The sequence below is a fragment of the Phascolarctos cinereus genome, unplaced genomic scaffold (genome assembly GCF_003287225.1).
Source record: "Phascolarctos cinereus isolate Bilbo 61053 unplaced genomic scaffold, phaCin_HiC Scaffold_1;HRSCAF=81, whole genome shotgun sequence".
In the NCBI taxonomy this organism is placed as follows: Eukaryota; Metazoa; Chordata; class Mammalia; order Diprotodontia; family Phascolarctidae; genus Phascolarctos; species Phascolarctos cinereus.
This window is the reverse complement of record NW_027555514.1, coordinates 284,822,246-284,959,806: the sequence shown is the minus strand read 5'-3', so window position 1 is coordinate 284,959,806 and position 137,561 is coordinate 284,822,246. Positions and strand designations below refer to the sequence as shown.

Sequence of the window (137,561 nt, the reverse complement as noted above, 5' to 3'; positions counted from 1 at the left end):
AGGTTTATTAAAGATTTGCCATATTGGCCAGACTCTTAAGGAATCTGAACATTTGTGACCTATTGGCTAGGTTCTTAAGGAATCTGAGTACCTTAAGGGAGGCCAGATGGATTTTTTATACAGGAAAGACTGTGGGCGAGATCTAGGAGTGGCTAAGTAGTTTGACGTGACCGGAGAAGGGGTCTTAGGGAGGATCTTGATGGGAATGGCCAGTAGGCTTCAGTGACTGGAGGTTGACTGCCAGGGAATGGGGTCTAGATAGGATCAAGGGTGGGAAGTAGCCAGGGGCCATCAGGAGGTAACAGACTATGGAGGGATGGGAGATTGGGCATAGGTGATAGTGAAAGGCCAGTTGATAGGATTATAGCCTGGGGCTAACACTAGAGATTTACTCGATCAAGTGGGAAAATTCAAGAAGAGTCCAAGGTGGGGTTTTCCAGGGTCACACAAATAAGACCCAAATTCTTTTTTGGGGTAAGGGACAAAAGTCTCAGCTTGGGCTCGTGCAGGGTCAACATCACTTTGTTGGGGTCAAGATCTGCTTCCATCCATCCTGCCCCTGGCCCCAAGCCCCCAGGTTACTCTTCCTGAAATACTTCTTTTACTTGCTGGGGGATTTTCATAAACAAATCCCTTTCCCTTCATGTTCCTATTGCCTCTTTCCAGCCTCCAGCTTGAGCAGACCCCAGGCTCCCATTCTGGGGACCCTGAGTTCTGATTAGTAAGCATTCACCTGAACCTGCCCAGGCTCAGGTCCACCAAGCTAGCTCTATGCCATGCACAGGGCATGTACCTTCTCCCCACTTTGTAATTCTTGCTCTGAGGCCAGGAGTCAAATCATACTGATGGGGGATGGGTCCAAGCTGAGACCTTTGCCCCTTACCCCAAAAGGAATTTGGGTCCCATTGTCTAAGGGATTCTCCTTGAATTCTCCCACTTGATCAAGGAAGTCTCGAGTTCCTCTGAAGTGTAGTCCCATCAACTGTCCTTTTGTTATCACCTACATCCAATCTCCCAAATTCTGTTACCCTTAACCTGGCCTAGTTCTCCATTGTTTTACCTACCTACGTCCCCTGGCTACTTCTCACCCTTGACTCTATCTAGACCCCATACTGGACCTCTCAATCACTCCCATCAAGATCCTTCCTAGATCCCTCCTACAGTCTTTCTGTATATAAGGTCCATCTTGTCTCCATTAAGGTGCTCAGATTCCTTATGAACCTAGCCAGTAGGTCACAAATGTTCAGATTCCTTAAGAATGTGGCCAATATGGCAGATCCTTAATGAACCTCGTCTTTGGCTGAAAGAAGGCTTGGGTCGAATTCTTTTGGACAGTACCCATGTGTCGTGATTTTGGGGTCCCAGCACCCCTAAACCTCTAGACCTCATCACATGGTTCTCTGCTAACCAGGAAAAACTGCCTAATCCTGTGCTCTTCTCCAGCCATGACTGGAAGGTACAGTCACGTAAGCCCCCCCTCTTCCCCTAATTCCTTTCTTGCCCTGCAGTTGGTAGATTTCCAAGGAACTAGGAAGGCTTGGCTTGGAAATGCTTTTCGGGCTTGACCTCTCAGGTCCCATGAGGTCAGATAGCTAAGAGGTTCAATTATCTCAGTGCTAGGGAATTGGGAAAACTTCAGGTACTTTTTCGGGCTTTTGGTTTTTTTCTTTGTTTCCCAAGGCTTATTCCCAAATCCTCCTTTAAGGAGGGAGGGACTTCCAGCCCTCATGCCCACAAAGGGTCAATCCTCTTCAATTCCCGAAGATTCACCTTTCAGCTGTCTTTTACAAAATTGGGAAAAATTTAATTTCTCTAAAGAACTTAAAAAGAAAAGGCTGGTGTTCTTTTGCAACACTGTTTGGCCTCAGTATTGCCTGGAAAATTACGAGGCATGGCCCATTTTTGGGCAATTACAGCAACATTCTCAGAGTTAGAACGATATTGTAGCAGAGAAGGAAAATGGGTGGAGATTCCCTACGTGATGACTTTTGTTGAACTTTCTTGTGACCCCATTCTCAGAAAAGATTGTAGAATACTCGTAGCTAGAGCCGCCCCACAAATGGGGATGGGGATACTAGACTTTTTGGATGACCCTCTTATGGTCCTCAGTGCTAGAGCACCCTCCCTTCCCATCCTCGTTAACACCACCTCCCCAACTCCTATCTCCACCCCACTCTCCCCTGGCTGCCCCTGTGTCCCATGCCCCCCCCCCCCTTCCCTTAGCTTTACCTTCCCTTTTCCTCTAGCTCACCTCCGTTCCTATCCTGCCTTGTTCACCTTCTGTGTGTCCTACCCTGCATTTCCTCCCCAGGCTCCTGCTCTGGAGGACAAGGACCTTGCCACCTCCTACCCCGGGCCCTGTATCCTGAAGCAAGGACTACCCAGGCCCCAGTCTCGATGGTATCTCCTCCGCTGATCCTGACCCCTTCTCCGGTGCCAGCTGATTTTTCCCCTTGCCAGCTGCATCCCCCAGCTTTGTAGTTCAGTCCAGTTCAGCCAGCTTTCCCCACTCTCACTCATAAGAAGTGGGACTTCTATCTCCCTTCCTCCCTAGCCCTAGTTCCCACGGTGCTGTCAGGGCTTTTTCCCCTAAGGGAAGTTCCTGTCTCACCTAATGGACAACTGGGGTGCATGTTCCTGCATTTCAGACCTCATTCAAGTCAAAGAGGAACTGGGGCGATACTCAGAAGATTCCACCAAATTTACTGAGGGTTTTAGGGACGTGTCCCTATAATTAGCGCTTTCTTGGGTGATTTGCATATCCTCTTCTCTACCTGTTGTACCACTGAAGAGAAAAGGAGAATCTAGGCAGAAGCCCCAAAATTTGGGGACCGTTTGGCTAGCAATGACCCCACAAAATACCCCCCAGGAACAGCTCCTGTTCCCACTACTGACCCAGCATGGGATTATCAGAAGGGTGAAGATAGGGGAAACAGAGACTATATGGCAATTTGCCTGCTAGAAGGCTGAGAACTGCATTTCTTTGGTTTTGTTTTTTTTGTTTTGTTTTGTTTTGTTTTTAGGCAATTGGGGTTAAGTGACTTGCCCAAGGTCACATAGCTAGTAAATGACAAGTGTTTGGTCTGAGGTCATATTTGAACTCAGGTCCTCCTGACTTCAAGGCCGGGGCTCTATCCACAGTGCCACCTAATGCCCCCTGAGAACTGCATTTCAAAAGCAAGTAAATTTGCAAAAACTTAAGGAAATTACTCAGGGAGAAAAGGAAAACCCTGTCCTTTTCTAAGACAGGCTAGTAGAAGCTATTAAAAAGTATACGAATTTAGATCCCGACGCTACAGAAGGGGCAGCAATCCTTAGCATGTATTTCATTAATCAGTCTGCCCCAGATATTAGGAGGAGACTGCGAAAGTTGGCAATGAGACCCCAAACACCTCAGGCCCAATTACTAGAAATGGCCTTTGGAGTTTTTAACAACAGAGACTTAGTAGCAGCAGAGGAAAGAAGAAAGGAAAGGTCTAGAGACAGAGAACACGCTAAGTTCTCGGATGCTGTCATGGCCAGGAAAAGACCCAAGAGTGCTCCTGGCAACTCCTGCAGTGGGGAAACCTGCTTTCGATGCCACCAGGAGGGTCACTGGTCCAAGGAGTGCCCCTCCAGGGTGCCCTCCCCCAGAGGGAGCCCCCTTGACTGATGCCTCTGGGACCATGGCCAGGAGGGACATTGGAGAAGGATTGTTCCCGAGGTTGGAAAAGTGGTGGAGTTGCCCCCCAGCGTGCCATCCTTCAGTCTTCTCAAGATGGGCATGACAGGGGAGCCTGGGGCTTGGTAGAACTCCCACTTTCTCCATCTCTGGGCAAAACTCAAGGTAAGGCTACCCACTTTATCATGGTTACATTCTCTGTTTTAACCAATTACTCCAGTCCTACCACCCTCGACCCTTCTGGTCATGGGCATTGAAGGGAAAACTAAGGGATGTGTCTAGACATACCCCCTCCCCTGCCTATTTGAGGATCTGTTGTTTGACTACTCCTTCCTTATGCTTTCCTCTTACACTGCCCCTTTGTTGGGAAGGGACCTGATGGTGAAGTTGGGGAGCCAATCTTCTCTAATTAAGCCTCCCATCTCCCTTTTTCCTCTGTGCACCAGATCTTCCCCTGGAAGTGTGGGAGACAGTTGAGCTAATTGTTTGGGGTTAGCGAATTCCTGGGCAAGCTACTCATGCCACCCCAGCTGTCGTTCACCTCCAAGACCCTAAAGTCCCTGCTTGTGGTCTTATAAGCCCTTTTATGATTCTACTCGAGACCCTGACTCAGTCCCGATAGAGTGGGGCCCCAACCAAGCTAAAGCATTTGAGACATTGAAAACTAAATTGACCACTACTCCAGCATTAATTCTATTCAATCTAGAAAAAACCTTTCACTCTGTATGCTGATTAAAGGAGAGGACAGGCTTTGGGAGCCCTAACTCAGTCCTTAGGACCTGACCCCAGGCCAGCTGCTTACTTTTCAAAACAGTTATAGACTCTGTGGCTGCTGAAGGCTTTCATGCCTCCGGGCAGTGGCTGGGAGAACCATTCTGTTTAAAAGGCATTTGACTGGCAGTAAGCTAGGAGAAACCACCTGACAAGTCTGTCTAGCTTGCCCAACTTGTATCCAGAGACTTTGGAATATACCTGTGAATCCTTGGAGGACCTCAAGCTACTGTTTGGAAAGGCCCCAGCCCTTTCCACTGGAAAGTTGGATAAAAAGAGGTGAAGTCATACATGCCCTTTTCCTTCTGTTTCTACCTTGCCATAGTAATCTTTAATTCCCTTCAGGTAAATTGTCTTTTTTTTGGGTGGGGGGGCTAGGCATTGGGGTTAAGTGACTTGCCCCGGGTCACACAGCTAGTAAGTGTTATGTGTCTGAGGCCGGATTTGAACTCAGGTCCTCCTGACTCCAGGGCCAGTACTCTAGCCACTGTGCCACCTCGCTGCCCCAAATTGTCTTTTCTTTATACTTTTGTGGTCGTTTGGTCCTTGTTTGTTTAACCTCCTTGCCACGTTTGTCTCCTCCAGGGTCCTAGCCATTGTGAGAAATGCTGAGGTTCCCACACAGGTTGCGAAAAAACAGGAAAGGTGCTCAATGGCTAACTTTCTACATAACGTACAAAACAGAATGCCAGAAAGAGGGGGGAGTGACGTTCCTCGGGCCAGTTAAGCTAGGTTACCTTGACAGCAGGGTCCCCAAGGGGTCAGACTTCGGAACCCGGCTGACGCCAGGCCCAGTGACTGAGGGAAGGTTGGTGTGCTGCTGAGCCGTGTCTGGAAGTTGATAGCCTGGAGCTTGGCATCTCCAGCATTTAGCACAGCGATTGGCAGCAGGAAAGCACTTGACAAAATGCTTTTTCATTCATTCTCTCAGTTTCCTTCTTTGTTAAATGAAGCGGTGTTAACATCAGCAAAACTCCAACCCTGACATCCCAGTTCCAAGCTCCTTCCCAGCTCCGACATTTCGGCGCAGAAGAGGTGGGTTCCTGGGGGCTGATTAATCAATCAGACGCAGAGGGCCTGGTGGAGGGGCGGGGCGGGGCGGGGCTCGGTCTGACAGTGCCCGGCCAGGTCCCTCCCCTCCGAGCTGTCACCCTGGGCGGGGAAAGGGAACGTGTTCGCAGCCCCGCGAGCCGCGGAGGTCTAGGGCTGGGCTCCACCTCCTCCCTCTCTCCTCTCTCCTTCCTCCTCCAGCTCAGGCTAAGCCTGGGTCACTCCCGCCAACCCCGCAGCCTCCGCCGCTCGCCCGGGCCTAGGTCATGGCCAGCGGGGAGACGTCCCGGAGGAAGGAGCGCGTCCTCTGCCTGTTTGACGTGGACGGGACCCTCACCCCGGCTCGCCAGGTACGGCCGCCGCGCGGACTCCCGGGTCCCCTATCCACGGCCTCTGCCTGCCGCCCTTGGATTTGGACTCGGAGAATGAATGGATGGACGCCAGGGCGGGAGGCAGACGCAGGGTCAGCGCAGGGAGGGGCTCGGGCGAGAAACGGGGGGCTGGGAGCTGAGGCTGGGGTGGGGTGGAGGAGTGTGTGCGCGCGCGTCTGGGAGGGGAGGCCGAGAGAACTTGGCTTAGAAGCCTGATGCCAAGGAAGCAGGATGAGTACAGGCACCTCCCTGGGGCTCAGTCCCCAGCCTGCACCCCGAAGCCAGCCTGACTCTCCCCCGAGCAGCCTAGCGCGCTCTCTCCCACTTGTCACACCGCCCTCCCCCGAACTGCCCGCTCTCCCATTTCCTCCCCTTGGACATTCCGCCCACCCAAGCCTGCCTCTCATCACCTCTGGGGGACCCCGTAATTCCTTCCCTTCCCTAGGACTGCCTGGCTTTCACGCCGGGCCCGGCGGTCCCCCCACCCTACCCCCTCTGCCAGCCCCCAGCACAGCCGGGCCACCTAGTCCCTTCACAGAGGCCTTACTCTGCAGGTACCTCCCTCCATCCTAAACTTCTCTCGCCCCCCCATGTGACTTCTCTCCCTACCTAGTTCTGACTGCCACTCCAGCGTAATAACCCAAGGGGTCTTCACGTGACCCCTATGTGGACCCCTCTGACAGTCTGGTGCACCCAATATTCCCAGAATCATATATATTTTTCCTAATCCAATTTTTAAAAAAAGTTTTTCATTTTCATTTCTAAATTATAATCGTGTTTTTAAATGCATAGACTATAACGGATTACAAAGGAAACTAATTCTCTAAAATTATTATCAAAATAAAAACAAAACACAAGTTCCCAGAGTGTGGGGTAGGCGTAAATCCCTCTCTGATCCCTTCTGTGGCTCCCCTAATCCTCAGCAGCAGCCCCCATCTACCCCGCCCTTCCTAGTCTCCCATACCCACTTTGGTCCAGTTAGACATGGTAATCCAGCTTCTGCGCTCATACATGACTCCCACTCCCCTCCTATGCCCTTCCTCCCTACCCTGGACATCCTAATTCTCTTCCCTGGGATAAACAATCTCTCCCATTTCTAGAGACATTGTTTTGTTTGTCTCCCCTCACCTCTACCTAAGTGCCTGCCCCTGCCCCCCACCCTTCCTAAGGCCTATCTATTTTGAGTAAATTGACTGTCTTCCTTGGGTTGGCTGGGCATGGACGTCTGAACTGACATTAGTGTAGAATGGGGGTGGGGAACCTGCAGTCTAGAGGCCATACGTGGCCCTTTAGGTCCTCAGGTTCAGTCTTTTGACTAAATCCAAACTTCACAGAACAAATCCTTTTATTAATGTGACCTCTATACAGAAGGTTCCCGACCCCTGGTGTAGAAGGTTCAACTCTCATCTCTGACATACTCTGATTTTCCAACCCTAGACAAGTCACTTACATTCCCTGGCGTCTCTCAGAGATTATAAATGGAAGGGAAGCACCAGGCTAGGGGAACACTGATTAACTTAGTGGCCAGTTCAGTATATAGTAATCTGTGTACTTGTTAATAATGTATGAATTCTGCTCATCTGGGACTGTCTCTTCCAGAGCCTGGCACTAGTAGGCATCTAATAAATGCTTGTTGCCTGGCCCAACCAACCACGTCTTGGGAATAAAAAGCCAGAAATGATAAAGCCCCTTGGAGGGGGGTAGAGAATTTGATTTTGGGAGAGTGTGTGCTACTAATTGGGGGGACGGTGAGAGCAGAGTTAGTTATGACTCTTGGAAGGAGTATGTGATCTGGGCTTTGTTGAGAGAGCAGGAATCCTAAGAGCCAGAAGAAGAGAGAGTTATGGGTATGATAGATTTAAGAGCTGGAAAATGCCATTTCAGAAATGGGGGTGGGGTGGGGAGGACAGAGTGATGGGAGAAGGAACTGCTTATTAGCATCCCCTTATTTATTGGCTCATAGACCTAAACTGAGGGGGTTGTTTGTAAGTCACTTAAATTCTCTGTGCCTCGGTTTCTTTAATTTGTAAAATGGAGACAATAACAAGATTTTCCCTGATGGGTTGTGGTGAGGGTCAGATGAGAGCTAGAGTAAGAGAATCCAGACTCAGACCCTCACTAGCTATTGGACCTTGGGCAAGTCTGCCTCAGTTTCCTCATCTAGAAAAGGGGTTGATAATAGCACCTCGTAGGGTTATTGTGAGGCTCAAATAAGATAATATTATAACACGGTGTGCAAACCTTAAAGCACTATAGAAATCCTATTGTTATTGTCATCTTTTCTCCTGGTTTCTTATGCTGGGCCAGCCAATGATTTAGACTCTGACCTGGAGGGGGTCCCCAAGCCACAGAACAGATGGTCCAGCTCGGAAGTTTCATGATGTGGGCAAACACACAGCTCTGTTCCGTGCAGACCAGCCCGTCTCCCCACAGCGCATAGATCCTGATCTCCCAGCTGGCCTTCTTTACCCTGGCTCCTCTCTCCCCCTGCTCAAGCTCTGGTCAGTTATGCATATATGTAACTGAAAAGCCAGCCCGTTGCAGGTGGCTAGGAGGAGGATGGAGCTGCCTCCGGCTAGGACGAGGCAGCATTGCCCAAAGCTCCCTAGGCCTCCATGCCCTTATCTCTAAAACCTGCATAAGTGAAAATAAACCTTACCCTACTTACCTGACAAACCTACAGGTTTGTGAAAGCACAGGTGGGTGGTAGTCCTTGACTCCCATTCCCCACTGACCAAAGTCCAGATTTCTTGTTCTGGCATTCAAGGCCCTCTCCAGTCTGGTTACAATGGAGCTTTCCAACTTGATCTCATATTATTCTCTCCCCACTCAGCAGACGAATCCCCAAACTCATCCTGCCTCTCCTCACCTTTAAGTCTCTCTTTCTCTGATCCCTGAACATAAAAGATCTCCCCAGTTCCTCCATCCATGTTGACACACTAGGCTTCCTCTAAGATCTAGATGCATTACCCCCACCTCCTGGAAGTCCCCCCTGCCTCTCCCTCAGCTGGATGCCAATCATAAGTGACCCGCAGGTAGGGCATTCCCAGAAGCATCTCCTTCCTGGAGAGGCTGGGGGAGGTCGGGCAGTTATGAAAACTGCTTTTTAGGCACACGTCTAACAGAAATAATTCGTATGAATTTATCATTAAACTAAATTCAAGCAGGTCCTGTTTAAGAGAGAAATGTCCAAACTGGCAGGGTCGCCCTCATGCCCTCAGATGCTTTCCTAATGCACTTTTTTTGCACACATGTTCACGTTCATATTTATACATAGAGAAAATGGGAAGGAGCTGGCAAATAGGGAAGGGGAAATCGGTCGCCCTCTAGAGACCAAATGTTGATAACGTCCCTGCAGGGAAGGAACATGTGGAAATTCACAAATTATGCTTCTGTTTCAATTCGATTCAATTTCAATAAGAACCCAAGATATTTTTGAAGTAAGGTTAATGAGAAACTTCAGGAAAATTTAACAAGATGGCCATTTGGAGTTAACATTCTCTGCTTTGCTTAATACAGGAGTTTGTAGCCATTTTTGTTATGAACTCAGAATCATTTTTTTAGAAATCACATTTGATAAATGTTCAGTGTTGGGAGTGTCAGGGCTGTGATGAATAAAAACTATTGCAAATCTCACCTTTAAAAATGTACCTAAAGAGCCATTCTCCATATATTTTGTCATTATCATTACTGGCTTACCTAAAAAAGAAAACAAAGTGACATAGTTTTAATTTCATAAATATATTGAACATGCTTTTGTAGATATACCGATTAGGAAAAATATGCCCCTTTGAATTTTAAACTAGTCATACTAAGAAATGCTTTAAACTTATTTTAGAAGTATTAATTTATTTATGTTTTTTATATTTTATTAAAGTCCAAATTTTAATGTAATATCAACGAATCAACCATTATTAATTGCTAATATTACGTTGGGTGCTATGGGAACTGGGTGTATGTGGAGAGATCAAGGTACATGCTAGACCCAGAAACAGCACTTCTAGGGCTGTATCCCAAAAAGATCATAAAAACGTGAAAAGGACCCACATGTACAACAATATTGATAGCAGCTCTTTTTGTGGTGGCAAAGAATCGGAAATCGAGAGGATGCCCATCAATGGGGAATGGCTGAACAAGTTGTACATGAATGTAATGGAATACTATTGTTCTATCAGAAATGATGAGCAGGTGGACTTCAGAAAAACCTGGAAAGACTTGGATGGACTGATGCTGAGTGAAGTGAGCAGAACCAGGAGAACACTGTACAAAGTAACAGCCTCTTTGTGCAATGACTGACTTAGATAGACTTAGCTCTTCTCAGCAATGCAAGGATCTAAGACAATTCCAAAAGACTCACGATGGAAATTGCTATCCACATCCAGAGAAAAAGAACTGTGGAGTCTGCATGCAGGTGGAAGCAAGCTATTTGCTCTCCTTTTCTTTTGTTGTTTTGTTTCATTGTTTCATTCTCATGATTCCCCCCATCTTTCCTTCTGGTTCCTTCTTGACATCATGACTAATGGGAAAATATGCTTAATATGAATGTACGAGTAGAGCCTATATCAGATTGCACACCATCTTAAGGAGGGGGAGGAAAATTTAAAACTCAATCTTATGGAAGTGAATGTTGAAAACTAAAAATAAATAAATTGATTATTTAAAAAAAGAAAAATGATACATGCTATTATAGAACAGTTCAATAGTACTCATATTTAGTTTTGCAATGAATCAATGTCGTGACCCCTAAACTGCCCATGCACACATAACCAATCCATAGTTCCCTAAATATATTTCCAGCTTCAGTGCTTTCCTATAAGGAATACCTCAAACTGAAGTTTTCATTTTCCTTTATTCCTTCTACCTCCATACAATTATTAATGACATTCTTTTTACTTAAAATATACTTACCCTACCTCTACCCACCAACATCTTAGTAACACCTGAAAATTCAGTTCAAATCCCACCTTTTCCATAAAACATTCACTTATCTTCTCCAAGGGAAACTGATGTCTCCTTTCTCTTAAATCCTTTTAAAATATTAAATGTTTTCTTGAAAACACTATTAAAACTTGTCTTGCTAGGGGAGGTTCTTTTGCCTTTTTCTCTCTTACGCTGTTATCTGCCTTACTCGTGTAACAATTAGAAAATGCCATCTATGGAATTTGTTCAAAGACTTATCTTACGCCACCTATTAGATTATCAATTCTTCAAAAAAATCATTATTGAAAAACATGCTGATAAATTTCCATTAGAGGTTAATGAAAATAAATGTCATTCCCCCCCCCCAATCCTTGTTCATAGACTCTCTGAAGTTCGGTGCACCCCACGTTAAAAGCCCCTGATTTCCTCTTGTCTTGTCTCTTGGTTCCTGACCTCCCTGGCTTCCTTCAAATCTCAGCTAAAATTCCAGCTTCTTCAAGAAGACTAAATTAAGCCCCCTTGACTCTAGCGCCTTCCCTCTCGAGATTATTTCTAAGTTTCTTCTGTCTATGTCTAGTTTGTAAACAGTGACCAGAAGTAACCATAGAGACTTCTTCCCTCTGGTACGTACACACTCCAATACCTTTAGAGGACAGCGGAAGCCATTCCTGCTCTTGGGTAGGCCCTGACCCTGATGCTTCTATTAAGGACCTTTGCACTCCTTTCATCACCCTCCTACAGACTTCAAGAGAGGATTGCTGATTTGGAGGAGGGGAGCAGGGCATTGCTTCAGACTGAATACATCTGAGAATTCTGACACTGAGGTTTCTCTTTCACACTAGTCTAAAGGCTTCAGGTTAGGTTACTGAGAAGAGCATTTTCGTAATATTTCTTAAAGGGGGGATGAGGGGCTTTGCTCTCACACATGGACCATGGACAAGGAATCTCTGAGAAGTTGTGATTTGTCCTCAGCCACACAGTGTTAGACTTGTTAGAACCCAGGTGTCACTGATTCCCAAACCCATCACCTTTCGACCTGATCTGCCATTTTGCCTCTTCCATACATCCCACAACCCTAAATCTTGTGATGATCAAGCCCTACTTATGTTCTAATTATTTCCAAAGTTATTGCTTCCCTGCTTCCTTGAGAGCTAGGAGCCTGTCCTATCCATCTTTGAGACCCTGGTGGCCAACACAGAATAGAGAGTTGATGTTTATTGAATTGAGTTCCTGGCAGGCAGGACCCCCCAACCCCCTCTCCTTTCCTTGGCCAGGAAGCCTTGGCACCATGTAGTTAGGAGGACCAACTCTCTGGTCCTGTGTTACTGTTGTCGTTCAATCATGTCCTATTCTTTGTGACCCCACTTGGGGTTTTCTTGGCAAAGATACTGGAGTAGTTGGCCATGTCCTCCTCCAGCTCATTTTACAGATGAGGAAACCGAGGCAAATAGGGTGAGGTGACCTGCCCAGAGTCACACAGCTAGGAAGTGTCTGAGGCTGGATTTGAACTCACGGAGATGAGGCGGGCTGGCTCCAGGCCCAGGGCTCTATCCATTGGTCTCAAGGGTAGCCTTAGTTCAGCTCAATCCTTACTGTGCCCTTATCGCATCTAACCCAGCCCTTCCATTTTATAGATGAGGCCCAGAGAGGTTAAGAGGAGCTACCTCTTAGTGACTACTTCTGGGATCTAGTCGTTCAACCAGCCAGTCCCAAATCCACCTTGTAGTACTATGGTGTAGCCAAACTTTTACACCGTTTTATCCCCCTGAGAATATAATGAGATGCTTTGTCAAATGCTTTGCTAGAAACAAACAAACAACCAAACCAAAACCAGGACAATTCTATTTAGAGTGTTCCCCTGATCCACCGGTCTAGCAGCCCACTCACAAAAGGAAGGACGTGGCTGCTTCTCCGCCTCCCGGCTTGCCTAGCTCGCCACAGCCCCTCCAACACGTTCTATTTTCACCTTTTCTCACCCTTGTCCTTGATGCCATCTCAGTCTTTCCAAGATTGGAAAGTCGAGCTCACAGGCCTGTAGTCTATAGACTCCACCTGTTTTCCGTTTTTTTGAGATCAAGGGTGCTACCTGTCCCCCAATAATGGGGCACCTTGCCTGTTCTTCAGTCTCTTTCCAAGATTGCTGAGCGATCTTGTCTGAGATGAGCCTTCTCCTCCTCCTCTCTACCTCTTTGCATCTTTCTCTGTCTTTCACCTGCCGTCTTCTCTGGGAATCCTGCCTGGGTGCTTCATCTGGAAGTGACCTCGGCCTCAGATTCCCCCAAGGGTCCTGTGTCTGATCTCACCTTGGCCCTATCACCTCCTATCACTTCTTTTTTTGGTTTGTTTCTGTTTTGTTTTAGGCAATGGGGTTAAGTGACTTGCCCGGGGTCACACAGCTAGTAAGTGTTATGTGTCTGAGGCCGCATTTGAACTCAGGTCCTCCTGACTCCAGGGCTGGTGCTCTATCCACTGCGCCACCTAGCTGCCCCCTCCTATCACTTCTTAAGGTTATTTGTGTACACGTCACAATCCTCCTATTAGATGGTTCATAGCACTGGAGGTGGAAGGGACCTCAAAGGCCATCGTGTATAACCCCCTCATTTTACAGAGGGGGAAACTGAGTCCCAAAGATGGGGAAGTGCTTTGCCCAATAGTACCATACAGGTATTAGCGTCAGAGGCAGGACTTGAACCCAGATCTTGTATCTTTCCCTTTCCACTGGACCACACTACCTCTGTTATCTAGGTAAGCCTCTTGAAGGCAGGGACAGGATCATTTTTCATTTTTGTGTCTATCGCAGTGCCTGGACTACAGGAAGGGCTTTAATCAAGGTTGAGTTGAATTTCTTGGCTTTATGCTGAGAGAAAAGAAGGTCCCCTAGGGCCTTGAGGACCCTCCAGTCTGGCCGGAGGGGTCTCCAGCTGGGGAATGGTGTTGACCGGCGCTCTCTCCTTCTCCCCCAGAAAATTGACCCTGAAGTGGCGGCCTTCCTCCAAGAGCTTCGGGGACGGGTGAAGATCGGGGTGGTGGGAGGCTCAGACTACTCCAAGATCGCAGAACAGCTGGGTGAGGGGGACGAAGGTGAGAATTTTCACTTCCCAGGCCTGGGGGTGGGGGTGAGGTGAGGCTGGAGCTGAGGTCCTGCATGAGGGGCTATGGGGGAGGTGAGGGAATTAGGGGAACACCTCCAGGCTGCCCTGTTCATGAAACAGAGTTAGGGAAAGGCAGGAGCAGAGCGGGGAGGCGGGGAGGCAGCCAGGCCTGCTATTCTGGGCTAAACAAAATAAATCTGAGTCAGAGAAGGAAGTGGGGGTGTTTAAACTAGGGAGAAACGACTGGTGGGGGTGGGCGGGTGGCAGGGTGTTGGACGAATCCCAGCTCAGCACGGATTATAAAGTGGGGCTCTCCTTTGGGGAGGGCCAGTACCCTCCTTATAAAAGGGAGGAAACTGAGGCTCAGAAATTCTGGTTCAGTTGGACAGAGGGCACTCGAGTCAGGATGGGAGGGGATAGCTGGGTCATTTCTGCTGTGTTTCCTTCCTGGTCTCCATCACCTCGGACCCTGCCTGGCCTCCCTGCTGCGCCTCATTCCTCACCCAAAGTCATAGAAAAGTTTGACTACGTCTTTGCTGAGAACGGGACGGTGCAATACAAAAATGGACAGCTGCTCTCCAAGCAGGTTGTCCCCCACCCCCTCCCCCACTTTGGGTCGCCCCTGCCCTACTTTTCCCCCAATCTCTGCCCCTCTCCAATATGGGGGGGGGGGTCCCTGTTGATGCCCTGACACTTCCAGGCCAAGTGTAGCCTGAGGCAGAGATGGTCTCATGATACAGATAAGTCAACTGAGGCCCCAGTGGGCTTCTCTCCAGAGGGTCTGCTCCCAGCTGGGTGAGGAGGCTTCGACCTGGGAACGTTGGGGGGGTGCCTAGAGCCATCTGTCCTTCATAGCCTGGGCCTCTTGGAGGACAGGGGCAGTTCCCTCTCTGCACTTCCTCATCCTCTCTTTCCCCTCCTGCTTCGGCCTCAGACCATCCAGAATCACCTCGGAGAGGAGCTTCTGCAGGACCTCATCAACTTCTGCCTCAACTACATGGCCTTGTTGAAGCTGCCCAAGAAACGGTACGGCTGCCCCACAGCCCCTTGTTCTGAGGGAAGATCCAGGACTGGGCTGGAGAGGAACCCCTGAGGAGGGGACTGGGACAGGGGATGGCAGGGCTGGGAGGGGCCTGAGGACAGGGGATGTCAGAGCCAAGAGAGACCTGAGAACAGTGGATGGCAGGGCTGGGAGAGGCCTCAGATAAGGGGATGGCAGGGCTGGGAGGGGCCTGAGAACAGGGAAGGTCAGAGCTGGGAGGGAGCGTAGAATATGGAATATCAGGGCTGGGAGGGGCCTGAGAACAGGGGATGTCAGGGCTGGAAGGGAGCTCAGACCATGGAATGTCAGGGCTAGGGGTGGGGGAAGTGCCTCAAGAAAATTTTAACAGAAATTAGAATTTATCTAGCATATTAAAGCATGCAAAGCATTTGACTTATAGTTAGCTGATCCTCACAACACCCCTGAGGGGCAGTGCTATTATTCCCATTTTATAAAGGAGGCAAACAGAAGTTAAGTGACTTGTCCAGGGTCACATAGCTTGTAATTGCTTGAAGCAGGATTTTCACTCTGCTCTTTCTGGCTGCTGGTCCAGCGCCCCCTCTCCCCCCGCCCCCCACTGGGGGAGACCTTGGTCAGAGCTTCTTGTGGGCTCTCTCCCCACCCCCAGCTCCATACTTTTCTTTCTGTCCTCTGCCCACAGTGGGACCTTCATCGAATTCCGCAACGGGATGCTGAACGTCTCCCCCATTGGCCGCAGCTGTACCCTGGAGGAGAGGATTGAATTCTCTGAGCTGGACAAGGTGAGGGGAGGTGGCAGGGGGAGGCCCAGGGCCGCAGAGACCAGAAAATGAGCCTGAGCTCCAGGGCCTTGGGGACTGCGGTCCAACCTCCTCATTTTGCAGGGGAGGGAAGCGAGGCCAGAGAGGGCAGTCCCCTTCCCGAGGTCAGAGGCTCTCCGAATCCAGCGTTCTCTCTGCTGTTCCAGCTTTCCTCATTGGTGGGTCTAAGGCCATCATTTTACAGCCGAGTCAAGCAGGGCCTGGGAAGGGGAGGGGATTTGTTCCAGATCACAAAGGAACCAGGATTTGAACCCAGGTCCCTGCAGTCCAAATCCAGGGCTCTTTCTTATGTGCCGTAAAAGTTACGTTTCCATAGTATTTTTGGAATTCATGAAGCATTTCCTCCTAAACAGCACTGGGAGGCAGTAGGGCAAGAATGGGAGATTCTTTCAAGCTGGGGTGGCTTATAATAATAATAATTATTATTATTACAACAGCCAGTATTTCTATAGAATTTAAAGTTTGTAGAGTGCTTTACACATATCATCATTTTATCCTCACAACAACTCAGGGGGGTAGAAACTTTTGTGACCCCATTTTACAGAGAAGGAAGTTGAAGCTCAGAAGCAGTCAATGACTTCCCTTAGGGGCCAAGGCGGGCTCCGGGCCCTGGTCACCTGGCTCCCAGATCTTTGCTCTGCCTTCTGGAGAGCGCAATACACCCATGAATGTTTGTTAACTCAGCACCTACTTTGTTGGGGAGCAAAGAGCAGGACTGATCTCCTACTGCCCTGAAGGAGTGCTGGTGTGAAGAGTCAGACCCGGACTGGAGTAGTTAATCTTTTTTTGTTTTTGGAGGCAATCAGGGTTAAGGCACACAGCTAGTAAGTGTCTGAGGCTGGATTTGAACTCAGGTCCTCAGGGCTGGTGCCATATCCACTTCACCAGCTAGCCAACGATTCTAGGCACAAAGTGATGGGATTCTGTGATGAGTTTAGGAATTCAGAAGAAGGAATGTTCCCTGGGCCTGGAATGGTCTTTGGCCAATCCAGAAAGAAGAGCACAGACACAAAGGGGCGATCTGCCCACTGAGAAATTTGCCCAGGGACCAGTGCAAGGATTTGGGGATTAGTGGGATTTTGAGGCCTGCCCTCCCTCCTGCCTGCCTTTCCTTGACCCAGGGCAAGGCCAAGCTACTCCTTCTCAGACTCAAAGGAGATAAGCCTTTTGTGGAGGCCAGAGGGCCAGGGAGAGCTGAGTTCCCATCCTAAGTCAGGCTAGCTGTTGTGACTCTGGTCATTTATTTAACCCCTCTGGGCCTCAGTTTTCCCCTCTGTAAAATCAGGTGGTGGACTCAGTGATCTTGCGGCCCCTTCCAGCTCTGAAACCAGGACCCTCTGAAAATGGGGTGGTAGTAATAGCCTCACCCACTTCATGAGATTATATAGACAGCACCAGCCCTGGAGTCAGGAGGACCTGAATTCAAATCTGGCTTCAGACATCAGACACTTACTAGCTGTGTGACCCTGGGCAAGTCACTTAACCCCATTATCTAGCCAGAAAAAAAAAAGATTATTGAGATACTCAATATGACAAGATGAGTAAACAGTATATGAGATAATATGAGTAAAACAATGTTTATATTATATTATATTAATTATATTATATTATATTAATTATATCATATATCATATCATATCATATCATATTATAACGAGTCTTTCCCCTGTTCATTCCCCTCTTACAGAAAGAAAAGATCCGGGAGAAATTCGTGGAGGCCTTGAAGGCAGAGTTTGCTGGCAAAGGGCTGAGGTTCTCCCGAGGTGTGTGGGATGGAAACTGGCTGGGTAGATCTCTCCTTCCACTGACCCCTTGAGGGCCATTTCGACTCAGGGCACCCTCACTCTCACCTGGGGTGCATTCACTCTCAGATCCTCTTTCACAACTAAAAGGAGTCTTAGAGACCACCTGGTTTCACCTCTTGTTTAATGTTGGGGAAAACAGGCTCAGAGAGGGTAAGCTCCTTCCTCAAGGTCACACAGCTAGCTTGGGGCAGATCCCAGCTCTGCTCAGTTACTCACTCAATCAATGAGCATTTATTAAACCTTCACTAATAAGTGCTGGGAAGACATAGAAAGTTCGGGAGTCTGACTGGCCTCTGGGAGCTTGCATTTGAATTAGTCCAGCTCTCAGCCTAGGCAACACAACCCTGTGCCATAGCCCTGGGCTCTCTCATCCCCTTTCTCCTTTGGCCCCTCAGGGGGGCATGATCAGCTTTGACGTCTTCCCTGAGGGCTGGGACAAGCGTTATTGCCTGGATCGCCTGGACCAGGAGAGCTTTGACACCATCCACTTCTTTGGGAATGAGACCAGCCCCGTGAGTCCAGGGCTCATTCCCCATCTTGGCTACTTTGGGAAGGGAGGTGGAGGCCCATGGGATGGGGTGGGATTAGGCCAGAACCTTCGGGGGCCCCCCATGCTGTGGGCAAAGCCATGATTAGTCTGGAGCATTTCTTGTGCGCTCAGCCCCTAGGTAGGTGCTACGGGTGGGGGCAGGGGATGCTGGGAGAGGGGTCATCTGCTCCGTCCTACCGCCCTAGTTCCAGAACCTGCAGACCTGAGATTCAAGCCTAGGCCTAAGCATGACGTCTCCCCACAAGCGTCATCCTGCTTGGACGTCTGGGGATGGCCAGCTCTTCCACCTTGGAACAGTTCTCATTGTGAACTCATTTTCATTTTTCTTGAGCCAAAAATCTGCCTCTCTGAAACTTCGGGTGGTAGTGCAGTGAGGTTTGGAACCACAAGGGAGGGGCCTTAGCAGGTCATCTCATCCAAAGCCCCCGTTTTACAAAGGAAACGAAACCTAGATTTAGATTATCCCCGTTGTCCCCAGCTCCGCCCTCTGGGGACCAGCAGAATAAAGCTCATCCCTCCTCCCCAGCCTGCCCTTCAGACGGGAGTCCAGCACTCAGGTCCTGCCCTGAACCTCCTCCTCCCGGCATCCCTGTATGTGCTCCCCAGCTGTGCCCTCTTTGGAGTGGCTCCTCAGCCTCAGTGTCCCAGAGGGGGCTGCACTGTGGGCATGGTCATTCAGTTTAACAAATATTAAATACCTACTGTGTGTCCTTGGGTGCTCAGGTCACAAAAAACAACAAACCTGGCCCTTCCCTCAAGGACCATACATTCTGTTGGGGGAAGGCGGAGGGTTGCATCACTGTCACGTAAGTAAATAGGTAAATACAAGGTGATCTGAGGGGGAGAAGGCCTGGACCTTGCGGGTGAAAGCCACTTCTCCTCTCTTCTTCCTTCTGCAGGGGGGAAATGACTTCGAAATTTATGACGACCCCCGCACGGTGGGGCACAGCGTGGTCTCTCCCCAGGACACAGTGCAGAGGTGCCGTGAACTCTTCTTTCCAGAGAGTGCCCATGAAGCATGAGGCTGGCGTCCCTCGAGGGCTCAGGGACCGAGGCTTCTTCACTTGGGGATTGTCAACACCTCTAGGGCACGTGGAGAAGGAGCCCCAACTGGCTGCGGTGGTGGGGAGGTGGGCAGCTCGAAGCAGCCCTTGCCCTCCTCCCTGCCCGCATCTTTTTTCCCCTTCCCCGCAGAGGAAGAGCATCCCTGCCTGCCTGCTGGAAAGGAGTCAGAGCAAGGGTGTTGGGGTGGAAGGGGCACAGCTAAGCTTTGTCGTGGTGGCGGATGGACAGACAGACAGGAAATGTGGGTGATGGCCTAAGCTGTCCCCCAGGGTGTCCATGGTCTAAGTTACTAATCTCTGGCCCCAGGTTTCCATGGTTCACCCCTCTTGTCACAGGGTCGCCAGAGTGGGTGGGAAGGGATGGGTTTCTTTCTCTCCTCTCCCCCATTTCCCTCTCAAGCTTCTGGTAGGGCCTGGAGAGCAGGAGGGTGGGGGGAAGTCCATCAGTAAGCATTTGTGAAGCGATGGCTGTGGGCCACTCCCTCCCTGCCTCTCGGCTCACCTTGAATTAGGGGCAAGGTGAAATCCACTCAGCAGCACACCAGGGGTTCCCCAGAAGGTGGGTGCTAGCCTTATCCTTGCATGTCTAAGAGCTTAAACCCCACCTTGCCCAGGAGGCAGGTCCTAGAAGGCAGGGATTTGGTGCCCTGGTCACCCTTCATTCCTCCCTCCTACCCAGAGCCAGTATCAGCTCCCTGGCATGCCGTTCAACTAAGACACACAGCTGTGGGCCAGTGGGTGGCTTTGTGGCCTCCTCCGCCCTCCCTACTGCCTTGTGGCTGCCTGGCAGAGGTGGGAAGGGAGGTCCAGAATTCACCATCCTAGGCCTGATGTGTCCCGATACCCCCCCCACACAATGTGACCTGTTCCCTCCGGGTCTTCCTCTGGCGGCAGGCCCTGACACCTCACCCTTGCGCTAGGATACTGTCCATCCTCACCTAGAATCAATCAGTGTTTGTTTTTCTGTGCAAAAAAGAGATTTTTATGTTGGAGAGAGTGTATGTGTATAAGAAAAAGCTCTGCTTGGGGCGAAGGGCACAGCTCTGGACAACAGACAGCTTTGTTATGTCACAAATTCTATTAAACAACAGAAATCCATCTCGGCCTAGCCCTAGTTTCCTTTCCAGCAGATGGGACCCATAGGAATATGGGCCTTCAGTTCAAAAGGACCCCAGAAACCATCTCCATCAACTCTCCCTTTTAGTAGATGAAGAAACTGGGGCTCGGAGGGGTCCCGTGGATGGAGCCAAAGTGAAGGGAGATTAGGTCAGTAACCGCTGTTGGCCTACAGCCACAGTGGGCAGCCATGCAGGATGAAGACCTCTCCTCCAAAAACTGTGCCCCTAGTTTGGGAAGGGCCATGGGGTGCCAAAGGGAGGTGGCCCCAGGGTCCCTCCTACGTGTGGAATGCTGGTGTGCAAACAGGTGCAGAGCACCCGGAACGAGGATGGGTGGTCTCTGCCCTGAGTGTATGGTAGGGTGTGCTCCCCTGTAAGAGTAAGACAAAGACGGATGGCTTCTAGATCCCTGGGAATTTCCATTGTGCTGGGATGAGGAGGGGGACTCCCTTCTTCCTAAGCAACCCACTCCAGCTTTTCCCACTCCTCTCCTCCAACAGCCTGAAGAAGCCAGGAGACAAAGGCCACTCCTAATGATTTATTGCCAGAATTACAAAGGTTGGACACCAGGTCTGCTGGATGGGAACCACACAGAAGTTTCAAAGACACACAATGGTTTCTAGGGGGATAAGAGAGAAGGGAGGTGCTGTCCTCCCCACACCCCTGAAAGGGGAAGGAGTTAGGCTAGGAGGGCCCCCCTCTTTCCATTCCACATTTCTTGCCCGACCAAGCTAGGCAGAGAAGAGCACCCATGGGCCCGGACGGGAGGGCAAGAAAGAACCGGAGGCTTGGTACAATCTAAATCTGGGACGTTCAACAAATGTGAGTGGTCTTGAGAACTCACGTGAAGGGGTGACTGGCCTATGACCTCCCCCCACCGGGCCAGCTCCAAAGCGATCCCACACAGACCCTCCATCGGACGCTTTTTTAGGTGAGCGGCGATGGGAATTCCTGGGGTCCTTCTCAGTTGGGGCTGGGGGAGAGGGAGGTTTTTATGCTTCTGGGGTCCCCAGACTAGGAGTGGGGATGACCCACTTTGACCATGGATTCCCTGACTGGAGAAAACAGGCCCTGAAGGAAGACGGCTCAGCTTAGTAAGCAGATGCTGGACCAGGTGTCAGAGAGCTGACTTCTGGTTCCAGGTCCGTTTGGAGACAATTCCACCTTGTCCACCTCCCAGGAGGACCTTCTGAGGGTCAAAATGGGAAGGCATGGGCTTTGTAAACTGTAAGGTGCTCTACCTTTCTCTGTCATTGCCCCTGCTTTCCGGTGCCTAACCCCCAAATAAAAAAAGTTACCCTGTGTCACCATCTCAAGGGCTGGGAAGAAGGCTTTGTCCCCCACTCAGCAGTCAGCTTCCTCCACTACCACCCCCAGCTTATCTAGAATCAGGTGGTGCCGTGCCCCAACCCCCTCCACCCAGCTTTCCTTATCTGATGGACCCCAGCAGGAGCCTGAGCCCTGAGGGAAGGCCCCAGCCCTGGCTGTGGTGATCCACTCTGCCCCTTTCCTGGCGTGAGAGGCGTACTTGACACTAACCGAAACCCCCCCACCCCAACCCCTATCTAACCCTCCTGGCCTCACTAAGTCTGGCCAGTATCTACAGTGCATTACATTAGTGTGGCAACTGAAGGAAAAGGGAGTCATTGGGCGATGTGGGGGAGACAGGGAAGGGACAAGGTCAGAGTTGGTACTACAGAGACAGAGTGTGGGGGATGCAGGAACCACCCGCACTCAGGTTTGGGAGGGGGGGCCCATATGAAGGTGGGATGGCACAGTGCTGAGCAGGGCTCTCCCCCTATTGTAGAGCATACTCATGATGGAGTCCCAGATCAGTACAAAGTCATTAAAGAGAGCGGGGCAAGGTGTCTTCCCAAATAGAGGCAGCCCAGGGTGGGAAGACAGGTAGGCACTCCCCCAGCCCTGTCCCCAGAAAGACCAGGGTGGGGGAGATGCTGTTCATGCTTTCTTTGTCCCCCCCCTCCCCTGTGCTGGGGTTGGGGGAGGGGGTGTCCAAAAAAACAACTGAGGTCCTTTAGCCCCCCAGGCACGGGGTGGGGGAGACAAGGGAAGCTCTATCTGTGAAGGAGGCAGGGGCTCACATCCTGCCATTCTCCAGGGACTGGTTCTCCTAGAGTAAAGCGGGGATGGAAGGGGGGAAGGGGCAGGAGGAGAAAGAGGCTCCATTTGTGATCCTCCATCCACAGGACTCAGTGACGCCCCGAGCATCTGCTCTATTCTGAGGGGAGGGGAGAGAGGTGGGAAGGGCAGTCTGTCTTGTGGCTAACACCTTCCCCTGGTCCCAGTGGTCCTGGGGAATCCAGGGAGGAGGGGAGGATGGGGCCGGGGAGGAGAGGGAAGCTCTTTCCGATTCTGTTGTCTCAGCCTGGATCTCTCCCCATAGCTTGGACAACAGTACAAACAGGGGGAAAAATAACACCACATACACACATACATGAAAAAGCTACGCAGAAGTGGGAGGGGGCAGCAGAAAAATGCCAGAGCCTGGCAGTGGGTTGCCCCTGGGCTCTCCGCCTGCTTTCTCCCTTCTCTCTGAGTTCTTCCCCAACCCCAGGTGGGCTCGAACTGGGGGGCCCCCTTCCTGCCCCCTCCCCACCCCGGTGCTGCGGCCTAGGAGCCAATGATCTGGCCAGACCATGTCTCATGCTTAGTGTGGGGGGCCAGGTGGGTCAGGACCACCTCCACCGCCTGGAACTTCTGGTTTTTCGGGGGGATGGGGCACATCTTGTAGGTCACCTCGTCTCCCTCCACGGGCACGTACTCCCCCTCGATGCTGTGGTTCAAATGGGAGAGAAGGAAGGTGTGAGTCCTGAGACCAGTGAGGGAGGGGCCCGAGGCCCAAAGACAGCTGCTCTGAGCCCCGGCTCTGTGGGCCACAAGGGCTCTGAGCTTCCCCAAGGCACCTCAAGAGCAACTTCCCAGCCTAGCACCCACCCCCAACACCGAGGGTTTGGCCAGCACTGCACTCAAGGCCTCAAGTATTGGGGCTTTAATGGCCATATTTGAGACTGCCGAGGGGTGGGGATTTCAGAGCCCTCAGACACTAAAAATAATGTGCAAATTCACTACAAAATAAGTCCTTTCTCTAAAAATGAAGTGCTTTTTGGGAAAGGAAACACGAACACCAATAATGGCTTGCTTCGGAGTTTCTGAAGCAGAAGCTAAGGGGTGAGCCCACGCCCCCACCCCCTCCCAGGACTTACTCAGACACGTGGACGAATATGTCCTCTGTGCCATTCTCTGGCGTGATGAAGCCATGGCCCTGCGAACGGGAAAACTGCTTGCAGACGCCCTTGAATATGGGCCCAGCTGAGGCCCGAGCAGTGCTAGGAGGAGGAAGAGAAAAGAAGGGGAGAGTGGGGAGAGAAATCTGAGAGGGACCTCCAGAGCGGAGGCAAAGGAAACCAGAAGGGACTCTCCGGGGCGCCTGGGAGTAGCCTGAGGGAGTGGGAGAGCCCGAGGGAGCTATTAGGGAAGGAGCCCCCAGACATTCCCAGTTATGGAGACTGGAGGGGAGAATGAAGGAGCTGAGAGCTTGGCCAAAGAGGGCCAGGAGCCTGGTAAGAACCAGCTGGGAAGAGGAAGAGGAAGACCCAGAACATCTGGCTTTGCACTCTTATGTGCTAGCTACGAGATCTTGGGGTGGGGGGCAGGGGGAGCTGAGCCTCTGGAACCAGAAGAAGCCCCTTCCTTCCACCTGCCTGAGGCTGATGCGGCTGGGTGGCTGTCTGCTAAGGCTCTGTCCTGGGGGCTCTTTCCTTTTCTCTCTCTGTTCTCTCATTTAGCCATGTCAAAAGCTCCCATGGATTCAATTATCATCTCCATGAAGATAATCCCTAGCTCAATTTATCCAGCCCTGACCTCTCTCCTGAGCTCTAGACAAACCCTGCACCTCCACTACCTCGCAGACATTTGGAACTGGATCAAATCCTCCCCAAACCCTTCCCACTTCCCAGTTTCCCTGTTACTAACCAGGGCATCATGACCCCTCTGATCTTGCAGGTACCCAACCTTCCCATCATCCTCACCTCCTCTCTCTTGACCAGCCCAGGGATCTAATAAATTGCCAAACGTTGTAATTTCTTCTTCTATGACCTCTTGACTCATACAGCCACCACATAGATCATCACCTCTAGCCTCTATTATTGGTTATTCTTTTTTTGGGGGGGGGGGTTAGGCAATGGGGTTAAGTGACTTGCCTAGGGTCACACAGCTAGTAAGTGTTATGTATCTAAGGCCAGATTTGAACTCAGGGCCTCCTGACTCCAGGGCTGGTGCTCTATAGCCTCTACTATTGGAATGGACTTCTTATCGGCCTCCCTGCCTCCAGCCCCTCTTACACTCACCCGCCAAGATGCTTTTTCTAATGTTTGGGTCTGGTCATGTTCTCCCCCACCCCCCAATAAACCCCAATGGTTCCCATCACCTACAAAATCAAATAGACTTTTGTTTGGCATTTAAAGCTTTTTTTTGGTTTTGTTTTGTTTTTGTTAGGCAATGGGGTTAAGTGACTTGCCCGGCGTCACACAGCTAGTAAGTATTATGTGTCTGAGGCCAGATTTGAACTCAGGTCCTCCTGAATCCAGGGCCAGTGCTCTATCCATTGCACCACCTAGCTGCCCCGCATTTAAAGCTTTTTAAAAGGCCTCTTCTCACCTCTCCAGTATTCTCAAATTTATTCTCCTTCACAGCCTCCATACTGATCTGTTGGTGGCTCTGAACGCCCTGCTCCTCCCATCTCCGAGTTTTCATGGCGGTCAGTTGGTCTCACTCCTGGAGGCTCTCCCTCCTGACATCAGACTCTGAGAATCCCTAGCTTCCAGGCCTTTTCTGTCCTCCCCAGCTGCCATACTATCACCTCCAGGATTCCCTCCTCTCTCTTCTCCTATGTTCTCTTTCATCTAGATTATGTACCCCCTTAGAGCAGAAGCTTCTTGAGGGCAGGACTGCTTTCTCCTTTCTTTGTATGTCTAGCACTTAGCACATACTAAACACAATAAATGCCTGGTTTATGTATGGGCTCAAAAGGGGGACAGTCCAGGGGAACCTGCTGGTGCCATTACTTTCTTAATTCTCTATGGACCCCATTGTCAGAGATGGGCCTGGAACCCCGAGCCTGGGGCTGGAGTTGGGAGCTGCATCAACGAGATAACTTTTATTTTTGTATCCTGTAGAACTAAATCCACGAGGGCAGAACCTTTTTTATTTTTGGTCTCTGTATGTCCATTGCATGGAACACAGTAGGTGCTTAATAAATGCTTCTTGTTTCACTGATTTTATTCAGAGAGACTATGGAATGAGGAGACTGGAACTTCCAGGGATAAGAGGTCATCTGTGGCCTTCAAGCCATTTATGGGGTAGAGAAAAGTCATTGAAAAAGGAATCAGAGGGGCGGCTAGGTGGTGCAGTAGATAGAACACTGGCCCTGGAGTCAGGAGGACCTGAGTTCAAATCCGGCCTCAGACACTTGGCACTAGCTGTCACTTAACCCCAATTGCCTCACCCCCCCCAAAAAAAAGGAATCAGAACCTGTGACCTTAGGAAAGTCTCCTCACTCCCTTGGGCCTCAGTTCTCTGTCCAAAGGGGGCTTGGTTGGAGGGTCTCTAAGGTCACTTCCTGGAGTCACCCCGCCTGTGTTCCAGCCCCTTCCTCCACCCAGGCCTGGCTCCAGAGCCCCAGCAATGACCCCAGCTGGAGTCTGATCAGTTCCCAAGATTGGAAGGGGGAGGGGGAGGATCTTCTACCCCATCCCATCCAGGGAGTCCTCGGATGGACCACAACTCTGCCAGCAGACTCAATGCTTTTTCCCCTTCCATCCCAGGCTTCCAGGGGAAAGGGGCCCTGGGGAGAGAGAAGAGCCAGGGTTGGCTAGTGTGGGTACTCACGCAGAATAGGTCCTGGTTCTCTTGGTGGGGAGGGGGCTAGGCAGGTCTCTGAGCAGGAGGCTGCTGCCCCGGTCCCAGATCCGGCTCCCCTCACGATGGAAGGGGAAGGTGGGCCAGACAGGGGACTTGGGGGAGTGCAGAGGCGGCACTACTGGGGGTGAGGTGGGCTCAGAGGACATGGTGGAGAAGCCCAGTGGGCAGGGATGTCTTCAGGGCGTGCAGTGGTTGAGGGATGAAACTGGACAAAGCAGGGCTGTGCAGAGTACCGATGGGCCCCCCGAAGCTTCCTGGAGATGCCTGCTTCAGTCTAGAAGGGAGGAGATACATAGAGTCAGAAGAACAATAGGAAACAATGGGGCCTTGCTGAGCCAGAAGGGGCAGACTGGGCTGATGGAGTCCTCACTCTGGATTCCTCGGGGACAGGATGAGCCAGGAGGTGATACGCAGTCTCCTGAGTCAGCACCAAGCCTGGGAGAAGCTGAAGGGGCCAAGCTGTTATTGGGCTGGGAGCAAGGGAGGAAAGGCTGGCACCAGCCCATTAACCATGACCTTGTCCAGCTCCTTCCATAAACACACCTACCACCCAGCCACCCACTGCCCAGGGACACCACCAGAGGGGGCCACTGCTGTCAGCTGGCCACACGGTGTCACTGGATGGCCACCAAAGCTACCCAGGTACTGCCTCCAGTGGAGGAGGTGCCTCCATGGGGAGGAACCTAGCAATCCTGGGCGAAAGGGGTAGACATGGAGAGAATCAGCAGTCTTTCTGCCTTCCAGCTCCAGCAATCCCCAAAGAGGGTGGCAGAAGATGCCAGCTTCCAGGGTCTCAGCCTGGACAGCTAGCTGATTCTGTCCTCCTCAAGAGCAGAGAAGCCAACCAGGTCACTGTGGACAAGTGAAAAGCCCCCAGGGGACCTGGGTTTGAAGAGCAGCTCTGCAGTTACTCTCTGCATGGCCTTGGGCAAGTCACTGAATCCCCAAGACTTAGTTACCCTCTGTAAAATGGGGGAAATGATACCCACAGTAGCCACCTCACCTACAGCAATTATCTGTAATAATGCATTAATATTATTAATTATTGATAGGTTCACAGCCTTAGAGTTAGAAGGGACCTGAGAGGACAGGGAGTTACAGACGAAGAGACTGAGGCCCGGGAGGGTAAGGTCATCAAGGTCATGACAAAGCTGCAATTTGGACCCAAATCCTCTGACTCCCAAGCCAACACTCTGTCCCCGGTGTGTTGCTTCCAAATCAAGGCCCTCTCTTCCCCTGGGCCCATGGAAGTAGAAATAGAGTTTAGGTCAGTAACTGTTACATGTCAACTGTCTACAAACCTTGGGCTCCGTGTAGACAAGGCCTGTATGCAAGGACCTTAACAATCTAATGGGGGGAAAGACAATTCAGTTACTGTGATTCAAGGGTAAGGGAGGTGCAGGAAGGTGCTCAGAGACATTGGAGGAGGGACAAGTCAAGCCTTCCCTTTCCCAGAGGAGATGGTCCCTGGGCTGCCTTGGAAGAAAGATAGGACTTCACCAGACAGCAAGAAGAGGGTAGCCCTGACCCCCAACCTCGGACCTGACCCCTAAGGAGTGAAGAGCCAAGGTGTGGAGATGGATGGGGTGAGATGAGAATGCAAGAGCTCAGCACTTTAAAGTGCCTACTGTGTGCAGAGCACTTGAGAGACACAGATATGACCTATGACTAGGAAGCCAGTTGGGAGAAGGCTTGGAAGGAGAGAGCTGGGGTACTTGGTTTAAGTTCCCACAGCTGCCTCCATAAAAGATTCAGGGACCACAGCAATCGGTCAGGCCTGCCCTCAGCCAACCCACCAGCCCCCCAGATGGGAGGTCTGTCCAGCTCGGGCTTTGTCTCTTAATAATTTTTCTCCTGGTCTGGACCTCCTTTCTTCCTCACAACACTAAATCGAATGCTTATGGAGATGGGGAATAAGAGGGGAAGGTTCCTGGCTGCAGCCCTGATTCACCCTCTCTTCTAGGAAATGGGATCTGCTTCTCCTCTTCCCCCACTTCCCCCTCCACCCTTGCCTTGTCCCCAGCCCCTGCTGTCTCCGACCCCACCTTGCCAGCCCCTACCGCTATTATTCCCGGGCACCAGCCGTGTGCCAGGCAGTGACAGACAGTGCCGGGAGGCAGCACCCTCCCCAAGGGGGATGGGGGAAACAGCATACACCAGTGGGGCCAGAGGAGTCTCAGCTGTTTTTGAGCTCAGCCCCCACCCCTCCCACCGCTTGCCACCAGGAGAGAGAAGCTGCTATTTCTGCTGCCAGATTTCTGCCCTCACTGGGGACCCCACAGTGGCTGTCAGCGGCGAAAGATGTGACAGACGCTGCGGGGAGAAGCAGCTGACGACGTCCTTGCCTCCTCTCTTCCTCCTTTCCCTTTTCCTGCCCTGTCCTTCCCCTCCTTGCTGCCCTTCTTCTCCCCTCCCCTTTCTTCCTCTCTGCTCTCTTCCCCTCTCCTCCCCTCTTCCTTGCTCTCTTCCCCTCTCCTCCCCTCTCTTCCCCTCTTCCTTGCTCTCTTCCCCTCTCCTCCTATTCTCTCTTGTCCTCTCTTTTCTTCCTTTCTCCTTAGCTCCCCTCTTCTCTCCTCTTTTTTTTTTCCTCTCTCTCCTCTCTTCTTCTTTCATTTCCCCCCTTAGCAGAGTCTGTAAGCCAGAGAAGATTAAGACAGGGATGCGAGAAGCAACTGTGTTAGAGGCTAAGGGTTAGAGGAGAAAAGAACCCCAGATTTGGAATGAGAAGACCCAGGTTCGAAGGGTAATTCTGTGCCCTTCGGCAAATCACTTGGCTTGCTTAAGCACTTAGGGTCCCACCCCTCTGCCTTGGTCACTGACAAAATAAAGCGGGGCTCCTGGAGATTCTTAGAAGGAGGACCATAGATCCTTGCTGTGGCCAGCAGGCAGGGCCTCCTGCCTGGACATCCTGGCTCTTTGTCCTGTGTAGCTCTCACTGCCTCTTTTGCCTGAAAAGCTTTAAACTTGAGGAGGGAGGGGTGTTCCTCCCTAATACTACTCTCCTTTGCTCCTTATTGAACTTCCAAAGGTCAGGGTGGTGAGAGCAGCCTTCAGCACTCCCCTCAGGGTGGGACAGGACAGTGGGAGACAGGGGCAGATCCTCAGAATCTTCCTCAGCCCCATTTCCCTCTATCTGGGGTGGGGGGTGTAACCTTTGCTTACCACTTTCCCCTGTCCCCTTCCCCGGGGGGAGGGGGAGAAAGCCCCAAACAGCCACACACCATTCAGTTTTTCTCCAACTTCCCAACTCCCTTCTCTGATTATGTTCCTCCAAGGAGGCGGGGGTAGAATAGAAAATAATAAGACCCCTTGGGAAAGATGGTCTCATCTCCTGGAGTTGGTAGGAGTGAAAGGATGGGGGGGGTGAGTGGAGGATAGGTTACAGTTGGTTTGCCATCCTTCCCCCAGGGAGGTGATGAAGGGACCACTGTAGGGATCAAGGAACCACCAATGACCTCCTCATTGCTCTGCAAAGCAGACAATGGCCTGGGTTGACCCGCTCCCTCCAAAAGCGCTGCTGTTAGGGAGCTAAAGGCAGAGGGAGCTGGGCATGAGGCTCAAACACACATACCCTTCCACCCCTGCCCCTCACCCCCATCTCTTCTATCCTCTGCAGTGGCCATCAGAATGCAGATCTGAGACCATAAACTGAGGGGCTCTGGAAGCTGTGGTGCTGACCTGAATCTCCTGGACTCTAAAGACGGCTGGTTCAGCCCTGTAATCTTAGGGATCCAGGCTGGGCTAGACCAGAACCAGGGACAGCTCCTTGCCGAAATCTACCCTTCATCATATTCCCCCAAGGGCTCCCACCCACTGATTTGCCTTTCTCATCACCCCCCCCACCCCCGCTTCTCATGCAATGCAGCATTGGGTTCTGCGTCTAGCAGGTGAGGCTGAGAAGGAGGGTTGGACTGGGATGCAGTTTTGAAAAGTGCTTTGAGATCATGCAAGAGGCCAGAGAAACAGGAAAAGGCCGATGTTCTAGCTCAGGCAATATGAAACATCCAAATTTCTCCGTGGACTGCCTCCAGTGTCCTCATGCTATGGCTGCCATTAAATTGCCAGATCAGAGGGCCATTGCCCCCAGGAGTAAAAACCTCATTTACCAAGACTCTCTTCTCTCCCCATAGGAAATCCTGTGGCCAATGATGAGGCCAGGGTAGAGTTAGCAGGGCAGCTGCCCTGGAGAGGCACCTTTTTAAATGGAGAGAGCTATGGATTTGGAGTCATGAGGGCTGGGCTTTAGAGCTGCCTACGTGACTGTGGGCACATTATTTTACTTTGGTGAAGTGCCTTGGTTTCCTCCTCTGTAGAATGGGGCAAGGGGGAGGAAGCAGTAATAACATTTGCAGTGGCAACCACACAGCATTAGAGTGGGGAAAGTGCTTTATAGAGCACATGGGAACCAGTGAGGGCACAAGACAGGAAGAGGAGGGGGTAAACAGAAGGTAGGGGCTGGACCAGGTGACCTCTCTGGTCCCTTCGAAGCCAGACTCTAGGATTCCAGGGTAAGGTAGCAAGGAGGCTGAAGGTCTTGGCTCAGAAATAATCGAGGGCTAAACAGTAGCTCGAGCTAGCACTGTGGGGGCTGAGGTGCGATTTAAATGCAGGGGTCCTCCTGCAGTACACACCTGTTTTGTGTATTGCAGACCCCTTTGGAAAACTGATGAAGCCTACACACCAATGATTTTCCAAATCATGGTTTTTAAATCCACAAAACAAAATTTAGAAGATTATAAATAGATCAGATATATTGAAATACAGTTTTATATGCATGTATATACACATACATGTAATTATAGATACATGTATTATATATGCATTTTATATAATTATATAATAAAATATCATTATATATACATATTATATATATTATATAATTATATGATATAATAACGTTATATATACATACACACACACACACACACACACACATATATATATGTATAAAGTTCATATAGCCCAAGTTAAGAATCTCCGCCTTGATGGGCATTGTTGTCCAGGCAGGAGGGAGCACTGGTAGCTAATGCTGGCCTAACTCTGGCCTTCCTGAGTGTCCACTCTCTGTCCTAGCCCTCTTGGTTTTCCCCTAGGTGTGGAGCTGGCACAGTCTTTGTTCCTGTCACTTCTGGCCTCCAGGGGGGCAATGATCCCCTCCTCTGCACTTTGGGGAAGTCAAGTCAGGCCAATAAGAATTGAAGTGCTTCATCCTACTTTACAAGGTTGAAGTTTTCCAAAGGAAGTTTGGGGCATAAAAAGCATCAAGATCACAGAGGACAGATGACAGTTCAAGGCTCTTCCCTTCTCCTCACTTGGGGAACACCACTGGGGTTCAGTCTTTGGGCACCTTTTTTCTCCCCTCCAGTAAATAACCTAACATAAAAGGTTTGTACCGGTCCCTTGGGTAAGCAGAACAGCAGACGATTGGGGTTTTCCCCAACTGGAGAAAGAAATAATTACAGTTTATCATAATACTCTCCTATTTCTATAGCATTTTCTAGTTGACCCGGTGTATGCTTAACAACCTTTCTGTGTAGTAGGTAGTGTACATATTCATGCCTCCATTTTACAGATGAGAAAACTGAGGCTTAGAAGGATTTAAGCAGTTTGCCTTGGGTAACACAGCCAGTAAAAATTTGTACCCAGGTCCTCTGATTCCAAGGACAGGGCTTTACCCAGACTGTCCTCACTGCTATTGGGTCGGCCCTTCCAGTGCCCAGCCTACTTGTGAAGGGTACAAGTTAGGATCTTGATACCTCTGGAGTCTGAGAAAGTGGGCCATGGCTGGGGGTGAGAAGGTAAGAGACAGCACCATGTAAGAAAAAGAATACTGCCCTCATGGACAGGAGACCCAAGTTCAGGCTCTGCCTAACAAGGCACTTAGCCTCAGTTTCTTTCTCTGTAAAGATAAGGGCACTGGGCCAGATGACCTCTGAGCCCATTCCCAGCTCTGATTCACAGTGTAAGCCTGAAGGCCAGAAGCTCAGGATCTTGTCTTCATTTTCATTTGCAGTGCTGGACATGGAGCAAACCCATGTTCAACAAACTTCTGATCAACCGATGGAGAAAGGAAGAGGACAGAATCATCCCTTCCTTCTCCAAAGTCTCCGTGCAGAAAGATCAGTGGTACCGATGATGCCTGAGGGACTGGAGACAGACTGCTCCATTTCGCCTGGATTAGCAAAGTTGAGTGCTGAGCTCTCTGTCCCAGGGAATGGGGCCCCAGGAAAGCATGGGAGCCTCCTCTGACCCACAGGATCCGTCCTGATGGGGGACGTTCAGGTAGACAGAGGCAAGAGTATCACAGGGGAAAGAAGCTTGGATTGGAAGTCAGAAGACCAGCTCTGTACATGACTCCCTATGCGACCTTGGCCAGTCACCTTTCCTCATCTACAAAATGGCAGAGGTTGTCTCATACATAACCTCTAGGCTCCTTCTGATGTCTCCATTCCATGATCCTAGCTGTGTGGCCATGGGCTAGTTCCTCAGCCTCTCTGAGCCCAAGTTTCATGATCTTTAAAATATAGCTAATGTTACCGAGACTTGATGCTTCATAGGATTATTGTGAAGAAAGTTGTGCGAGCTGTAAAGCAGACTAGAAATCTGAGTACTTATTATTATGTGATGAGGACAGAGTTAGGAGACAAAGGTCTATTCTCTATCCTGGATTCCCTGGCCAGTCACTGCCCTGGCCCCCAGTCCTGATCAGAGGGGAGGGGAAGCAGCATCACCCTCCTTGTGTGGGCTTGGCTAAGCTAAGTCAGTCTCAGATGAATTGTTATGGAATACTACAAGGATGGAAGAGGATGGAAAAGCGTGTTTCTCCCAGTGGGACTGAGAGCAGGTGTGCGCCATTGATCTCACTTGGTGACTTCAGCCGATTTGTGGCTGAGTGGGAAAGCCATGCTGACAAATGCTAGGTGGCTTCTATCGATTTTCCTAGGGAACTCATGTTTCCTCTGTGGTCCTTCTTTAGCCCTGGAGAAGGGCACGGATGACAGCATCCTAGAGTCAGACCAAAGGAGACCTTGAAGGCCGACTTATCCATCCCCTTCATCTTAGATAGGAGGAAACTGAGGCCTGGCGAGGGTTAGGGCTTTGCCCAAATCACAGGGCTGGTAAGTGATGGAACCAGAATTGCAACCCAGCTCTTCTGGGCCCTCTGCAAACCCAGTGCCCTTTCTAATGCACTGAGAGACACAGCCATATGGAGACATATGTATCTACGCATGTATATTACATGTGTATGTATATAAGTATGTGCATACATGGAAGGACAAATACTGAAGCTGATGCTTAAACACTTTGACCACATAATGAGGAGACAGGACTCATTAGAACAGACCCTGATGTTGGGAAAGATTGAAGCCAAAAAGAGATGGGGATGACAGAAATGAGACGGATAGATGGTGTCATGTAGGCAATGAATGTGAGCTTGGAAAGACTCCAAGAGAGAGGGGAAGACAGAAGGGCCTGGCGGACTGGGGTCCATGGGATCACAAAGAGTCATGTATAGCCGAATGACTGAACAACAAAGTTTGTACATATGTGTGTGTCTCCATAGATATAGACACACACATTTGTGTGTGTGTGTGTGTGTATATATATATATATATTCATTTCTGTGTCTCTCTAGACACACACATGTATGTATATGTGTGTGTCTCCATAGATATAGACACACACATTTGTGTATATATATGTATAGATAGTTATTTGTGTGTCTCTCTAGACACACACATGTATGTATATGTGTGTCTCCATAGATATAGACACACATTTGTGTGTGTGTGTGTATATTCATTTTTGTGTCTCTCTACATATACACATGTATGTATATGTGTGTATCTCCATAGATATAGACACACACATTTGTGTATATATGTATAGATAGTTATTTGTGTGTCTCTCTAGACACACACATGTATGTATATGTGTGTCTCCATAGATATAGACACACACATTTCTATATATATATATATATTCATTTGTATGTCTCTCTATACATACACATGTATGTATATGTGTGTGTCTCCATAGATATAGACACACACATTTGTGTATATATGTATAGATAGTTATTTGTGTGTGTCTCTATATACACACATGTATGTATATGTGTGTATGTATGTATTTATTTGTGACCCCATGGACCATAGCCTACCAGGCCCTTCTGTCTAGTCAGATACAGCTCAACAACAATAACTATAGACAGAAATTTCGAGACAGAGATAGAGACAGATACACATATACACATATAGACACACATATATAGACACACATAAATTGAGGTCAGGGAATAGAGAGAAGATGGAGGACTGTAGCTGGAGATACAGGTATCAAAAGTCCTTTGGCTCCAATATAGGAAGGATTAGTGAAGAGACCATGGATTTTTTTTAGACCAGAAAGGGGTCTTAGAGATAGCCTAATTCAGCTTCCCCATTACATGGAGGGGGAAACAGAGGGCCAGAGAAGTGAGGGGAAGCGACCTGCTCAAGTCACACAGAGCAACGTTTCAGACCCAGACTTCCATCCATGTGCATTGCAGTCCCATGATGGGTGGACTGGAGAGTCAGGACTCCTGGGTTCTATTCTGGTGACTCAGGCAGGAACTTTGAATGAGTCATTTGCCATCTCTGCAGCTCAAAAATAACAACAATGAGAAAACAAACACCCCTTCATGATAAGAAGGGCCCAGCCTTGTGCTGACATAATTGGAGGGTAATTACCACTCCTGGGTAAGAATCACAAGAGATAAGGACCTAGGGCAGGGAAAGGGGCTTTCCAAAAGTCCCAGGTCTGCCTGTGGGCTGGCCCAAAGGAGTAGGAGGCGTCCTGGTTTCCCCCCTTTGGATCCCACCTCCTGATAGGCCCAGCCCTACAGTTTCATCTTAAGAACATCATCAGAGGCAGATGCATCTGCTGGCACTGAAGGTGACCTAGTTACAATCAAGTTCCCTTCGCGAGGGGGAGGTGGCAGCTATGTGACTGAGCATTGCCACGGGAGCTGGAATCTGGGGTCCTCCTGCCCCAAGACCCCTTGGCTTCCTCTGTGCCCTGGCAAGTAAAGGCTGGGAAGGAAATATCAGGATGATGAGGGCTTTTGAACTAGGAGACCTGAGTTCAAATCCTAGCCCTAGCACGGACTGACTATGTGACCTTTTCTGAGCTTCTGTTTCCTCATCATTAAAACACTAATAACATTTATACAACCCTTTAAGGTTTGCAAAGTGAACATTTACAAATGTTATATTATCTGATCCTCACAAGAACCCTGGGAGGGAGGTGCTGTTTCTATCCCCATTTCACGGATGAGGAGACTGAGGCTGATGGATGAGGTTAAATGACTTGCTCAGGATGACACAGCTAGGAAGTAGCTAAGGCTTGATTTGAGCTCCAATCTTGATTTCCAGCCCCTGCTCTGTGCGTTAAGGCACTGCCTTGCGCTGTCTATAGAAACACGGACTATTATTATTAATTCATAATAATACGAAGAATGTTAACATCAGGAACACTCAGTAATGATATTATATTATCATTATTAACATTATTATATGTATATTATATTAACATTCTAGAATGATAGCTCCCGTTTCTAGAGTCATTTAAGGTAGACAAAGTACTTTATAAACATCTGGTGCTCGTAACAACCCTGGAAGGGAGCATTGCTATTATTGCAGCAGTATCGATCGTTATACGGAGAACACAGAAAAGCAAGCTCTTTGCTATTCACGGGACAGACGCTATTCCACTCCTTTGGGACAGGTGGGAGCTCTCTTGGGCGCACCAGAAAGCCGGGAGGCAGAGGCCGCTGAGCTTGGGCATCTCTCCTTTTGATCTCACCTTGCCAGGGCCCTCGAGCTGGGAGGAACCACAGAGGTCAGCTAGTCCAACCCCAACATTTTAGGGATGAGGAGGCTGAGACCCGGAGGGGAGAAATGATGGAGAGTTAATGTCACAACCAGAACTAGAACTTAGCTTTCCTGATCCCATTGCTGCGCTAATCTCTGAGACTCCAACCAGCAGAGCCCATTTTCCTGGTCTGGAGTGATGGAGAGGGAGAACGAGCTCCCACTGGCTCTCCTGGATCACTTTTGTGCTCTCAGGAGCCTGGAAAACATGGCCCTCGTGTGTCCTCACCCTTCCAAGGGTCCGCTCACCCCCACCCAATTCTCATCTTTGAGGAGGCTGTGTGGCCCTACCCCAGCTGGCTGTATCTAAGGTTTTTCTTCTTCTACGGCTGCTTGCCTCCTCCATCCCTGATTCAGATCTCCTCAGGAGATTGGCATTTCCAAGCCTTTCTGCTAGCCTGTGGGAAGGATACACTCCAAGTCCCCACCCCCATAACCACCCCTAGGGATCTCCTTCTCCCCTCAAAATGAACATCCGTGGAACATTCCATAGAACCCAACAAACGCTTCTGGTTAGGAGCCCCCTCCTAAATCTACTTGGTATAGCCTGACTTTAGGCTAGAGAACACTGTCCTGGCCTTTATCATTCGTTATAAAGGGAGGCACCATCATCATTCCCCCCCCCCCCCAAGCCCAGTCTCAGTCACTGCTTTATGTATGCCGTTTAATTTGTTAGGCTGAGGGGCGGAGAAGGGAGAAAGGGATTGAAAATAGTTTTGGGTTTGTTGGGGTTTTTTTGAATGCTCTTGATATGGGAGGAGGCAAGGAAGGGGGTATTAGGAAGGGAGTAGAAATGGCCAGAATTTAGGAGAAGGAAAGACAGCTGAGATGGAGGGAGCGTGGTCTGAGAAAAAGCTGTCTCCATCCCCCATCAGTCGGAGCGTGCTGTTTCCCAGGGTGATTTCCCTAATAGATTGTAACCAGTCTGGTGGGATGCAATGAGTTGCAAATTTATAGGATTAAATAAAGAGGTTGCCCTCCCCCCACATCCCACTTCCTCCTCCTCCCACCCCTCTTAGACAAATCTGTCACATCAATAGCCAGACTAGACTTATTATTGTTCTCTCTGCCTGCTTACTTGTCTGCCCCCCCCCCAGCTCTCCCTCTCTCTGCATTTTCCTCCGCCTTTTCTTCTATGAAGATCAGAGAGCTCTGCAGTCTCAAAGCTTTGTAGAAACGCTCTGTCCTCAGCGGATGCCAATGAATGCCCCTTTCTCTCTGACTGCCTTGTCTGCACTGGGTTCACATAATCAGAAGGTTAGACATGAGCGTCCTTCCTCCCCAGAGTCAGATGCTCAGCTCAGAACTAAACAGAGACTTGGCCTCAGAGTCTGATCCCACTGGGGTAATGCTCCTGGGACCCCCTGGGGGCTCAGTCAGGTCTCCAGAGAGAACCGAACCCCCGTGGCTATCTAGGTAGAAAGCACCAGATAAGAGAACCCCTTAGGTCCATGGAGACCACTGTATTAGATGTAGGAAAGAGGCCACCTCTACCAGACTGGGGGTGGGGGTTACAAGGACAGAATAATATGGAGTCATCTCTCCTCTCTGCTAATTACCCCAATTGTCCCCATTACACCCCCCCCCAAATGATGGAAGTGCTACAGTCCTTGGTCCTGTGCCTGAGCAGCCTCCCCATCTGCCCCTCCCCCCAAGCCCCAAATTCAAGAGCACTGAATTCGCTCTCAGTAGAAAAGAATAATCACTACCCTTCCCCTCCTCCATCCCCCCCCCCGTCTCCCCCCTCCTCCTGCTCCCCATGATTTTTAGCATCTACTTATGCTTGCTCTAGCATTTTCTTTCCAGGGTATTTGCTTCCACCTTCCTGAAGGAGAAGGGCCCTCCTGACCCGTGTCAAGCTTCCATCCCAGCCCTCCATCCAACCACCCAGCATCCACCTCAGATACACACGCAAAATTATGCTTTTAAATGAAACCTGGGGGGCGGGGGTGGGGTGGGGAAGGGTTTTCATTCCTCTCCTGCAAAACCCGGCATGATCCCTGCCCTCTGGAGACTAGCCCCACAGACATGCCTTCCCAGTTCCCATCAAGGACCTAGCCTCCCTGTCCCCACCCCCCAGCCTCCCCATCAGTGCCAAATGGTCATCCATCCACCAGCTGCTGGCTTACCTTGGGCCGTGGGGTCAGCCTGCCTCCAGAAGCTTTCACCTTCCTCTTCTTTTGTACCCCCCCCCCGTTTCTTAGGGCCAGCAGGCAAAGATGGACTTAAGCTATTTGGGGTGTGTGTGTGTGTGTGTGTGTGTGTGTGTGTGAGCATGCAGCACCCCAGAGCTTGAACTCACACTCACACACATCCACTCCTTCCTCCTGACGTCAGGGGGCCGAGTAGAGAGCAGGTGGGAGGGATTAGGATGGGAACTTGGACTCCGGCTTAAAGAGACATCAGGACCTTTCTTGTCCTTCTCCAGCCCAGGATGCTGATGGAGCCAGGGAAGGAGCCACCCCAGCAGCCTCTGGGGCCCTGTCACAGGGTGACAGGGCCACTAGTGACACATGGGAGGAGCATCTTCTGAACTCTGAGATGTCTTGTTTTGGAAAGTGGCTTTTATTGCATGAGTCGTGTATAATTCACCCAGCAAGTCAGATGAAGGAAGACGCTAATAAGCACTCGCCACCTAATTAGTGCTAATTAGCTGCAGTGGGGAAGGGAGAAGTCTGGGGTTGGGGGGCTCTGGTACCAGAATGTCCAGAAACCCTCACCCTGATCAGGCCTGGCTGTGGCAGGGTGGAGCCTGCTTGTTATATGCTCTGAAACAGTAACATGAGGGTGGACCAGTGGATCTGAGGAGACATGGGTGGGCCATTGGGTCTGAGGAGACATGGATGGACCAGAGGGTCTGAGGAGACATGGATGGACCAGAGGGTCTGAGGAGATGCCAAGAACTTCCCTCAGGGACCAGTTCAAGAACTAACTCCTTCAACTCCTAATAGCTAGTGCTTCAACTCTGAGATTACCTTGTGTTTACTTTGTACGATACCCTGTATTTGCTTATCTGGGGCATCAGATCTGAGAATCAAAGATGCTCTGAACTGGAAAAGGCCTCTGAGGACATCCGGGCCAACCTGTCCCCAAATAGGAATCTCTTCTTTGACATTCCTAATAAGGGACCAAGCAGCCTCCACTTACAAGGACCTACCTGGCTCCCACAGAAGCCCAGGCCATTTGGGGGCAACCTTCATTTTAGGGAATTTCTCTTGACATTGAGCTGAAATGTGTCCTTCTGTCCCTTTAACCTTACACCCACTCCTCTTTGTAACAAACTTCCTTATTTCTGTCCAGGATATCCCCATTCTCCCAGGCATTTTTATAATCAAAGCCATCCTCTACAGGTCATTCTCCCTCACTCCCCACATCCAATCCGATGCCAAGGCTTGTTCCTCATTCCTCCACAACACCTCTCCTCTCTTTCCCTTTCTCTTCACTGACATTGGCTCCCTGCCTAGTCAAGGCACCCAACACCCCTCATATGGACTCTTGCAGTAACTTCCCAGTCCATCCTCCACAGAACTGTCAGATTTCTATCCTGAAGCATAGGTCTAACAAAGTCATCCTTCTGCTCTAAAAGCTCCTGTGGTTCCCTATTGCCCATCTGGGTTGCCCATATGGATCAGATATGAATTCCTTCTCTAGGTCTCTAATGCCCTTGACAGGCTGGCCTCAGCCCCACTTTGTGGACAGCTCCCAAGTTTCTCTCCCTCACATATTCTCCACTCAGGCCAAACTGGGCTCTATCTTCTTCCCCGCCCCCCACAACATCCCATCCCCTGTCTCTCGGCCTCGTTAGTCTCTCTGTCTGTCCCCATGCTGGATACATTCCCCCTCCTCATCTCCACTTCTTGGAACCCCCAAAACCTCCTTCCAGGGCTGTCCCCTTTCCTGACCTCCCCCAAATTGTTCACACCCCCTCCAGAAATCACTCTTCAATTGATTTTGTGCATTGTGCAGTAGGATGTGAGCTCTTTGAGCGCAGAGATGATCTCATTTTTACTGTATCTCCATTGCTTAGCACAATGTCTGTATATAGTGCAAGCTTAATAAATGCTCACTGATTGGTCGCTACTTGAAAAATTGGTCTGAGACCTTCCGTCTCTTGGCTCAGGGGCTCTTCCTTGATCGTTCCCTGGCCTAAAACGCTCTTAGCCCTCCCCTCCTTTCCTGGCATCCCCTGGCTTCCTGCAAGTCCCTGCTAAAATTCCACCTTCTGCAGGAAGCCCTCCCCAAGCCTCTTCATTCTAGAGCCTTTCCTCTGTTGGTATTTCCTATTTGTCTTACATACAGTTTGTTTGCACATTCTCTCCCCTGTTCGACTGTGAGCTCCTTGAGGGCAGGCACTGACTTTCTTTGTCTAGGCAGGGTGTAGCACAGCGCCTGGCACACAGTAAGTGCTTAATAAATGCTTATTGACTGATGAAGCCTTCTTCCATAGGACAGCCCTTTCCTGACTTGAAGCCAGTAATTACATGCTCCTCCCTAAGTCTTCTGTCGTCCAGGCTGAGCACCCTCCCTTCCTCCAAATGCTCCTCACAGGCTGTGGTTTTGACTTTCTTCACCACCCTGGTCATACATCTCTGGATGCTCCCCATTTTGTCCCCAAAAGTGGTATCCAGAAGGCAGAGCCGTGCTCTCTGTGCCCAACTGGGGCAGAGGTCAGGGGGGCTGTGCCCTGTCCCTGTTCTGAACCCCTGCAGGCTCATTCACTCAGGACTTACAGAAAGCCTGGGCCCCAGGACCTCCCCTCAGCTCCACTCTGGTTAACACATAGAGAGGGTCCAGCCTCTGTCCACACCCCAGTTACTCAATGCAGAGACTTCTTTGAGGGCAGAGGCAAAGGTGTTGGAGCTCTCATGTCCTGGAGCCATGAATGAAGGTGTCTGAGTGAGTCGGAGTATTCTGATGCTAAGTACAGAAGAAAGAAGCTCATCTGTTCATTCAGGAAATCAGCTCGCGGCCAGCACCCACGCATCGTGCAGTCTGAGTAACAAGTCGCTCTGCCTGAAAACCAGGGGCTTGCCTGGAGGGGATCTCAGTGTGAAGCAGAGCCTCGGTGACAGGGGCGAGGGGTTGCCCGTCCTGTAGAAAACTGGGAAGGCTGGGAAGAGCCCAGACACACCCCTGTGTCACTCCTTTCCGGTTTAGAACCCTCACATCTGGCGTGGGCCAAAGGCCGCACTGTCTCCTTCCTTCACCTGCCAAATAGGGGCCCAGCAAAATGCTGTGTGCGTGAGCCTGGCTTTTTAATGTTTATGCAGTATATCTGACCCAGTGAGGCCTGGCCTGGCTCTATGCCACTTCGCTATACTAATGATAATAATGAGCTGATGTTTGGGCAGTGGCTCAAGGTTTGCGAAGTGCCTTACACGCACACACGATCTCACTTGAGAGGAGAAGCTTAACTAAGGTGCAGCAGCTTTTTAAGGCCCTACATCGCACAGTGGGTGCTGACCTCCTCCATAGAGGGAACTCCCCATTTGGGAGTTCACCATGTGAATGAAATCCCAAGTCTGGCTCAGTCTCCCTGTCCCCAAGCTGTCGAATCCAGGTGGCCACTGCCCAGGCCCCTCCCACCAGGGTCCCAATTTGTTTCTAGCTGGTTAAATGTCAATGTTTGCCATTTTTTTGTGTCTAAGCCTGGCAAGGAAGGCCTAGTCCAGTCTGTCTGGCTCCGTCTCTCATGAGGAGTGCTGTTTAGCAGAAACAGTGTAGGCTGCGCACAGAGCTGGAAAGGACCTTAGCCAGGGCCGAGTAAGGGTTTGCTTTTCTGCATCAGGTACCCCCTGGAAATGTCTGGTGAGATCTAGGGACTCCTCATTAGAATCATGGTTTGAAATGCATCAAATAAAATACTAGGATTTCAAAGAAAACCAATATTCATCAGACATGGATATCTGAAAATGACTGAAAAAACAAGTTCACAGGCCCAGGGTGAGAAGGCCAAGTCCCTCAGTTTAGAGATGAGCCATCAGGGTCCCCAAGAGAGGGAGGAGTTGGCTTGGGGCCACAGCCCAGACCCTTCCCCTCCAGCACAGCCAGGTCCTGGTTTTCTGGGAGCAGATTCAGACCTTGCCATGGGGCTGCTTCCCAAGGGATGCTGGCCTGGCCTCCAGGGTCCATGGAGGAGGCAAGTTCCATGTCTGACCCTGGCCTCTTGGGCGGGTGTCTCCAACCTGATCTGCCTCCCACCCCTTATCTGCTTCATTCCTTGTGGTTTTTCCCCTCACATCAGTTTTCCTTCCTCTCTGACCTCTCCTGGATCAGTTCCTTGAACAATCTATATACTCGTAGCCAGATTCGAGGGTCCCTTCTCTCCCTCCTTAGGATGTAGGAGAGAGGGGTCCTGAAGCCCACCCTCGAAGCCAAGAGGGAAATCTTCCCCTAAATGGAACTGGTCAATAGCTGCATGTTCCCTTCTTTGCCAGGTTCTCAGCAGCTGCAGCTGATGGCAGAAAAGTCCCTCCCCCTTCAGTTTAAAGACCCAGAAATGAGCAGAGAAGACCTTGTCTCTAGGGCAGGCCTTCCCATCACTGTGCTAGGCACTAACCACTGAGCAAAGGCTCTGTCTCACAGAAACGAGCAAAAGCTGAAAAGCCACCCTCTAGACTAAGTCCAGGCTGCAGGTTCATGGAATTCAGCAGAGCTGAAAGAGCCATGTTGTTCATCTGCCCTCATTCTCCAGAGCATGAGAGCTGGAAGGAGCCTTAGAAGTCATAGCAGCCAACCACCTCATTGTACAGATGGGGAAACTGAGGCCAGTGAAGGGAGGTGACTTCCACAAGGTCACTGGAGTGTGTCAGAAGGGGCAGAGCTGGTGATTGGATTCCGTATGCTGCAGCCCCACCAAGCCACACTCCGACCCTATTGCTTCACAGATGGACAAACTGAGGCCCAGAGAGGCTACTGTGCCTTGCTGAGATCACACGCTGAGTGGGTGCGGAGCCTAAAATCCACAGCTCTCTCCCAGGCCCAGGCTCTTAAAGTGGCTGATTTTTAATTTTCATTCAGACAAATTTACATGCCCTGGAGTGTGAATACCATCTGCTTCACAAAGGCTAGGCTAGAACCCCTGTCTGCCTCGGTTTCCTCAGCTGTAAAATGGGGATGATAACAGCACTTACTCCCCAGGGCTGTTGGGAGGATGCAGTGAGATACTATTGTGCCAGTGCCCGGCATGTAGTAGGTGCTACATAAATGCTCATTCCCTTCTCTTTCCCCCAACAACAAGGAAAGCATCTGAGGATGGACTTAGCCATGGGGCTCAGGCTTGAATAGCTAATGGAGCTCCTACTCATGGAAGCTTTCATAGCTGTGAACTGTCCTGACTTTTGGATCTTGCTATCTGGAAGGCCTCAGCACACAGAGTTGGGGATCCTCAGGCTTGGCCCCCAGGTCACGCCTCCATGGAAGACTCAGGGGCAGAGGAGCTGTGTCCAGCTGACCTCACACTGTGTCCTTGCTGAATATCCTTTCCAGGCTGTCACTAAGTAAACTTCTTCTTTGTTTATTAAATGGCCTAGTGGTATCTCCTTTTGTTCTCGATGTGAGCCCCTGGCCAGGTATGAGTCAGGCCTGGTCCAGAATGTGGCCTTCAAGCTCATGAAGAAGGAATCCATCCAAGCAAAGGGCAGGAGGGACACGGTGGGCTGAGGCAAAATGAAAAAAAGCAGGAGGGTGACAAAGTAGCAGGAAAGGAAACATCCCCCCTAAAACAGAGGCCGGTTGCCATGAGCTCAGGGCAACAGGGAGGTCCAGGCATGCGCAGACATCATCTGCTCTTCTGGACGGACTTCATGTTGTCTCTGACTGTTAATAATAATGATTTTTAAATTGTAGTAGCACTTCTACAGCACGTGAAGGCTTGCGAAGCCCCTGTAAGGGCAATATGATTTGAGTTGGAGGCTCTCACAGGATGTCCTCCCCCTCTCCAAACCCTCCTCATCCTTCATGATGGGTCTCGAGTCCTCAGGAAGCTTTCTGCTGTCCTCTGGACGTCCATAGCACTTACCCTCTGAACCAAATAGTTTAACATTTCACGATACTCTGACTTTTATGCCCCTATTGTTTCTCTATGTTCTGCCCTGGGCTCCCCAACTAGAAAGGAAGGAGTCCATGTCTTGCCTTCCTTATTCTACCTGTCCCCCCCCCCCCCCCCCCCCCCCCGCAAATGTCATTCTAGGACAATGCTAAACAAATACCCCACTGCTTATTCAAATACTCCGAGTCATCTTTGAGGCCACGCCAAACTCGCTGGGCTAGATTCCTTCATCAAGCTATGGGTACGTGGTGAGGGAAGTGGGGGGTGGGAAGGACAGGAGGAAGACGCCAAACATTTGAACCTGTGCCAGGGGATCCCGGGGCTCAGAGCTGGAGGTCATTTGACCCAACGCCCTTCTTACACATGGGGAAATTGGGACCTAGGGTGATTCAGGGCAAGATCCCTCAGCTAAAGAGGTGGGATTTGGAGCCATGAATTCTTTGAGTCCAAATCCAGGGCTCCTCTCTACATCAGGATGCCCAGGGCAGGTGCAGGATGGAGGAAGGGGTGAGACCTGAGCAACAAATTCAGAGTTTCTTGGTGCAGCCAAGTGAGGCGCGTGGAGAGGAAGGGAGCATGTTCAGACTCCTCCCCTTTTCCAAGAAGCCCCGCCCCCTCACGGGCAAGATGTGGGCACAGGTTTGTGTGGACCTCCCTTCCCTCCCCAACCCCACTCCATTATGGTTGCTGGGTGGCCCCAAACTCTACTGATATCTAAAGAAATTAAATTCCCCTCAATGCACCATGGGCTTCTGTGGCCTAGCAACTTTCCTAGCTCCCAACGGCTGAAATCCTGTGTCCAAAGCCCTCAGCTGTGTAGGTTGGGGTGGGAGCACAATGTTGCCTGGAGAGGACCTTTCTGGCCCTCTACACGCTCTATTTAAGTTGATCCAAAAAATGCAAAGGATCAATTATTTTCTGCTTTGTTCACCTTCTTCAAATGTGAGTTCTTCCAAGGCAGGAATGGCTATGGCCTTTCTTTGTATCCCTAGAGCTTTGCACAGCACTTGGCATACAGTAAGCACACATAATCAATTCTCATTGATTGGCTGAGTCCACAATTCATCTACATAACCGCCCTTCTCTCTTTACCGAGCCTCCTTTCACCTTTCCCAGAGACCTACGGGTCTACAAGACCCAAATGACTACATTGAATGAGCCCCCACCCCTACCCTAGGGAAGGTAAAGAACACAGCTTTGCTCCCAAGTCAAGCTACCCTCTGCTCTGGTGAGCTGCGTCTTTACCAGGGGCCTCCAGATTTATAGTACTCCCCTAGGTGTCCCCCAACCTCTTTATAAAATATTAACACTCAAGGGTTCGAGAGAGTCAAAGAACCCACTCTTATGGAGCTTCTCATCTTTCCCAGGGGCCTATACAATCCCTTGGACTTATAGTACCACCCTGGAGCTGAAGCTTCCCAAGTGGGGAAAGAACCTTTAGTTGTTAGAGAGCTGATCCCCTTCTCCTAACCCTGCACAGTCCACAGAACTCACAGAACAGTTAAAGGCACAGTCCAGGTTTACTGCCCCTCCTTGTGGCCTTGTGCTTCATGATTTCTTGGTTCTAGCCTGCATCTTCTCTTGGACTGAATAGGGTCTTTGACTTGGTCCAGGACTCTCTTGTCACTTTTTTTTTTATACCCCTGGTGCTTAACACAGTTTCTGGCACCAAGGAAGTACTTAAAAGTATTTGTTGAGGAGCTCTGATTGTTCTGCTCCCTTACTCTGGCTCATGGTCCTTCAGCTGTGGGATTGGCCAAGGAACTCCTCTGTCTGCTTCTGGGCCAGGCGGTTCCCTGGAGAACTTCATGACCTCCTACCACACAAAACTGAATCCTTGCCTCTGCCTGTACACACTCTGTCTGGGCTCTCCCCTTTGGAGCCTAGAGGGGACCTTTTCCTCGTTTCAGTTCAGACCAGTGTAGGAACACTGTCCACCATGCAGGAGGGCAGAGTGTCTTACATTTTGCCTGAGGCACTAAGAGTGGCTTCCCCAAAGATCACCTCCTCCAAAGACCAAGGCCAAGAACATGGCTTGAGCTGGGGGTAGGCTATGAACCAGTGAATCACCCCATCAGTAGGCCAATGGCAGCCAGGCCGCAAGAGGGGAGGTTGGTGTGTGTGTGTGAAAATTTCCTGCCTTTTTCAGGAGACAGTAGAGGACAGTGCCTGCCACACTGTAGGTGCTTAATAAGTGGTTGTGCCCTCTTCCCCCCCTTCCAAAAGAAAAAAATAGTAGAAGAAACCTTCTTTTGCAGATGTGGGGAAGGGGGCACAGCTGTGGAAGACTGTATACATTGTTAGAGTGTTTTATATATACATATATATGCATATATATATGAATTTTGCAGGTTTTCCCCTCTTTTCTTCCCTCTTTTCCCCTCTTTCCCTTGTATCTGTATCCCTCCCATATCTTTACCTTTACCTTTAAAAAAACCTTTTTAATAAGGGATGGTTAATAATAATAATAATAAGAGGAGAGAGGGATGTGGGGGAAAGTCCATGTAAAACAAAACATATCAACACAATTAACTTTTTTAAAGAGCAAACGAAAGGGAGACAGCAGAGGCTTGAAGAGAACCAGCCTAGCCAGGGCTCTCCAGCTGGACCTCGGCCTCCTTAGGCATCGGTCTGCCGCTGTCCCGGCTTCACTCAGACGCCCCCGGCAGTTTCGGGCTCGGCCTGGAAGGCCCATCCCCCCAGCATTTAGCACAAGGCCCGGCACCCCTAGGGGGCGCTTAATAGATTCTGGAGGATGGAGTGGCGGAGAGAAGACGGGAGGAAAGAGGGCGGAGCCTGAGGGCAGTGGGCTGGGTTCGAGGAGGGGAGTTAGCTGAGCGGAGGCCCCGCGAGGGGGCGGGGCTTCTGGGGAAAGGGGAGGAGTCTGAACATGCTCCCTTCCTCTCCCGGCTGCCGCGGGTAGGCGGAGGAAGTTGAAGGGCGGGATTGAGAGGCTGATCCTGCTCTGATTGGTTCAATATACGGAAGTGATCCTGTTTCCTGGAGACGGCGCGTGGCGGCGGCAGCGGCGGCGGCGGGGGCTGCAGTTGAGATCAGCCGGGGCGCGTGGCGGCTGGTGCGTGTCCTCTGTGGTCGCGGGGCCCCTGCCCGCGTTGCGGGTACGGGAGGCCGAGGCCCAGGAACCCTCCTGTCCGAGACCCTCTCGCGCGTGGGGCACCCCGGAAGCCCGAAACACCCACCTGCCCCGTGCCTCTGTTTCCCCCTCTGTAACGTGGGAGGATCGGGCTCGACGGCCTCTAGAGCCCTTCCCAGCCCCAGACCGAGAGTCCTCACTATGACCCCCCCCGCCGCCCGTTAGACTTGTCCCGTGACCTTGGGACAGCCCTTGTCCGCTTCTAGGGCTCAGTTTCCCCATCTTTAAAGGAGATTGTACTAGATGACCTCCCCCCATCTATGATCTTCTGTTACTGATTTGCCGCTTTGGGCAAGTCACTTACTCCCTGGGGCCTCAGTTTCCCCATCTGTTAAAGGAGGAGGTTGGACTAGATGTCCACCCTTCCCCCACCCCCATCCCCGATTCTGTGATCTACTGAATGGCTGTGTGGCCTTGACCTGGTGACTTTCCTTCTCTGGGCCTCGGTTTCCCCATCTGTTAAAGGAGGAGGTTGGTCTAAATGACCTCCGAGGTCTCTTTCTGGCTTCCAGACTCTTGGGGTCCCCTCACCCCAGTTTCCTCCTGTTCCTCACTCTGCCCCCCCCATCCAGCGCCCCTCTGCCGTAGCCTTTCCCACCCCCAGGGCATGTGGGCACGTGCCTCAGGGTTTGTGTGAGGCCTTGGGCAGATTCCTTCCTCCTCCTAGGTCTCAGTTTCCTCATCTGTGAGTCGGGTCAGTTAGCTGATCCCCAGTTCCTTCTGGCTCTGCCTGGGAGAGTTAGGAGAGCTGAGGTTCTGCTGCCCAGGGGGTGGCCTCTGAGCCGGGCCTGCCTCCCTGCGGGGCTCCTCTCTTCCAGGGCCTGGCTCCAGGCATCCAGGATGTTTGTCCTGGTGGAGATGGTAGACACGGTGCGGATCCCGCCATGGCAGTTTGAGAGGAAGCTCAATGATTCCATCGCTGAGGAGCTCAACAAGAAACTGGCCAACAAGGTGAGGCCTGGGGGCTGGACAAGAGCGGCTCTGTCAGCGGGCAGGTGGTCCTGGGCTGAGCATGAAGCCTGGCACATAGTAGGTGCTTATCAATTCTTGTGGATTGGTCGTGAAGTGGGGCTATCACTCCCGCTTAAGATAGAGGCGGGGGCGCTTGATGACGCCCAAGAGGCCATCGAGACCATCACCCTCATTTTCCAGATGAAGAAACTGAGGCACAGAGGGAGAGGGGAACTGACTGTTGCCTTTATCACTTGGGCCTGTTCGAGGGGAGGCCTTGGAGCCCTCTTGGCCCCAGCACAGACCAGGGAGAGGCCTCATAGTGTGACTTTGCCTTCCTGGTGCCCAGCCTGGTGCCCACCCTGGCCTGACCCTCCTGTCTGGGGTCCTCTTGGGCAAGTGACTCATCAGTCCTGTCAGTGGCTGGCTGAGGGCCCAGCAAAGCCAGCCCACACAGGCGGGTGGGACAGTCTCAGATGGGCATGGCTGACGACCCAAGGACCAAGGCCTCACGAGGCCCGTGGCTGAATCAGTGTGTCTCCACAGGTCGTGTACAACGTTGGGCTTTGCATCTGCCTGTATGACATCACCAAATTAGAGGACGCCTACGTGTTCCCAGGGGATGGTGCGTCCCATACCAAAGGTGGGCATCCCCATTCCCCTCTTTACACTGAGCTGAGACTTGACAGGGACCTTTGGCCAGGGCCACGTGGGGAAGCAGTCCACCCACTGAGCTGTGGCCGTGACCTGAAGCAGTCCCCTCTCCTCTGGGACACCCTTGATTGTTGGGAAGCCCCTGGCTGCCCTCCCATGACCCCCACCCTGGGCACTTGGTGCTGTTTCTGGAGTTGTGTCCGAAGGATGGCTGTGGGGTGTTGGAAGCAGCTCTTGGAAGTATCGTGGGAAGGCCTGGGTCTGAGGCCTGGCTCTGCGACTTAGGAGCTGGGTCCCTTTTCACCTCCCCTGCCCCCCAGGCCTCAGTTTCCTCCTCTGTAAAAGGAGGACTTGGACTCAGGCATCTCTAAGCTTTTCTCTGGCTCTGGTCCAGGCTCACGGGCCCCCCACATCTCGGCCTCAGCTCGAGTTTCCCTCTGCTGACCCTTGGCATCTCCTCCTGCTTGCCTTCCTTTGGACATGCCCCAGCTGGGCAGGGTGATGGTCAGAAGTGGGCCCTAGGCTGCAGGCGTGCTCTGACTAGAGGACCCTGCCTTGCCCCCTCCCCTGCTGCCTCCTTGTCTTTGCTTTTAAAAATTAGCATTGCATTTCTGTCTTTGGTTTTCACAGCATGGGAATTTCTGATGCAGCACCTTCCTGCCTCCATACCCATCGTCCTCCACATTTCTAAGTAAAGAAGAGGGCTAGTTTTCCTCCTCTTTTCCAGGGTTTCATGCCTTTCCCCAGGGACAGCCCTTACTGGGCCTTAGCCCTAGCTAGAACTAACGCAAGGACTTCTCAGAGCCAAAAGGAAAGGGCTTCTTTCTCGGCTGGTGGCCACTCTCTTCCTCCTTCGCTCTCCCCAGACAGATCTCTGGCCTCCTTCCTGCTCTGGGGCACTGGATTACCCAGCTACACTGGCCGGGGTGACCTCCCTAAGGGAAGAAGGAGGAACTCAGGCTGGGAAAAGAGTTTGAATTTTCAAAATACCCGCGTTCAAGGTCTCTTTGCAAAAGCCAGCCTGGGATCTGAGCCTGGAATCTGAGCCTGGGAGCTGAGGCCACGCCGCCTGCTCCCCAGCACATGGGCCTGGCCTGGTCCAGGCAGTGGGAGGCTCGTTGGCCGTTGGTCTTTTAGGGAACAGATTGCGGGGTGGGGGGAGCAGGCATGGTTGTCCTTAGGGGAGGGCAGGCCAGATGCCAGACACAGCATCATTAGGCCCCCAGCACCTCTGGTATGGGCCTCGAGCCTGAGCAAGAAAGTGGCAGAAGCCAACGAGTCCAACCCCGTCATTTTACAGCTGAAGAAACTGAGGCCCAGAGAAGGGCAGGGAGGTGTGGTCGTGGGCAGAGCTGGGCACGAGGAGCTGCTGATTCTCTCCACTCTCGCTGGCTGCCTCTGGGCAGCTGGTCACCAAGGTCACCTTGGTGAAGGGAAAGGCTTGGACCACATGCTTCCTCCTAGCTCCTCAGCGGAGGGAGGGGATCCGACAGCCGACATGTTGGTTTATTTGGGGAGCATTAAACCTTATCACTAGTCCTTTTATTTCTATGGTGCCCTCCTCTTTTGAAGAATTCCTGGACAGTCCCACCCCCTGGACCTCTGCTTTGGGGTTTGCCTCCCCCTCTGCTGCTGCTAGAGGCCAAGTAGCGGGAGCTGGCCTGGAAGTTGGACGCCTCGTGTTCTCCCTGCCCTCCAAATTCCCAGGCTTGGGAGGCTGGAAGATTTTTCCATCCTGTGAGTGAATGGCCTCTCTGTACTCTCCTTCCCAAGCTCTGCATCTCATCAGCTGCCTGGGAGGTGGCTGCCCTCTCTCCAGCGACATAGGCCTTACCATTGTGGTAGCGGAAAGCGCTTCCTGCTTAATGATGAGGGTCTTCCCCCACACCCCCTCCTTCAGCTCAGTGGCTGTGGTGGCCTGCCCCCCCCACCCCGGCCTCCTGAGCTGCCCTGCCCAGCCGCTTAAGTGAGGGTGTTGAGTGCATCTTTTTAAAAACAAACCTCCATTTCTGAATATACTTTCTCCCTTCCCTGTCTAAAGAGCCATTGCTTATAACAAAGAATTAAGAAGAGAGAACAAAGGCAGTTCAGCAACACTGACATGAACTTTGTCTGACAGCGTATGCAGGGTTCCTCACCCACAGCCTCCTGCCTCTGCCAGAAGGGAGAGAGTCTCACTTTCTCCTTTCCTCTTTGGGCTACGCTCAGTTCTGTTTGGTTGCAGCTTTTTCCTTCACGTGGCTGGAGTCTCTGGGCCCACCGTCTTCTGCTCCTGCTCCCCACTCTCTTCTGTCACGTCAGTCTAGCCTGTGCAGACTGAACATCCCACCGCCCTGGGTCTCAGGTTCCGGGAGCACTGAGGGAAGCGTGAGGGGCACTGGTTCCGCAGGACACAGACCAAGGGGGTCCTTTCCTCCACCCTGCCCCCCATGCCAAAGGCAGGCCTTCTCAGGCCTCCCTTTCCAGGCCAGAGCTGTGCCTAGGCACACTGGCCAGTCAGTCTAAAGGAGGGAATTGCTGATTCTGCCCTTTCCAGATTCTAAAGGAGATGGGCCTTTGAGGAAGGTCAAACTTGACTGGTGCAGAGGATCCCAGTGGGGACCGTGGCCTCCTGAGTGACCTTCGTGCCAGAGCTGTAGGCAGCTTGGGAGGGGACTTTCGAGGTCGCCCGGCACCTGACAGGCTGTGAGGAGGGTTCCAGAGTGATTGGCTGGGAGAGGGGAACTCCATTTCCAAGCAAAATGGCTTCTGATTCAGTAAAAGGAAGAACTCACTTGCGTTCAGAATGGTCTGAAAATGAACTCGACTGCCTCGTCAGGGACTGAAAGACTGCACGATCATTAGTTGGGCATATTGGTGACGGGCCTTGGGTTGCTGGAAGAGATGGGTCAAGATCAGGGGTTCTTGATCTGGGGCCCATGAACTGGCTTCTCCAGTATCAGTAGCTGTATTTCTATATAATTGGTCTCCTTTGTCCTCCTTCCTCTCTTAGCTTGTGCATTTAAACATTATTCTGGGAAGGTGTCACAGCCTCCCCAGCCTGGCCTGGCAAGGCCAAGACCCAAGAGGGTCATGGTGGCTCTCCTCTAAGATTCGAGGGGCCTCCTTGGCTCTTTGCCTCTCACGTGGCCTCTTGCCCTGACTTGGTTGGGCACCTTGAATGACGGGGAGCTCACTATCTACTGAAAATAACCCATCCCACTTGGAACCATCTTTGTTGAGTGGGACTTCTTTGTTTGAGCTGAATCTGCCTCCTAGGTTGGCACCGAGGACAATAAATCTGTTCCTTCCCTGTGAGGACTCTCACAGCTTCTCCAAGCATCCAGGTTCCATGGGCTGTGGCCCTTGTGCCCCAGACACCCTGAGCAGGGAAAGCAGAGGCCCGTGGCTCGTGGCTGCCTCCCTTCAGTGGATTATGGAGACTGGACTAGGCTGGAAATCAGAGTTGTCCAGAAGTCATACAGCCTGGCAGCCCGTCCCAGAGGCCTCCAGGGGCCAGGGCTCTTCTAGAGGGGATCTTGTGTCCCTGTCAGCTGATGCTCTCGGAGGTGTCTTCTGGCCCCGACATTGTGAGACGACATGACTCTTGGTCAGGCTGGAGTCTGCGTCTGATGTGGTCAGGGATTCTCTTCTTGCAGGAGTTGGGCCAGGGGCTGGAAGCCTCCACCAGGGCCCTGCTGTGGAAAACCCTTAGCTGCGGGGCAGCGGCTTGTCCTTTGTTATGTCAGCTAGGGATGGACAGATGGACAGACAGGAGGAGGGAGGGACAGATGGAGATGCAGACGGATGGACGGGAGGAACGGGTGGATCGAGATGGACAGACACACAGAGGGAAGGATGTATTGACAGATGGGTGGACAGATGGAAGGAGGGATGTCCAGAATGCTTTGGAGCCTGGGGCAAAGCTGACTTTGTTTCTTTTCAGTCCATTTCCGCTACGTGGTCTTCCACCCCTTCTTGGACGAGATCCTGATTGGTGTGATTAAAGGCTGCAGCCCAGACGGGGTTCATGGTAAGTGGCTCCTTGAGCCACCTAGGAGAGTTGTCCTGTGGGAAGAACTCAGGCTGGGAGGTCATGGGTGGGCCAGACCAGTGATTATGGCTGGCACTTGCCACGGACTGATCCTGAAAAGCTGGCTGTGAATCGGATGTATGAGGTGAGTCTTGTCTGTGCCAGGGTACCAGCCAGAGGCCCTAGGGAAGGCCTTCCATAAAGCAGCGACCTTGAGACAGACTTGAGGTAGACTGGTGAGGTTTGTGCCTGGGCTGGGGGCAGGTGAGAGCTGCAGGGCAAGGTTCCTACCCCGCGGGGAGAGGGCCTGCTTCTTAGTACAGGGGCAGCCCAGGTCTGTGTTCCCAGTTCAGTGGAAGCAGAGGGGGTGGCCCAGGCTGTCCAGGCTAATGGGACCGCTTTCTGCAGGCCCAGGGAGACTTTTCTCGTGAGGGTCTGGGGTGTCTGCTGGGCACTTGGAGGCCTTTCCTTATCAGTCATACAAGATAAATTCCTTTCAGTCTCTCTAGGGTTCTTTGATGACATCCTCATTCCCCCGGAATCCTTGCAGCAGCCGGCCAAGTTGTATCCTTCCTGCTGTTGGAGGGAGCCGGGGCTGCCACCAGGGGGCAGCACGGCCACGGGGATTCTGGGGCCCCCAGGGCTGGCAGGGGGCCGGGAGCTCATTCCCACCTGTTCACCTTTTCTGGGCAGGTGTTGGCTTGGGGGCCACATGAGAAGGGGCTCTGGTGTGGCGGGACAGACTTTCTAATGGGGGGCCCTGTTCTCAGCGTGGTCCAAGAGGTCACGGCTAGAACCCACACCAGCTAAAGGTGGCTCCCACAAAATCTGTAGACCCGCTTCCTGCTGGTTGAGTACCTTAACCTTTGAACCTGATCAGTGATGAGGCCGAGCAGGTGTGGGTTTGGGAATATGAGACAGAAGAAGGAGCCCACGACCTATACATGGACACCGGGGAGGAGGTCCGCTTCCGAGTGGTGGATGAGAGCTTTGTTGACACGTCCCCGACAGGACCCAGTTCTGCGGAGGCTTCGACATCCAGTGAAGAGGCTCCCAAAAAGGAGGCCCCTTACACCCTTGTGGTAAGAGGCTGCCAGGCCCCAGGAGCAGCTCATGTGCTGTGGATTGGGGAGAGGTAGCCCTCTGGAAATGCCAAGGGGGCCAGGGGTGGAGAGTGACTGGCCACGTGCCAGCACAAAGGCCAGGAGACCCCTCCTTCCCCAAGGGAGGGGCCAGTTGTCATTCACTGCATGCTAACAGGAAGGCTGAGTGATTAGGTCCTGGAGAGAATGATGTTGGCTCTTGTCTTCCCCAACGTGGTGGGGCCAAGCTCATTCACATGTGAGAAAAGTGGCCGCTCTGAAAGGGCCCTAGAATGAGATTCCAGTCATGTATACCTGGGGGCCTGGATATCCCAGGGAATTATGGGCATCTTTGTCCCTCAATGGTCCCAGGCTTAATGTGGGGGTGTGAGGGAAGGGCGATGGGAACAGCCAGAGGGGGACAAGCACAAGGCGGCAGAGGAAGCTGGCATCCCCTGGATATGTGGCTTGGGAGGAAGGAGGAGCAGAGCACACATTAGGAGGAAGGCCATGGATTGGGAGCTGATTAGAAGCTCCCGAGCCCTGGTGTTTTGTGACTGCCTTACTGCGTACCCACTGAGGCCCGCAGACTGTCCAGGGTCCACCATGCACACCACCCGTCTCGTAGGTTCGATGAGGACTCATCTCTATCCTGTGTCACTTTCACTGGTGTGAAACTGGCCCCTTCTGACCAAGGACAGCACAGTCAGGCCCCCCCAGTGCCCACTGGCAGGAGGGCTGGTTTGCCAGTTGGGGCTTTGAGGACTCCTTCAGTCTAGGCTGAATGTGCCTGTTTTCTCCCCCTGGCAGGGATCCATCAGTGAACCAGGCTTGGGGCTTCTCTCTTGGTGGACTAGCAGTTAGAGATGGTCAGAGGACGTTCCCTGTGCCAGCAGCCTAGGCCCAAGAGGCTGAAGCACGAGTCTGGGAGTGCTAGCGGGGCTGGGCTGGTGGCCTCAGCTTCCCCGGGGGCCCTCGAGCCTCCTCTGTCAGAGCCAAGGTATAACAAGTGGGGGATGAGGAGACCCCTCCCTCGATCCTCTACTCCCAGCCCTGTGCCAGTGCGGGGCGGCTTCCGCCCCGAACCACGTGCCCAAGGGTCCAAGAGCAGAGGAGAGCCACTGCCGGTGGCTTCACAGTGTCCTCTTTGCCCCTGTGTGGACTCACTTCCGTCTGCAGGAAAGAATGGTGGCCAGGGTCTGACTGGGTTCTTACTTGTTGACTCTGTGACCTTGGGAACATCGTTCGAGTCTCATGAGCCGCCTGCCCCTCCCTCCCAGCTTGGGATCACCTGGTCCTGCCCCCATCCAGTCGCCAGCAGTGAAGCCGAGTGCCCTGTCCTAGCAGCTGCTGCCTTCCTCTGGGCTCTGTTTACAAATGCATGGAGGCAGCTATGTCCATCCCCAGGGGCACCCTTGGAGCCTGCTGGCCAAGAGCCAAGCAAGGGCATCACGTGGCTTCCTGAGCTCCGGGAGCTGGGCCACACTTAATGGGTGGGCAGCTGGGGAGACTCCCCCAAAATAAAAAGACCATTACTGGTAAGAAGCAGCTTTGCGTCTTCCTTGGCAGCGGAGGCTGCTGAGGCCCTGTCTCAGGATGTTTTGGGACAGCTAGCGTCGCCAAGTTAAAGGTTGGGCAGAGGGCCTTTGTTGGTGGGCTTGCCCGGCCTCCATCCCCGCTCACCCTGAACGCGAATGAACATGCTCCCTATCCAACCTGCTTGGACTTTGGGCTGGGCCTCACCTACTCACAGTGGGACAGAGTAAAGCTACATGGCCTGTCCAGGGGCCAGAGAGCCCTCAGGCTTGGCTACTGGGCCAGGCCTAGCTTTCGAATCTTCCCCCATGAAGGACGCTCGCTGACCGGCCTGGGGACGGCCTGGCTGGGTGTCCTCAGTGAGTCAGCAATAAAATGGGGAGAAGGCCTGCATGGCCTCCTCTGAACTCCAGTCCTAACTTCCTAGTGGCCATTTCAAAATGGCTAGGCTGGAGCCGTGACAAAGTTGGCCCACCCAAGCCTGTTCCAAGCTCCCCTTTCTGCCAGAGGCCTCAGCAGCTCATTCTCTCACTCTCCATAGCCTGTGAGTTTACAAATCTCGCCACTTCGGTCTCCCCATTTCCAGCATCCAGCCCTACTCTACTCACTCAGCCAATGACCTTCACACTGAATGTTCATCCTCTAGAGCTGCCAGGCTCAGGTTGGAGCGTGGCTCCCTATTACCTCCAGGTAACAGACTTTCAAAGCTAGGCAGCTTTAAAAGGCCTTCCCAACCTGGTCCCTACCAGCTTTCTAGCCCCTGGCATCATTCCCCGAGTTCACTTCCCAGTCTAGCCTGCTGCATCTCCAGGCCTGCCTCACTCTTAGTATTCTGCTGCCCCTCCCCAAGGCTACCCAGAAAGCCCTGCTTCCCCCATGGGTCACCTGTCTCTGTATCCTATGTGCCTGGTACATGGTAGGTGCTTCCTAAATTCTCCGACCCCACTGTGGTAAGCTCAGCATCTACCCACCAGTGCCCAGGGGTTGGTGGGTGGCTCTGAGGGCTGGGGCCTGGCCTCAGGGCCAGCAGAACAGGAGCCCCTCAAGCTTCCTAAGGAGGGGGGAGCCTGGGATGACTTTGGGAGAGGAGCCCGACCTGGGCCCAATGGGAAGGATGAACATGGGTGCCCAGGGTGCTGGCGTGGCCAGGCTACTTTGAGGGCTGGGTGGGAAACAAACACATAGGAGACCCCAGGGAGTAGTGGATGCCAGGTAGGGCAAGAGGCTCAGTGGAGCTGGGCTGAGGGTACTTCCTGTCTGTCTGCAGACCCAAGTTTGCTTGCTGGACCCAATAATGTGTGATGCCCCTTCTAGCTCTACCATCATCCCCTGAAGGCTTCTGATGAGAAACTCTGTGTGTGGGGGGGGGGGCGGGGGCAGGGGCAGGTCCCTGGCTCGGGCTGGCCCTGCTCCAGCCCACAGTCCCTAAAGGGACACAGACACACCCTGGACAAGGAAGCGGTCACTGGACTGGAGGAACAAAAACAGATTTTCTTTCTTTGAAAACCTCCAGCCACCAGTGAAATGATCAGGGAAGAAGACTTCTTCAGATGGCATCTGATGGCCCAAAGTAAGAACAGTCAGCATCAGCGGCCAGGGGCCGGAGGGGCCGCTTCAGGCTGCAGCCAGGAGTGTGGGGACTGCGAGGCTCGCGGGGGGCGGGGGGGCGGGCTCGGATGACCGCGTTTCTGACGACACACATGAGAGATGGAAGCCCTCCTCTGTAAATGATGCCAGAGCCAAGTCCAGGGGCAGGCGGGGGCAGGGCCTCAGTGTTGCAGCTCCTTCATCCGGTTCAGGGCGCTGCCCGCCTGGAACCACTCTATCTGCGTCTCATTGAAGGTGTGGTTCAGGAGGATCCTTTCCTGGTTGCCGTTGGGGTGTTTGATGATGCATGTCAGCGGCTGCAGGGAGCACAGCATGTGACAGAAGGCCTCGCCTCCCTGCTCCTGGCTCCTACCTCTAGGCCTCAGGCTGGCTGGGCCCCAGCTCTGACAGCCCCCCCTCTCCCTACCCCCAAGGCCTCCTGAGCCTCCACTGCCCAGGGGCTGCCCAGGCCCACGTGAGAGGAAATGGCCCTGACTGCTGGACATCTGGGTTCTCATCCCAGCTTGCTTCTAAGCCTTCTCTGGGCCTCAGTCTCCTCCCCTGAAAAACGGGCCGGATGGTTTCTGGGGACCGTTCGGGACAGGGGACTTGCAGCCCTCGGCCCCATAAGCCAGTTACCTTGCCAGGAGCAAAGTCTTTCAGTCCCTGGATGGTCAGTTTGTCCACAGGGTGGATCTTGTTGTAGTCATCGGGGTCAGCGAACATCAGAGGCAGCAGGCCTTGTTTCTTCAAGTTGGTTTCTAGAGGTCAGAGGATGAGGGACCACTCAGTGCTGCGGCCCCAAAGGGCCCTGGGGCTTCTGGCTGCTGCCCCTGGCCCCTGCCTGAGGAGGGAGCAAGGAGCTAGAGCAGTCAGAGACATCCACGGGCCAACGGGGACACTGAGGCTGGAGGTGGGGGGGGGCGATCCTAGCTTGGCTCAGAGGGAAGAGAAGACCAGGGGTGACTTTCACTGCCCCCAAAAGAGGGCAAGCCATGTCTGCTGAGGTTTCTCTCACCTGAAGTTGACCCTGGTCCAGGCACTGGGACCCAGAGCAGGAGGGATGGTGAATGTGGCCCCCACTGACTGCCTGGGGCCCCAGGTGCTGACTCTGGCTATATGGTGGGGGAAGGAGCGCCTCCCACCAGGCCTCCCAGCCTACCGTGGATCCTGGCGAAGCTCTTGGTGATGATGGCTCGGCACCCCAGATGCCGGGGTTCCAGGGCTGCATGCTCCCGGCTGGACCCTTCCCCATAGTTTTCATCTCCGATCACCACCCACACTTGATGCCATTCTTCTGTTTAAGGGGAGTGGGTGTGGGTTGTGAGGGGCCGGGAGCCCTGACCTTGGGCTTCCAGAGAAGGCCGGGGGCTTCGGCCGTACGGGTCGAGAACCTGAGAGATCCCAAGGGACCCCGGGTCTCAAGGCTCCAAACCAGAGGCCCGATTCTGCCCAAGGGGCCCTGGCGGCCTGGTCTCTTGGTGTAAGGGGGGCGGGGCACTGGGGCCCAGCAGAGGAGCCCACTGGCTTTTGTGCTGGACTGAGAGCTGCTGGGTGATGGTTCCTGGGCTTATGCCCTGGCTCTGCCACTTACTGGTAACCTTCATGACTAAAAGTCCTTTCCCTTCCTCTGCCTCAGTTACCCAGAGGACCTTGCTGTTCCTCCCTGGAGGGACAGAAAAGCTTCCCTTCACTCCCCGGCATCCCCCCAGGGCCTTCACGAGCCTCCAGATGGATGAGTGGGGCTTCTAGGTTCTGCGTCCTTGAGATTTCCATCTAGTCCAGCCCTCAACTGACAGAGGAGGAAACTAAGGGGACGTGACTTGTCCACAGTCACACAGGCAGGGACAGAATTCCAATCCAGTGCTCCTCCTCCTCCTCAGGCTCCTGCCTTCCACCTGCCAGGGCCCAGACACTCTAGGCCCCAGTGCTCTCCAGGATGCTACCTCTCAAAGCACCCACCCCAGGGCCTAGCTTCCAGCCCCCCCACCTGGCCCACTCTGCCCCCATACCCCGGGGGCCCAGATGACCAAGGTCAAACCTGGCTGCTGAGGACAGGCAAGGGGAGCTGAGCCCAGGGGTCTGACTGTCCTCTGAGGGGCAGGCTGGAGGCATGCAGAGGCCTCTGCCAATCTTCCAGCGCCCTCACTCTGGCTTCTCATTCCATAGGCCCAAACCTTCCTTTTCTAAATCTCTCCTGAAATGTGTCCTTGTCAACCTTCGTGGATACCCCCCCTTTCCTTGTGAATTCCCTGGACTTCCCTCTCCCCACCCCCACAGCTGATCCTCAGCCCCACCCTGCATGTTGTCCCCCGGCCTACCTTGTAATAGCGGGCTGTGTCTGGGACTGGCCCAAACTCCTGGGTCACAATGTTTCTCACTGAATTGGCTTTCCCATTTTCTATATTGATGGCGCCAATCAGCAGGTTGTTGGAAATGTTGTCCAAGTGGCCCCGGAACTTGAGCCAGGGGCCGGCGGCAGAGATGTGGTCAGTGGTGCACTTCCCCTTGACCTGGGGACAGGGAGAGCAGAGGTCAGATGCCCACACCCATTTGAGGGGCCCAGAGCAAGGCAGAGGGGTCCACACTACATGGCTGAGAGCTACCCAATGTCCCAGAACAATTCCTGGAGGCTGGGTTTCTAACGGCTCCTCAGGGAGGCAAAGAACATGTGGGGGAACGTCAGTTGCCAGTCAGGTGCCCATGACTGTGCCAGCCTCGGGGATGGAGGGCAAAGACTGGACACTGCCCCTGACCCCATGGGGCTTCTGATTTACCTCACAAGGTCATATAATACATACATGGGCGACCAAAACAGAGAAACACATGGGCCAAGAACATTTAGGAGGACAGCCAGCTTTGGGGGCCGGGATGTCATTAATTACTGTCTTAATTGGGGGAGGGGGCTTTGTGGAAGAGATGGGTGGGAACTCGGCAAAGAGGAGACCACTCAGGTGGAAGGAGACCAGGGAGGAGAAAGCACAGGGCATGCTGGGGGCAGTGGAGGGCACACAGGAGCCCAGAGAACTGTCCTGCTCAGGCTGAGGATCTGACTCGTGGCCAGCAAAGTGACCAGATCGAGCCCCAGGACACCTGGGGGAGGAGGGGGAGCTCCCTGCAGGCAGGCCTGGCAAACAGGACACCAGCCTGGCAGAGGCTATCCTGAGGCAGGGTCCACGTGCACTAAGCTATGGGCAGACAGTAGGTGGGCATTGGGAGGAGAGGTGAAGGAGACCCAATTAAACCAGGAGCCTAGTGATCAGTGACACCAAGGTTATAGAAAGTGAGGGGTAGCAGGGGCCAATCGGCCAAAATGCCAATGTCCATGTAAGCTCAGGACATGAGGCAGGGCCCTCGAGGAGATGTCCTCTTGTCAGGAGCTGGACGAAAATTTGGGTGTCACTTCATGATATGGGGGGTGGGAATGACAAAAATGGCCAAACCCACCTCACACCTATCAGATTGGCTAATATGACGGAAAAGCAAAATGATACATGTTGGAGAAGATGTGGGAAAATTGGAACACTAATACATTGTTGGTGGAGTTGTGAACTGACCCAACCATGCTGGAGAGCAATTTGGAACTATGCCCAAAGGGCTATAAAAATGTGCATACCCTTTGACCCAGTAACAGCACTTGTAGGGCTGTATCCCAAAGAGATCATACAAATGGGAAAGGACCCACATGTACAAAAATATTCATAGCAGCTCTTTTTGTGGTGGCAAAGAATTGGAAACTGAGGGGATGCCCATCAATTGGGGAATGGCTGAACAAGTTGTGGTATATGCATGTAATGGAATACTATTGTGCCATAAGAAATGATGAGCAGGTGGACTTCAGAAAAACCTGGAAAGACTTGTATGGTCTGATGCTGAGTGAAGTGAGCAGAACAAGGACGTTGTACACAGTAACAGCCACATTGTGCGATGACTAATGTTGATAGACTTAAACCTTCTCAGCAATGCAAGGATCTCAGACATCTCCAAAAGTGATGGAAAATGGTGGAAAATGCTATCCACCTCCAGAGAAAGAACTGTGGAGTTGGAATGCAGATCGGAGCAGACCGCTTTCCCCTTTTTTTTGGTTTTTGTTTCTCATCGCTTTTCCTTTTTGTTCTGTTTCTTCTTTCACAACATGACTAATGTGGAAATATGTTTACATGATTGCACATGTAAAACCTGTATCAGATTGCTTGCCATCTTGGGGAGGGGGGATGGAAAGGAGGGAGAAAAAATTTGGAATTCAAAATTTTATGAAAAATGAATGTTGAAAACTATCTTTACATGTAATTGGAAAAAATAAAATACTATTTCCAGAAGAAAACAATAGCCAAACCTCCCCCACCCCAAAGAAGGGTGTTGTGGATATGGGCAGCTGCTAAGGTCTTTTCAAGCTCACTGGCCTGATCCTAGGGGGTGTCTGAGTCTGAGCTACAGCCCTGAGGAGGGTGGGGAAGGAAGAGCAGCCAGGACAGATACAGACTGAGGCTGACGGCAGACCCGAGAGCCAGGCCTGGCTGTCCCTGGGCACAAGCCCATGCCAAGTGGGATGTCCACTCCATCAGTGATCTAAGAGGCCTGTGCTAACTGCCTGCTCTGGGACAGAGATGGGGAACAAAGTGGCCACTCTTTCTGGAGGGAGCCTGGGGAAGGCCAGGAAATGTGGAGGCTGAGACCAGGACAAGGGACAGACATTGGGCTGGACAAACGGCCCTCCACCCTGCCTGGAAGCTCAGTGGGCAGTGCCAGTTGTCCCTGACCCCCTGAGCCCCACCCCACTGCTGACCTTGATGAGGATCTGGAGGTCTTCCAGATCTCTGCCGTCCCACTTGTCAAAGGGCTCCAGAAGCTGCAGGCGTTGGCTGGTGGGGCTCACATCCACACGCAGGGCACTGCCGTCTTTTGGAGGGTGCTGGTAAGTGTCTTGCCCAGGGTCAAAGTTCTGCCCGGTGGGGAAGGAAAAAGGAGAGACATCAGCTATGGGAGAGTGGCCATGACGCATGGCCTCTGGCTCCAGGGCCCGGGGTGTCTGGGGGGCATGGCTTCTGGCTCCAGGGCCCGGGGTGTCTGGGGGGCGTGGCCTCTGGCTCCAGGGCCTGGGGTGTCTGGGGGCTCTGGGCTGGGTCCCAGGCACAGGACATAGGCAAGCTGACATTACCCCTTTGGGAAGCTCATCTGCATCAGGAGGTTCTAGCTTGAACTTTTTGCCATCTTTGCCGGTCAGCGTGTCTGTCTCGGGGTTGAATTTGAGGGTGCCAGCAATGGCCAAGGCGGTGACGATCTGCAATGGGAGAAGCCTTGAACGTGCCCACTTCTACACCTCTCTATTCCAGACCCTCAAGTCTGCCCTCACAGGAGTCATGGCCCTGGCAGGGACGGGAACCCGGCAGGGCCCAGTCCTGCTGGCCAGGCCGTAGGCCCCAGGGCCACCAGGAAGAGGTCACAGGGTATGCACTGCACTGGGGACCGCAGCTCCGAGGCTGGCTCTGGTGCTCCTGAGGGGGAACAATGCTCAACACAGACTGGGGGGCCTGGCCTTAGGAAGATCCGAGTTCAAATCGGATCTCAGACATTTCCTAGCTGTGGGACTCTGGGCAAGGCTCTTAGCCTCTGTCTGCCTCAGTTTCCTTAACTGTAAAATGGGGATAACAACAGCATCTCCCCCGCATGGTTGTTGTAAGTATCAAATGAGACATCATTGTCAAGCCCAGTGCCTGGTACACAGTAGGAGCTTGCTACAGGCTTCCTTCTCTTTCTCTAAGGACAGCCCAGAGAAGGGGAAGGCCGCCGCTGCACGCGAGGGCCTTCTAGGAAGCTTACCTCTGGGGAGGTGACGAAGGCATGGGTCTCAGGGTTGGCGTCGTTGCGGCCCGTGAAGTTCCTGTTGTAGGAGGTGACGATGGTGTTCTTTTCTCCCTTCTTGATGTCTTTCCTGCAGGGGCACAAGAGGGCAGAGCCCTGGCCTTGAGCCTTGTCCCCGGGCTAGGCCAGAGGAGTCCTGCCTGACCCCCCAGCTCCATGGCCCTGGCCAGCTCTGTAGGGGCAGGGGCCGTGCTCCTCACCTATCCCACTGGCCGATGCAAGGGCCACACGCATTGGCCAGGACGACGCCTCCCACGTCGCGAAGAATCTGTGCCTGCAAAGGGGAAGGCAGAGGGGCCGTCACCCAAGGCTGGCCTCAGCAGGCTCGGCCCGGGCAGCGATGGGCAGCCCCGGGAGGAGTCACTCACATAGCCGTCTCTCTCAATGGTGGCCCGGATCTGCTCAGAGCCAGGGGTGATGGTAAACTGAGACTTGCACTTCAGCCCGTGGGCCAGGGCCTGCTTGGCCACGGCCGCTGAGCGCCCCATGTCCTCGTAGCTGGAGTTGGTACAGCTGCCAATCAGCCCTGGGGGAGCGGGGAAGGAGGGTCAGGAGAGCTCGTGGTGGGAGGCCACGCCTGGGTACTCGGCCTGACTACTTCTAGTCACCAGAATGTTTCGGAGCCAGTGGGTGCAGGATGGCCAAGGCCGCTGCTGAACCTTGGCAAATACAGCCAGGGCTGGGCACAACCATGCCACAGCCCAGCCTGGTCCAGCCCCAGAGGGAGGAGGAGGAGGGGCCTGGTCTACAGGGGCGAGGAGACCCTTCTGTCACGGAGGCACTGTTTGTTACAAGATGGTGGCCCGTGGCCAAGGCTGACATCTCTGGTCATAGGGGGATGGTGCCCTCCAGGCCTGCCCTGGGACCTGCTGCTGCCACCTTGTGAGGCTGCCTCTGGCCATCCACGGGGGCGTAAAGACTGTCTCCAAAGGGTCTCCCCAACCTGCCACAGGCCCTAAGAGACAGCGAGGACAGCCCACTGGGCTTGGTGTTGCCTTAGCTTCAAGGCAGGGTGGCTGGGGTCATGTCCTCCCCACTCGGTGGTCCTTGTGCCCGCGTGGCGTGCTCACCCACTCGGATGTCCAGTGGCCAGCCTTCCTTTTCCGCCACAGCTCCCACATCAGCCACGGCGTGGGCCAGGTCTGGGGTGAAGGGTCCGTTGATGTGGGGTTTGAGCTGTAGGAGAGAGGACACCAATTTCGATTTGAGAGCGGGGGGTTGGGGACGGCGAGGAGGCCAAGCTATTGGCTATTCCAGGACAGTTGTTATAAAGGAAGAATCCCAAAAGCTTCCTTGAAGTTCTCTGAAATTCCTCCTAACAGGATCAGCCACATATTCCTGTTTGAGATGAGGGAAGCTGAGGTCCATGAATGCAAACGCTCCGAGTCGCAGTGACTGGTGAAGCCACATGCACAAGCTGGACTTCACCGTGGTCCTGTTCCACCAGACCCCTACATCCTCACTCCAGAACAGAGAGGGGATGGGGCCCACCATTAGGCTGGGTCCGGGGCCAGACAGGTAGCAGCTCAAAGAATCCTAAAGAGGCTAGACTGGAAGGGCCCTGAGAGGAAAGAGGCCCAGAGGCCCGAGCAGGGCTGCGGTGAGAACCCGGGACCAGACTCCTGGCTGACAGCTCTCTCCAGTGCACAGCCTGAGGAACCAGGGCAGGGGGCGAGACCTGGAGCTGCCCACATTCTCCGAAGGCTCTGGGCAGCGCTAAAGAGAGGCAGGCCCGAAGGGAAGGATTCATCAGAAAGAAAGGGCAAGTGGAAAGCACCCCTCCCCACCAGGGCACCCTGAGATGGCATCCCAGGGCCCAGGGCTGCGCCCACTTCCTTTCAGACGGGGCAGAGGCACGGGGGCAAGGACACAAATTCCCAGCGAGGGAGGCAGCCGGCAACAGGAGGGAAGGATTGGCCTCCCAGCCTCTCTCCTGGGCGGGCCAGCCACAGCTGCTGACCCATCCTCTATCCAACGTTTCCAGAAGCCAACTACCTCCACCCTCCACCTTCCCAACCTTTGGGTGGAGCAGATGAACCCAGAAACCTGAGTGCAGCCAGAAAAACAAACGTTTGGCTGAAGAATCATTCTTTAATGCAGGCCCTAATGCCCCAGCCCTGGCTGCTTTCCCCGTGCCCAGAAAGATGCCATGCCGCCATCCCGCCTGCAGCGTACGGGGGTACCACCGCTCCGTGATGCTGGAGGAGCCAACGCCCGCTCCGCTCCCTGCCCCAACCCCCTGGGCTCAGGGTCACTCTTTACCTCGCTGAGGTTAATGTCGATCACTTGGTCATAGTGGCAGCCAGGGTCAGGCACCAGGTGGTCCTTGAATTCATCAGCCAGGACGGCGATGTCTGGAAACAGCCGAGGAGCTGGGTCAACACGTGCCTCCAGATGCACTTCACAAACCCTGGTGGACCCGTCGGGCATGTGCAGGACGCGCGAGCTCCCAGCCGAGCAAAGGGACGAGGCAGAGTGGGGCCCCCACCAGCTGCCAGCTCCGGGCGGGGACTGCGCTGGTCGATGGGTCCCATATCCCGTCCTTCTGCCCACCCCGCCTCTCTGCCGTGAGTGCACTCTCCCAGGCCTGCCCTCCCCGGTTCTAAGGGCCTTCCTGCCTCCTCAGAGGGCTCCCCACTAGAGCGAGGGGGGGGAAGCACCTCCTCTTACCGCCCCGGCCGGTCTTGCTCAAATACGTCTTCATCCTATGGTTGTAGGGGAACACAGAGGTGGTGGCGCCTATTTCCGCACCCATATTACAGATTGTCGCCATGCCTGTGGGAGAAAGACACCCGGGGGGCTGAGCGGGATGATCCACACATCTGGGCCACGCCCTGGCTGGCCAGGTGCTTGGGCCCCTGAGGGCTCTGCCAGCAGCTCTAGAGCTGCCCCTCACCCTCTCCCCCCTCCACCACCACGTGTGACCCACAGCTCTACTATGACCCCTCTGCCCCAGGGAGGAATCATCAGACTGAAGCTGGAGAGAGGCGGCCTTGAGGCTCAGCCCCAGCCCCCTGCACAGGCTACATCTAGGGGAAGGGGGCTGTATTTTCACTAAAACAACTAACAGAAATTCAGCACTTCCTTTTGATATTTTACTGAGAAGGCTCGGTCTGTGCCTGAGGAGGTAGAGTCCGTGACCGTCAGGGTGGGTAGCCGGCTCTGCGGCTGAGCCAGGCCCAGCCTTTCACAACCCTCCTCTCCTAGACGGGACACGGTGGCCTGGCACGTGCCCACCCCGTCTCCACCTCTGGCTCAGACTGCCACCCAGGCCGCCCCTCACCAGTGCAGGAGATGGAGTCCACGCCGGGTCCGTGGTACTCGACGATGGACCCGGTGCCGCCTTTCACTGTGAGGATGCTGGCCACCTTCAGGATCACGTCTTTAGGAGAGGACCAGCCGGACAAAGTGCCGGTCAGCTTCACGCCGATCACCTGACCGGGACCGGGAAGGGGAGGCAGTGAGGGCAGGAGGAGCTGGGGTGCCAGGGCGGGCCATGCCCCAACGGTGTCAACCCCACCCTCACCGCCTCACCTTGGGGCACTTCAGCTCCCAGGGGATGCCGGCCATAACGTCCACAGCATCAGCCCCACCAACCCCGATGCAGATGCCCCCCAGGCCACCCCCATTCGGGGTGTGAGAATCTGTGCCGATCAGCAGCACCCCGGGGGTACGAGTAGTTCTCAAGGATAATCTGGAAAAGAGGTTAAGGACCAGAACTGAGACGCTGAGTGGCGGAGGGAGAGTCTGGGAAATGAGTGAGCAAGGGAGTCACCTTCCTAGACCGCACGGGCCTTTGAGGAGCCTTTCATTTGTACAAGTGACATTTATGGAGCACTTCCAGGGCCACAAAGATCCACATGTCTCGACGGAGCTATGGACCCAGCCCTGTGAGGAAGGCTCTACCAGTGGTATTTAACCCATTTTACAGATGGGGAAACTGGTAGCCCCGTGCGTCAGATGGCGGCAGAGCGAGGGTGACCGCAGGGGAGTTACAACCTGACTCCCGTCGCCCGGGAGAAGCTCAGACACAACCCCTGTCTCCCCAGGCCTTCTGCCATTCCCCTGTGGACAGACACCCTGCATTCAGTCCTCCTTGCCCCCTCCTCACCTGGTGAATGATTCCTGAGCCTGGCTTCCAGAAGCCCACCCCGTACTTGGCACTCGCCGTTGCTAGGAAGCTATAGACCTCCTGGTTAATGTCCTATTAACATGAGTGAGAAAGAAAAGTCATTAGCAACAGTGTACTCTGAACCCTACTCTGGCTGAAAGCCAGATTCTGGCCTTCTGACCTTGGGGCCCCAGGGGTGACAGAGCTCAGACTGAGGCCTAGGGTGGCAAAGGGACAGACAGCCTGTCAAGGGACAGATTAAGGCTGGAAAGGCTGGCCAACCTGCGCTACTCTTCAGGACTGTGGGCTGCTTGGGACATCCCCTAGCCCCTAGCAAAGGGGGAAGAGAGAAGGGCCCGGAGGGAAGCAGACACTGAGCCCAGAAGGGCCATAGTGGGGTGAAAAGAGGGGCCTCCAGCAGGAGGAAGCTCCTCCAGCTTCCCACAGGGCCGAGCCGCAGGCCCCTCAGAGCTCAGCTCACCCTCGGTAGAGGGGTGCTTGGCGGCATTCCCAAGCCGTGTGTGTACGTGTGCGCACGCGCATGGCGGGGTGGGGGGAGGAGAGAAGGAATAGAGCCCTAGGCAGTCCTCTGCCACAACGGTGCAGGAATGCCTGGTGCCAGGGGGTCAAACCCATTCTGCAAACAGGTGCTGGTGGAGGAGAATTGGAGCAAGGGCAGTGGAAGGTAAGAAGCAGCCTGCCGCCGGCCAACGTTTTGGGGAGGGATACACATGGGTGTCGCAGGGTCAGCCTTCCTTTGCCGAGTGACCTGAGGCAGCCCCTTCATAGGGTCAATGTTTGTGAGAAGGGCCCACCCGCTGAGAGAAGGCTAGAAGGCGGCCTAGAAGCCACAGCAGAGCTCTGAAATCCTGTTTTCAGCACTCTGTGACTGTCCTTTGGGTGTGCTGGGCTGTTCAGGGGCCTTGGCTGGGGAAGTGAGCTGGGCCAGACCCAGTACGGGCATCTGAGCTTCCATGAGGGTGGCCCTGAGTAGCCCCTCCATAATGCTACCTACGCACCTTGGCACGCCGGAGGTCCTTCTCACCGCCGACCTGGGCTTCAATCAAGTGGTCACAGTGGATGGTGGATGGCACGGCGACCTTGGGCAGCCCACTGCTGATAAACTGTAGCATGGCCATCTGTGCCGTGGCATCCTGCATGGCCACACGGTCCGGCCGAAGCCGCAGGTATGATTTGCCCCGCTCAATTTCCTGTTTGAAGGGGTCGTCCAGGTGGCCATACACAATCTTCTCTGACAAGGTCAGCGGCCGGTTCAACCTGTGCAGAAGCAGGAGGTGGTTGGGGCAGAAGCCGCTTAGTAGTGCCAGCCCCCAACCCCTTCCCCCAACCGAGACCTTGGGTTTTTAAAAATTATTTCTCATTTTTTACTGATGTCTTTAATTTTATAATCACACCGATTTCTGAGTACATCCCTTCTCTCTTCCTCACCCAGTGATCCACCCCTTGGATAAAGGGGAAAAAACGTGACATAGGTGACATGTGGGCCTCATCCGAGAGTGTATGCAGTATTTCACACCTGTAGTCCCCCACCTCAGCCATGGAAGGAGGTGCATTTCCTCATGAAGACACTCTTACTGCCCCCCTCCACGCCTCTGCCCTGGCTGCAGCCCTCCCAAAGGGCCCCGGGCCCCCCTCCCCCCCAGTCTACCTCAGCCCAGGCTCTGGCACAGAGAAGGCCTTTCCTGACTGACCTCATTGATCAGCTGATTCTCTAGGGCTGAGCGCGGCAGCCAGGGGTTTAGGGGGCTCTGGGAGGATGGCTCTGCTCAATTCACTCATCAGCATTTCATTTCTACTCTGAATCCTTCATACTCACCACTTGCATGGGCATTGAGGGGATGCTGCAGAGCAGAGTGCCAGGTCTGGTGTCAGGAGACCTGAGTTCCAATCTGGCCTCAGATTTTCCTAGCTATCGGATTTAACCTGTTTGCCTCAGTTTCCTCATTTGTAAAATGGAGATAATAACAGCCCCTCCCTCCTAGGACTGTGGTGAGGCTCAGATGAGATGAGATCTGTCATATGCTCAGCACAGAGCCTCCCCACCCCCCCCACCCCCTCAGCTGCCTCGAGCAGCCCCAGGCTGCCACAACCCTGAGGCAATGACCAGGCAATGTGACACGTGCTGAGGTCCCCAGCACTAAATGTATGTCAATGCCTCCAGGTGGGGGTGCCTCTTCTCTGGCGCACCGCTGATGCAGGAGGCAGTCCTGGGCCCCAAAATCTAAGGCCCTGGGTTGCGGGCCCTGAGGCCGGCTGACGGGGGACTGTATGCTTTGGCCCCACTGTCTTCTCCACAGAGGGGGGAGGGAAGGGTGGGTAGCAGAGGCTCCAGGGTCCAAGATGAAATGGGGGGAAGGGAGGGGAACCAGAGCTTGCTAACCCCCTCCCACAGGGCACAGCCAATAACGACCAGGCTGAAAACAAGGGAGCTGCCTAGGGGAAGGGAGACACAGAGAACCAGGCCCCCCAGGACTTGACCAAGGACACTGAACCCAGAGCTCTCTCCACTGCCTCTTGGGGGAACCCCCAACAGCACAACACCCACCCCTTCCTCCTCCTCATCCCCAAAGCCCCAGGGCAGGCAGGGTGGTGGAGCAGAGCCTTCTCCGGGCCCTGCCAGCCAAGGGCCAGCTGGCAAATGCCCACAGAATGGGCACCAGGGCGTGCCGTGGGAACGTGTGCTGGATCACGTCCTGTGCCCCAAAGCACGCACACCCACCCCAGACAGGCCCCTTGAGGATGTAATCAAGTTCTTAACAGAAAGAGAAAATAAGTAAGGAGGAGGAGTGAGCCCACTGGGCCAGCCGGCCTGGGGCTCCAGATGGTTCCAGATTGTTCTAGCTGAATCAGCTCCAAAGGGATCTGGCACCCTGCAGGACCCGGCCGTCCCCCACTTACTCCATCAGTCCCAGAAGCCCCTTTCCTACCTCTTCCGGACAATGTTAATATTCTTCTCCAACAGCTCGTACTGGATGGAATTATGGGGCTCAAAGTGGCTCATGGACACGTTGGCCCGCTGGCACAGGACAGAAGCTGCATGGTACCTTCGGAACCCACTGCCCAGAGCTTTCTGCAAGGAGAGAGAGGACGACAGGAGTAAGTGGGGCCCAGCACACAGAGCCACAGCTTTGGAGAAAACGCTACCTACACAGGCCTCGGGGCAAGGCAGTTTTAGGACTGGCCAAGAGGAGCTGAGGGGGAAAGGACCCCTGAGGCCAGGGTTCCGGTGGCACAGGCCCTCATATGCACAACCCACTGCAGCCTTGCCAGGGCCACGCCTCCGAGGTCTGCAAAGTGCTTCTGGTGACACGGCATGACGCCCCTTCCCAAGGATGGGTCCGGGCCTCATTCTACATGGGCGGAGGGCAGGCCAGGACTCCCAACTCCCCGCTCGAGGGCCCTCTGGACCTCAGCTCCTCAGACAGTAGCGGCAGCCCAGAAATGCTAACACTAACCCTCCGTGATCGAGAAACGTCGGCCGCTAGAGCCACACTTGAGAAGCGGAATAACGGGTAGGCCAGCTCAGAAGGGCCTGGCGGGCCCCTTCTTTCTGTCATTGGGCCAACCCAAGCCCCTGATGCCAGCTGGAAGAGGGAGGCTGCCCATGCCACACACCCAAGAGCGGCACCGTAGGGATGGAAGAAGTAAACCCACAGGCTGAGCCAACACCCTGAGACAGGCAGGCCCACGGACAGGGCCCAGGTGGGAGCCCTGGCCTTGCCACCTGCCAGGGACCAGGCTGTGGGAGCCTCTGATGCTCCCTCCTCTGCAAGAAGGGGTCTTATTGGCCAGCAGGGCACAGGGTGGCTCTGCTTTGTCCCCTAGAAGGGGGGGGAGGGAGAGCAGACAATGATGACAATATTAACTGACATTTCTATAGGGACAGGGACCTGGGATTTCGTAGGTTTAGGGCACCTCGCGAGAACTGCCAGTGAGGACAGAGAGCTGAGAGACTGCCCAGGAGCCCACAGCTGCCATGGGCCGGAGGCTGGCTTAGGCATGAGGCAGCTCTCTATCCACCGGGCCACACTGCCCAGGCATTTACAGATACTAGGCATCTTCCAAAGCATTTAGAGACATTCTCACCCCCCATTTTACAGATAAGAAAACTAAGGCTCAGAGTGCCAGAGGAAGGATTCAAACCCAGGCCTCCAGATCCAGCCAAACTGCCATTATCACATCCGTGCCCTTCCAGATGACAAGGCATTTCACCTACTAGTCTGAACACAGGCCACCCCGCTCCAAACAGCCTGGACCCCCAGTGTGAGACAACAGTAGCTGCTCACACTAAGACAGCAGCTGAAGTTTACAAAGCCCTTGGCACATGGGAGCTCCCTTTATTCTCATCACAACCCTGGGGGGATAGGTGCTATTATTATCCCCATCTTACAGCTGAGGAAACTGAGGCACAGGAGAAGTGACTTGCCCAGAGTCACATAGCTAGTAAGTATCTAAGGCTGGATTTGAACTCAAGTCTTCCTGACTCCAGGCTGGCGCTCTACTGACCTAGCCGACCTTCTTTAAAGGAAAAAATACATCCACATCCATGCCAAAAAGTGTCATCAAGGGTATCATAATCAAACACATCTGCTGTTCAGCTGTTGTCAGCCACATCTGAGTCTTCATGGCCCCATCTGGGCTTTTCTTGGCAGTTACTGGAGTGGCTGGCCATCTCCTTCTCCAGTCCATTTTACAGATGAGCAAACTGAGGCAAACAGGGTGAAGTGACTTCTCCAGGGTCACACAGCTAGGGCATGTCTGATTTGAACTCAGGAAGCTGAATCTTCCTGACTCTTGGCCCGACTCTATCCGCTGTGCCAGAAAGGACTCATCCTATCCTAGGCTGGGGCCAGGGAAATCCCTCCACATCTGCCCAGCAGCACCCTCTCCAGCTGTCCAAAGGAGCTCATGCTCCACCTAAGATGTGTCTGCCTGCAAGACCGATGGACCAATTCACCAGGCTGGTTTTCATCCACTCTGTTTCTCCAGGATGGATGGTTTGGCCAATCTCCTGTCACCAGCTGGTTTCTAGGAATAAAAATACCAACTCCTAGAACAGCAGAATGACTACACAAACGGCCAAGACAACGATTCAAACGCGATCAACAAACATGTCCTATTTCCAGCCAACTCAGGCCATGGCTTGGTGCCTTTCTCCTTGCTTAGAATGCTGTCCACTGCCACCCCCTAGAAATTCAGGTTCTTTAGAGCCCAATTCAACCCATCAACCCAAAGGCCACCTCTTCCAAGAACGCTTCCCTGATCCTTTCTCACTGTCTTCTCTCCACCCTGAACCCCCTGTCCCTCTGCTCCTCACTACTACTTGCACGTCCTTGGGGAAGTCACCTTCCTCATTTGTAAAGCGTCAAGAGGGAATGCAGGGAACAGCTGAGATTGCTCCTTTGCAAAGCCCTACAACCTCAACGCTGTGCCACCAGCTGGCTGCACGATCACGGGTGGCTTGCCCCCTCTCTGGGCCTCAGTCACCTCCCTTGCAAAATGGAGACACTCCTGGCCCAAGCTCCCTCGGTGCGATGCCAGGGCAAGCTCGCCAGCCCTTTCGGCACACATCCCTTTGTGTTCACACAAGGTGAACTTCCAGGCGCCGGGGCTCCCCGCCAGCCCTCGGAGTCCGCGACTCTGCCCTCTGGGTCAAGCAGAACAAGACCTCCACTCTCCCCAGAGCTCTTCGTGTGTGCCCCCCTGCATCCTGGGGGATGCTACAGAATGCCTCAGTTGCCCTCCTCTGAATTTAACCCAGTTCATCAATACTCCTCGTCGATGCGAAGCCCAGACCGGAGCGCATGGATCCCGTCGGGCCCCATCTCCAGGGACAGTCACCTCCCCTCCACTGGACACTAGGCCTGTATGGTAGGTGGGCACTCAATTTCCACAATTCCCTCAACTGCAGTCATGTACGTGCCCCAATATCACAGCCAGGTCTAGGGATCCAGGAGACCAGATATTCCCCAGCAAGAACTCAAGAATTCCAATTGCCAAAGCGCAAATTCACTCAAACCAACCGTGAAGTCACATATTGTAAATTTTCTACCTTCATAGTAGTGAAGGCTGCGAGATGGGGCCTGGCCCAGCCCTATTACACGAAGTCTGGCAAGGAAAGCACTGGTCCCATTCACGGAGGGGAGGAGGGCCGAGGCGACCGTGGCTCAGCGATGTGAAGGGTCAGGGAAGCGGGAGCACAAGGCAGGAGGACCAAGATGCCCACCTGCTTTGTGAGGGTCCGCCTGGTGCAGCTCAACAAGGCCTCGCCACCAGGACTGCACCCCACTGTCTCTCCAAAACTCGGCAGCCGGGGCAGGTTCTAACACTGCCCAAACTCATCGGCAGGCATTCACTTTGCAACAGTAGATCTTACTGATATCTTTTGATTTACCTTGAAGTAAGGCTTGGGACACCCTTCCCATATAGCCCTCTCCCTCCCAGATAGTCAGCCCAATTATTTTTTTTGTTTTTGTTTTGTTTTGTTTTAAAGAGGAAGGGGGAAAAATTCCAGTAAAACCAACCAACACACGGAAAAAAATTCTGATGTGAGATGCACCATTTGTGAGCCTTGGACTCTGGCCTCAACAAAGGTCCAAGAAGAGGCGCCTTCTCCCATCTCTTCTTTGGGCCACATAACACTGATTACAAAGAGCCTAGTGCATGAGGCAAGAAAGTACTGGAAAGGATAGAACTGTGCTGGAAAAAAGGACAACTGGGACAACTCTTGAGAAGCATGGGAGGATCGACATGAACAGATGCAGACAGATGCCAGCAGAGAAGAAAAAAGAACCTGAGAACCTCAGCGAGCTTAACAAAAGAAGTGTCACAAAAAGCAGGAGTCAGTGTGGCAACACTATACAGAACAAGTCTGGCTCCAAAGAAAGATGGGGGAAGATGCCCCTCCCCCAACCCCTCCCCCCCAGCAGAGGCGTGAGGACCGCCGGTGTGCTAACGCTGCACACATTTTCAGACTTTTTCAACGTACTGGTCAGGTGTGTTGATTTTTTTCAACTTTTACTCATTTTTTTGTTTTTGTTTTTGCTTCTTGGTGAGGCAATTGGGATTAAGTGACTTGCCCGGGGTCACAGAGCTAGTGTCAAGCGTCTGAAGCTGGATTTGAACTCGGGTCCTCCTGACTCCAAGGCCAGAGCTCTATGCACTGTGCCACCTAGCTGCCCCTATTTATTTTTTTGTCTTAAAAAATAGTGCTGCTGATACAGGACGGGTGTCTGGGAGAGGGAGGAGGAGGGAGAGGAATTCGAAGGGAAACTCTGGCAATGTAAAAAACAAGACAGCGATAAAAACTTTTTTTAAAGGCCTTTACTGTGAGCACAGCCCAGTGCAGGGTGCTGAGGGGAAAGGGTAGAACAGGACAACAGGAACCCTGCCCTGTAAGAGCTTATTTGCCAAATCACTTAAGGAGGACGTCACGCCCCCTCCATCAACACAAGACCCTAAGCCGGGCTCCTCCCAATGCTGTCAGCTAATGCCCTCCCAGCTCCCTCAGCAGCTTCTCTAAAGCATACCCAGACATCCTCAGGTACTTCCAATCATCTGATGGCCAGCTTCTCACTTCCTCACATCCAGAGGCCTCTCCCTTCCCCACACAGCACAGCCACACCTCAGACCTCACAGTCTCTGGGAATGACATCACCTTCAGGATCCCCTCATCACAGCCTCCAATCCCTTCTCCTTCCTGCTGGACCTCCTTGGTGTCATCACCATAAACTTTCAGCCCCGTGACCCAACCCTGACCCAACCTTATGCTCCTCCTACAGGGAGGCAGATGTGAGACCACCCTGGCTCCATCTGCCTTCACACCATCCTTGACTGGAGGGTCAAGTGACCACATCAGGGCTGACCCTCCTGCCATCCTCACCCCTTGGTCCTTCCCAATATCTGATTTCTCTATTCCTAGTTCAGCACTGAGCTAATCTTACCCACAACCGACTCGGGCCCGTAATGCCGAATGAACCTCCCGCTGACTCAGCTGGGTATCTCCCTTTCCACATGGCACTGCCCCACTCCTGATGCTTGTAAGAGACACCTCAAACCTTCTCAGCACCATCCCTCACCTCCTCCTCCTTCCCTCAGATCACAGAAGCATCCCTTCTCCTTCCTCACTGCCTTTTCCCTCTGGCTTCTTCTAGGGCTTCACTCCAACAGTCCAGAGAATTAGGTACGTCCAACCTAGAGAAGTGGATAGAGTGCGAGGCCTGGAGTCAGGAAGACCTGAGTTCAAATCTAGCCTCAGATACTCACTAGCTATGTGACCTTAATGGGTTTGCCTTCACCCGCTGGAGAAGGAAATGCCAAGAAAACCCCCTACGGGGTCACGAAGAGTAGGACAACCTAGGAAGACACAGAAAGGCCATGAAGTGTCCCAGGACGGGAAGAAGGATCAGACTTCATTCTGCCTGGTTCCAGGAGGCCGACCAGCATCATCCTTAAAGAGACCCATGTGGATCGGGGGGGTGAAGACCCTGCTGGCAGCTGGAGTTATCCAACAAGGGGGTGGGCTGGCTGGCAGGCCAGTGGAGGTAGGACAAGGAGAGTCTGGAAAGCCAAAGGTCTGGGTCACTGGGTGGTGCCCAGAGAACCCCATAGAAAGACTTTTCAGCTCCCCTGACGGGGCTTGGATTAACAAGCTCTTTTCACGGCAAAGGTATCCTGAAGGGTAAAACCAGCCCTTCAAACTTCTGTATGAACTACTTTGACTGGATAATACCTTAATACGTGGCCGAAGTGAATCCTAGGAGGGAATGAGAATTCTGAACAGGGGAAAAGAAACTATACTGGTGCCTTGGGAACTCTGAGGGGGGGTCAGATCAAGACTGAAAGCAATACTGAAGGGTTCCAGATGCGCAGAGGAGGGCACGAGGGACCTCGTGAGGTCTTGGCTGGGGCTGGAAGAATGGAAAAAGCTAAATGAGAGGGGGCCAAAGACAAACTTCATCTCTGCAGTAAGAGCCCAGGGCCTAACTCTGTGCTAGGGAGAGAAGAATGTTACATTTCCTGAGGCTCCATCCAGTGCTGAGCTCTGGCCAAAAGTCTGGGTTTGATCCTGGCACAGACAGGTCAGTGAGTCTATTTAGTTCCAAGGTTACTGTCCTCAGCCCTACCCAGAGCCAGGAGCCTCACCAATCTGGGTCCAAGGGGGCCGTTCGAATTGATTCTAACTTCAGAGAAATCCCCGTGAAGCACATGCCCACTGGGCCCACTGCCATCCAGACACACGGAAGGACACAATGTTCCTCATTAGTTCCCAAAGGGCAGACACCAATGACTTCCTCATACTTCAAGAAATTCACGAAGTACCAAATACAAACCCATAAACGCCCTGGGTGCTCGCTAATCACGGGCCCTAAGGACTGGAGTGCTGCTATGGGCCGGGGCCAAGGAAGTAAAGCCAGGGCTCCCAAAGTCAAGGCACATCGGGATGTCCGACGTGGGCCCCTGGGCTCCCAAAACCCTCCACTTCTGGGCTGTTGTTGTAATCTAAAAAAAAATTATTAATTACATATCAACAAAGGTGGCCCCCAAAAGGGGCCTGTATGAGAAACCATGAGTCTGTGACATAGAACTTCATGTATCACTCAGAAATACTGAATTTCATGTGACGGTACTGACATTCTCTTGCCCAGCTCTTCTATGTATTTTTCAGTGTTCCCCGGTGCTCTTTTCCCTACATCACACTCACAACCCCCACTCCCACTCTCTCTGGCAGTCAGGCAGAGCCTGAAGGTGGGGCATTGGGCTCCATCCTGTCCCTGGGCTGGGCAGGCGGCCCCACTGCTCAGAGATGGGAAGTCTTTCAAAGGCCTTGCTCTTTACAGTGTTGAGGCCAGCGTAGACGCGTCATCCTGCCTCCGGGTCTCTCTGAAGCCGCTTCTTTCCTAACCTGACAGAGCGCTAATGACTCATTTTGTTCATACGCCATTGCTGTGTTCCGCCGTTCTCCCACTAGTTTCCAGTTCTTTGCCATCACAACGCTGCTATAAATACTTTGTACAAGTGGACCTTGCTCCTCTTTCTCTGGGCTCTTCTGGGATCTAGGCTTAGCAATGGTATCGCTGGCTCGATGAACATGCCTCTATTTCAGAGCCTGCTCGATGACTTGAGAAGAGGCAGAGGACTACTACTCCAGCATTGGGAAATGGTATCGAAGGTCACCCCTCTCATTTTACAGATGAGGAAGCTGGGCTCTGAAAAGGGGAAGAGCTTTGCCCAAGGTCACAGGAGCACAGTTAGGTTTCTGATGCTGGCCCCAATGTGGCCTCACGTTCATCAAGGTTCAGAATCCTGGCTTGAGCCTGCCTGCACACAACTGTCAGTGTGGCTGGAGGGGGAGTCATTCTGCTGCTTGTCCTCTCCTGCTCCGGGTTCTCAGGAAAGGGCCTTGGGAGCCCTCTAACTCACGACAAAGGCCAGTTATGGAGCTTACTGGTCTGTCTTTTTTTTGTTTTGTTTTTTGGCTAGGCAGTGGGGTTAAGTGACTTGCCCAGGGTCACACGGCTAGTAAGTCTGAGGCCGGATTTGAACTCAGGTCCTCCTGTATCCAGGGCTGGTGCTCTATCCACTGCGCCACCTAGCTGCCCCTTTACTGGTCTGTCTTACAGAGTTCATCACGGGTACCACGCCAGGTGAAGGGTAGGCTGTGGCATCTCCCAATCTTGCAAAAGTGCAAACTGGGAGCCTGGGCTCCACTCGGACAGTAACTCATCCCCTTCCGGTACTGCAGAGTGAGCCTTCTCTTTGACAAGGAGAAGTATGGGCAAAAAAAGCTTTTCCACGATCCCAAGAATGCTGGTTATGAATGGTATCAGGGTCACATGGGGAAGAAGGAAAGACACCTGACTAATGCCATGCTAGCACACGTTGTCTGTATCAGCAAGAAACAATTATCACCTAGAACCGCAGCATCAGAGCTGGGAGGACCTCGGGAGGATCGGTCCACCTCCCTCACCCACGACTCTTTGGACCGATGAGCCAGGAGGGGGCCGCCCAAGGGCCAGCTCACCAATGGCGGTCTGCTTAGAAGCTACTTCAGCATCCTTCCCCAGCATACTGTATTACTCCTGAAGTCAGGGGTTTTAGCCTGGGATCTAGGAACTTTTTTTTTTTACATTTTCATAACTATATTTCAATATTAACTGGTTTCCTCTGTAATCCTGTGCTTTTTATTTTATGCATTTAAAAACATTATTCTGAGAAAGGGTCCCTGTAGACTATGCAAAGGGATCTGCAAGACAAAACAGGCGAAGAGCCCCAATTTAAGGGAACAGACAACTGGCATGACCTGAGTCCTCTTCTCCGCGATAAAGATTCCTTTGTGAGGAAACCTGGCTCTTTTCTGCTGGTGAAACACCTCAGCGAGCAGCCTGCCCGTCACAAGGTCCTTCTCACAAAACTCGTAGGGCTAGTCCTGCCCCCGGGCTCCTCGAAAGGCCCACGTGGGACCAGCCGGCTCCTAGACTGGGGTTCTGACATCTGTCCGCTGGTCACTTGGGGGGAAAGCCCTCAGAGAATGAGCTTACCAGTGGAAGATATCCACTCAGCCAGAAGCTTCAATTCACTGCCCTGGCCTTCAAAGCCCCCGATAGCTGGTCTCAGCCTTCTAGGCCCTTGAAACCCCGTTCCTGCTTTCCTAAAATCCTATCCTTCCTCACTTCGGTCTCTGGTGATTGCCAGCGGTCATTGAAGACTTGTCACAAGTGCCACCTCCTACAAGCAGCCTTCCCTGATCCTCCCAGACCCTTAAAGCATCACCTAGCCCCTCCCTCCCATGATTTTGTTTTTTCACCTTGACTATATTTTTCATTTACTTATCTATATAGGGATTACTCCCCCTCCCCCCCAGCTGAGAGTGGAGTCTGCTTCAGTTCTGGTACTTCCAGAACCTACTCACAGCTGACCCTTAATAAATGCTCATGAAATTTAACAGCTGCTTAATCGACATCTGAATGTGGAGGAGTGTCCTTCTTTATAGAGGTCTTTAACCCAGAAGGAGAAGGGGAAGGCCCACCCTACTCCTCTGCCCCACCAGCAGCAGCCTTCCAATTGGACGAGGTCAGCCAATCCAATCTCTCAGTTCCGTTGCTTGGACGACTTCCCCTTCAACTACTCTCAGCCTGAGCATGGTAGAGGCCAAAGGAAACAGCAGTTTTCTGGCCTGTGCCCAACCTGGAGGAGTCATTTTTAACTTTTACCAGCTGTCCTAGGAATGTGAGCATGGGCCAATTTCACCACATAGGGCAGGCAGGGCTCAAGGTCATGTGCTGGAGCAGGGCAGGAGGCTCTGCGACCTTGGAACAACCTTGATGCTGTCTTCCAGGGAGAAGGGACTCCCCCTGGTTCTGCCTGACTCAGAGTGAAGAAGGGAACCCCAGAGCCAAGTGGTAACTTACAAGACATTATCTCCCCTACAGAAAACTTACTAAACAATCCCATCGACCAAGAATGGAATGGACTGCCCTGGAGGTAGTAGCAGCAGGCCTTCCTGCTATAGGCCCTGCCCTCAGGGAGCTGATACTCTACTGGAGAAGCAGGCAAGGGCAGGATGTGACAGGTACAAGGCAGGAAGTAATGAGGCCCAAGAGGATGGTCAAAGTGCCCTACACAAATGGAGAGAACACATGGGTGGCATGGGGAGGGGAGCAGGGGGCCCAAGGAATTGAGGAAAGCCACACATGGGAGGAGTCCCCTGACCTGAGCCTTGAAGGAGGCCTGACAGGGCAAAATGGGGGTACAAGCCAGGCCCAGGGGACAGTCCATGGGAACAGACACAGGGAGAAGCCTTTGCTCAGGTTAAATGAGCTCAGAGTTTATTAAGAGAAATCAGGTAAAACCAGCAGCCCTGGGTGAAGGGGTTAGATGGTGTCAGGAAGTGGCCGTACTCTCCTATCAATATGTTGCTGGTATTCACAGATGCCATGTTTTCCCGAGGAGCTGCTGCCTCAGACACCCTGACCAACCCACCTTACGGCAGCCATCCTGGCTTGCCTCTGTCTTTCCCCCACAACGTTCCACCTGCTTCTTCCTCCCCAGCATCCAAAGGCAGCTGGGCTGGGGGGGGGGGGCCACAGGGGGAGGGGGAGGCCATCAGAGGCAGGCCTAGAACCTTTCCCCATCTCCCAATCACATTTTCATGGGCCACTGCCCACGTCCTCCCACCTCCACAGTCCAACCTGAAACCCCAAGACAACAACGCTGCGATGCTGAGGTTTCCTCCTGGGGCTGGGAAGTCCCACTGGTAGACAGAGCTGTTGGCCTTGGTCACTAAGCAACAGGCAGAGGCCAAAGCTGGCCAGGCATCTTGAGTGGGGCTCGGGAGGAGCCCAGTAAGATCTGCCTGCCAGTCACAGCTCCCCAAAGAGCTCTGAATGAGCCAAGACATGTGAAACCAAGACAATTCAACTCTGCAAGGCAGGGCTTTATACATGGAATTGTACTGGGAACCTAAAAGTCCCCATTCAACTAAGGCAACATTGATCTAGTGTGGGCAGAGCACTGAGAAGGAGATACCAGGTGGAGCTAAAACGAGGTTCCCTCCTGACCGCCTGGACCCGAGAGCAGGGAAGGGGAACATCTAACCCTGCCCTGCACCCCCCTCTATAAAACAGAATCATGTATGATACAGGCAAGAAAGAGGGGTGGAGTTTCAGTCAGGGAAGGCTTCCTGGAGGAGGCAGAATCTGAGCTGGGCTTTCAAAGACAGGCACAGGGGAAGAGCCTGTGCAAAGAGGCTCAGAGGCGGTGGTCAAGGCAGAGGATGGAGTGGCCTGGCTGATAAGCAGGAGAGTGTGAACCCGACTGGGGGGCAGGGGGACCACCAAGAACGCTGGGGGTCTGTGTGTGTCTTTGGGCTGGGAATGGGGTGAGCCTGTCTAAACTGTGTGCTAATGATAGCCTGTGCTGGAGGGTGGGGGGGAGCGGGGGCACCCAGGAGAGCTGCAGGGCAAGGCTCTCATTCCTACAGACTAACCCTGTGATCGTCCGGTGAGGGCAGGGAAGAAGCCTGGGCTCCCCAGCCATCAGGCAGAGTGGGAAGGGCCACAAATGAGGCCCGATGCCCAGATGTTCTGATTTCTTCCAATGGATCAGTTAGGCTTTCTTTTCCTTTTCCTTTCTGGCGTATAAAAATACTATTTGTTACGTGGCATAGCTCTCTGGGAGGGAGAGGGACGCTGAAGGAAACTACGGCGACGTAAAAAACAGAAGACATCAAGGAAAACCTATTTAAAAAGGAAAGGGGGGAGGGGTGTATTTCTAGAAACAACCAATGACAGAGACAGAAAAGGCCCTGATCTGAACCAGAAATCCAGCCGAGTGCCAGCACGAAGCAGGCCGATCCCACCTAGAACCTCCTTTTCTAACTTTTAAAAAAAGATGAAGGCCAATGTTGGGAGGAGGGGGCGCTGGGATGCCACTTACTAACCCTTCTTTATATCTGAACAGCCTGTTATCACTAACAAGATGCTTCCACACATGTAAAGGTCATCTAAAACGCTACTTCCTCCTCCCCTCCTCCTTCTTGTTCCCTCCCCACCCCCCACGCTGCCCCAGCTCTGTCCTGCAGCTATTTTCTCTATCACACAGGACGTGACCTCCACGGAGCTTCCAATCCCCCCAGCCCAGAACACAGGGCTCTGCACAGATCAGGCCCTGTGACTTGGTTCCAGGGGGTCCCAGGGCCAGGGAGGAGCAGCTGATTCTTGTTGCCAAGGGATGCCTGACTTGTATAATGAGCAGCTCCAAGAAAATGATGCTTTTCCCATGTCACAAGCCCACTCTGCCATGAGTCTAGAACCAAAGGGACCTCCCCTTCATCAAACCTAGAAGTGACTTCTAAAGAAATAACATTGGGCAGCTAGGCTGGACAGCAATTTGGAACACTACCCCTACTAAACTGTGCCTGAATTTAGACTTAACAAACCCAGCAAAAAATGAGCATGATCTTTCAGGTGAGGAGACAGATATTCAGCGAAATAGGGGACTTCCGAACCGTCCTGATAAAAAGACCAGAGCTCAACAGAAAATTTGATCTTCAAATACAAGACTCAAGAGAGATATAAAAAGGTAAATGGGACAGAAAGAAACAACACATTATTAATAAGGGCAAATTGTTTATATCCCTACAGGGGAAGAGGACACTTGCAACTCTTGAGAACTGCATTGTTATTACACCATGTTAAAGGGGTACACATAAAGGGGGTGAGTATAAGTTGACTTTGATGTAATGATAAAAAAAAATCTAATCAAGTGGGTTAAATGGATCCAAGTAATTGGATTAATCTGATCTAACTAAGAAAATGTACTAAGAGAAAGGGAAAGGAGGAGGCAGACAAAGATTACATTACAGGAAAAGGCATAAAAACCTATTTACAGAAGAGGGAAAGAAGGGAGGGAGATGAGCATTGTTTGAACCTTACTCAACAGATTTGGCTCAAGAAGGGAATAACATAATCAGTTAGGTACAAGAAATCTAACTTGCCCTATAGGTAGTAGGAGGGAAAAAGAGAAAGAAAAGGGAGGGGGGATAGAAGGAGGGAAGAAGTAGTAAGGGTAAAGAGGAAGAAAACAGAGGGGGTTAACAGAAGGGAGGCGGTGATGAAAGGCAAAACATTAGTGAGGAGGGAAAAGGAAAAAGAAGGTAAAGCATAAACGTGGGAAAAAGGATGGAAAGACACATATAGTTATCATAACTGTGAATGTGAATGGGATGAACTCTCCCATAAAACGGAAGCGGATAACCGAATGGATTAAAATGCTATCCACATCCAAAGAAAGAACTATGGAATTTGAATGCAGATCAAAGCTTACCATATGCTATTTTTTTTCTTCTGTTGTGTTTTGTTTTCTCTTTCTGGTGGTTTCTCCTATTGGTTCTAATTCTTATTTACAACATCACTAACGTGAAAATATGTTTAATAGGAATGTATATGTAGAGCCTGTATCAGATTGCAAAAAAAAAGAATTTAGACTCAACAACTAGGCCTTTGCTCCAACGAGATCCAAGAAAGAAGAATGCACAAAATGCACATTGTGCACAAAAATACTGAGAGCAGCTCTTTTTGTGGTGGCAAAGAACTGGACACTGAAGGAGCAGCCATCACCTGGGGAACAGCTCAGTGGGTTACGGCCCACTAACGTGATGCAGTACTGCTGGGCACAAGAAACAATGAAGGCAACGGTTTCCAAGAAGCCCGGGATGGCTTGTCTGAACTGATGCAGAGTAAATGAGGCCAAGCAACTAACACAGAAACAGCGAGACCACAAAGGCAAACCACTTGGAAAGCCTTGATAAACAAAGGGCGCCCACGGAATAGGAGTTTATGTCCAGACGGAGACGCTCTCGGGGGGGCCAGGGCCAACGTGGAAATTTGTTTTGACTGTACAAGCTGGGCAGGGGGTCTGGAGGGAGAGAAGGTAGAAAATAAAGTTTAAGGAAACAAGAAATAAGACCAAAAGCAACAGCTGACCTTTTGTAACAGCGTTCTCTTATACTACCAGCACGCTAAGCCTAACATCCCGTGGCAGGAGTTATTCCGTTTTTTGCAGGTGCCACAACTGAGCACAGGTTAACTAGCATTTTGCCCAAGGCCACACCCTAAATCGGCACTGGAGATGAATCTGGAACACAAAGTTCTTGATCTCCAGCTTGTCTCCGACACTGACAGAACACCAAGATAACACTATCACAAGATGCCATCATAAAATCACACACTGTTTAAGGTGGAAGGCACCTTAGAGATCTAGTCTAACCCCCAGGGGACCAAAGAGGTGACATGGCTTCCCCAAGATACAACGGGGCAGGACTCGCACCCAAGGGTCCTGACTCTAATCTTTCTGTGACACTATGCAGGCCCACAGATGGGGGCCAAATCTGCTTCAGAGCTGGCTGTGAAGGCAATGGGGGGGGGTCCCCCAACCCTCCTCTACTCTGTTCAGACAGTGTCCCCATTCTCCACCCAAAGGAGGACCAACATTTCTGCTCCTCAGGGATCCAGGAACACACCACCTGGTGCACATGTGCGATGACTTGGAAAGAGGAAATAAGATGATCCAGAAACAAAGTTCTGGAATCTCTTGAGCTGGAAGGAATCTCAGAGGCCACTATCCACCCTGTACCTGGCCAAAAGCTCACTTTGGGACAGTCAATCCATATGGGATCTCCCAACCCTCACCAAATGATGGGCAAAGATGAAACAAAGAGCCTCTGCCAAGTTCAGCCAGAATCACTGGCTCCAGCGTTATAAAGCAACGGGTACTGCCCAGTGGGTCCTTCATCAGGGAACACTGGTCACGAAGTCATTGACTAAGAGATATGATGAGACGCTGGCTCCTCCCAGGGAGAGGCAGCACGTCGGCTGGCAGAACTGTGAGACCTGAAACGATGACGTGCCTTGTGCCCCGCCGCCGCTGGGCCCCACTAGCCTCCGATTTCACTCACGGTGCTTGCAAAGCTTCGATCCCACTTGTCTTGGCTACCCCATTTTTCTCACTCATTCCTCTACTGTGATTGCTCTAGTCAGTGCAACCTAGACAGGCCTCACCTGACAACATGGAGAGCAAAGGCATGCCTTGGAATGGGCATGAACCCAACCTTCAAGCACGCATGGGTGCTTGAGCAAAAGTCACCGCCATCTTGGTGCAGGTAAAGGAACACACCAGAGCCCCAGAGGCTGCCAAAGGTTAGGAGGGATGAGGCAGTCACTCACAGGTACGTGGGCTCTCACCATCTGCACCAAAGGCCCAAGGGAGCTCCTGCTGACCCACCTGCGTCTCAGAATCCCTCGCCTCCTTCAAGGTTCACCTTCAGCACCCCCTTCTCCGCTACAGGAAGCCTTTCCTGATCCCACAGCTACTGGCCTCGGCCACAAACCTGCCAAGTGTTTCTTTCCATGTGGATTTACACACAGTTTTTTGTGTTCATTTTCCCCTTCCCCCACCCCATAGACTACAGGCTTCTTGTGAGCAGAGGCTGTTTAATTTGTCTTCACATTCCCAGTGCCTGACACAGAGGTTATTTAAAATGCTTTCCGACCAATGGATAGCGCAACGCCTCTCTAATGACAAAAAAAGGAGAGCAAGGCGAACTCTGCTCTCAGGGACTTCTAAAAAAACCCCAGCAACTGGGAACTTTCCTCTTCACCACCTATGAGACAGAGGTAGCCACACAAGGATGCTCCCGCTTCACAGAAGAGGAGACAGGCCCAGAATGACTGAATGTCTTGTCTGTGGTCAGCCAGCCAACACGCAGAGGGGCTAGGATGTGAACCAAGCCTTCTGACCCAAGTCTGGGACTCCTCCCATTACACCCTATGGTCCCACAAGCTAAGAATGGTTGAGAGTGAAAATGGCCAGAGGTGTTCCTAGTTTCCAAGCCCAATGATCCCGACAACCTTCCTGAGTGACCGGACCTTCCTGTATCATGGGGCAGCAGAATCAAGAAGAGACCATCAGCCTTTTCTTCCCCATGGGATCAGACTGGAATTATCTGAGAAGTCAGAGGCATTTTAAAAGAACTTGGGAATGTCACAGAATAAACGTCGACAACACCTCACACGGCCTATTACTCACAAGCTATCCCTTCATAAAAGTAAAGGCGTGCTGGAGCCACATCCGGGGCCAGGCTCGTCTGTCCCGACAAGCTGGGGGCATATTCCTGAGCATCAATTTACAATCGTCTGTTTTCTCCAATCACAAAAAGTACAATCACTGACATTCCGGACGTTTAAAAGCGGCCTGCTCATCTTCAAGCTGGGGCCTCAACGCTCTGGCTGTCACTCACACCCCGGCTTGGCCAAGCCCCCTTATCCTTCGCTGGGAAGGGCGTCCAGAACCTCCTTGCCCGGGCTCAAGGCTCCCATCACTGAGGATGCCCGGACAGGAGGGGTGAGGAGGATTCTGGTGCCTGTGGCCGAGAGCTCAGCTCTGTGTACCCGAATCACCTCCGTCAGCAGAGGAAAGGGGACCTAAGCTCTGCTGCACAGTCACACCGGCCTGGGTGCTGGTCAGCAGCGGCCGCCTCGAGGAGTGGTCCTGGCGAGGTCACTGCCCCCACCCCCAGACCCAGGTCCTGCACGGCCTGACCGAGACGGGACAAAGGGCTCCCTGAGGGGGGTCTCCACGGGAGCCGATTAAACTGGGGGGGGCGGGATGTAAAGCTCCGTATGAAGGCCAGGCGGCCCCTGGGGCCGCGTTCTCCACACGTGTCTCGTGTCTACACTTCGCCCACGGGCTGTCCTCCCATGGGTGCGCCAGGGGACAGGCATTCCGGACCCGGTTTCGGCAGCCGCAGGGCCTCGCACTCCGTGGGCGCAGATCGCGGGGACGGCCCCGACCTCCTGCCCGGGGTCCTGCCAAGGCCTCAGTTTCCCCGTCCGTCAGCCCGAGCCCGTGACCTTGGGCGGCCGAGACCGCCCGGCCCGGTCACCTTGTCCTCACCTTGAGGCTACAGGCGGCCCGCCGGCCGTGGCAGCCAGCCGGGGAGGAGGAGGGGGCGCCGCCCCGGCCCCAGGCGCGGCCCCGCCCGGCCCGAGTCTCGGCTCCGCAGGCGGAGGCGCGGACGCCCTCCCTGACCTCGGGCGCCAGGCCCGGCGCGACCTAGCCCGGCCCGTCCGCCCAGCCGGCCGGCGGGGGCCCGGGGCGGGGCCGCAGCCCGCTCGCCCGCCCCGCTACCCCTCCCGCTGCCGCCGCTGCCGCCGCCGCTGCCGCCGCACGCTCACCCACCCGCCGGCCGGCCGGCGCTCACCTGCAGCCGAGCCACCAGCAGGTTATACGGCGCCATTTTGTGCACTGACAAAGATGTGGTCGCGTGAAAGTGACGCGCGCGCGGGAGCCTTTAAAGGCTCCGGGAGGCGGGGCCTGGGCACGCAGGCTGGGGGGGCGGGGCCTGCCACGAAGCCGCCGGCTTGGCTAGTAGGAGGAACCAAGAAGGCGAGAAGACCCCGAGGTCCCAGCCAGGGGGCGGGGCTGACGCTCAATCTGCCAGGCTCCGGGGGCGGGGCCTCCTGAGAGGGGGGATGGGCAAGGCCGAGAAATAGCAAGAGATGGGACTAAAGGACCAGCCAGCCCCGCTAGCCCCCGCGCTCAGGCCGTCACTGTCACTGGTGGAGCGTCCGGAAGACACTTATTCTCATCTCCCGATGGGATCGGGCCCGCCCACTCTCGGCGTGGCCGCGGGAGGGGCGGGGCTTGGACAGAGGCGGGGCCTTGATTGGCGGGGAGGCGGGACCTGGAGGTCAGAGGTCGAGCGGAAGCGGCGGCGGCATCCGGCGACCGGCCTGAGGGAAGGCGATGGCCAAACATCACCCGGATTTGATCTTCTGTCGCAAGCAGGCCGGTGTCGGTGAGTCGGGACCCGCTCGTCTTGAGCCTAGGGGCGCCTTTGGGGCGGGAGCTGAGTCTCTGGGTACTCTTACCCTTCTGCTTGTGAGATGCAGCCATTTCCCGCCCGTAGTTGACAGAGGCAGGGGCGTGGGGAAGGGGAGATGGCGCGTGACAGCTTATGTAGAACTAGAGCTGGAGGGAGGTGGGGCGAATGCGTGGCTCATTTGGAACAGGGCGCCTGCGCATTGAGCCCGGGGGCGCGGGAAGACCAGAACGGCAGCATCTAGGGCGCCTGCGCACTGAGCCAGGGGGCGCGCGACCGCTGCAACTGGGCGCCTGCGCACTGGGGGGTGGGGAAGAAGGATGCGGGGTTGAGATGCGGATCGGCTCTCATCTGGCCCGGCGTCAGGCTGTGCACACTCTTAGTGTCCATAGTAGGCGCTTAATAACAGCTTGTCCGCTTGGATTGATTTGAACTGCAGAGTCAGAAGCACCTGGCACATAGTAGGACCTTATGAAATGCCTAGTGATTGATTCATTCATTCCCTAAAGTTTTGTAGAAGCCAGAGCCCCAGTCGCCCTGTTTGGGGTTTTAATTCCAAACCCTGTCTTCTCCCTCCCCCTTCCTCATTTTCCAAAATTGGTCGATTGTATTCAGCGTATTTCATTTGCTAGGCCATAAGTTTGTTAATAAACTAAAATCACATTGCATTTTTTGTTTCTTCCCTTCATTCTGCTAGCCATCGGGAGGCTGTGTGAAAAATGTGAGTATGTACACCCCCTCCCTGGGTGGGATGTACCTCCGATAGGCCAGAGATAAGAGATCCCCAGAGAGAGACTTGGGTAGTTCTGGCTGTTGGCCCACTTAATGCTGTTGTCGCCTATTTTTATGCCTTCAATAAGTGGTTTTTTTTTAAATTTTTAAATTATTTTTTTTTTGGTGAGGCAGTTGGGATTAAGTGACCTCCCTAGGGTCACACAGCTAGTAAGCGTCAAATGTCTGGTTTGAGGTCGGATTTGAACTCAGGTCCTTCTGACTCCAGAGCCTGTCCTCTAGCCACTGCGCCACCTACCTGCCGCGATTAGTATTTATTAATCAGAAAAAATGAATCTGTACAATTCTAAATGTGTTTGAGCAAGTCCTTCTTAGACGTAGACCTAACAGTGGTGTTCCTGGGAGGAATTTTAAAAGGCATTAAGGACATTTGACACATTTATAAAAACGGCAGGTTTTACAACATGGTAATGCTCCTGGGGTCTGGGAGAGAATGCCCTGGACAGGATTCTGATGATTCAGTTGGCTTCTCTTGTGGAAGAAATACTTCTGAAGTATCCAAGTTATGGATACATAGCATTCAGGTGTGAATATGATGTAAAAGAATTTAGTGTTGGTTTATCCACAGCACAGAAGTAACCAGAGTGGAAACAGTAAGTGTTTGCATGTGAACTTCATGGTGTCCTGACTGTCTTATTCTCGCAGGTGATGGCAAGTGTGTGATCTGTGACTCCTATGTCCGTCCCTGCACATTGGTCCGGATATGTGATGAGTGTAACTATGGCTCCTATCAGGGGCGCTGTGTGATCTGTGGGGGCCCTGGAGTGTCGGACGCCTATTACTGCAAGGAATGCACCATCCAGGAGAAAGATGTGAGTGCACCGTGATGACACTTTTCAGTCGCCTTTCCATCTGTCACTTAGTATACCTAGCGGCCCACATTGGAGACTCCTAGGGAGTGTGCCCTGGCACTCAGGGCTTCCTTGTTGTTTCATTGTATAGAATCCAGTCTCTCCAGATCCTGGGAGCTCTTTGCACCAGCTGCCAAATGCAGGAAATGCACATTGAAAACAACGTCATGACCTTGGCCTCCTATTTTGGAAAGCCTGCTACCTATATTTAGTCGTGCTTATTCTTGGGGGTTGATACTAACTGAGCCTGTGCACCCTCCTCAAGTGGGCCTGGTTACGGGGCAGATCACTTTGCACACCTGGGGCACAATGAACAGTTTGTTGGTTTTGAGGAGGGTGTCTGCCAAGTTGGCTGTTACTTGAGAAGTCTCTGCCTCTTGGCATTTGTGCTCACCTCACCCCCAGCCACTGGCATGCTGCCCAGATGTGGACCAGTGCCAGAGGCAGGCTTTTACCTTTCAGTGCCTATGTGGGACATGCTGAGCACCAAGGGGGAGATAAAGGTTAGAAAAGACAAGGCCCCTCCCCTAATGAAACTCCAAAGTTAGGGGATGCACAGGTAACCATAACACACAACATTAAAGTACAAATACTTTGTAGGGTTGCAGAATAAAAGGTTATGGGAAGTCCCAAAGGAAGGGTGATTATCAGTTAGGGAGCTCAGTGAAGGCTTGACCATTCCCAGTATTTGTGTGGCAGACCCCTGCCCCCAAAACCGCTTGCTCCCACTAAATGTCATAGCTTGCTTTCTTCTTGTGACAGTAGATCAAAGAAAGTATCTGTGTGGTTTCCTCTCCCACAGAGAGCCCCTGGCTGAGCATCGGAAACCTCTCTGTTGGCATGTCTGTGTCCCTGGCCTAGTACACACCTTGGCGGCTGGTGGCCGAAGCGCCATAGCCCAGGCCAGCCCCCGCTTGGTGTCCTGGCTCAGGCTTCCTCCAGCTGTTTTGAACCAAAAGGGGGAAAGGGCTTGATGAGGTTAGATAACATTTCTTGTGGCATAAACTGTCCCTTAAGCTTATTCTTGGGATCTGGGAAAGAGATGGGTCCTGTGTATCCACAGACCTAATTTCAGCCCATCATTTCTCCCTTCTTCTCACAGTCAGCCTTCTCCCTCCTTCGTCACTCTTAATTGTATGTTGTGCTGTAGTGTTCACACTGCCCTTCAGCTCTGGCTGTGCTGGGCTAGCTCCTTGAGAGTCAAGACCTTCTGCTTCTGGGGATCCCCTACAGTGCCAGGGAGCGCAGCCTCTCCCCAGCCAACCATCCCTCCGTAAAGATGTGTCACAAATATATCATATGCACACCACCACACTAGGACAAGACCCTACTGAGATGGTGCCAAATCGCTAGACGCTCCCACAGAAACACCGCACCCCCCCAGCTCCCCAAACATTCGCAGATAAGTCAGGTTCTTCTTGCTTTTATCTGGACTTGGGCCCCCAGGAGCTTCTCTCCCCCGTGATGATGCCATTCCTGTGCACCTTGCTGCCCAATCCTTGGTCTTCCCTGTGTGATGAAGTAGTGACATTAAGTGGGGTCTGCCTCCAGGGAGCTGCTCAGGAAATGTTTGTGATTGGCTGACTCTGCTCGTCATCCTTCTGGAATAAACCGTGAACCAAGTCCTCAGACTAGCTGAGAGGTTCCTGGAAGCATTGATTTTGCTGCTTTGGGCAGGCTCGCCATTGCACTACATAGCCTCTTCTCTCTTGGCAGTGCTGGCAGGCTGGCAGGGTGCGGATAGGGGAATGAACGGAGGTTCCTGAGGTTTACATGCCGAGGGTTTGAGCTCAGGCTTCTGGCACACCAGTCCAGGCTCCACCATTTCCTGAGGCTTTTCTTTCAGTGAATGGAATGTTCCTATCTTGGCCCAAATGGGCATCCAGTAGGCCTTTCCTGCATTTCTGCTGCCGGTCTGATTCTTTCTCACTTTGCCTCTCATCAGGGGGCCTGGCTCCTTGACTTGGGGGTACCACCTTTTATATGTGAGCGGGAATGGAAAGGAAATTGAGAGCTAATGATGCTCCCCTGCCCAGTGGCTCTGGTAAGCTAGCAGGCCTCCTAGCTCACTCCTTTTAAATGGCTGTCAGGAAACAAGAAATCAGGCAGCAGCAGGAAGGCCTTGTGTGGCACTGGGGTGGCTACTTCTTTGCTTTCCTGGCCTTCGGCTGGAGGCCCTTTTCCTCTTGCCTCTCACTCCATTCTTTCTAAACCCAGCCCTGGATCACTGCCACCATTTACCTTCCTCCATGCACACTTTGAAACCTCAAAAGCTCAAGCTGCCCTACCATGCTGACAGACTTACATCTGGGCCCTTACTTCCATGTCCAGTTAAGGCCCCATTGCACTCCCCTCAATGCCTGTTTAAAACCCCTTCTCTCCTCAGGTCGCTGACGGCATGTCCTCCCTCCTGCTTCCCCTCAGCAGAGGGCCAGTATTTAACAGCCACCTTCTCCTCCAGATCTCTTAGCAGCACCCCCTGGGGTCTCCTCCTCAGGCCCCTCGTGCCATCCCATCGCCTCCTGCCTCTTACAGCAGCGGGCCCCTTCTATCCTCCCGGCTTTCCTTCTTCACCTTCACCAGACCCAGAGCCATGCTTCCTTGTCCTCATGCATCACAGCCGGCCTGCTGGCCAAGCTGCACTTTGCTCGCCTTGCCTCTGTTCTCCCCCACACTCTTCCTTCTCAGCCCCTGCAGTCTGGCTTGATCAGGCCCTCCCGCTCAGCTGAAGCCGTTCTCTGCAGCATTGTCATTGGCCAGTTCCCAAGCCCAGTGGGCTTTCCTTTTTTCCCCACATCTCATCCTCCTTGTCTTTTCTGCTGCATTTGGTGGTGTTGGCCCTGGTTCCCTTACAGCCAGTCTCCTGAGGCTCGCGGTCACGGCCATCTTCTTCGTCCCACCTGGTCTGGGGGGGTGTACCTTGGGCTCTCTCCTGAGGCATCTTCTCTCTTCCATGAGTTCTGCCCTTGTCACTCTTCTGACAGTCCCCACAGCTCTCTGTGCAGCCCTGTTTTCTCTCCTGCGCTCCAGGCCTGACTCACCAGCTGCCCGGTGAGCATGTCCGCCCATTCAGGATGTTCCAAGCAGGACTCGTCGTCTTTCCCCCAGAACCCTCCTGTCCTCCTGTTTCTGTTGACAGTGGGCTGGGCATGCAGCCTGAGGAGTCCTTGACCCTGACCTCTGTCCCCTCTGTCCTCATGCGTCCTACACTCGCAGCCGCCCCCCTGCTTGGGGCATTTCTTGCCGTCACTCCCCTTGACTCTTCCAGTACCCACCTCGTTGGCTGCCCTGCCTCCAGGCCGGGCTCCACCCTCTAGGTCACTCCTGCTCAGGAAGCACCCATGGCTTCTGAAGGCCTCAAGCACCTTCTTTTGGGGTCCATGGAGAGCTTGCAAGGGATCCAGAAGGATGACCTCATTTCAGAAGCGCCCAGCACACTCCCTGGCACACAGCAGTTGCCGTGGAAATACTCGTTGCCTTCCTTGGCTCCCTGCATGGGGGTCGCTGGGCGTGACCTTCTGTTGCCTGTCAGCATGCCTTGGCAATAGGCTGTGCCCCCACCTGGCACATGCTCCCTTCTCGCCTTGGCCTCCTAGAGTCTCTCACATCCAAGAGGAGAGCGTCCTTCCCCACCCTCCACCCCCCCCCCCAAGAAACGACTTTTCATGCATTTTGTATTTCATTTTCTGTGCAGACGGTTCCCACTGACCCAGTGTGCCAGTCTGTTTTCCTGGCTTCCGAGGGTGGTGGAAGGCATTACATGAGAGTGTGTGGGGAGAGCTGGGAAAACTGCAGAGCATTAGAAGGCGACAGGGAGGCGCCACAGAGTGAACAGGCGGAAAGGGCTCCTGCCTTCAAGGAGCCTGCATTCTGTTGGGATAAAACAGCACATATACGGAGAAAGGAAAAGGAACCTGGGGACGAAGGCCCCTGAGGAAGAGTCATGGAGTAAGGGGGCGGGGTGGGGGTGCACAGGGAGGAAGGAAGTTGTTGGAGGCACCCACTGACGTGAGAGGGACTGCCTGCAGGGAACAGGAAGTGGCCATTTTAGCTGAAACAGGAAGTGCGTTGCAGGGATTCCAAACAGGCCTGGAAAGCTTGGCTACATGTACCCAGACTGATAAGCTTCACAGCCAAACCCATCACTTTATATTTGGTCCTGAGTACTAATGACTTAGCAAGCTTCTGAAGCGGAGGGGTGGAAGATAAGTTGGGGGCGCCCCCTTCCATCTTTGCAGACTTGGGGGATTAAGCGTGGGACATTGCGTGGGCCATCTCTCAAGGCTGTGTGTCTGGGAGGTTTGGCGGCGTCATCTTGGTTATGAGGGATGGCTTTATCTGAAGGAGAAGGAGGAGGGCTGTAGTTATAGGATTCTAGAGTTAGAGCATATGGAGGGACTACATGGGGTGGTCCTTTTTAAATCTGAGGAAATGAAGGGCAAGAGAAGCCATGGGCCCAGGGCATCAACGCCAAAAGAATCTGGCCAGATTCATACCCAGGGCTTCCTGTCCCCTGGTCCAGCCCTCTCCACTCCAGCACACTGCCTCTGTCATGAAAGAAGGTGATGAACAAGATGGTGCCCAAAGAAAGGGTTCTCAAAGGTGTATCCAGTTGGCCACTGTGGGGCAGAGATTGGATGGTGGAGGACCTCTTAGAGGCTGCAGCAGCAGGACACGGACGGGAGGCTCTACCTGGGGTAGGTTACACTGGCATAAGGAAGTCCCAGGTGAGGAAGCTCCCGCCACCAATAGAGAGTGGCATCTTCCGCAAGTTCCAGTTTTAGAATTTCCCAGAGTGCCTAGAAATTTAGTAACTTGCCCAAGGTGACACTACCATTCTTTTTCAAGAACAGGGCTTGAATACATAGGAGGTAGAGAGGGTTTGTCAGGTGGAGGTTAGCTGCCTCCTCAGTGTTCTAGCGTCTGATTCAGCCGTTAACGTGGCTCACTGACCGTGCCGGTTTGTCAAGGAAAGAGAGAGCGACCCAGTTAAGTTCATTCTCTTTTTCTGATTTCCTCTTCTCTCACTTGAGAAAGGGGGGTCCTGTTCAGGAATGAATTTGAATGTGGCCTAGCCGAAAGGTGAGTGGATTTGGGAGACTGGAAGGCTTGGCTGTGGTGTGACCTTGAGCAAGTCACTTCCTTCTTTGAAATAAGGAAGTTGAACTAAATGATCTCCAAGAAATACTGGGATCCCACAAGACCCATTCTTCTGCCAGAGGCATGGATTTGAACCCAGCTCTGCTCAGGAAGGTATCAGCAAAGCAGTTCCTACAGGGGGCAGAGGGATTCTGCTCTTTATTTCAAGCCGATTTTTAGGTCAAACTCAAAAGCCAGAAGATCTGGGATGAGGAACGCTAGGCTGGACCTGATTTGGGTGGGTCAGGTGCCCTGGGATTCATAGCCAGGAGATGGTCTCCTGTGTTGTTACATACTGACCCCAAGCCATCCCCTCCCAAGAGAAGGACCGAGGGGCCTGGAGAGCCCTGACGCTGTCTCTTTTCAGGGCTGTTCCTGTTTGAATTTGAGTGAGGAGGAAGGTTTGAGAATTCCAGCGGGATCTTCCTAAAATGGCAGCTTCCCCGGGCCAGTCGTCTTAGATGTTTCCAATCTTCTGGTCTCTTCTCCAGCATCCAGAGCCTGAGACTTTGCACCCAGATCCTTAGTGGTCTGGGGAGCACCCCAAGGCCAGCTCCACTGTGCCCCTGGGTTTCTGTCTGCTCACAGATGTGTTAGTTAGAAAAAGCCAGACATGATATTGTCTCTTGAAGTCCATGTGCAGAGCAGTGCTAAGACTTGTGAGGACCCAGTGGAAGATGAGCAGGAAAGGAAACACAGGTGGGAGGAGGGGAGTGAGAGTCACATCTCCCCCAGTCAGTGGGGAGAAAAGCACTAAAGTCAGCAGGCCCAGGGAGGAGACTGGTCTTCATGAGCATGTTTGTGGAGCCTCCCAGCCCTGTCCATGGCTCTGTCCCTCCGAGCTAGCGAGAAGCACAGGGCACACAGCTGTCTGGCTTGGCTCTTTCTGCAAGGCCAGTGCAGTGCGGCACAACTGAGAAACAAGAAAGCCCAAGAGCTGGTGCCTTTGCCGTTGCAGAGGGAAGATGACTCAGGGCAGGGAGGGAGGCCTTTTGTATAGCTCTTGGTCCCTAGAAGAGTGGGCAGTGGGAGGGTTTGAGGAAGAAGCAGGTGCTGGGGATTTGGGCCATCTCCCAGGGGGCCACGGTGAGAGGCCCCTTTGATGGAACATTTAACCAACAGAGAGGCTGCAGGCCTTGCTGCTCTTGCTCTCCACTTCCCTAGCTTTTCTCCTGACTTCCCAGAGCAGCCAATAGGGGCCGCAGCTTCCCAGATGTTTCCTTAGGCCTCCCCAGGGACTGGGCTAGTATGTGGCTCTAACTCTGGTGCGGTCCAGGTACGGTCCTTAATACAGGAACGCCCCCACGGAGTGCATGGGATGCCTCGAAGTCATGCTTACCTGTAGCCCAAGAGACACTTTGATATGATTCTGTGTCTTGAGGTTTTGCTGTAGCCTAATTTTAATTGATTCAAAATATTTCTCTGCTTCCCCTCCCTTCCCCACCCCCCACCAAAAAGAAAAAGGTCTGGAAGTCAGTTTCATGGAGATTTCAGCTACAGTGGAATATGGTCAGGGACCACCGGTGTTCTTAGAATCCTGAAAGGCACACTTCATGGGCGGGAGCTACCCCAGACACGGGCTATTGCCATAGGATAACAATCCTTTTGTGTCCTGGTCTCCTTAGGCAGTCTGAAGTACATGAACCCTTTCTCTGAATGGTTTAAAATGCATAAAATAAAATACAAAGGAAACCAAAGGTTTGTAAAAAATAAAGAGGGCTTTTCCCCAGTCTGGGTTGGAGGAACTGCAGAGCCACCACCCTAAGAGCTGTTCTGGATTAGTGTGCTCAAAGTGGTCTTCTCCCTCAGAGGGGTAGGAAGTGCCTTATTACTAAAGGCTCTTAGGTTGAGGCTGGCTGGCCAATTCAGAGGGAGAAATTTCTGCTTAGGAATGGTTTGGTCTAGATCGGTGGTTCTCAAAGTGTGCCACAGTGACCCCATGACCCTTTCAAGGGTCTTTCTGTTTCTCTGCTCCCTTCAGCTGGGGTGGTACAAGATCTGCCTAGCTGCATGCCGTATGACCTAGCCAGAGAAGATGGAGCCAGGTTCTAGGGGGCTTTGAATCCTGTCCCAGGACAGCATCTGAGTCCAGGTTCCCAGGCTCGGCCTTTAACGTACTCTGGCTTTTCTTTGTTTTGTCAGCGAGATGGTTGCCCAAAGATTGTCAACCTGGGGAGTTCCAAGACTGACCTTTTCTATGAACGAAAGAAGTATGGCTTTAAGAAGAGGTGATTGGCTTGACCCTCATTGCCCCACCGCCATACTGCTGCCCCAGCTCGAGAAGACACCCTCACCACCATGGAAAGGGGAAAATGGGACCCAAGGAGCACCAGATTTGCCGATGACTACCTCCCCCTCTACATCATTTCCACCCCTGTCCCCTCACCCAGAAATGTGGCAGAGGAAAGAACAGGATTCTGCCTAGGTAACAGGTAACAGCTAGAAATGGGATCTCAGATGGCCCTTTCTTGTGTATAAGAAGCTGGGGCGCAGTCTTCTCGAAGGCTAGCATCATGTTAGTCCAGTCTTTGGGGAGCTGCCCATGAAACCCAGCAGCAGCAGAGTGAGGAATGTGGTCTTGCAGTCAGCTCCTCAAGAATCACCCTCCTGAGCACTAGCAGCATTTTAGGTGGGGTGAGAAATGCGTCAGAGCAGTCACAGTGGGCTGCCGCTGTGGCCAGGCATGCCTCTGGGGTCACGGTCATCACATTTTCCTTTTCTCCTGAGCAAAGATCTTCTCTGTAGCCGGTGTTAATAAAGTTGGTGTTTTCTTTTCTACTTGCAGTCTTCTGTGCCTTGAATTCTGTCTCTCTCTCTCTCTCCACATCTTGGGATAGGAGGGTAAAAAAATCAAAGAATTCGGTCAGAGGGGCCCAGGGCAGTTTCCCGGACCCCTTAATGTTTCACACAAAGGTAGGAAACTCCAGAGAGCACTTTGATATGCAAGGGCCTCAGCTGGAGGTCCTTGGCCCATTATGTACAGCTCTTGGAGTTTTTCTTTGTGTTACCAATGAGTTTGTTAGTATTTAGGAACAGGAATATAAGATTAACCCCCTCGTCCTCTAGTAACTCCTGAAAGTCCATCAAAACCTCCTGGTGCCACTCTTTCTGGTTTTACCAGGCCTCTCCTTGAAAAGGGGATGGTTCTTTTTTTCCTTCCTTTTGGCAACAGGCTTAATCAGTGGCTGCCAGAGGAGATTTCTAAGGGAAGGGGACAGACAGGATTTAAATTGGATTCATCACTAGATAGGAACAAAGTTTAGTTGAATTTTTCCTTTTCTTTTTCTATTTTTTTTTTTGGTTTGTTTGCTTGATACGGTTTGAGTGCACATTCACAACTCTGGGATAGAAGTTTCTGTTGGAGAAGGTATGTACCATTTTCTGTCATGCAACAAACATTCCTCAGTGATTACAGAGCCCGGAGCCAGGTGTCAGGGTGGGTATAGAGATGAGATGGGCAGTCAACACAGCTTAATGCTAGAACAAGACGTTACACTGCAGTGGCATCAGAGAGGGAAGATTGTTGTCAGCTTCACAGAAGACTAAGTGGGGCTTTGGAGAGTCTAGGAAGAGCCCAGGCTGACAGGAATGATAACCTGCATTTCTCCAGGGCTCAAAGCTTAACAAAGAGGCAGCTGAGTGGCCCAGTGGGTAGTCAGGAGGCCTGAGCTCAAATGCGGCCTCAGACACCTAATGCTTACTAGCTGTGTGACCCTGAGCAAATCACCTAACCCCATTGATTGCCTAGCCAAAAAAAAAAAAAAAGCTTAACAAAGCCCTTTGCTCACAACAGGTAGATAAAATAGTCCCATTTTACAGATAGGAAAAGTGAGGCATAGGTAAAATAGCCATAAGTCCAAGTCCCTTGTACTCACTTTTTCTTCATCAGTGACCAAAAATAATGGAATTTAGGGAAGATGTTAAGAACCTACCTGAATTAAATTAAGGGGGCTTAGAGTTCAAATCTTGGCTTCATTGCTGACCAGCTAGGAATAATGAAGAGAATTACTGGATTATTTCTTTTTTACTTTCATGAAGAGTGATTGGAAGATTGATTTCTAAAATTGACTACTAACACTAGTCATCAATGCTGGTATCTATGATTTGGAAAAATCGGCAGGAATTACGATTTAGGTAGAGACCCTTGAACGTGGTTGTCAGGATAAGCACTCCAGGTCTGTGTGGCCGAAAAATAGTTCATGGGATTGAAGGATTCTGAGCTAGGAAGGGCCTTAGCCATCACCTGCCTAGTCCAGCCCTATCGATTTAGTTTACAAATGCCCACGGACAGGAAGCCACTCACTCCATTGACTTTACCTATTGAGCTAAACACATCTCACAAGTCTCAAAAAGGAAAAAACATCTCTGTAGAGCCAAGTACTGTGCTAAATACTCTTAGAAATATTATCTCATTTCATCCTCACAACCTTCTCTGCAACCCAGCAACCCACATCTCTTATTATTCCCATTATATAGTTGAGGAAATTGAGATAGAGATTAAGTGACTAGCCCAGGGTCACACAGCTAATAAACATTGGAGGCTGAATTTGAGTTCAAGTTTTTCTGACTCCAGGCCCAGTACTCTGAATGCTGTGGTACCAACTGCCACTTAATTTCCCTGTGCCTCAGTTTCTTCATATGTACAATGAGAGGGTTGCACCAGAAGGCCTTTGAGACCTCTTCCAGCACTAAACCCATCGTGGGTAGGTAAAAGACTTGAATTAAGACCAGTGAGTGAACTGCAGACTGCCTGGAGCATAAGCCTATATGAGTCTGTTCTCTAATGCCTTAGATTGAAGCCTGAAGCATGGATGCTAAAGGTTCTTTTGTGGAGACTGGGGTTTTATAACCCCCCAATATACACACACATATACATACATACATACATACATACATACATATATATATATGTATATACACACAGACACATATATCTCTTGATCCCATTACAGTCATTCTTGGGGTTTTCCTGAACCTTTACCCACCATGGCGGGTTGTGGCACAGATGTGATTTTCTTTAAACGACGAACTGGGATTTCTCAACTCCCCACGTTCGTCTAAATTCACCATCATTCACGGTGAGTACAATAGCATTTGCACCCTCAAAACTAGTTCCTTCTGTTGTTTTTCTGATTTTGGTTCAGCGGGAGATTCAGGTCGGAAGAAACTGGATTGAAGACCACAACAAACCCCAAATTATTTTCTTTGATGACTTCAAAGAGCTCAGGAACCATTTCTCACTCTGGTGTGGGTAGTCCTCCACTCGGGGAGAGTTAATTGGGGCAAATTATAACCTGCCTGACCCGTCCCAGCACTAAGCCATTTGGTAGGACTTGCTGACCACTGGAAAAAGGGAAGAAAGTTTGCTGCTGTGTCCCCTCCGTAGTCTCCATGCCTGCTTGAGAAATTGAGCAGCCCACTGGGCTCTTTTTGGATAGGACCATTTGGAAAGGTAGGAGACCAGCTGAAGTGCCTGAGTGTGAATTTGTGGACAATTACTAGCCTGCCCTAGAGGAAATTGATTATTAGGAGAAATCTTCGTGTGTGTGTGTGTGTGTGTGTGTGCACGCGCGCGCGTGTGTGCGCATGTGTGTGTGTGTGTGTGTGTGTGTGTGTGTGTGTGTGTGTGTGACATAGGAGCTGAAGAAATCCCCTCTTTTCCTCCTGATTTTGGGGTGTTCTTAGCCCTTCACAGGGAGACTTGAATAAAGGCACACACAGACTCAGGGAAACTTGAAACCATCCAAGCACAGGGAGGACAGAATCAGCTGACACCCAAGGATAGGAGGTGGAAACCTCATGTCCTTTACCAGCTTAATGACCCATCACGTGGATGTGGACAGAGATTCTGTCTCCCTTCCACTGTGGTGGAAAGGGAAGAAATGAAATCAAAGTCAGCAGAGCCACATTCAAACCCCCCAACACTGTGACCTTTGACAATCATGTCCTCTTTCTGGCCATCAGACTTTAGGAAGGAGATTTATATGTGGTTTAGCCTGGGGAAGAGGAGGGAACATAATGATTTCTAAAATTGAATACTAATGCTAACCATCAATGCTGGTCTCTGTGATTTGGAGGAATTGACGGGAGTTACAATTTATGTAGAGACCCTCGAATGTGGTGGTCAGAGGATCACCTTGTAAGAGCTGTATTCAGTTACCTTAAGGGCTGTCCTGTGGAAGGATTGGCCTCAGAAGGCAGAACGAGGAATTTGAGAGCAATGAGTGAAATTGTTACAGAGAGGTGTATAGGCATAGGATTAATATAAGGAACACCATCCCAATAAGGGAAACAGGGGGACCAAGCACTGATTAAGCTCCTACTATGTGCCATGCACATTAGAAATCCCATGCCATTTGATCCTCACAAGAACTCTGGCAGGTAGGTGCCATTATGAACTCCTATTTTACAGATGAGGAAACTGGGTCTAAATTCCTTGTCCAGGGTCTCACAGCTAGTGAGTGTCTTGAGTCTGAATTTGAACTCAGGTCCTGCTAACCCTAAAAGTAGATTGGGCTGTCAGGGGAGACAGTGGGTGGGGGGCCCCAAACAGAAGGTCTTCAAGTAGATACTGGATGACCATTTCTCAGGGACTCTACATTCATATTGAAAGCCCTTCCTACTCTGATTTAGCAGTTCTGTGAAAATGCTGATTGGGACTGGGCCAGTAGAAAACCTTTAAACTTGGGGGCCACAGGACCCCAGGCTCAAATCCCAACTCTGCCACTTACCGTAACTTGTGTGACCTTGGGCAACCAAAATGAGGAGGGGGTTGGACCAGATGGTCTCAGGTGGCTCTTCCCACTGCTGAGATTGGAAAGGCATGTCAGTGACCACAAACTAGTAATCCTAGATAGTTGTTGGGACCAAACACTTTTCCTTTGACCAACACAGCTCTTAGATTTCTGTATTATCCATGATTCCCTCTGGCTAAGGCAAGTTTTTCACCCCCTGGATCCTAACCAGCCGGAGAGGATTAAAAAAAAAAAAAGTTGAGCTACGACTACAACTCCCAGCACCCCTTGCTTTACACGCGTAATCCTATTGGCTCCACGCAACCACCTCCCCGCCCCCTCTGCCTGCCTCATTCCTATTGGTCAGTTTCGAAGGCCAATCAGATGCTGCCAGTCGCACTTGCTAGCCAATGGGAAGGCTGTTGCTAACATGTCGCTTATATTTTTAGCTTGCCTCTGCTCGTGCACCTAGCAGGTCTGTTTAGCCCCATGTGGAATGGGGAGGAGGGAGAGAGCAGGAAGAGGAGGAGGAGGAGGAGAAAGAGAGGAAAACAGACAGGGAGGGAGGGGAGGGGAAGGGAGATAGAGAAGGGGAAGAGAAAGAGAGGGAGGGAGGGGCAGAGAAGAAGGGGAGGAGAGATGGGAGAGGGGAGGGGGAAAGAGAAGGAGGAGAGAGGTAGAAGGGAAAGAAAAGAGGGAGAGGGAGACGGAGAAAGGAGAGAAAAGGGAGGGAGGAGAAGGAGAAGAAAGAAGAAGGGGAGGGGAGATAGTGAGATGGAGTAGAGAGGGGAAGCCTAAAGGAAGGAGAGGAAGAAAGAATTAGGGAAGAGAAGAAGAGGTGCGGGAGATAATGGAGGAAGAAGACAGGCAACTGGAAGGAGGGCATTGAGGGGGAGGAGGGGAGGGGAGAGGAGAGAGAAGGAGGAAGGAGTGGAGGGAGGGTCGGGGGAGGGGGAGGTGAGTGTGTGCAGGTCACCCGCTCCTACTGGCTCTTACGCACCAGAAAAGTAGTCCGTGGAGGTGCCCCTCTCCCGTGTCCGCCCCACCCCGGCTGAGCTTTCGCTAAGACTAGAGAGTTGGGGGGGGCGGAACGTGCCTTGTCCCCCTGCCCCACCCTTGCCAGTGGGAGATGCGTCCCCAGCATTTGCACTGCAGCTGCGAAGGGAAGCGCTTGGAGACCTGTCCCTTCTTTGTCCCCTGTCCCCTGGCCAAAAAAAGCAGCGTGTTCAAGAAAAGAAAATTTAAAAAAAAAATCAATAAGCCCGAACTTGTCCGGAGCTGAAAACTTGCTGATCTCGCTGCCCACGAGGGCTGCCAGCCAGCGGGCCGGGCATGCTGGCATTCGAGAGAAGGGTCGAAGGCGGAGGAGGACTGGGTGACCAAGACCCGGAACCCCCGGCCCAGACAGCCGGACAGAGGACAGATGGAGTGTTTGTGCACACGCACGCACACGCACACGCACACGCACACTCGAGCTACCTAAGGCTTGCTCGCCTCTCGGAAGGAAGGGATGGGGGATGGAAGTCCGGGGATGAGGGAATGGGAGGAGGCGTCGGCGCACGTGTCCCAGAGAAACACGCAGAAAGGACTTCAGAAGCAGACTTCACGAGCCACCTGACAAATCTGCTGCTGGCGTCACAACCAAGCCCCCTTCCCCCTCCCCCGCCACGCGGGCCCCCCTCCCCCCACCCCCCTGGGGCTCCGCCGCCCGCTACAGTCATAAAGAGCCAGAAACCGGGGGCGGGGAGCCTCTGGCGGGGGGGCGGGGGCAGGGCCAGCGCAGGAGCCGAGCGACCTACAGGGGCGTCGGGCGGTTATGCAGGTGGGGGAGGGCGCGAGATAAACCATGCCCCATTTTTGCTCCCAGCAGCAGTAGCAGCGGCGGCGGCGGCGGCGGCAGCGATGACAGCCACTCTCACGCTAACTTGAGGTACTCTCCGCGTTCTGGCTATGGAAGCGCCCTTAGGACCCCTCTCATGCCCATCCCACCCCCTACCCAGTGAGACGGCTAGCCTCGGAGAGAGGCCACTTGCACGGGCCACCGGGTGTCCCCACTGGGGGAGCTCATCGCCCCCAGTGTCCGGACTTCTCTTAAAGGGGAGTGAGAGGGGGTGTTTCTGCTTGCCAAGAGATCGTGCGAGCCACGAGGATGTCTCCGAAATGCACCCGCGGAGAAGAAGGTGGCGGCAGTGGCCATGCTGGCCACTGCGCCCTCCTGGGGACTCCTTCCACCCTAGGGCTTTGCAGATAAAGAGGAGGTGCGAGAAAGAGCTAACTAGAGGAGGTTGTTCGGTTCCCTTGCCACCTCCTCGCCCACTTCTGTACCCGAAGGTCCTCCAGCTCCCCCCTCCCATCCCCACCGTAGCCGCTTCACCCACTTGTCCTCCCTTCTTGCCTCATCTCCTCCACGTTCTTTTCCCTCTCGGCTTTCAAGCGTTAAATTGTTCTCGTGCTCTGTCCTAAGTCCTGAACAGATAAGCTGCTTGGGGGAACCTGGAATCAAGCCGAGTTTAGGGACTGATCGCTCCAAAGCTCCCAGAGAGGGATGCTTTCTCCTTCCTAGCCCTCCTGCTTGGGGCACTCCAGATAGCTGAGAGCCATGGGAGCTTGTGGGTCACACAGCCTGTGCTCTGTAGAAATGGACAGGACCCTGTCGGGAGGTGGGGAAGGGGACAGAGTCTTGTGTCGCACACTCAGCCTGGGCAAAGGGGGGGAGACGGGGATTTATAGAGTATCCTGGAAACAGTGTGTAAGTCACCACTCCTCTTTGGGCTTAAGGTGGAGAAGTTTGGAGGGGTTTGTCCCGGTGTATGGCTCTAGCTGTGCCACTGACTCTCGGGATGTGACCTTGGGCGCTTTAAATCACTTTCTCTCGTTGGGCCTCAGTTTCCCCGGCTGTATAATGGGAGGGGGTTAGGTTAGGTGGACGTAAGGTCTCTTCTGCGTTCTAGAATTCTGTGAGGGGGAAGAAGGGGACGGAGGAGAGAAAAAAGTGAGGGGCAGAGAGGAGACAGAGAAAGAAAGAGCTGAGACAGAAAAAAAGGAAAATGGGGGAAGGAAGGAAGAATCTAGGAGAGAAAAGAGGAAAGAAGCATACAAGGAAGAAGAAAGGGACAAGAGACGAAAGAGGAAGAGAGAAGTAGAAGAAAGGGAGACAAAAAGGAGAAAGAAGAGAGAGGGCAAGAAGCAAAAGTAGAGGAAAGAAGAAGAAGGAACAAGAGGAGAGAAGGAAAGGGGAAGTGAGGAGAAAGAGAAGGGGCATCCTGGAGAAGAGAGAAAAGAGTGGAGAGAAGAAAGGAGAAAAGGGGGAGATTTGAACGAGAAGGAGAAAGAAGGCAAAGAGGAGAGAGAACGGGGAGAGGGGGAGGAGTAAAGGAGACGAGAAGCCCCAGCCTGGGCGGCTCTGGAGCCGCTGTTTCGTAGGGTCGGTCCGTCGGGGTGGCGGCGCGGGCAAGAGTGGGTTAAAGGCGGCGGCGGCCCGGGCTGCTGGCTCGGGCTGGGCTTGGAAGGGGAAGTAGTCCCGGCTCGGGCCGTACTCCTTCCCCTCCCTCCTCTTGCCCCCTCCCCCGCGGAGCCGCGTCACCGGCCGGGGATCCGGGATCCGTGCGCGAGGTTGCTAAGGGTGAAACTTTTCATTGACTTCGCTCACTCGGAGCGGGCTGGGGCCGGGCGAGAGAGGCAGGGACCGGCGGGCGGGCGGACTGGGCGGCTGCGGCGCCGCGGCGGCGGGAGGCCAGGCATACATACCGACGGACGGACGCACGGACTCCCCGACTCCTCCCCGCTACTTCTCCGCCCTGCCCCCCAAAAACCACCTTCCAGCGCCATCGCCGCCCTCCCCCTGCCGTCGAGCCGGGAACAAAGAGCGCTTAGTTGTCACCCTGCGACGGCCCGGGAGCTCGCCACCGATCGGCCGGCCTCAAAGTCTGTTTTAACCCCCCCACCCCCACCCCAAGCAGGCAGCACCTGGTGAAGAGGAGGAGGCAGAGACACCCCCCCATCCCCACGCAGAGACACCCCTCCGACCCCCACCTAGCCCAGCCCGCCCGGCCCGAGCAACACCCTGGAGGCAGCCGCAGCAGCAGCCGCCGCCCCCCCGCCGCCGCCGCCGCCGCCCTCCCGCCTGCCCCGGAGCTCCGGAGGCCCGAGGGACGAGTGAGCCAGCCCGAGAGACAGAGAGAGCCAGCCAGTGAGTGGGGTGGGGGCTTGGGGGGCTTCCCCGTCCCCCGCCCAGCCCCCCACCAGCGTCTCCCTTAGCGCCCCAGCTCCTCTCCTTGCCTGTCTCTGCCCGCAGCCCCTTCCCTCGCTTGCCCAGTCTCTGCGTCTGCCTTCTGCAGCCTCCCTCTCCGTCATGCCCCTTCTTGTTTGCTCGGCTCGGTGCCCTGTGCCCTCTGCTCGCCCTGGATCTGCCCCCGCCTCGCTCCGCGCTCACTCTCGTCTGTCCGTCGGTCATTCATCCTCACTCTGTTCTCGGACCTCTTCCCCTCTCTCCCCTCTCCCCCCTCCTCTTTCCTCGCCTCTCTTCTCCTGCCCTCATTCTTTCCCCTCTTCTTCCGGAATGCCCCTCACCCCCTCGGTTTCCCTGTTGACTGTGTGTCCCCCCCCCCCCCCGACTCCCCTCTGGCCTCCTCCCTTCCAGACCTCCCGGTTGCAATCCTACTTGGCTCTGCACTCCCTCCTGTGTGCTCCCTTTCCTCGTCGTCTCTCCCAGTATTTCTGGCCCCCTTGTCTGGGCTCTCTGCCCTCTTCCCTCTCACTTGTCTTCCCACTTGGCTCTCATGTCCCGGCCCTTGAGCGCCCTTCCATGCTTACCTCCCTTTTTCTCCTTTTGTGCCTCTCCAGACCCCCCCCCCCGCATTCAGTCATCCCTCAGGAGTCCTTGACCTTCCCCCCCACCAGGATCCCATTTTCCCTCTTTGCCTAACTCTGGCCTCCCCTTTGACCCAACCTGACCTTCCTCCACTCCCCTCCCCAACACTCCTCCCCCACTAAACTTTCTCATGGCTAGAGGATTCCTTCCCTCTTAATTTGCCCCCCACCCCACCCCAATCCCCTGTAATCTCTAAATTTTTCCTCTTAGTTCTAAGAAGCTGGAAACCTCTCAGGTTGAACTGGATAGATTAACAAACCTACTGGCCCCCTAGGGCCACTTTGCCCCTCCCCCACTGACTCAGAGGCCTTGGGTTTTCTGTCTACCACCTGGGACATCGTTTTAGTATTCTCTTTTACTCTCTAGTTTTCCACAGTAGATCCTTTGGGGGCGGGGTGGCTGGTGGTTAAGGTCCTGAGTGGCCCCAGTGCCCCCCCAGTCACCATTTTGAGTTCATTCCTCTCAAGCTTTTGGAGTATGTGGTAGGGAACCCAACAGTATGGGACTGGTTACCTGGGTTGTGGTTATGTGCTGAGATAAGGGGCCTGGGATGGTGGAGAAAGGAGTGAGAAGTCTGTCCCCTCTCCCCAGCAAAGGTCACTGAGTTGGGATCCTGTCCCTGAGTAGAGAAGAGACTGCCTTTGGCCAGATAGAGAAATGAGGGAGCAGAACAAGAGGGGAGATAGATACACAAAACAGACTCATCCGAGGGATTTCTCTTCCTTTATTATTCACCACAAAGCTGTGGCCAAAGTAGGTGCTTTGGAGTGATTGCTTCATGTGTGGAAGGCATTCTTCTCTCCCCACCCTCTGAAACTGGGCTAGTTTACCTGTCTTCTACCTCTTTCTACCTACCTCCCTATTTCTCCGAGTTGCCACCCAGTATTACATCCCCACCCCCTTAGAAAGGAAGAAGGAAAAAAACCCCACAAAACTTGTGTGGGAGGAAGAATTAAGGAGATTAACCTCCCTGGGAAGAGGGATCTTTGCTGGGATCTCGTTGCTCTGATTGCAGGGCAGGCCCCTGGGTGGGAGGAATTTTATACACAGGAAGAGTCCTTGCAGGTGCAAAGTGCTGAGCTGAGCCGAAGAGTGCCAGGGACCTTGCCCCACTTGACTAGGCCAGGCTGGGTTGCTTTGGACGACCATCAGCCCTGGAGAGGGCAGGCCTGGCACGTCAGAGGCCCCCTGCACCTTGCATTCCCTTCTGCCCCTGCTAAGATGTGGACAGGCTGCCCCTTTTCTGCGGGAGAAAACAGGGACAATTTTTTCTGGCTCTTTGTATCTCCTCCCCCCCTCCCCCACCCCCCCATGTGACCGCCTGTCTCCCTCCAGGAGCTCCAGACTAGGCTGAGCCTGGTGTATGGCTTTCAGATCAAGGGAGAGGAGAGGTTTACTTTGGGGGAAATACCCTTACTCCTCCCCTAGCACTCCCAGACCTGCTTAGAAATAGCCCCCTGCCCCAGTTGGGGAGATAAAGGAAATAGAAGGGATGGAAGCATGCATATTGTTGACTGGCGCTGTAAGACCTGCATTGATGAGGGAGGGCGACTCTTCCCTGGTAATTGGGCCAAGCTGGGGATAAAACAGAAGGGTCTCCATTTAGACTTGTAGTAATGGGGGGGGGACCCAGCCACTGCGCATGTGCACTGGAAACTTTTCCCTTACTTCTTCCCCACCCCTCTCCCACTGGGCATGCGTGAGCTGCCTGATTCTTGAGCCTTTCGACCTTCGCGAGGCATATTGGGAAATGTAGTTGGAAGGAAAAGTAGGTCATGGGCCCAGTACTAGTCCTTGGCTTGTCCGAGGACTACAGTTCCCAGAATTCAGTTCGGTCTCCCTCTTTGATGTGTCTCCCCCCCTCCCCCCAAGGGGTTTGCCGAAGTTTGTTTGGCTGGTTTCTGGGGAAGGTCTCCTGTGGCTGGGATGGAGTGGGTTGGAGTTCCCACCCACGCCCCCAGCGCCTAGTAATGCAGGGGTGTGAGGGCGGGGCAGGAGAAGGATAGTTATCATAAAGCCTATAGATGTGTCATCTCTTTCAACCAAATTTGCCAGTGCCTTGCTGTGAGATATTGGGGAAGTGGGGGCATGGAAGGGGCTCTGACTCCAGAAGATTCGGGGGTGTGAGCCCCCGCCCAGGCTTGGACACTTCCTGCCTATGTGACCTAGAGCTGGCTCTCCCAGGCCTCTATTTCCTGGCCTGTGAAATGGGCACAAATATACCTGCCCCATCCACTTAAAGCATAGAGTAACAGTGAGGTTAATACATAGGGTAAAGCTCCTTTAATTGTTGGGGTATTGTGTGTGTGCTAGTGTAAATGACGTTATTAAGCATCATACCCTCCCTTTGACCATTTTGGAGGTCACCTCAGGGAGCAGAAGGGGGAGGGGAGGAGTAGGTGCTGGGGACCTCAAATATTTATACCCAAATGGCAGGACCAGACTTGGAATCCAGAGATGGAGGTTTGCGTCTCATCTGCATTCCTCATAGGTTGTGTGACCTTGGCGTGGACTCAGTTTCCCCCTCTGTAAAATGAGAAGATCCCTTTTACAGATTTCAGTTCTGTGAGTAGAGAGGAGGAGGTGGTAACAATACAGAGCTGTCTTGCTTGATTCTTGAGCCATACTGTTTGGCCTGGCTCTCCAGGTCCGTGCCAGCTTGAGCAGAGTGGAGGTGGACCTGGCACAGGGTGCCTACGCCTGAGAGGCGGTAGGAGGCCATGGCATCTTCCTCTCATGCCTCACCCTGGTGTTCTGCCTCTCCCTCTGTCCCTCTCTGCTTCATCTGGGCATGTGGCCAGGAGGTAGCTGTCACTTTATCCCTCAAATTCCATTTCTGTTGTTTAAAGGTAGGATTGTGAAGACACTCAGTTTGGGAATCTGACCAGGGCAGGCAGTTGGTTCAGACTGCTGGATGGGATGGCTTGGGGGAGGCAGGCGCTGGCTGACCGTAGGGAAAGCTTGACCTTTGCCCATTTAAACCAGGGGGAGGGCTCTGTCCTTGTCTCCTGAGCATTCGATCCCCCGATACCAACTGCCTCTCTTCTTATGGGATTTGTGTTTGTTCACTCATTGCTCCCCTTTCCTTTCTTAAGGACCGTTCCTTCCTTTTTCCTCTGTTGAACCATTTCCCCAGACTCCTTCCCTTCTCTCCCCACCAACTTCAGAAACCCTTTTAGGGAGTTGGGCTTTTTAAGTTTGTTTCTGCTGGGAAGTAGAGTAGAATGTTTCCTGCCCGTAGTCTGGCCTCTCATCCTAGTGATTGGGGCTCTTTTGTGTTTCTACCCCCCAAATCCCTTTTCTTTTTCTTCTTTATGAACTCCCAAAGGCCTTGGTGGTGCCTGCCGGGACACAGGCTGCCGGCTCACTGTTTGGAGTCGCAAGCCTGTTGGCATCCCGTGCCCCCGAGGTCACCTTGGATGGACATTTCATTTGCAGGGGCCTCAGTTTCTCCCCAGTACAGTAAGGGGCTTGTGCCAGATGGCTCCTGAGATCCCTTCCTTCTCTGGATCTGTGATTGTGTTCCCAGCCACCCTTATGACAAGTAGTCACCACTGAGCTGGATGAGAATGCTTGGCTGGATCTCAATACGGACACCTCCTTGTGCACCTGTGGTTCGCCACTTCTCCTCAGAGAATCCCTGAGGATCAGAACTTTCCAGCTGGAAGGAATGTGAAAGACCCTGCAGTCAAAGCCAGTGAGTCACCCAAGGTCATCCAGGACACTTGCTTCATTGTGAGCCTTAGGAAGAATTTACTGCCTTTTTCAAACATCTGCTAAATGTGCATTTTGTTTCTTATAATAGAACCCCCAACGTTTTTCTTTCTGAAGCTCCTCCCCCTCCATATTCTGCCTTTATAATCCCCTTTAAATTGAATATATTAGCTTAGAGGTCATTTATTCTAACTCCCTATTACATAGTGAAGAGGCTGAGGCATGAGGGAAATGACTTGGCCAAGGTCTCAGAGCTAGGTTTGACTTCTCAGTCTGTTTTTATTTTTTAACAAGACCCTGTGCTCTTTCCTTTAGTCCGTGAAAGTCATGAACTCGTGTCAGAGGGGCCCCTCCTCTGACTATCTGGTAGATGGCCCCAGGGCCATCTCTCCCATCCAGAATGTGTCCACAGCTTAAAAGCCACCAAATCCTTCCGTGGCCCAGCTCCGAAGCTGGAGCTTTGGGGATACTGCTTTGTCCTCTGCCCCTTGAGCCACTTAGAGTGGTCTGAACCTGGAGGCCTTCCCTCTGTTGTCCTCCCTGCCTCTTTTTTTTTTTCCTTTCTGGCAAGGCTCCACCCTGAAGCCATCTGGCCTAGCCTGTTCTCCAATTGGAGAGGTGAGGTGTCCTGGTCAACTTCCTTATTTGTGAAGCCTCCTCTCTCAGGTATGGTTGGGCCCCAGCTGGAATATGTGGGCACTGCTGCCCAGGTGGGGCTGGTTGCCGGCTCAGATCAGGGAGGGAGCCCTTTAGAGACTGAGCTGCCCAGGGGAGAAACTGGGGAAGAAAAGGAATCTCTGGGCTTCCTGCTCAGTGCAGGCTCCCCTTGGAATTCCGTGGCTGTCTTAGGAACAGGAGGGTTGTGCCTGGGATCTGGCCCATCGAGGGAGCCGTTTGGGCTCATGTGGGGTAGCGCTCTCTGTAGCCTTTCTGAAGGCTTTGCTGAAAGCAGGAACAAAGACAGGTGCTTGCTTCCAGACTGCGTGGGGAGTAGGGGAGCTGTCTCAGGGTTCTTTCTGGCTTTGTCCTTGTGGCCTCTATCTACGCCTGCCCGGTGCTTGGGAAACAAAACCCCAAATGAAACCGTCTCCACCTGGGGAGGCAGCAGGTCTGCACAGGAGTAAGTGCAGGAGTTAGCAAGTGAAGATGGTCATTTCAGTGTGGGAGAGGTGGCAGCAGCAGGTGGGGGTGGGGGGACTCAGGAAGGCTTCATGGAGGAGGTGGCTGTGAGGATGGAGGAGGCTGTTCCAAGTGTGGGCATAGAGATATGGACTGTTGTGGAGGAGACCAGTTGGCTGGTCAGGATGTCTGAGCCTAAAGAAGGCAGGCTGGATCAAAGAGGGAAGCTGGAGGCAGGCAGAGCCTCATTAGGAGGCTCTGGCAATAGCCTGGGACTGAGGTGAGGAGGGAAGAGGCCCAGCTGTCAGAGGCCAGGCCCAAAGGCTCTCCCTGGCAGGAGAGGGGCTCAGGATAGCTTCAGAGCCCCAGTCGGGGTGGGGGACCTGTGGCCTTGAGGCCACGTTTGGCCCTCTAGGTCCTCAAGTGAGGCCCTTTGACTGAATCCAAACTTCACAGAACAAACTTGGACTCAGTCAAAAAGGTCGTACCTGAGGACCTAGAAGGCTACACGTGGCCTTAAGGCCGCAGATTCCCCACCCCTTCGCCCAGGTTCTAGAAGCTTTGAGCTTAGCCGCAGATGTGGAGACCTAACTGAGTGCTGCAGCAGAGACATCCCATTGCAGGAATACATTTATCATTCTTTCCAGCTGGTGTGCGGCTTCCCTAGGGTCAGAAAATTAGTAGCAAGAGTCCTTAGAAATCAGTCATCTAATCTAGTTCCCCATTTCACAGATAAGGAAACTGAGGCCCAGGGAAATATAAAGTGATTTGTTCATGTGGCCTAGCTAAGACTCCGACCCATGCTTTCCAACTTCAGGTCCAGTGTTCTGTGCACTGGGGAGACAGATCTGCCTCTCTGTTTGGTACACAGAGAAAGGGTCCTAGAGACTGCAGGTGAGAAGGGACCTCCTAGGCCGTCTGGCTCAGCCTCTGGTCTGTCTCTGGCGTCCCTGGCTGCTGCCTCAGGCCTCCATCACCCAGGCAGCACGTTCTGCCCGTGGACATCTCAGATTGTTAGCCTGCTCCTCCTGACATCAGCCTCAGTGTGCCTCTGCAGCATCCACTCACTGAGCCTGGTTGTGCCCTGGGGCCAAGCAGACCAAGCCAGAGCCAGATCTCACTTCCCAGCAGCAGCCCTAAGATGCTTGGAGGCAGCTGAGGCCTCTCCAGCCTAAAAATCCCTGCTCTTGGGACAACTGTCTCAAGCTCTCTGCTCCCTGCTCCCCGCCATCATGGCTGGCTTTCTCTGGAGATCCATTGTCCAGCATGGAACAGAGAGTTCCAGATGGGATCCGACCAGGGTAGGAACCATGGGGCTGTCATCTTCCTGGTCTTGGAAACTTTTCCATTAATACAGCTTAAGATCATGGGAACTAGGGCCAGAAGAGACCTGAAAAGATCCTTCTCTTCATTTTTCTTTTTTTTTTTCCTGCTTTTTGGTGAGGCAGTCGGGGTTAAGTGACTTGCCCAGGGTCACACAGCTAGTAAGTGTCAAGTGTCTGAGGCCGGATTTGAATTCAGGTCCTCCAAGGCCAGAGCTCTATCCACTGTGCCACTTAGCTGCACCGCCCCCCCCTTCATTTTATAGCAAAGAAACTGAAGCCCAGAGAAGTGAAATCACTTAACTCAAGGTTACCCAGCTAGTAAGAGACAGACTCTATTTACATCACTTTTCGGGGGGGGGGGAGACAGCTGTGTCACCCTGACTTCTCTTGACCTTGAGCCTGTGGTCTTCTAAAGCTCCTAGGTCTCTCTGTGGGAGCCCTGGCCTCACCAAGCTGTGTCGTCCTTGTGCGTCCAATTCACCCAAACGTAGGCCTTTGCGTTTTTTTTTTCTATTGACTCTCACCCTCTCCGTACTGGTCCGGTCTAGTCTGTCAAGGGCTTTGTGGTTCTGTCATCCATTGTGGTGGGTAGTGGGCGGCCAGGCTAGGAAGGGTCACAGAGGCTGGAAACTGGACCTTGAAGGGCCCCTGGTACGGTCTCCTGCCCAGTGAGTGACTCCCAAGCAAGTGGCAATTCACTAGAAAACTTTTCCCAACACTTCATTATTGAGAAGTCTGGTCTTAACTGGAGTCCAGAATAACCTGCCTGCCCTTGATTTCTCCCCACTGGCTCTTGCTTGCTTCCGGAATTTAACAAATTCTTTTTCCTTTTTAGAGAGGCCTTCCTCGAAGTCACCCTCTCCCCTTGTTACCATGTATGTTTGCTAGGTATTCATCTATTGCCCTCCCCCTTCCCCCTCAGGGCAGAGAGGGGGCTGTCTCTGTGCCCCCAATCCCTAGCTCACTGCTCCTCCTGGGAAGCTTTGGGGAAATCATGCCGAGTTATTGAATGAATACCCCCCATCCCTTGGGATTGTCCCTCAGCCATGTGCACCGTCCTGCTCCCACCCCGTGGCTTCTCCAAAGCAAACACCCTCAATTCCATTATCCAGTTATCCAATTCCTAGTCCCCGAGTTCCCTACATTGTGACTATCCCTTGTATAGGAAGCTGGGAGCAATGGAAAGAGCACAGGGTAGGCCTCGGTTTCCCCATCTGTAAAATGATGGCATTGAACATTGCACAAGGTCCCTTCCCCACCCTAGCACCCCATGCCTCTAGCCTGTATTCCAAAGTCATGGCCTTTAGTGGGCAGTGTCAAGGAATGAGTGTCCCAGATATTGGGGTCTAGCCACTCCCCCATGCATCTTCATCTGGAGCTGGCCCAGAACAGGTGCTCGTGATTCGTGGTGGACATCTCATCCTCTGTGCTGAGTAGTGCATGTGTGGCCCGGGGAGTTGTTGAGAAACGCCTCTTGCCTCTGTCTCCTCTCGTGCTCTTCTGTCAGTTCTAGAACCGTCCCAGGTCCATTTCTCAAGAATTCTTCTCTTTGGGCCCGAGCAGCCGGTCCCTGACTTGTGGCTGGCAGCGCTGCCGCTCAGGGGCAGGGTGGTTCTTGGCCATTTCATTCAACGTCTCAGGCCCCTCCCAGTTAGCAAAAAGCTGTGATTTGATTTTGATCAGTGAAGGGAGGTAACTTCAGAGGCAGCTCCTTATACTAATGAAATTGAAAGTCGCCCCCAAAAAACTTGAGAAATAAGACCCAGAAATAAGGAAAGCTTGAGACTGACCTTTTTGTTTTCTTTGATCTCAGTGGGGAGTCCCTTCCAAATAGCCACCTCAGCGTTGGCCTTTTCTTTGGGAAATGATGCCAGGCCAAGGTGGCCAACAGACCTCAGAGAGGGTGAGCGGGAGAGGGGAGCATTCTCTGGTCATTGCCCTGGTTGGTCTTGAGAGCTGAAGGGCCAGGGGAGAAGGTGGCCTCCGATGATTCCTGGGAAGAGCTGGGGGGTTTCTGATGATGCCTGACTCCCATCCGCCTTCTGTGCAGACAGGAACACTTCTGTCTGCCCACACGCCAGCTCTGCTCCTGGTCCCCCTGACATCTCTGGCTTAGAAAGATTACCTGGTGACATGGGCAGCAACTCTCTCCGTGCCCTCTTCTGTTGACTTGGTGTGTCTTGGGGGGTCAATTGGGGTGTCTTTGCTCTGTAGGGATGTCCTGGAGTCCATCCTCCAGACCGTGGGTGCGTGTGTGTCCTGCCCATGTCCCCTTTACACGTATTGGAGGTGGCATGTTGGGCGAGGCTCCCGTCAGAGCCCCCGGCTGAAAGCTGGCCCTGCTGGGGCCTGCTTACCGGAACAGAACCTAGCCAGTGGCCCCTTCCATTTGCTAAGGGAACTCCAGCTCTCTGCCGTTTGGGGCCAAGTGCTGAGCCCTTGTGCAGATGTCCGCCGGTCGGGGAGCTCACCCCCATCCGTGCCCCGGCTTCCCTTGGATTTATGGGCGGCCTCCCCTCTCTTTCTTGCTTCCCCAGAGCCATCAGGAACCGGAAGGTGCCCGCGCGTGTGTCATCCGTCCTCACTGCCTGCACTTGACACACCGTGCTCCGCCTGCTACCCAGCGCAGGAGGAATATGCATGTGGAGATTAAGGTCGCCCTCAACTTCATCATCTCTTATCTGTACAACAAGCTGCCGCGGCGCCGTGCGGACCTCTTTGGTGAAGAACTGGAGCGCCTCCTCAGGAAGAGGTACGAAGGCCACTGGTACCCGGACAGGCCGCTCAGGGGCTCTGGCTTCCGCTGCGTGCACATCGGGGACACGGTGGACCCCGTGGTGGAGCTGGCGGCCAAGCGCAGCGGTCTGGCCGTGGAGGATGTGCGCGCCAACGTTCCCGAGGAGCTGAGCGTCTGGATCGACCCCTTCGAGGTCTCCTACCAGATCGGGGAGAAGGGCGCCGTCAAGGTGCTCTACCTGGACGACAGCGAGGGCTGCGGAGCCGCCGCCGAGCTGGACAAGGAGATCAAGAGCAGCTTCAATCCGGAGGCCCAGGTGTTTGTCCCCATCGGCAGCCAGGACAACTCCCTGTCCAGCTCGCCCTCGCCGTCCGCGGGCCAGTCGCCCAGCCCCACCTTCATCCCCCGCTCCGCCCAGCCCATCACCTTCACTACCGCCACCTTCGCCGCCACCAAGTTCGGCTCCACCAAGATGAAGAAAGGTGGCGGCGGGGCCGGGGGCGGCGCGGGAGGCCAGCAGCCGCCCCCCAGCCAGCAGCCCCGCCTGGCCAGGTCTCCCACCAGCACGCTGCTGAGGCAGAAGGGCCTCTCCCTGTCTATGCATTCTCTGAACTTCATCGGGGCGGGGCCGGCCCCCCAGTCCCAGCTGTCCCCCAACGCCAAGGAGTTTGTGTACAACGGTGGCTCCCCGGGCCTTTTCTTTGACGGGGCCGAAGGGCCGCCCAGCAACGGCCTGGCCCCCTCCGCCTTCGGTGGCCCCGGCGGCAGCTCCGGCGGCAGCTCCGGCGGCGGCGGCGGCGGCTTTGATGTGGCCCAGGTGTTCGGAGGCGGTGCCGGCGGCCTCTTCCTGGAGAAGTCGCCCTTTGTGGAGGGCCTCAGCTACAACCTGAACACCATGCAGTACCCCAGCCAGTCCTTCCAGCCCGTGGTCCTGGCCAACTGACCGCCGCAGGGGCCGGGGAAACTGCCGCCAAGAGAAAGGAAAGGAAAGGAAAAAAAAAAAAGGAAAAATAGAAATATACAAAAAGATTTCCGATCTTCTTCCTTCTGGCTTCTCGGACAAAACGAGGTGCACAGAGCAGGCCCAGGGCCTAGAGCTCCCCGAAGCCCCAACGCGGGTTTTGTCTTGATCCCCTGATGTTTTCCTGCCTGTCTCTGATTTTTTTAGTTGGTTGGTTTGGGGTTTGGAATTTCCTTCTTTCTTTTTTTTAATTTAGGATTTTTGTTTCCCCTAACATCGTTAGTGGCTTCTCGTGCTGAAAGTGGTCCAGATGGGTGTTTCCCCTTCCTCCCTCTCTCTCTCTTGTACCCCACTGATATGGGGCCTCTGCTGTCCAGAGAATGGCCCAAAGGGAAGGAAGGCCTCTCAGGCCCCTGGGGGAGAGGAGAGAGGAGGGAGGGTCTCCCTGTTAGATCACAGCCTCTCCCCACTCCCTCTCCAAAGCTATGCACCCTTTGTGGTCTGACCGGACCCCCAAGACATCGCTGTGGTCTGGCTGGTGAGGCGTGCTGGGCAGCAGTGGCTTCCAACCCCTCCCCAGCCCACTCCCACCCAGTTGGCTTAGGCCATGAGGAGAAAAGCCTTTGGGGTCTTCACCTCAGTTCTGTGGCCTCCCTCACCTTACCCCTTTCCAGCTTGACCGAGCCTTTCATCTCAGGGGCCCTAGGAGAGCCATGCAACCCTCAGCGTTCCGCAACTCGGGCATCTCCCTGGTGACTCAGTTGCCCCATTTCTTGGGTGGGTGGGGCAGGTCCTGTTTCAGAGGATTGAAAGGCTACAAAGCCATATCCTGGGGTGGGTGGTGTCTTTCTAGATGCTGAGGTATTCCTGATGGGAATGAGGTTGGTGGGTGGGGGAGGGTTAGTTCTGAGTCCTTTGGTGGGGGGTGGGGGGATGGCCCTAGAACACTCTGAGATCAATTGGGGTGTGCAGCACTGAGTGGAATTAGGGTTCTCAGCTGCCTGGTTTCCAGACTACCTGCACTTTTACTTCAGACTCTGACCAAAAATACAAAGAAACAAAGGTTTTCCGCTCCTGGTGAGTGAGTCAGGGCTGCACAGCACAGCCGGCCTGCCTGGGCCTTCCTCCCCTCCCTCGGAGTCCAGCCTTAAGCCAGGGGTGCAGACTGCTGGCCCTGAGGAACCCTGGAGAGCAGTGCCTGGAGGAGGGGGCTTGGACAAATGAGTGTCCTGAGACTTGAATTCAGAGTTCATTTTCCTTCCCCCTCTTCCCCCCTTATTTCTGCCCTTCCTTGGCCTTAAGCTGCAGTGGGGCTGGCTGCACCTTCCCCTCAGAGCCTGCCCTTCATTGCTGCCTTTTGTGGGGAGAGGCTGGGGCCGGACAGGAGCCCCCAGCCCGCCCTCCTCTGCCCACTTCCAGCCCTGTTCTGGAGTCAAGATCAGTCTGAGGAGGCCTTGCTTTGCCTTCTGAAGTGCAAGAGAGGGGAGTGGGTATGTGCAGCAGCTTCTGCTGGCCAGCCTCAGCCTGGCAGGGCCTCCCTCCGCCCATTAGTGAGCTTCTCACACACCCCCATCCTTCCCTGCCTCAGCCATTGGGATGTACCAAAGCTCCCTTGCCCAGGTGCCAAGGCTGATATGAAGCTGCGGTCCTGGTGGCATCTTGGCTGAGGTCCCCGCTGCAAGCGTAGCTGCCCTCCTTTCCCACCCTGCTCTTGGGCAGGTCAGCTCTACCTCCCCCAGCCAGGTGACTTCCTGGCTTTGTAACCCAGCACCACCCACCCCTGCCCTCTGCACTGTACTCAGGGTTGAGCCCTGGCTGGGCAGCCCTTCTCTCCCTCCTTAAAAAAAAAAAAATACACACACACACACACACACACACACACACACACACACACACACACACACACACGGACAAACCTGCCTCCCCCAGTGGGTGCCAGGGGCCCGGGCAGAATGGCCCTAGCTCTCCATGCAGCTTGTGAGAGATGGGATGCTTCCTTGCTCCACTTCAGCATCCCGGCCCTGTCTGTCTCCAATCTGCACACAGAGCAAGGGGAGCAGGCAGGCCCCGGGCCCAAGCCTGTGAAGGAAAAACCCTGGGCTTTCAGGAGTGGGCCCCTGCTCTGTGCTCACTCTTTCCCATCTCAGACATAAGCATTCATCTTCACTTTTATTTTTATTTTTTATTTAAAAACAAAAACAAAAAACAAACCTGCACTAATTTACCTGGTTTCGTAGGAAAGCTTTTTTTTATTTTTTACATTTTTTTTTGGTGTCCGTTTGTAATGAATAATTTGCTACATTTGTAAAATGTAAGAGATATATAATATATGTATATTTCTAACGTAAAAAAATTGTAATTTTTTCTTTTGGAGATTTTTTCTTAAAAAGAGGAGAGAAACAAAAATATTTTTTCAGGAAAAAAAACTTTGGGGAAAAAAGAGGAGAGACTGGAACCCTTTTCTCCCCTGGGTCCCCATCCCTCACCCACCCCACCTCCCCAAGAAGGAGTCCAAAGGTGGGTGGACTTGTAAACTTAGGCCAGAATGACGGATTTTCTTCTCGATGCATCTGCATCAGGTCTCGATTCTCTCTCAGCTTGCCCCCAGGGCAGGGAAGGGGCACAGAGGGCATCAGAGAAGGGGTTGGGGGGTGGGGAGCAGGATAGTTTATTTTTTTTCTTTAGTGAAGGAGGAATACAATCAGGAGTTTTGTATTCAGACTGTCGTGCAATATTTTGGAATGGGACATTGGAGTGTTTCGAGATTTAGTTTGGAAACAAAACACGGTTGATCAGATCTGTACAGTTTCTATTGTTTCAGATTTTTTTAAGTTTGTATTAAAAGCATGATATCTAATAGCTGTCTCCTTGTCTTTTTTTTAATTTTCTGGATGTTATTGAAGGGATGGGGAGACAAGAGAAGGGGCTCCATCGTCAAACTTCAAAGCTGCAAAGGGACCTGGGACATCGGGACCCTATTTAACTGAGGGGGGCCACAAAAGGCAGGGACCCTGGCCAGGGCCACACAGCTGGAAAAATAGCACTAGGAATGTGAACTTGGATCCTAAGATGACAGGGGGTAGAGCTGGGAGGGACCTCAGATTTCCTCCCTTGTTCCGTGGGGGTTCAGCTAGTTGGCTTCTGAGGCTCCATTCAGCTCAGTCAAGCCGTGATGCCGTGATCTAGTCCAGATGAGGAAATTGAGGCCCAGAGTAGGAAAGGCCCTGCACCAAGTCCCCATAGGCAGAGACAGGACAGACCCAATGCCTGTCCTATACTACAGTTCCTCTCTCCACTTTGCTGATGCCCTGGCAAAGCCCGGTGTTCGAGGTGATCAGGCTGGTATGACAGCTCAGTGCCGGTGCACTGGGCCCCAGTGCCCTTGTGTTAGGTTCAAGTTCAGGCCTGTCGTCCCCAGGGGTGGCCCTTGCTAGCTGCCCCTTGTGGTCCCCCATTGCCAGGGCCAGGTGAGGGATTTTCTCTTTCCTCCCAGGCCTTGCTTTGCCAGCCGTTTGGGTCCAGGGAAAGGTGAGGCATTCTGCCCTCCCTCCCTGTCCCCTCCTTGCGTCTTTGGAAAGTTGGCTCCAGTTGTTTCCATTTCATGTCATCTCCCTCCCCTCCCCTGAGGTCTCCCTACTCCAGTTTCATCCAGCAGCCTGCCTCCACCCAACCAGGTGACTTTCGTATCCACTGGGCAGCTCTGAAGCTGGGCATTTGCCAGAAATATACCTGCTGCTGCTCTGAATGGGTCCTTGAAATCCAGAGCTTAAACTTAATCCCTCAGCCGGAAGGGTCGGAAATGATCGCTTGAGGGCTGCTCTGGCCTTTGGACATTGCGCACATTACACAAGCCCAAGCAGAGGTCCAGAGGTGGCAAGTTGACCAAGGTCACATGATAAAGAGCAGACCGGGTTCAAGCCCGAAGGCAGCATCTTTCTTTGGGGACCCAGGCTGTCTTGAGGACACCCCCTAGCCCACAGAGGAGGCTTTTAGTCCAACTTGTACCTGACGGGTGAGTGGTCATCCGGCTTATGTCTGAAGACCTTCCAAGGCAGCCCATTGTATTATTGGCCCTACATACAGGTAGGAAACAGACTCGGTGAGCCCAAGGTTGTAACTGGCTGAGTTGGGATTCAAACCCAGGTCTTCTGACTCCAAAGCCAATATTCTTTCCTCTGAATCACAGCAGGAGAAACGAGGATTCCTGAGTCCGCTGTCTTGCTCCCATTAAATCTTGCTAACTCCTCTACAATTGATCGACCAATAAACATATTTTTTTTTGGGGTGAGGCAATGGGGTTAAGTGACTTGCCCAGGGTCACACAGCTAGTAAGTGTTATGTGTCTGAGGCCGGATTTGAACTCAGGTCCTCCTGAATCCAGGGCCAGTGCTCTATCCACTGCACCACCGAGCTGCCCCATCGATAAACCTTTATTAATTGACTCCTAAGCACCAAGCAGCGTCTTGGTTGTTGGGAATATGAAATCGAAAAAGCATGATCTTCTGCCTGCAAGGCCCTCATGTTACAGATAGTCCCTCTTGGCTGAGATGGGTAAAACCCATTCTCCCTGCCGGATTGAGGGCTCTGCTTTGCTGGAGGTCAGGGTGATGAGGGTGCTAATAACTTCCACTTATTTAGCTCTTTAGTAATTTGCAAAACCATTTCCCTGTGAGATAGGAGAATTGTCCCGGTAACCGAAACTCAGAGAGGGGCAGTGTCGATCAACCAAGAAGCATCTACTATGGGCCAGGTGCTGAGAATACAAAGACCAAAGACAAACAGTCCCTGCCCTCTGGGGGCTTACAGTCTTTCTGAAGAGAACACATGCTCACGTATAAGTGTAGCTGAAGCATGCACAGTGGTCACATCCCCGTAAAACCATCTTATTAGCTGGGCTAAGACCAGGTTGAGGGTAACCGATAGGCCTCAAACCCATCCTTGAGTTAGGCAGATTTCTGCCCCAAGCATGTAAGGACCCAATGGCCATGATGGTGGTGGAGCGTTTACAGTTTGGTCAGACATTGAAGATGCCAAGGCCATCCACTGGCCATCGCCAGCCCTCTCACTGGACTTTGATGACTCTGGAATAGAGAGTCAAGCCGATGACTTTGGGCGGCTCTGCCTCGCTTGAATCCAATTCATTCACCAGTCGAGACAGCACATCACCACGTTATTGGCCTTCTTTGAAAACGAATGATGAGTACAAGATGACGTGGAGGAGGAGACCCCAAAGTGGTGCTTGAGATGGGCTTTGAAGAGAACCAGAGATCTCAAAGCTAGAGCTAAGAAAGGGGACGTTCCAGGCGTGGCAGATGGTGGGGGAGATGGAGCGTCTGGTAGGGAGGAAGACCAGTTTGTCTGGATTGTAGAGTGCGTGAAGGGGAGTAATAAGTCTGGAAAGGTAGGTTAGGGCCCAGTCATGAAGGATGTTAAGTGGCAGGATTATTTTTGATCTTAATGGGAATAAGGAGCCACGGGGATTTTGTGAGTCCGGTGTGACCTGGTATAATTACTGCTGGGTCAGCAGAAGGGCTCAGATGGGGGCCTTTTCACCCAGACTTTCTTCTCTCCTTTCCACACTGCCTCTCATGATCTCTCAAGGCGCCGTCCCACCTGCTTCACCCACTGACTCCTTCCCAGAAAAAGGTCAGAAAAGACAGGCCATCAGATGCCCCAGGCTAGCCCCCCTGTCTTCTTTAAGGGATGGTATTGCTTTGTGTTGACTTTCTCCCCCAGCACCTTGGACAGCAGAGCAGCTGAAGCCCCATCCTCCTCATCTGTCTCTTCTGGCTCTGTGCCAGCCTGGCTTCAAAGCCAGGCTCTGCCGGGCCCCACCTTTTTCTTTTCTTTCTTTTTTTCGGCCCAAGTCTCCATCTGTCTCCCCACCTACCCAGAGAGGCAGTGTGGAATGGCAGAAAGAACACAGGATTTGGGTTCCAATACTCCCTCTGTGGACTGGGGCTAGTCAGTAGCAATCTCTTGTGTCCTCAGGTTAAAATAAGACTGGACCACATGGCCTCTGAGATCCCTTAAGCTGCAGGTCAGTGATCCTGACTCACCATCTTTACGCTCCTGGGCAAGGCTGGCTGACCTCAGACAAGTCACTTCCCTTCCCCGGGACTCAGTTTCCTCATCTGTAAAATGAGAGAGTGGCTTTCTTGTGTGTCCTGGTCCCCTTGGTCAGGCAGTCTAGGGAAGTCTAGGGAACCCTTCTCAGAATCGTGTTCTGGAAATACTGCCTTTCAGTCTTTGAAATCTTTGAAACCTTCCTGCTGACCCTGTGGGGGACCCCGGTTTAAGAATCCCTGGACTACATGGTCCCTGAGATTCTTTCAGGTGGGATTTCCTTGGGCTTCGGGGAATTGTCTCTCCTGAGACGAGACTATACAGCAATGTGTACTATACAGTCCACATTAGAGTACTATGCTATAGGACATACTATAGTATACGATGTCTGCTATAGACAGAGTATCTGCTGCACAGATTACAGGTGGAGTCCTACCTGGGGAAGAGTCTGGTCATTGTGCCAGGAAGTCAGAGCGGAGACTGGAGCTCACCTTTTAGCTGACTCTCTCCCCCACAGCTGACCTGACGCTCCTCCTCCACCCCTGCTCTTTCCTAACACTTCCCCAGCTGAAGGCAAGGCACTCCAAACTCCTCCAACAAGCCTTTGGTTTTTTGGTTTTCTTGGCTAGGCAATGGGGTTAAGTGGCTTGCCCAGGGTCACACAGGTAATAAGTGTCTCAGGTCCTCCTGACTCCAGGGCTGGTGCCCTATCTACTGCACCACCTAGCTGCCCCCCAACAAGCCTTTTTTTAATGAAACCTCTGCTTTGTGCTAGATGGTGTTCAACAGGACACTGCTTTTGAGGAGCTGACTGGTGGACATAGATGGGGTATCTAGATCTGTAGGATGTGAAATGAGATGAGCTGGGAATGAGAGAGACCACTACAGCTGGAGAACTTAGGGCAGACCAGGGAGGGCTACCTGGAGAGGGTGTGGCCTGAGTGGAGCCTTGAAGAATCTCAGCAGGTGGGATGAGGAAGGAGTCTTCCAGCCCTTGGTACCAGCCCGTGCACAAGGGCAGGACAGAGGAGAGAATGAGGCCAATGTGGTCAGAACGGAGGGAAATTCCCAGGTCAGGAAGGGCCCCATGTACCAGGTTAATCTGAGAGGTGGGATGGTCACCAGGGGCCCCATGGTACAACCTAACTGTGAACTGTGATTTCCAGGTCATCCACCCCAGGCTTCCAAAACTGAAGGGGAATGAATGGTTTGTCCCCAGCCCACCTGCCTAGTAAACAGCAGAGCTGAGATTTGAACACAGAGCTGACACCAAGTCTGTTGCTGCAGTGGGCCCCCCAAACACGTGTGGCTGGTCATAGCATAGGGTCACTTCTGCCTCGCGGAGCTGTGTACTGGCCTTCGTCTCTGACTCATCTGTGAGCACTGACTGCTGGGCCTGCGGACATCGACTCGGGCCAGGACCTGACGAGGAGCTTCAGCCTGGGTGAACAGCCCTAAGCCCAAAGGTCCCTTTTCGGGGAAGTTCCTGTTGGTCTTAGGAGCCATGCCAGGATCCTCTGCCTCATCTGAGAGTTCCCTGGACTCTTCTGAGTGCCCCTGGGCTCCCACATTAGACTTTCTATTTCTGCCCCTCCCTGGCCTTTAGCTCAGAAACAGTCAACAACTGAGGAGGAGCCAGGGCCAGGAGCCAGTGGGATTTAGCCATAGGGGCCATAGGGGACCTAAAGACAAGCTAGCATGGTTCAGTAGATAGAACACTTGGAGCCAGAGACCCCAAGTTCAAATCCTCTCTCTTCCACCCAGGTTCCTCATCAGTAAAATGAAGAGTTTAAACAAAAGGACTTCTGAATATACATCTGGGATCCTTTAAACTATCTCATTTTCTAGAAGAGGAAACTGAGGCCCAGAGCTCACACAGGTAGAAGAGTTAACAGCTACTGCTCTATCTATGGGGGAGGAAACCGTGGGCTAAGCACCCTCTGAGTGCAGAGGGAACAGAGGAACAGGAGGAGGACTTGTCTTCAGTATTTCAGCCCTTTCTTTTTCCCTTTGTTCTAAGGACCATTCCATGTTCTAAGGCCCTCCACCCCCAGCTCCAACATCCTATGTTCTAAGGGCCCTCCCAGCCCCAACGTCTCATGTTCTAAGGTCCCCCCCCCAGTTCCAACATCCTACGTTCTAAGGGCCACCCCCTCTCCAAGATCTTGTGTTCTAAGGCCCCCCACCCCTATATCCTATGTTCTAAGGCCCCCCCCAGCCCCAACATCCCATGTTCTAAGGGCCCCCCAGCTCCAACATCTCATGTTCTAAGGCCCCCCCCCAGCTCCAACATCTCTCCCATGGTTTAAGGGCTCTCCCAGCTCCAACGTGCTGTGACTCTAAGTCAGAGAGGAAGCCTTTGGGAGTGAGCCAAACAGCAAGACTTCCTGGAGGAGGAAGTCTGCTGGGGGTCTGGTTCTAGAGAATGGGGAGGCAGTGGGTGGCCCAGGGTGGCAGCAGCCACGGTGGGGAAGGGTCCAGTGGGTGCCCCAAAGGGCTGATTTCTTTTCTTATCTCAAAGGCAAAGGGTGAGGGATGAAGGGAGGGCAGCTCCGGCGGTCAGTACTGCCCATCTGTGCCTGCTCTGGACACTATGTTCTGTGACTCTCCTCTCCTTGGCATGCAGTCAAAGAACATTCGCTGGCAAAGGGCATGGAGCAGCAGAGCTGGGGAGGAGGCAAAGAGATCCAGGTTTATTTATTTACGACTCTCCCTGAGAGGAGCATTTGCTGTAGGCCTGGCCGCAGCTGTCTCAGCCATAGGGGAACTGGGCTGGGCCTAGCCAGGGCCCCACCTTGGGAAGTGGAGAGCTGAGACCCTCTGGCCAGAGGCAGAGACTGAGAGAGAGGACAGGGGGAGCTGGAGCTGGAGCTGGCTGGCTCATGTAGACAGAGCTACCCCTCCAGTCCCAGACCTGCCACGGACTCGAGGAATGGGAGGCATGTCACTTCCCTCTGGGCCTCAGTTTCCCAGCTGGAAAATGAGGAGTTTCAGCCAGATGATGACCTAGGCCCTTCCGACTCTGCCAGGCACAGATTTTACAGTTTTGCCCATTCTTTTTTTATTTATTCTTTATTTATTGTTTTAGTTTTGGTGAGGCCATTGCAGTGAAGTGACTTGCCCAGAGTCCCTTAAGACCCAGAGTCACTGGTGAGTGTTACGAGTCTGAGGTCAAATTTGAACTCAGGTCCTCCTGACTCCAGGGCCTGTACTCTACCCACTGCACCACCTAGCTGCACCTTTGCACATTCTTTAGCGGGGAAATTTGCACTGTTTGTAGGTTTCTAGGAGGGAGAAGGCAGACAGGCCCTCCTCACATCCGGGGCCCACCGCTAGGGCTGGGGAGCCCCAGACAAAGGGACATTTTATACAAGGTCAGAGCCCAATGACTGCCCATTCCGATGGGGAAATATCACTCCCAGCTCTAGCCTCAGGGCTGAAACATAGGATGAATCAGGACATGTACAACTGACCTGTTCTTTATGGAGAAAAGCAGGCTAATGGTGGGTGTGCAGGTGGTGAAGTGTTTACAGCTCTAAAACCGCTCTGTCTTTTGCGGAGAGCTCGACTTTTACTCTGATTTCCTTGTCCTTCCCTGTTGAGGGCTTGCACTGATGGGTTTGAGAACATGGGTCATGTCGGGATGTTCCTGTTCCTGTCCATTGTCTAAGAGCCGTTTAGGTCAGAACGCAGGCTCTCCGACCTCTTCCAGGCGCTGTCTGTCCCGTGAGAGGATGAAGGATTTTCAATCAACCTTGAAAAATAATTGGGAAGTGGGGAGACGCCTCCGGGGGGGGCTCCCCCCAGTTACTGTTACCAGGAGAAAAATTAATTGTTGACACCTGGCTTTTTCCACTCGGGGTTCTGTTCCCACGAATGGGGTCTAATAACCCTAACCCTCAGATCAATAAACGGAGCGTGCTCATAACTTGCTACCCCCTGGTCTGCATGATTTCTTCCTCTCTCTCTCTCTAGCTCTCTTTCTTTCTTTCTTTCTTTCTTTCTTTCTTTCTTTCTTTCTTTCTTTCTTTCTCTCTTTTTCACCTCACCAGAGATTAAACATTGTAGTGGATGCAGGAGTCAGCTACACTTCCCTGCTGGGCCTCAGTTTTCCTATGTGTAAAATGAGGGACTAGACGATTTCTAAGGTCCTCCCAGTTCTGACTTCCCCTGCTCTAAGGGGGTTCTGACATTCCCTGTTCTAAGCCCCCTCTTAGTTCTAACATTCCCTGTTCTAAGCCCCCTCTTAGCTCTGACCTTCCCTGTTGCAGGTCTCCCTTCTAGTTCTGACATCCCCTGTTCTAAGGGCCCTGCCAGTTTTGACATTCCCTGTTCTAGGTCTCCCTTCTAGTTCTGACATTCCCTGTTCTAAGCCCCCTCTTAGCTCTGACCTTCCCTGTTCTAAGCCCCCTCTTAGCTCTGACCTTCCCTGTTGCAGGTCTCCCTTCTAGTTCTGACATCCCCTGTTCTAAGGGCCCTGCCAGTTTTGACATTCCCTGTTCTAGGTCTCCCTTCTAGTTCTGACATTCCCTGTTCTAGGTCTCCCTCAGCTCTGACATCCCCTGCTCTAAAGGCCGTCCCAGCTCTGACCTCCCTTGCGGGGTGGGAAGTGAGCTGATGGGGGCACATGGCTTCCTCAGCTGGCCTGTGTCTGCTGCAGGGCTTGGTTTCATTTGGCACTGGGAGCCGCCCAAGGCCAGCGTGCCAGGCCTGGACAGCAATCGGCTTGGAGAACTGGCTGGCCTGGGCTGGACTGGTGTCTTGCCATCCAGGGGGCATGTTTATCAGGAATGCCCCCGGGCTCCGCCTGCTTGGGGTTTTCTAGGCAGAGGTATTGCAGTGGTTTGTCATTTCCAGATGAGGAAACTGAGGCAAATAGGGTGAAGTGACTTGCCCAGGGTCACACAGCTAGTGAGTGTTATGTGTCTGAGGCCGGATTTGAACTCCGGTCCTCCCGAATCCAGGGCTGGTGCTCTATCCACTGCGCCACCGAACTCCCCTGTTTCTCAATAATCCTTGAGAACACTTGTGGACCACTTGAAAGTTTGCAAAGCACTTTACAAGCATCCTGTTTGTTCTTCACAGCCACCCTGGAAGTGGTGGTGGTGGGAACTAGTATCATCCCCATTTTACAGATGAGGAAACTGAGACATACAGCATTCAAGTGACTTCTCGGAAAAGCCTGAGGCTGGATTGGAACTCTCACCTTCCTGGTTCCAGGTACAGAGCTCTATCTACTGTACCACCTGGCTATCATTTCTTAGTAAATTTTTAAAAAGTAAATATTCCTTTGTAAAAGCTAATCAGTGTTAACTGGTATTGATGACATTAGAGTGACATTAACTGGTTCTGGGCAATTGATACTGGGGAGAAAAAGCACTGGAATGAGGGCTTGAGCCGACGGCATTTTTGTTGGTTTTGTTTTTGTTTTTTTGGCTAGGCAATGGGGTTAAGTGACTTGCCCAGGGTCACAGAGCTAGTAACTGTTATGTGTCTGAGGTCGGATTTGAACTCAGGTCCTCCTGAATCCAGGGCCGGTGCTGTATCCACTGCGCCACCTAGCTGCCCCGCGATGGCATTTTTAGAAAGACATCGCCCCCAAAAGCCAACATTGCCCAGCCCCTCAGGGGTGCCCCTAGAGCCAGCCATACTCTGGGGGTCACCCTGCCAGCTGGAGAGGGCATTGAGATAAGGGCCCCGCCCTCAGCTAATAAGGCTCTGCTATAATGGGGGTGGAGAGGGGCACAAGGGTCCCTAGTTGGGACCGGGAAGAGGAACAGACCACTCTGCTGTGAGGTGCCCCAGGCCCATCCCCCCAGAAGAACACCAAAGAAGTCAAAGAGACCACAAAACCTAGAACCAGGGATCTGAGACCTGAACTAGACAGGTGGTGTTCGTTTAACTCCCGGACGGTCATGGGTTTTAAGATGGGAAGGCACCTTAGAGACACGTCTAGCTCAGAGCTGGGGACTGGGAATCAGGTTGTGGGTTTGAACCCTGCTTTTACTATCCAGGTAGCCAAGTCACTTTGCTGCCTCAGTTACCCTCTGTGTAAAATGAAGGGGCTTAGCTTAAGGGCTCCCTTCTCTTTGAAGGGTCCTTTCCTGGTCCTAGCTGCTCTGCCTTCCCGCCTTTCTCCACTGCCTTGCATTCATTTTAGGACTACAAGAAGAGGTTTTCCCCTCTCACCCCACTAGAGGCCACATTTTGCTCTGGCCTTTCTGTCCCCAGAGATCCAGGGGCCTCTCAGACCAAGTGCCCAAGCAATGCTTGTGGATCAATTGACTGATTTCCAATCTTCTGTCCGGCCTAAATCTGTGATCCCATGGGAGGAGGACAATGTAGACAGAAGGTCTCAGCCAGAAACAAGAGGGCGAAGGGAGGCTCAGAGATGGGGAAGTGGGAAAAGGGCTAGACCTGGGCTTAGGAAGACCAGAGTTCAAATCCAGCTCCAGACATTCAGACACTGTCTAATAGAGGTTAAGTGACCCTAGGCAAGTCACTTAACCTCTGTGTGTCTGTTTCCTTATCTATAGCACTGTGTCCAGGAGGACCTGAGTTCAAATCTGGCCTCAGACCAAACACTTGACACTTACTAGCTGTGTGACCCTGGGTAAGTCACTTAACCCCAATTGCCTAAAATAATAATAATAATAAAAAAAACACTATGCCTCAGGGTTGTTGAGAAGATCAAATAAGATAATATTTGTTAAGTCCTTTAGCACTACTATATAAACGTGCACTATTATTATTATTATTAGTCGGGCATCAAGGGCCAGTCCTTGAATGTCTATCTACCTGACTTTACCCTCCACCACGATCTAACTGAGGATCAGACTGGCACAGAAATAAATACTGAATGAAATCAGTCACAGCATAAGAGGAGGAGGGAGGGTGGGGCCAGGAGAGATGGAACACGTCTGCCTGGGAGGACTCAGGAAGGCTTCATGGAGGAGGTGGCATTTGAGGTGGGCCTTGAAGGGTGTGAACAAGTGGAGATTGGGGTGAGGAGGGCATCCTGGGCAAGGGAAGAATATTAGCAAAGGGAAGAGGGCAGAAAGAGCAGTGAGGTGTGGCAGTGGATAGAGGGCGGGTAGGAGTCAGGGAGACCTGAGTTCAAACCTGGCCTCAGATACTTACTAGCTATGTGATCCTGGGCAAATCACTTCAGCCTGTTTGCCTCAGTTTCCACATCTGTACAATGAGGAGATCAGAGTTTTTGGAGCTGGCCCTGGAAGGGGCCGCAGAAGTTCCCTAGGTCGTCCTAGGGAGGGAATATCTGAGGCAGAGAGGGAAATGATTCAGCCAAAGTCACACAGTAAGAGAAGAGCTCCAGTTTAACTCATCTCCCAGCCTGCAGTGGAAAGAAAGAAGCAAATATTCATTAAGTGCCTACCATGTGCTAGGCATTTTATAAAAATTACCTCATTTGAGCCTTATAAAGACCCTGGGACCTAGGCACTATTATTATCCCCACTTTATAGATGAGGAAACTGAGGTAGACAGGCTGAAGTGACTTGACAGCTAGCAAGTGTCTGAGGCTGGATTTGAACTTAGGTCTTCCTGACTAGGGGCCCAGACCTATATCCACAGAGCCCCAGTGCTTCGGTTCACACTGGCCTGGGAGTGGGGACTCCCAAGGACCCTTCCTTAGAGGGGATGGGGCCTGGCTCAGGCCCAGAGAGCAGCTCCCCTCCTGGCCTGGGGGCAGGAACTGAGGTTTCCAGTGTGTCAGAGCTGGAAGGGACCTTAAAGAGAAATTCCTCTCATTTCATAGGGAGGGAAACTGAGGCTGGCCCAGATTCACCAAAAGCATGGGTTTAAAATGGGGCCAATCCTTTCCTTTCACCAAGGAGGAAACTCAGGTCCTGAGAGGGGAAGGGGCTTGTGGGGACCCAGGTCTCCCGAGTGCCAGCTGGGAGCTCCTCTCTGGAAGACCTCGAGGCCTCTGGGTTATGTAACCGCGCTGGGGTGGGGGCAGGGGTGGGCTGACAGATTTGTGCCTCAGGGTGAGCTGGTTGCATCAGCGCTGGGGGGAGGAGGAAAGAAGGCACCCTGGAGACCTGTGCCAATGAGGAAGGCCGTGAGGGCACCCTCCCTCCTGGGCCTCAGCCCACACACACACACATACACACACTCCCTCTGACGCTGCCTGCCAACAGCCCCTTCCTCTCTGACCCTTCTGGCTCCCTGCCCTCTCCTCCCAGGAAGGCCTGTCGCCCCTGGCCCTTAACCCTCACTCGGCCAAGCCACCCACAGGTCCGAGAGGCCCAGGGACCGTCTGCTAAATCCAGGGGCCCAAGATAGGGGCTGTTTCTTATTTTGTCTTTGTTCCTCCGTGCCTAGCACACAGTAGGTGCTTCATCAGAAGGGCTGGCTGTGACTGTCTCTGGGGCCCTCTCTGCTTCGGCTGCGTTCCCTCCATGCCTCCACGTGCTCCAGCCCCTGTCCCCTCAGGGCCTTCCTCCTGACAAGGCCAGGTCACTCATCTCTGAGAATTCCAGTCCCGGGGACTTCTGGGGAAATGCTCTGTTTCCTGAAAGCCCAGCAGAGCAATGAGGTGTCCATGTGAGAAGAGCGAGGGGCTCTCTGTCCAGGGACACCAAGGTCTCCCACCCCACGGGGCCTCCCAGCTCCAAGGCAGCAAAACAGCCTTCGGGACAGAAGCAGCAGAGGCAAATCTCCCCGGCTGGAACCTCTATCCCCAGGTTGAGAGGACAGAGGGCAAAGAGCTTCCTGGGAGACCCTGGGAGCTTCCTGGAAGCGACTTGTTCCCTGGACAGGACAAGCCTCGGACGTCTGCCAGCTGGCTGTGAGCTTTCCAATGTGCTTTCAGATATCCTCCGGCATTCGCCTCCCCCAGTCATGGGGAGGGAGGCAGGGAAGAGGTGAATATGCCCATCTAACAGGAGAGGAGACTGAGGCCCAGAGAGTCAATCCAGAAAGCATCATCCTTCACTGCTCACTCTGCCTCACCCGATATCCAGGAAATTGCCAAATCTTATTGTTTCTTCCTCGACATCGCTCCGAATTCTTCCCTTTACCCCATTCGGTCATCACCCCAGTGTAGACTCTTGGCTGGACGTTACAATGAGATTCCTAACTGGTCTCCCTGCCTCAGAGGGCTCCCCTCTTCAGTGCATCCACCACGCAGCTGTTAAAGTTGTCTTCCCAAAGCACAGGTCTGGCCATGTCACATCCCCCCCCCAATAAACCCCAGAGGCCCCTGTTCTCTCTAGGAGCAAATCCGAGCTCCTCCAGAGCTCTTCGTGATCTGGACCCATCCTACCTTTCAGTCAGTCAGTTAACATTTAGTAAACACCTACCATGTGTAAGGCACTATGCTAAGTGCTGGGGACACAAAAGACAGTCCCTGCCTTCAAGGAGCTTGTACTCTAATGAGTTTTTCTAGCCTCATTCCATAGTATTCCTCTTCACGCTAGCCCAATTGCTTTTTTGACTCTTCCTCACACACCACACTCCATCTCCAGACACCAAGCCTTTGCACTGGCTGTTGCCCGTGCCTAGAATGCCATCCCTCCACACTCTGCCTCATAGGATCCCTAGCTTCCTTGAAGGCTCAATTTAAACACCACTTCTACAAGAGGTCTTTCCTGGTCCCCAAGGCTGCTGGTGCCTAGGCCCGCCCCTCCAGAGCTGCCTTCCTTATTTGGCATGTTTTGCCTTCCTAAATAGAATGTAAGCTTCCTGAGGACAGGGGCTATTTCCTTTCTGCCTTTGTATTTCTATCTCCTGGCACACTGCTTGGCACACAGTAGGCCCTTAATAAGTGCTTATTGATTAATTGGTTGATTTTTTGAGGGGGGTTAGGCAATGGGGTTAAGTGACTAGCCCAAGGTCACACAGCTAGTAAGTGTTATGTGTCTGAGGCCGGATTTGAACTCAGGTCCTCCTGACTCCAGGGCTGGTGCTCTATCCACTGCGCCACCTAGCCACCCCCAAGTTGGGTGATTCTTGATTGAAAGTGTAATGGGAAGAGGGCTAGATCTGGAATCCCAATCTCAGCTGTCCTTCTTATGACCTTGGGTGAGTCATATGCCCTCTCTGGGACTCAGTTTCTTCAACTGTAAAATGGGGGAGGACCAGATGATCTCTAAGCCTCTGGATCTATGAACATTTCTACTAAGGCCTCTGCCAGTCTGGTCCCTGACTTCAAGGCACAGAGAGATCTGATGCACTGGATTTAACTGCTGATGGTCTTACAAACCACTCTGAGGTAAGCAGAAAGGATACAGAGACACACGTGGCCACTCTGCCATTCCACGTGTTTGTTCCAAGAGGAGATGGCATCTGAGATCCTCTGGGCCAACCGTCGCGGCCCACTGATCCTAAGAGGCCCAAGCTCGGGCTGGCGCAGTTCTGAGATCAGAACCATCGAGTTAAGGCTCCTCGTGGGTGCTGAGTCCCACCCAGACCCCGACAAGAATCCCCTCTCACAATATGCCAACAAATGATTGTCCAGCCTTGTTTATGAGCATTCAGTGAACAGGGACCCACGACCTCCCAAGGCAGTCCACTGGACTCTGGGACATTGTTAGCTGCATTGTTTTGTTTTCTTTCAATCCAGCATAAATTTGCCCCCTTGGTCCTCATGGCTTCTTCTGCCCGCTTCTCCTTGTTCTGCTGTCTGCGGCCAAGTGCAACACAGTGAATTCCTCTTCCACACGAGAGCCTTTCAGATGCTGAAGGACGACTGTCACGTCCCACCCTGGGGGAGAGCGTCTCCTCTCCAGCCCCACGCATTCCCAGAGCCTTCAATCAATCAGTCTTCAGAGGGTGTGCCCTCCAAGGTCTTCCCCATGCTGGTTACTCTCTCTTTTTTCTTTAAATCAATTTTTATCAATCAAAACTCAAATTTAATCAAATTTTTTTTAGTTTATCAATGCTTTCCCCAAAAAAGAGTTGTGTAGAACTGACCACAATCTTCCAGATGAGGTTTGACTAGAGCAGAAAAGATCAGGATTGTTCTTAAGTGCTCTGGCTCTTAATGTAGCTCAAGATTGCTTGTGGCCCACTAAAACCCCCAGGTCTTTTTCTGATGACCTGCTTGTCTAGCCATACATTCCACACTTTATACTTGTGAGATTAATTTTTTTAACCCAAGCATAAGACTTTAATATTTATGCCTAGTAAATTTCATTTCATTAGATTCAGCCCATCATTCTCTGTATTTATTGTTCCAGACTGTTAGGGCCAATGATTATGGGTCACTGATGCAGAGCTGGAGGGACTTTGGAGTTCATTGAGTCCAGCCCTCTCATTTTACAGTTGAGAAAACTGAGGCTCAGAGAAGGGAGTCCCATAGGGAGTAAGTGGCAAGGCTAGGATTAGAACCCAAGATTCTCAAATTTAGGGCTCTTTCTACTACACTACATTGATCTCACCAAAAGTAATCTATTCAGATCTTTTTTTAACCTTGATTCTGAACTTCAGTGTTTTTGCTATCTTTCCCCAGCTTTGTGATCATCTGTGTTTTTAGTCAGGTCGTCAGTAAAAATGTTAAACAGGAACAGACAGTACAGATCCCCGTGGCAGTCTACTGGAGACGTCCTTCCAAGTTGACAGCAAACCATTAATGACTATTGAGGACAAAGGAGCTGGTGCCTCTGAAAGTTACAGCTATGAAACTGTGCATATAGTCTGTATTTATGAAGCTACTAAGTCTGTATGCCCAAGAGATCAAAGGAGAAGGAAAAGGACCTACTTAGACAAAAATATTGATAGCAGCTCTTTTTTCAGTGGCCAAGAATTAGAAAGTGAAGGGGTGCCCATCCACCGGGAAATGGCTGAACAAGTTGTGCTATATGAATGGGATGGATTGCTATTGTGCTATGAGGAATGACGAGCAGGACGACTTCAGGAAAACCTGGAAAGACTTACAAGAACTGATGCTGAGTGAAGTGAGCAGAACCAAGAGAACACTGTACACGGTAACAGAAATGTACAAGGAGCAACCGTGAGTAACGTGGCTATTCTGAACAACGCAATGATCCAAGACAATTCTGAAGGGCTCACGATGAAAAATGCTATCCATCCCCAGAGAAAGATCTGATGGAGGCTGAATGCGGGTTGAAGCAGACCATTTTTTTAACTTTATTTTTCTTGCTTTGTTTTTGCAACATGGCTAACATGGAAATATATTTTGCTAACATAAAATATGATTTCACATCTTTTCTTGCTTTCTCAATGGATGGGGGAGGAGCTGGAGGCAGAGAACTTGGAACTCAAATTTTTAAGAAAAATAAACGTTAAAAATAAATAATTAATAATCACTTGTTTTTTTAAAAGAAAGGTCAACTAGTCTAGAGTAAGCAGTTCCCAGGTACCTCTGACTGCACCAATCAGGAGTAGGCCAGGTAAGGACAAAGTAGGGCCTAGCAGAATTCCTTTGGTGTCAGGGACCAAACCATGGATTCATCTGCCAGTGGCATTTTTCTGTCTTCCTGCCCCGCTTCTTCAGGAGGAAGGATTTAGTTGAACCAGGCTGCATCTAGCACCGTGGAGGTGCACGGCCCTCTGCTCCATCCTTCAGATCAAAAAGTCCCCACAGTCCCTGCCCTCAAGGAATTTACTGTCTATTGGGGGAAGGGGGGAGCGCAATGCACAAGTCAGGATGACACCAGGTGGGGGGGTTGTGATTACGGGAGAAGCAGATCCCTGGCTCTGCTGTGTTAACTATCTTCCCCCCTCCCCGCCCCTCCTCTCGGGGTTCAAGTGACACAGGTTTAAGCCGAAGGAACATATGTCTAGTAGAGGAATTTTAGGCACTGCCCAATCAGTGAGCAAGAGTTATTTTGGGTGCATCACAACAAGTGTGTCCAGCGTCAGGCCAGCCCTGGTGTCCTGGCAAGGTCACAGAGCTGTCCCAGACAGACCAGGAAAGACGAGGAAACCCCTTCCTAGGTCACTGGCCTCTTCGTCTCTCCCCTCCAAGGCCGTGGTGTCTACCCCGAGTCTGGATTAAACCCTAAACCTGAACCATGCGGGGATGGAAAGAACACGGCACTGAGCAACCCTTGGCAAACACGGCTCCTGGTTTCTCCATCCACTCTCTTTGTGACTTTGGCCATGTCCCACAACCTTTTGGGAACTCATTTTTCTTGTTTGGAAAAAAAAAAAAGGACGTTCTATCCCGAGCTAGAAAGCCCTGGTGTTCGACAGGCTACGATGTCTCCCAGCCAGCCCCCTCCCTGGGCACCTGCTCCCGAGATCCGAGGATCCCCTAGCCCGGTCCCTCCCAAGCCCAGGGAAGCCCCTTTTCCAGGAGTCAGGGAAGGGGTGAGTGTGTGAGAGTGTGTGAGTGTGTGTGTGTGTGTGTGGCGGGGGAGGCAGGGCAAACAGGGAGTATCCCTTTCTCCCCAACCCCCTCAGCTATGTTCCTTCTGGCTTCTCCCTTCCCTCTCCCCTCGCCCGCCCCTACGGGCCAGGGACGCCCAGTGATTTCCATGACGTCATTCTCAGGGCTTATGTGGGGAAGGGGGTGGGGTGGGCAGGGATCTAGTGTGAAGACTGACTAGGACAACATCCAGAAAGGAGTATTTTTCAATCCCGTCTCCTCTGCGGGATCTGCCCTTGCCAAGCGCTCTCTCCTGCTTCTTGGCTCCTCTTGGCCCAGTCGACCCCCCCCCCCCCGCCCGCGGCCATCATGCACCTAGACTACAGATATCCTCAGGATCAGGTGGGTAGTGGCCCAGGCACCAGCCAAGTCTCCAGAAAGGTCCGGGGCTGAGCCGCTGAGTCCCAGAGTGGGCGAGGCAGAGTTTACCGTTCATAGAATGCTGGGATTTAAGTAGATTCTTAGATCTAAAGAGTCAAGGGAGCTGAAGTGGAAAGGACACGGCTCTGCGTCCCAGGGCTTGGGTTCTAATCTGGGCTGAGTGACTGCCTGTGTGACCTTGGCAAGCTCCTTAAACTCACCGAGCCTCCCTTCCTCATATGCATAATATGAAGACTGGACTCCCGTGGACCCTTCTAGGTCCACATCTTTGCCCCCAAACGTTGCTTCTTTCTCCCTCCCTCTCTCTGTCTCTGTCTCTGTCTCTCTCTCCCCCCCTTCTCTCTCTCCCCTCCTCTACTCTCTTCCTTCTTCTTTTCTCCTTTCTCTCTCTCTCTCTCTCTCTCTCTCTCTCTCTCTCTCTCTCAAATCTATGTATCAACTGCCTAATCTCCTAGGATAACAGTTAATGGTTATATAAGTTATCATCAGTAAGAAAGGCAAAGACAGCGGTTGTAGACTCTTAAAGCCAATCTCAGAAGCTTCCTTTCCTTCCTTCCCCTCAGCGTCCCTTTCCTTTGAGCCACCATCCTCCTGGTCTGCCAGGGCCCCAACCTCCGGACCCCATGCATCTCTTCCCTTGCTGTCTGGTCAGTGGCCAAGGCTTGCATTCTGTCTTCAGGACGACCCTCACATCTTCCCCTTTCTCTCCACTCGCACGATCACCACCGAAGCTAGGGCCCCCATCACCTCTCAGAATGGAGCCTACTTCAGTGACCTTCTCACTGGTCTCCTTCCCTCTGGTCTCTCCCTACTCCAATCTATCAGTTGCCAAAGTCATTTTCCTAGAATAGAAATCTGTCTCTCCCCTACTCAGAAACCTTCAGAGGCTCCCAATTGCTTCTAGGATAAAATACCAACCCCTTGGCTGGGCACCCAAGACTGTCTGTGATTTGGCTCCACCCAGTCTTTCCAGCCTCATTTCCTGGGTGTGCTGCAATCAGCTTGAACAGAGGCCAAGAGCAGATTGTTAAATTTTCAGTGTGAGCATTTACACCGCGTGTGTACACCTCTCCCCAGCCGGTTGTTAAACATTTACCAGCACTCCCTTGCTCATTCCACATTTCTCTTTCTCACACTTGATATATTTTGGCCACACTGCTGGTTCGTCTCTCTGACCTTGGCTTGTAATGCTTCTCATCTTCATTTCTGGTTGTTATTCAGTCATGTCCAGCTCTTCGTAAGCCCGTAACTGAAGGCCGTTTCCTTCTCCAGTGAATTAAGACAAATAGAGATTAAGTGACTTGCCCAGGGTCACCCAGCTAGTAAGTGTCTGAGGCTAGATTTGAACTCAGGTCTTCCTGACTCCAAGGCACAGTGCTCTATGCACTATGGTGCCACCCACCTGCAAACCCCCCCCCATCTCCTGTGTCTCTAAGAATCATTAGATTCTCCTGAGGCTCAGCTCAGATTCCCCCACGCCCACCCTGAACCCAGTAACTAGGACTTTCTCCCTCCTCAAATGACTTCCACATGACAACTTTCCCCATCGAGTTTTCCATATATTGTCTGTCGGCATAAGAATTTAAATGGGAATTTTGGGGGAATTTTGCAGCAGCCATGGATGACATTCAAAGGCCAGCAGACAACACAGAGCCTGGGACCAAATACTTTAGCCAAATTTTACAAGAAGGCACCATAAACACGCCATAAAAGAAAGAAAAAATTCGGACTTCTTCTGGAAGGGGTAACTGTACTTACTTATGTGGGTTCATGTCTCACCTGTCCAATACGATGGAAGCAGGGATCATTTCCCTTTGCACCTTTGTAACCTCAGCGCCGAGTTTAGCACCAGACATACAGAAAGTGCTTAATAAATGTTGGATTTTAATCATGGAGGAGTAGTGGGTGTTTTGGTGGGTGAATGAATGACTTTTGGTCACCTTGGGTGGGGTATCCAGTCCAACCACCTTTGCTGGAGGTATGTTCTCTGTAACATTCCCAACAAGTGGGCATCTACCCA

At 52.7% G+C, this 137,561-nt stretch overlaps 6 protein-coding genes and 2 long non-coding RNA genes across 19 annotated transcripts; 5 read left to right on the top strand and 3 right to left on the bottom strand.

Moving 5' to 3' along the window:
* Window positions 1-409: 409 nt before the first annotated feature.
* LOC144454864 (uncharacterized) lies at window positions 410-3,826 on the top strand. Its single transcript, XR_013483426.1, has 2 exons — window positions 410-1,456; window positions 2,312-3,826. It is a non-coding gene; the product is annotated as an uncharacterized LOC144454864 (long non-coding RNA).
* A 1,468-nt stretch (window positions 3,827-5,294) lies between these two features.
* PMM1 (phosphomannomutase 1) lies at window positions 5,295-20,224 on the top strand. Of its 2 annotated transcripts, none has more exons than XM_078147657.1 (9): window positions 5,295-5,467; window positions 5,684-5,832; window positions 13,737-13,854; window positions 14,375-14,451; window positions 14,800-14,891; window positions 15,569-15,668; window positions 17,395-17,471; window positions 17,910-18,024; window positions 18,962-20,224. In XM_078147657.1, exons 2-9 carry the CDS (start codon window positions 5,749-5,751, stop codon window positions 19,082-19,084), a joined length of 786 nt encoding a protein of 261 aa, XP_078003783.1. In that variant the 5' UTR covers window positions 5,295-5,467; window positions 5,684-5,748; the 3' UTR covers window positions 19,085-20,224. The 2 variants fall into 2 exon arrangements, 1 of the variants encoding a protein (XP_078003783.1); XR_013483424.1 differs by lacking the exon at window positions 5,295-5,467 and adding an exon at window positions 18,254-18,868 and having other exon boundaries at window positions 5,659-5,832; window positions 18,962-19,052.
* A 1,507-nt stretch (window positions 20,225-21,731) lies between these two features.
* CSDC2 (cold shock domain containing C2) lies at window positions 21,732-38,545 on the bottom strand. The gene is made up of 4 exons (XM_020982723.2): window positions 38,225-38,545; window positions 26,152-26,458; window positions 23,469-23,591; window positions 21,732-23,038 (listed from the first exon to the last, which is right to left on the bottom strand). The coding sequence occupies exons 2-4, from the start codon at window positions 26,328-26,330 to the stop codon at window positions 22,876-22,878; spliced, it is 465 nt and encodes a 154-aa protein (XP_020838382.1). The 5' UTR covers window positions 26,331-26,458; window positions 38,225-38,545; the 3' UTR covers window positions 21,732-22,875.
* Window positions 38,546-47,114: 8,569 nt separating this feature from the next.
* Window positions 47,115-55,543, top strand: POLR3H (RNA polymerase III subunit H). Of its 3 annotated transcripts, none has more exons than XM_020982712.2 (8): window positions 47,115-47,221; window positions 48,118-48,250; window positions 48,797-48,893; window positions 50,477-50,641; window positions 52,830-52,916; window positions 53,417-53,480; window positions 53,797-53,998; window positions 54,809-55,543. In XM_020982712.2, exons 2-8 carry the CDS (start codon window positions 48,140-48,142, stop codon window positions 54,860-54,862), a joined length of 780 nt encoding a protein of 259 aa, XP_020838371.1. In that variant the 5' UTR covers window positions 47,115-47,221; window positions 48,118-48,139; the 3' UTR covers window positions 54,863-55,543. The 3 variants fall into 3 exon arrangements, with proteins under 3 accessions (XP_020838371.1, XP_020838374.1, XP_078003776.1); XM_078147650.1 differs by having other exon boundaries at window positions 47,167-47,264; XM_020982715.2 differs by lacking the exon at window positions 50,477-50,641 and having other exon boundaries at window positions 47,116-47,221.
* A 1,462-nt stretch (window positions 55,544-57,005) lies between these two features.
* ACO2 (aconitase 2) lies at window positions 57,006-86,976 on the bottom strand. The gene is given in 20 exon segments (XM_020982709.1): window positions 57,006-57,438; window positions 57,761-57,882; window positions 58,284-58,401; window positions 58,404-58,418; window positions 59,443-59,634; window positions 61,908-62,063; window positions 62,280-62,402; window positions 62,942-63,053; window positions 63,184-63,257; window positions 63,352-63,509; window positions 64,054-64,159; window positions 65,246-65,337; window positions 65,654-65,758; window positions 66,267-66,417; window positions 66,518-66,652; window positions 66,654-66,677; window positions 67,095-67,187; window positions 68,114-68,372; window positions 70,043-70,185; window positions 86,875-86,976. Coding segments are annotated over 20 exon segments (2,349 nt in total). The 5' UTR covers window positions 86,911-86,976; the 3' UTR covers window positions 57,006-57,303.
* A 382-nt stretch (window positions 86,977-87,358) lies between these two features.
* On the top strand, window positions 87,359-97,055 carry PHF5A (PHD finger protein 5A). Its single transcript, XM_020982720.2, has 4 exons — window positions 87,359-87,471; window positions 88,193-88,216; window positions 88,933-89,099; window positions 96,420-97,055. The coding sequence occupies exons 1-4, from the start codon at window positions 87,420-87,422 to the stop codon at window positions 96,507-96,509; spliced, it is 333 nt and encodes a 110-aa protein (XP_020838379.1). The 5' UTR covers window positions 87,359-87,419; the 3' UTR covers window positions 96,510-97,055.
* Window positions 97,022-102,642, bottom strand: LOC110205839 (uncharacterized). Of its 2 annotated transcripts, none has more exons than XR_002323711.2 (4): window positions 102,491-102,642; window positions 101,009-101,084; window positions 98,210-98,263; window positions 97,022-97,104 (listed from the first exon to the last, which is right to left on the bottom strand). It is a non-coding gene; the product is annotated as an uncharacterized LOC110205839 (long non-coding RNA). The 2 variants fall into 2 exon arrangements; XR_013483423.1 differs by lacking the exon at window positions 102,491-102,642 and adding an exon at window positions 102,012-102,483.
* Window positions 102,643-102,748: 106 nt separating this feature from the next.
* TOB2 (transducer of ERBB2, 2) lies at window positions 102,749-118,594 on the top strand. Of its 8 annotated transcripts, none has more exons than XM_078147642.1 (3): window positions 102,749-102,941; window positions 109,411-109,578; window positions 114,577-118,594. In XM_078147642.1, the coding sequence occupies exon 3, from the start codon at window positions 114,676-114,678 to the stop codon at window positions 115,717-115,719; it is 1,044 nt and encodes a 347-aa protein (XP_078003768.1). In that variant the 5' UTR covers window positions 102,749-102,941; window positions 109,411-109,578; window positions 114,577-114,675; the 3' UTR covers window positions 115,720-118,594. The 8 variants fall into 8 exon arrangements, with proteins under 8 accessions (XP_078003768.1, XP_078003761.1, XP_078003762.1 ...); XM_078147635.1 differs by lacking the exon at window positions 109,411-109,578 and adding an exon at window positions 104,971-105,200; XM_078147636.1 differs by lacking the exon at window positions 109,411-109,578 and adding an exon at window positions 104,968-105,200.
* Window positions 118,595-137,561: the final 18,967 nt, after the last annotated feature.

What these genes read in the sequence shown, in the direction of transcription:
- PMM1 (XM_078147657.1), top strand. Translation starts at nt 5,749, where the DNA reads ATGGCCAGCGGGGAGACGTCCCGGAGGAAGGAGCGCGTCCTCTGCCTG. An exon ending in CCCTCACCCCGGCTCGCCAG is followed by an intron (nt 5,833 to 13,736) that starts GTACGGCCGCCG and finishes CTTCTCCCCCAG; the next exon opens with AAAATTGACCCTGAAGTGGC. An exon ending in GACAGCTGCTCTCCAAGCAG is followed by an intron (nt 14,452 to 14,799) that starts GTTGTCCCCCAC and finishes CTTCGGCCTCAG; the next exon opens with ACCATCCAGAATCACCTCGG.
- CSDC2 (XM_020982723.2), bottom strand. Translation starts at nt 26,330, where the DNA reads ATGTCCTCTGAGCCCACCTCACCCCCAGTAGTGCCGCCTCTGCACTCC. An exon ending in AGAACCAGGACCTATTCTGC is followed by an intron (nt 23,592 to 26,151) that starts GTGAGTACCCAC and finishes TCCTCCTCCTAG; the next exon opens with CACTGCTCGGGCCTCAGCTG. An exon ending in ATATTCGTCCACGTGTCTGA is followed by an intron (nt 23,039 to 23,468) that starts GTAAGTCCTGGG and finishes TTTGAACCACAG; the next exon opens with CATCGAGGGGGAGTACGTGC.
- POLR3H (XM_020982712.2), top strand. Translation starts at nt 48,140, where the DNA reads ATGTTTGTCCTGGTGGAGATGGTAGACACGGTGCGGATCCCGCCATGG. An exon ending in ACAAGAAACTGGCCAACAAG is followed by an intron (nt 48,251 to 48,796) that starts GTGAGGCCTGGG and finishes GTGTCTCCACAG; the next exon opens with GTCGTGTACAACGTTGGGCT. An exon ending in AGGCCCCTTACACCCTTGTG is followed by an intron (nt 53,999 to 54,808) that starts GTAAGAGGCTGC and finishes TCCCCCTGGCAG; the next exon opens with GGATCCATCAGTGAACCAGG.
- PHF5A (XM_020982720.2), top strand. Translation starts at nt 87,420, where the DNA reads ATGGCCAAACATCACCCGGATTTGATCTTCTGTCGCAAGCAGGCCGGT. An exon ending in TCGCAAGCAGGCCGGTGTCG is followed by an intron (nt 87,472 to 88,192) that starts GTGAGTCGGGAC and finishes TCATTCTGCTAG; the next exon opens with CCATCGGGAGGCTGTGTGAA. An exon ending in GCACCATCCAGGAGAAAGAT is followed by an intron (nt 89,100 to 96,419) that starts GTGAGTGCACCG and finishes TTGTTTTGTCAG; the next exon opens with CGAGATGGTTGCCCAAAGAT.
- TOB2 (XM_078147634.1), top strand. Translation starts at nt 114,676, where the DNA reads ATGCATGTGGAGATTAAGGTCGCCCTCAACTTCATCATCTCTTATCTG.